The sequence below is a fragment of the Amphiprion ocellaris genome, chromosome 10, assembly GCF_022539595.1.
Source record: "Amphiprion ocellaris isolate individual 3 ecotype Okinawa chromosome 10, ASM2253959v1, whole genome shotgun sequence".
In the NCBI taxonomy this organism is placed as follows: domain Eukaryota; kingdom Metazoa; phylum Chordata; class Actinopteri; family Pomacentridae; genus Amphiprion; species Amphiprion ocellaris.
In genome coordinates, this window is record NC_072775.1 from 23,310,249 (window position 1) to 23,435,395 (window position 125,147).

At 38.9% G+C, this 125,147-nt stretch overlaps 2 protein-coding genes, 1 long non-coding RNA gene and 1 pseudogene across 3 annotated transcripts; 2 read left to right on the forward strand and 2 right to left on the reverse strand.

Moving 5' to 3' along the window:
* Window positions 1–23,427: 23,427 nt before the first annotated feature.
* LOC111571322 (macrophage mannose receptor 1-like) lies at window positions 23,428–49,221 on the reverse strand. Its single transcript, XM_023274436.3, has 31 exons — window positions 49,071–49,221; window positions 47,668–48,024; window positions 47,074–47,244; window positions 46,639–46,794; window positions 45,251–45,361; window positions 44,011–44,148; window positions 43,706–43,882; window positions 42,511–42,665; window positions 41,336–41,449; window positions 41,093–41,208; window positions 40,799–40,947; window positions 40,508–40,707; window positions 38,377–38,495; window positions 35,811–35,883; window positions 35,555–35,708; window positions 34,889–34,927; window positions 33,612–33,775; window positions 33,431–33,492; window positions 32,958–33,058; window positions 32,696–32,838; window positions 30,858–30,963; window positions 29,623–29,750; window positions 29,362–29,406; window positions 29,106–29,208; window positions 28,576–28,808; window positions 28,097–28,262; window positions 26,439–26,603; window positions 26,170–26,286; window positions 25,792–25,947; window positions 24,226–24,255; window positions 23,428–24,039 (listed from the first exon to the last, which is right to left on the reverse strand). The coding sequence occupies exons 1-31, from the start codon at window positions 49,135–49,137 to the stop codon at window positions 23,798–23,800; spliced, it is 4,257 nt and encodes a 1,418-aa protein (XP_023130204.2). The 5' UTR covers window positions 49,138–49,221; the 3' UTR covers window positions 23,428–23,797.
* A 4,678-nt stretch (window positions 49,222–53,899) lies between these two features.
* On the forward strand, window positions 53,900–93,347 carry si:ch211-106h4.4 (MAM and LDL-receptor class A domain-containing protein 2). Its single transcript, XM_055014641.1, has 51 exons — window positions 53,900–54,059; window positions 54,311–54,439; window positions 55,308–55,436; window positions 55,587–55,686; window positions 55,796–55,964; window positions 56,736–56,949; window positions 58,533–58,661; window positions 58,768–58,892; window positions 59,143–59,380; window positions 59,948–60,210; window positions 61,467–61,557; window positions 61,675–61,815; window positions 62,521–62,652; window positions 63,756–63,889; window positions 64,299–64,470; window positions 64,815–64,934; window positions 66,025–66,179; window positions 66,274–66,369; window positions 66,857–66,947; window positions 67,051–67,170; window positions 67,934–68,036; window positions 68,124–68,277; window positions 68,392–68,611; window positions 69,359–69,482; window positions 70,026–70,155; window positions 70,249–70,327; window positions 70,428–70,583; window positions 71,596–71,721; window positions 71,826–72,041; window positions 72,126–72,245; window positions 73,634–73,795; window positions 73,883–73,974; window positions 74,575–74,742; window positions 75,054–75,215; window positions 75,321–75,429; window positions 78,180–78,302; window positions 78,431–78,530; window positions 78,702–78,861; window positions 79,596–79,710; window positions 79,801–79,944; window positions 80,818–81,005; window positions 81,358–81,523; window positions 82,397–82,615; window positions 84,220–84,398; window positions 86,648–86,885; window positions 88,592–88,751; window positions 89,710–89,824; window positions 90,798–90,915; window positions 92,858–92,957; window positions 93,053–93,128; window positions 93,207–93,347. The coding sequence occupies exons 1-51, from the start codon at window positions 54,032–54,034 to the stop codon at window positions 93,306–93,308; spliced, it is 7,200 nt and encodes a 2,399-aa protein (XP_054870616.1). The 5' UTR covers window positions 53,900–54,031; the 3' UTR covers window positions 93,309–93,347.
* A 1,132-nt stretch (window positions 93,348–94,479) lies between these two features.
* On the forward strand, window positions 94,480–104,170 carry LOC129349814 (basic proline-rich protein-like; annotated as a pseudogene).
* A 10,803-nt stretch (window positions 104,171–114,973) lies between these two features.
* On the reverse strand, window positions 114,974–121,505 carry LOC129349771 (uncharacterized). Its single transcript, XR_008602891.1, has 3 exons — window positions 121,442–121,505; window positions 119,514–119,661; window positions 114,974–117,704 (listed from the first exon to the last, which is right to left on the reverse strand). It is a non-coding gene; the product is annotated as an uncharacterized LOC129349771 (long non-coding RNA).
* Between the last annotated feature and the right edge of the window lie 3,642 nt (window positions 121,506–125,147).

Genomic DNA, 125,147 nt, shown 5'->3' on the forward strand with positions numbered 1-125,147 from the left:
TTTTGCCACCACTTAAGCGGCTTCATTACTTGAGGATTGAATGCAAACTTCACAAACTTATCGAGACCTTAATTTCTACGGCATCAAGGTTAAGATTACTATTTTTAGATAAACTTTGCCCACTCCCTACGGGGAAATGTGAAACCCTGGGGCCTGGACTCTTCCATCCACAAAGTGTATTTGAGTCTTCCATATCTGGATGTTACGAAGATCTTTGAAATTTGTAATTAATTAAGGTCTTTGACTTCGTCTCAGGTGACCTAATAAAAACTGTCTGAAAGTGGTAAAAAATTGTGGTTGCATTAAAATACACCTCATAGTCAGCTATGCATTTATTGTGATTGACTTATGGAGTTCAGCAGTCTATATCATCATATCACACATTCTCTTTTTAAAACTGCCTATCAGTTAATTTTAAAACATTTGAATTGCCAGTAAGTTTTGAATGATGTAGTAAACGTTGAATGAAAAAGGTTCTGCAATGTTGTGGAAAAAAGGAATGTGTGCTTCTGTTTAAAATGAATACCAATAAATCTCGTCAATCATTACTATTATATAAACATGTTAATATATTTTCTTACATCACACATCCTGATGATCTCTGAAGTATCGTCCGAGAAGAAACGTGGAAGACCAAGAAGGGCAGCTGTCCTCCTATTCTGACTTGTGTCCTACATAAAGTTAGAAAAAAGTGAGCTCATGCAATACTACAGTTCTTATGGAAGTTCACATTGACAAATTCACACTATACATACCTCTTTATCAAGGTACTGCATAACACTTTGAAGGGTCAACCTCCTGCTTGATGAAATGACTGCTTTATACAACTGCAAGAGAAAAAAAAAATAAAATGAGCTGCATGTTTTGAAAAGGATAATGTGAATCAATTTTTAACCTATCTGCATCATCTTATATCACATGAGTGACTAAGAGTGAGAGAAATAGATATTTTGGGTCCTTCTACGTGAAACTGCATTTACGTTATTAAGTATTTCTACAAAGAACCAAAAAATCTAGTACATTTTAAAAAAGATGCAGGGATTGGACCTAACAAATATTTGACATTATTAGATAAGTCGTATAGAAAACAAATTCCAGTATTTCAATCAATAAAAATAAAGAAAATTAATTTCCCCAAATTTCCCTTTTACAAGCTTCCAAATTTAAAAAAAAAAAAAAAGTGCTCCAATGTTTTGTTTAATGTGAGTGAAAAACAATCTATTTGGGACAAATTTGAGTGTGTCACCATGCACTTAATGAAGCTGTGATTAAGAATTTTATCAATATTATTCAAGGATCAAGGAATCTTTTATTGTCCCCGTGGGGCAAATCACTCTACAGTCAGCAGAACAAGAGTCACAACAATCGCTGAGTACCAGTTACATAAAGCACAGACAACAACAATAAATAGGACGAACAGATTAGTCAGTCACTTGTTTAGCAGGACAATTGCAGCAGGGACAAAAGAATGCTTGAGTCTATTTGTCCTGCATCTTGGCAGGATGTACCTGCGGCCTGACGGGAGCAGCACAAACTCACCAACTATTTTCTGACCTTTTATGGAATAATCAATTTAATAACCACCAGATTGAATGAAAAATAAAATTAACTGTAGATTGTAGGGTCATTAGGAAAAGCAGAATAAACTCGACAAGTCACACACAATTCAGACAGTGCTGCAACCTGACAACGATGTTCATTCACAGAGCAGCTGCGGTCTCGAGAGGGAGCTCGGTTGTGATAGCGCGAGCAAGAGGATGAATAGAGAGCGCGCGCGGCGGTGGATAAAAAGCGGCGCGTCAATGCAAGAAATTAACGGTATTTCAGCTCGTTTCATTACGATACGCCGTACAAACACAAATGCCTCCCCTCAAACACTCGGACCACCGACAAATACGTTGACTCCATGCAGTAAATATAAGCGTCCAAGTCTTTAGACGTCATTAACGTGTTATTTCATAAGTTAAAACTTACGGCACCGACGGCTAAAAAGCGAGCCCTGACTCTAGGTGGGGGGAGGGGGTGCGTGACGTGACTCAGCTTTCGCGGGCATACCAGAATATATCCAGCACTATTTTACCGTGACTGTGTCCAAACTAGCTAACTAACAAATGGGTAACGTTAGCCAGCAGTTCCTTGCAGGCAAATGTTGAGTTCAAAAGTTTTTTTTTTAATTGCTCCTGTCACGTCGGAAGCATTTGTAACCTAAATGAACGCCTGTCAACTAAAATACGTCTCCCATGGACAACAGTGGTGCAATTTACTAATGTGCCATTTCAAACTTCGACTAACGGGATGGATTAGCACAGAGAAAAACACGAAAATGTAGTCATATTCGCAAAGCTCTGTCAATGTGCTGACTTTACTCCATTTTATCACAGAAGAAAATGACATTGTTTTTAAATTTTATCGACTAAAACTCAAATGCACTTTCAGAAGATAACTTGCCTCCTCGCCGTGTCTCTTCTCCCAGCAGAATGACGTATCCCTCCGCCCTGGTCAGTTGCCTCTGCTGCGTCACTGCGTCTGATTGCAGCTAGCGGGGAAAAAGGTGTCCCTCCGCAGCTGGAAGTAGTCCACGCTGTTTTCTATATTGTTTGTCAATAATTAAGTTGTGGTTGAAATACGATGGTTTGTCCAATTTAGAGAACTGGTGAGCACGATAATTATTAGATATCATAGCTTTACAGTTTTATTTTTGACTAATCCCAAAATTATGGTATTTCTTCTGCAGGACCCTCCTCTCCCTCCACCCAGCACCCCCTTTCTTTTTTCAAGGTATAACTTACAGAAATAAGTTAAATCAACACTGAAGGTCCTGATAAAACTTACAAATAGTTAAGACAATTAATTACTTTAACTTTAATTTTCTAAAACTTATAAACTTGAGTTCAACATTCAAAACTTACCATGACAATTTGAGATAAAGAACACAAACAAGTTCACATAACTTAATGGAGCTGGTAAAAAAAACAGCCCAAAACCTGTCCTCCCCAGGTAAAACTGCCCCCTAAACTAGCCTTACCAAATAAAACTACCCCAAAACCTGCCCTTTTCGAGTAAAAATACCCTTAAACCTGCTCTCCCTGGGTAAAACTGCCCCCAAATCTACCCTTACCAAGTAAAACTGCCTCAAACCTGCCCTCCCCTGGATTATTATAAAAAAAAAAAAAAAAGGGGGGGCCAAAATTTCACTCCTAATTGACACTTACCTAGAAAAACTACCCCAAACCTGCCTTCAATGAGAAAAATTACCCCCAAATCTACCGGCCCCGGGCAAAAGACAGCCCAAAACCTTTCCTCACCAAGGAAAACTGTCCCCAAATCTACCACCCTGGGTGAAAAGTAGCCCAAAACCTCATATCCTCTTGTAAAACTACCCCCAAACCTGCCCTCACCAAGTAAAAAAAAGCCCAAAAAATGCCCTCAACAAGTGAAACTGCCCCTAAACCTGCCCTCAACGAATAAAACTGCCCCCAAATCTACACCCATCAAGTAAAAAATAGTCCAAAGCTTGTCCTCATCAAGTAAAACTGCCCCAAATCTATCCTCACCAAGTAAAAAACAGCCCAACACCTGCCCTCAACAAGTAAAACTGCCCTTAAACCTGCCGTCCCTGAGTAAAACTACCCCCAATTCTGCCCTCAAAGTAAAACCAGCCCCAAACCTGCTCTCATTAAAACTACTCCCAAAGTTGCCCTCCCCAAGTAAAAAAAAAACAGCCCAAAACCTGCCCTCCTCTAGAAAGAAACTATAAAAACAGGAAGATTGTCACCTTTCAGAAGGTTCCAAAACATCAAAATTATAACATTTATCAGGAAGAGATTCATCCTGAGAGCCCTGAAACCTGCAGAAAGATGCTAAATTTAGAGGAAAAACATCAAAATAAAAACTTTTATGAGGTAGAGACTCACCCTGAAACCTGCAGGAAGATGCTAGATTTAGAGGAAAAACTGAGAAATTACACCAAAACCTGCAGGAAGACATCGAGCTTAGAGGAAAAACATCAGAATTATAACATTTATCAGGCGGAGATTCATACCAAGAGGCCTGAAAGCTGCAGGAAAACGTTAAATTTAGAGGAAAAAAATCATAATTATAATATTTATCAGGTAGAGATTCATTCCAAGAGGCCCGAAAGCTGCAGGAAAACGTTAAATTTAGAGAAAAAAAAATCATAATTATAACATTTATCAGGCAGAGATTCATCCCAAGAGGCCTGAAAGCTGCAGGAAAACGTAAAATTAAGAGGAAAAACATCAGAATTATAACATTTATCGGGCAGAGATTAATCCCAAGAGGCCTGAAAGCTGCAGGAAAACGTTAAATTTAGAGGAAAAAAATCGTAATTATAACATTTATCAGGTAGAGATTCACCCTTAGAGCCTTGAAACCTGCAGGAAGATGCTAAATTTAGAGGAAACACATCAAAATAACAACATTCATCAGGTAGAGATTCACCCTGAGAGCCCTGAGACCTGTAGAAAGATGCTAAATTTAGAGGAAAACATCAGAATTGTAACATTTATCAGGTAGAGATTCATCCTGAGCCCTGAATCCTGCAGGAAGATGCTAAATTTAGAGGAAAAACATGAGAATTATAACATTTATCAGGTAGAGAATCACCCTGAGAGCCCTGAAAAGTGCAGAAAGATGCTAAATTTAGAGGAAAACATCAGAATTAAAATATTTATCAGGTAGAGATTTATCCTGTGAACCCTGAAACCTGCAGAAAGATGATAAATTTAGAGGAAAACATCAGAATTATAACATTTATCAGGTACAGATTCACCCTGAGAGCACTGAAACCTGCAGAAAGATGCTAAATTTAGAGGAAAACATCAGAATTGTAACATTTATCAGGTAGAGATTCACCCTGAGAGCCCTGAAACCTGCAGAAAGATGCTAAATGTAGAGGAAAAACATGAGAATTATAACATTTATCAGGTAGAGATTCACCCTGAGAGCCCTGAAAAGTGCAGGAAGATACTAAATTTAGAGGCAAACATCAGAATTCTAACATTTATCAGGTAGAGATTTATCCTGAGAACCCTGAAACCTGCAGAAAGATGCTAAATTTAGAGGAAAAACATCAGAATAACACCTTTTATCAGGTAGAGATTCATCCCGAGAGCCCTGAAACCTGCAGAAAGATGCTAAATTTAGAGGAAAAACATCAGAATAACACCTTTTATCAGGTAGAGATTCATCCCGAGAACCCTGAAACCTGCAGAAAGATGCTAAATTTAGAGGCAAACATCAAAATTATAACATTTATCAGGTAGAGATTCATCCTGAGAGCCCTGAAACCTGCAGAAAGATGCTAAATTTAGAGGAAAACATCAGAATTGTAACATTTATCAGGTAGAGAGTCACCCTGACAGCCCTGAAAAGTGCAGAAAGATGCTAAATTTAGAGGAAAACATCAGAATTAAAATATTTATCAGGTAGAGATTCATCCTGAGAGCCCTGAAAACTGCAGAAAGATACTAAATTTAGAGGCAAACATCAGAATTCTAACATTTATCAGGTAGAGATTTATCCTGAGAACCCTGAAACCTGCAGAAAGATGCTAAATTTAGAGGAAAAACATCAGAATAACACCTTTTATCAGGTAGAGATTCATCCCGAGAGCCCTGAAACCTGCAGAAAGATGCTAAATTTAGAGGAAAAACATCAGAATAACACCTTTTATCAGGTAGAGATTCATCCCGAGAACCCTGAAACCTGCAGAAAGATGCTAAATTTAGAGGAAAACTGAGAAATGACACCAAAACCTGCAGGAAGATGCTAAATTTAGAGGAAAAATATGAAAATAACTTTTATCAGGTAGAGATTCACCCCGAGAGCCCTGAAACCTGCAGAAAGATGCTAAATTTAGAGGAAAAGATCAGAATTATAACATTTATCAGGTAGAGATTCACCCTGAGAGCCCTGAAACCTGCAGAAAGATGCTAAATTTAGAGGAAAAACTGAGAAATTACACCAAAACCTGCAAGAAGATGCTAAATTTAGAGGAAAAATATGAAAATAACTTTTATCAGGTAGAGATTCACCCCGAGAGCCCTGAAACCTGCAGAAAGATGCTAAATTTCGAGGAAAAACTGAGAAATTACACCAAAACCTGCAGGAAGACATCAAGTTTAGAGGAAAAACATCAGAATTATAACATTTATCAGGTAGAGATTCATCCTGAGAGCCCTGAATCCTGCAGGAAGATGCTAAATTTAGAGGAAACACATCAAAATAACAACATTCATCAGGTAGAGATTCACCCTGAGAGCCCTGAGACCTGTAGAAAGATGCTAAATTTAGAGGAAAACATCAGAATTATAACATTTATCAGGTAGAGATTCATCCTGAGAGCCCTGAATCCTGCAGGAAGATGCTAAATTTAGAGGAAAAACATGAGAATTATAACATTTATCAGGTAGAGAATCACCCTGAGAGCCCTGAAAAGTGCAGAAAGATGCTAAATTTAGAGGAAAACATCAGAATTAAAATATTTATCAGGTAGAGATTCATCCTGAGAGCCCTGAAACCTGCAGAAAGATGCTAAATTTAGAGGAAAAACATCAGAATAACACCTTTTATCAGGTAGAGATTCATCCCGAGAGCCCTGAAACCTGCAGAAAGATGCTAAATTTAGAGGAAAAACATCAGAATAACACCTTTTATCAGGTAGAGATTCATCCCGAGAACCCTGAAACCTGCAGAAAGATGCTAAATTTAGAGGAAAACTGAGAAATGACACCAAAACCTGCAGGAAGATGCTAAATTTAGAGGAAAAATATGAAAATAACTTTTATCAGGTAGAGATTCACCCCGAGAGCCCTGAAACCTGCAGAAAGATGCTAAATTTAGAGGAAAAGATCAGAATTATAACATTTATCAGGTAGAGATTCACCCTGAGAGCCCTGAAACCTGCAGAAAGATGCTAAATTTAGAGGAAAAACTGAGAAATTACACCAAAACCTGCAAGAAGATGCTAAATTTAGAGGAAAAATGTGAAAATAACTTTTATCAGGTAGAGATTCACCCCGAGAGCCCTGAAACCTGCAGAAAGATGCTAAATTTAGAGGAAAAACTGAGAAATTACACCAAAACCTGCAGGAAGACATCAAGTTTAGAGGAAAAACATCAGAATTATAACATTTATCAGGTAGAGATTCATCCTGAGAGCCCTGAATCCTGCAGGAAGATGCTAAATTTAGAGGAAACACATCAAAATAACAACATTCATCAGGTAGAGATTCACCCTGAGAGCCCTGAGACCTGTAGAAAGATGCTAAATTTAGAGGAAAACATCAGAATTATAACATTTATCAGGTAGAGATTCATCCTGAGAGCCCTGAATCCTGCAGGAAGATGCTAAATTTAGAGGAAAAACATGAGAATTATAACATTTATCAGGTAGAGAATCACCCTGAGAGCCCTGAAAAGTGCAGAAAGATGCTAAATTTAGAGGAAAACATCAGAATTAAAATATTTATCAGGTAGAGATTTATCCTGAGAACCCTGAAACCTACAGAAAGATGATAAATTTAGAGGAAAACATCAGAATTATAACATTTATCAGGTACAGATTCACCCTGAGAGCACTGAAACCTGCAGAAAGATGCTAAATTTAGAGGAAAACATCAGAATTGTAACATTTATCAGGTAGAGATTCACCCTGAGAGCCCTGAAACCTGCAGGAAGATGCTAAATTTAGAGGAAAAACATGATAATTATAACATTTATCAGGTAGAGATTCACCCTGAGAGCCCTGAAACCTGCAGAAAGATGCTAAATGTAGAGGAAAAACATGAGAATTATACCATTTATCAGGTAGAGATTCACCCTGAGAGCCCTGAAAAGTGCAGAAAGATGCTAAATTTAGAGGAAAACATCAAAATAACAACTTTTATCAGGTAGAGATTCACCCTGAGAGCCCTGAAACCTGCAGAAAGATGCTAAATTTAGAGGAAAACATCAGAATTGTAACATTTATCAGGTAGAGATTCACCCTGACAGCCCTGAAAAGTGCAGAAAGATGCTAAATTTGGAGGAAAACATCAGAATTAAAATATTTATCAGGTAGAGATTCATCCTGAGAACCCTGAAACCTGCAGGAAGATGCTAAATTTAGAGGAAAACATCAGAATTGTAACATTTATCAGGTAGAGATTCACCCTGAGAGCCCTGAAACCTGCAGGAAGATGCTAAATTTAGAGGAAAAACATGATAATTATAACATTTATCAGGTAGAGATTCACCCTGAAAGCCCTGAAACCTGCAGAAAGATGCTAAATGTAGAGGAAAAACATGAGAATTATAACATTTATCAGGTAGAGATTCACCCTGAGAGCCCTGAAAAGTGCAGAAAGATGCTAAATTTAGAGGCAAACATCAAAATTATAACATTTATCAGGTAGAGATTCACCCTGAGAGCCCTGAAACCTGCAGAAAGATGCTAAATTTAGAGGAAAACATCAGAATTATAACATTTATCAGGTAGAGAGTCACCCTGACAGCCCTGAAAAGTGCAGAAAGATGCTAAATTTAGAGGAAAACATCAGAATTATAACATTTATCAGGTAGAGATTCATCCTGAGAGCCCTGAAACCTGCAGAAAGATGCTAAATTTAGAGGAAAAACATCAGAATAACACCTTTTATCAGGTAGAGATTCATGATGAAGATGAGGGTCCTGGTGTTCAGATGAAGATGAAGATGATGGTCCTGGTATTCAGATGAAGATGAGGGTCCTGGTATTCAGATGAAGATGAAGATGAGGGTCCTGGTATTCAGATGAAGTTGAGGGTCCTGCTAAGAAGATGAAGACGAGGGTGATGGTAATAAGATGAAGATGAGGGTCCTGGTATTCAGATGAAGTTGAGGGTCCTGCTAATGAGATGAAGATGAAGACGAGGGTCCTGGTGTTCAAATGAAGACGAGGGTCCTGGTAATAAGATGAAGATGAGGATCCTGGTATTCTGATGAAGATGAAGAGGAGGGTCCTGGTATTCAGATGAAGATGAGGGTCCTGGTGTTCAGATGAAGATGAGGGTCCTGGTATTCAGATGAACATGAAGATGAGGGTCCTGGTATTCAGATGAACATGAAGATGAGGGTCCTGGTATTCAGATGATGATGAGGGTCCTGGTGTTCAGATGAAGATGAGGGTCCTGGTGTTCAGACGAAGATGAAGATGAGGGTCCCGGTATTCAGATGAACATGAAGATGAGGGTCCCGGTATTCAGATACAGATGAAGATGAGGGTCCTGGGGTTCAGATGAAGATGAAGATGAGGGTCCTGGTGTTCAGATGAAGATGAAGATGAGGGTCCTGGTGTTCAGATGAAGACGAAGATGAGGGTCCTGTTGTTCAGATAAAGATGAAGATGAAGATGAGGGTCCTGGTATTCAGATGAAGTTGAGGGTCCTGCTAATAAGATGAAGATGAAGACGAGGGTCCTGGTGTTCAGATGAAGATGAAGACAAGAGTCTTGGTGTACAAGTGAAGATGAAGGTCCTGGTATTCAGATGAAGATGAGAGTCCTGGTCTTCAGATGAAGATGAAGATCCTGGTCTTCAGATGAAGATGAACATGAAGACGAGACTCTTGGTGTTCAGGTGAAGATGAAGGTCCTGGTATTCAGATGAAGATGAAGACGAGGGTCCTGGTGTTCAGATGAAGATGAAGACGAGAATCCTGGTCTTCTGATGAAGACGAGGGTCTTGGTGTTCAGATGAAGATGAAGACAAGAGTCTTGGTGTTCAAGTGAAGATGAAGGTCCTGGTATTCAGATGAAGACGAGGGTCCTGGTCTTCAGATGAAGATGAAAATGAGAGTCCTGGTCTTCAGATGAAGATGAGAGTCCTGGTCTTCAGATGAAGATGAAGATCCTGGTCTTCAGATGAAGATGAACATGAAGACGAGGGTCCTGGTCTTCAGATGAAGATGAAGACGAGAGTCCTGGTCTTCAGATGAAGACGAGAGTCCTGGTCTTCAGATGAAGACGAGAGTCCTGGTGTTCAGATGAAGATGAAGACAAGAGTCTTGGTGTTCAAGTTAAGATGAAGGTCCTGGAATTCAGATGAAGACGAGGGTCCTGGTCTTCAGATGAAGATGAGAGTCCAGGTCTTTGGATGAAGATGAAGATCCTGGTCTTCAGATGAAGATGAAAATGAAGACGAAAGTCTTGGTGTTAAGGTGAAGATGAAGGTCCTGGTATTCAGATGAAGACGAGGGTCCTGGTGTTCAGATGAAGATGAAGACGAGAGTTCTGGTCTTCAGATGAAGATGAGGATCCTGGTCTTCAGATGAAGATGAACAGGAAGACGAGAGTCCTGGTGTTCAGGTGAAGATGAAGACGAGAGTCCTGGTCTTCAGATGAAGACGAGGGTCCTGGTGTTCAGATGAAGATGAAGACAAGAGTCTTGGTGTACAAGTGAAGATGAACGTCCTGGTATTCAGATGAAGACGAGGGTCCTGGTCTTCAGATGAAGATGAGAGTCCTGGTCTTCAGATGAAGATGAGGATCCTGGTCTTCAGATGAAGATGAACATGAAGACGAGAGTCTTGGTGTTCAGGTGAAGACGAGGGTCCTGTTGTTCAGATGAAGATGAAGACGAGGGTCCTGGTCTTCAGATGAAGACGAGAGTCCTGGTCTTCAGATGAAGATGAAGATGAAGACAAGAGTCTTGGTGTTCAAGTGAAGATGAAGGTCCTGGTATTCAGATGAAGACGAGAGTCCTGGTCTTCAGATGAAGATGAGGATCCTGGTCTTCAGATGAAGATGAACAGGAAGACGAGAGTCCTGGTGTTCAGGTGAAGATGAAGATGAGAGTCCTGGTCTTCAGATGAAGACGAGGGTCCTGGTGTTCAGATGAAGATGAAGACAAGAGTCTTGGTGTTCAAGTGAAGATGAAGGTCCTGGTATTCAGATGAAGACGAGGGTCCTGGTCTTCAGATGAAGATGAGGGTCCTGGTCTTCAGATGAAGATGAGAGTCCTGGTCTTTGGATGAAGATGAAGATCCTGGTCTTCAGATGAAGATGTACATGAAGACGAGAGACTTGGTGTTCAGGTGAAGATGAAGGTCCTGGTATTCAGATGAAGACGAGGGTCCTGGTGTTCAGATGAAGATGAGGGTTCTGGTGTTCAGAACTTCAGATCTTCCTGCAGGACCCTCGTCTTCATCTTGATCTTGACATTCTCATCTTGATTGTGACAACTGTCGAACCCATGGAACTTCTGTCTGTCCTTCAAGGAAGACTTTGGGATTTTTGAACCTTGGCTGTATTTAGGGTTGTCCTGGGGTGAAACTGAATGATTGGAACCAAAATCAGGCAGATCCATGCTGTATTCACTGAGTTTCATTTTTGCCTGAAACCATAAGTAAGTTTGAACGGGGAATTCATAGTTTATTTCTGAAGACATGGCTGAATATTTAGACGATTCTGAATACTTTGATGTAGTATTTGAATTTGATTTGTAGATTATCTCCATAATGTTGTCAAATACTTAAAACACTGTGAGTAACAAAACATACTCCTGAGTATCACAACAGCATGGCTGGCTGAAACTCTGCAGCCTGTTGCCCCTCTCCCTGTCCCTCTCTTCTTCTGTTGCAGCTTCTCATCAGTTCAAATACATAATATCGGCCACCAAGTTCAAATACCTCATCCAACTGTTCAAAATCTTCTAAATATTCAGCCATCACTTCAGAAACAAATTACAGGTTTCTGTGTCTGTAGATCCACACACACTCCCCTGCTTCAAATGACAGACTACATAACAGGATGTAAACAAGGGCAAGAAGCGACATCACGTAAATAAAAAGAAAGCATTTGTCTCCATAATGTTGTCAGATACTTATCATAGCAATCTGAGCTGGTTCGTCACAAAATAAACACTTTTATTGACATACTTTTGATGCAAGAAAGATCCCCACACAACCCTGTTCAGACTTAGTTTTAGTTCCTATCATTGAGTTGCAGCGCTGGACTACCTACCTTAAAGGTACCGAGGAGCCGGCTACAAGCATGGAGAGCAAAGCTTAAACAAAACAAAAACAAGAGGACATGGGCCTTGACGGTCACCTGAATTTTTGATGTAGTCAGTTTTGCTGTTTATGGAAAAAAAATATGAATCCATGTTTTAAATGGTATACCACTTAACTAAATCAATTTAGATTCAACAAAGTTTGTGACTTTGGGATTTTCATACAGCTACAGTCATATCAGAAGCAAACACCCAGTGCTTGTAGGTCGGATTTTTTCAGCTCCATCATAGATTAAGCCAATGTTTTTAATTCAGAGCTCTTTCAATTTTTAGAGAGGTTTTGCCACCACTTAAGCGGCTTCATTACTTGAGGATTGAATGCAAACTTCACAAACTTATCGAGACCTTAATTTCTACGGCATCAAGGTTAAGATTACTATTTTTAGATAAACTTTGCCCACTCCCTACGGGGAAATGTGAAACCCTGGGGCCTGGACTCTTCCATCCACAAAGTGTATTTGAGTCTTCCATATCTGGATGTTACGAAGATCTTTGAAATTTGTAATTAATTAAGGTCTTTGACTTCGTCTCAGGTGACCTAATAAAAACTGTCTGAAAGTGGTAAAAAATTGTGGTTGCATTAAAATACACCTCATAGTCAGCTATGCATTTATTGTGATTGACTTATGGAGTTCAGCAGTCTATATCATCATATCACACATTCTCTTTTTAAAACTGCCTATCAGTTAATTTTAAAACATTTGAATTGCCAGTAAGTTTTGAATGATGTAGTAAACGTTGAATGAAAAAGGTTCTGCAATGTTGTGGAAAAAAGGAATGTGTGCTTCTGTTTAAAATGAATACCAATAAATCTCGTCAATCATTACTATTATATAAACATGTTAATATATTTTCTTACATCACACATCCTGATGATCTCTGAAGTATCCTCCGAGAAGAAACGTGGAAGACCAAGAAGGGCAGCTGTCCTCCTATTCTGACTTGTGTCCTACATAAAGTTAGAAAAAAGTGAGCTCATGCAATACTACAGTTCTTATGGAAGTTCACATTGACAAATTCACACTATACATACCTCTTTATCAAGGTACTGCATAACACTTTGAAGGGTCAACCTCCTGCTTGATGAAATGACTGCTTTATACAACTGCAAGAGAAAAAAAAACTAAAATGAGCTGCATGTTTTGAAAAGGATAATGTGAATCAATTTTTAACCTATCTGCATCATCTTATATCACATGAGTGACTAAGAGTGAGAGAAATAGATATTTTGGGTCCTTCTACGTGAAACTGCATTTACGTTATTAAGTATTTCTACAAAGAACCAAAAAATCTAGTACATTTTAAAAAAGATGCAGGGATTGGATCTAACAAATATTTGACATTATTAGATAAGTCGTATAGAAAACAAATTCCAGTATTTCAATCAATAAAAATAAAGAAAATTAATTTCCCCAAATTTCCCTTTTACAAGCTTCCAAATTTAAAAAAAAAAAAAAGAAAAAAAAAGTGCTCCAATGTTTTGTTTAATGTGAGTGAAAAACAATCTATTTGGGACAAATTTGAGGGTGTCACCATGCACTTAATGAAGCTGTGATTAAGAATTTTATCAATATTATTCAAGGATCAAGGAATCTTTTATTGTCCCCGTGGGGCAAATCACTCTACAGTCAGCAGAACAAGAGTCACAACAATCGCTGAGTACCAGTTACATAAAGCACAGACGACAACAATAAATAGGACGAACAGATTAGTCAGTCACTTGTTTAGCAGGACAATTGCAGCAGGGACAAAAGAATGCTTGAGTCTATTTGTCCTGCATCTTGGCAGGATGTACCTGCGGCCTGACGGGAGCAGCACAAACTCACCAACTATTTTCTGACCTTTTATGGAATAATCAATTTAATAACCACCAGATTGAATGAAAAATAAAATTAACTGTAGATTGTAGGGTCATTAGGAAAAGCAGAATAAACTCAACAAGTCACACACGATTCAGACAGTGCTGCAACCTGACAACGATGTTCATTCAGAGAGCAGCTGCGGTCTCGAGAGGGAGCTCGGTTGTGATAGCGCGAGCAAGAGGATGAATAGAGAGCGCGCGCGGCGGTGGATAAAAGGCGGCGCGTCAATGCAAGAAATTAACGGTATTTCAGCTCGTTTCATTACGATACGCCGTACAAACACAAATGCCTCCCCTCAAACACTCGGACCATCGACAAATACGTTGACTACATGCAGTAAATATAAGCGTCCAAGTCTTTAGACGTCATTAACGTGTTATTTCATAAGTTAAAACTTAGGGCGCCGACGGCTAAAAAGCGAGCCCTGACTCTAGGTGGGGGGAGGGGGTGCGTGACGTGACTCAGCTTTCGCGGGCATACCAGAATATGTCCAGCACTATTTTACCGTGACTGTGTCCAAACTAGCTAACTAACAAATGGGTAACATTAGCCAGCAGTTCCTTGCAGGCAAATGTTGAGTTCAAAAGTTTTTTTTTTAATTGCTCCTGTCACGTCGGAAGCATTTGTAACCTAAATGAACGCCTGTCAACTAAAATACGTCCCCCATGGACAACAGTGGTGTAATTTACTAATGCGCCATTTCAAACTTCGACTAACGGGATGGATTAGCACAGAGAAAAACACGAAAATGTAGTCATATTCGCAAAGCTCTGTCAATGTGCTGACTTTACTCCATTTTATCACAGAAGAAAATGACATTGTTTTTAAATTTTATCGACAAAAACTCAAATGCACTTTCAGAAGATAACCTACCTCCTCGCTGTGTCTCTTCTCCCAGCAGAATGACGTATCCCTCCGCCCTGGTCAGTTGCCTCTGCTGCGTCACTGCGTCTGATTGCAGCTAGCGGGGAAAAAGGTGTCCCTCCGCCGCTGGAAGTAGTCCACGCTGTTTTCTATATTGTTTGTCAATAATTAAGTTGTGGTTGAAATACGATGGTTTGTCCAATTTAGAGAACTGGTGAGCACGATAATTATTAGATATCATAGCTTTACAGTTTTATTTTTGACTAATCCCAAAATTATGGTATTTCTTCTGCAGGACCCTCCTCTCCCTCCACCCAGCACCCCCTTTCTTTTTTCAAGGTATAACTTACAGAAATAAGTTAAATCAACACTGAAGGTCCTGATAAAACTTACAAATAGTTAAGACAATTAATTACTTTAACTTTAATTTTCTAAAACTTATAAACTTGAGTTCAACATTCAAAACTTACCATGACAATTTGAGATAAAGAACACAAACAAGTTCACATAACTTAATGGAGCTGGTAAAAAAAACAGCCCAAAACCTGTCCTCCCCAGGTAAAACTGCCCCCTAAACTAGCCTTACCAAGTAAAACTACCCCAAAACCTGCCCTTTTCGAGTAAAAATACCCTTAAACCTGCTCTCCCTGGGTAAAACTGCCCCCAAATCTACCCTTACCAAGTAAAACTGCCTCAAACCTGCCCTCCCCTGGATTAAAAAAAAAAAAAAAGGCCAAAATTTCACTCCTAATTGACACTTACCTAGAAAAACTACCCCCAAACCTGCCCTCAATGAGAAAAATTACCCCCAAATCTACCGGCCCCGGGCAAAAGACAGCCCAAAACCTTTCCTCACCAAGGAAAACTGCCCCCAAATCTACCACCCTGGGTGAAAAGTAGCCCAAAACCTCATATCCTCTTGTAAAACTACCCCCCAAACCTGCCCTCACCAAGTAAAAAAAAGCCCAAAAAATGCCCTCAACAAGTGAAACTGCCCCTAAACCTGCCCTCAACGAATAAAACTGCCCCCAAATCTACCCCCATCAAGTAAAAAATAGCCCAAAGCTTGTCCTCATCAAGTAAAACTGCCCCAAATCTATCCTCACCAAGTAAAAGACAGCCCAAAACCTGCCCTCAACAAGTAAAACTGCCCTTAAACCTGCCGTCCCTGAGTAAAACTACCCCCAAATCTGCCCTCAAAGTAAAACCAGCCCCAAACCTGCTCTCATTAAAACTACTCCCAAAGTTGCCCTCCCCAAGTAAAAAAAAAAAACAAAACCTGCCCTCCTCTAGTAAGAAACTGTAAAAACAGGAAGATTGTCACCTTTCAGAAGGTTCGAAAACATCAAAGTTATAACATTTATCAGGCAGAGATTCATCCTGAAACCTGCAGAAAGATGCTAAATTTAGAGGAAAAACTGAGAAATTACACCAAAACCTGCAGGAAGACATCAAGTTTAGAGGAAAAACATGAAAATAACAAATTTTATCAGGTAGAGATTCATCCCAAGAGCCCTGAAACCTGTAGCAAGATGGTAAATTTAGAGGAAAAACTGAGAAATTACACCAAAACTGGCAGGAAGACATCAAGTTTAGAGGAAAAACATAGTTATAACATTTATCAGGCAGAGATTCACCCTGAGAGCCCTGAAACCTGCAGAAAGATGCTAAATTTAGAGGAAAAACTGAGAAATTACACCAAAACCTGTAGGAAGACATCAAGTTCAGAGGAAAAACATCAGAATTATAACATTTATCAGGCAGAGATTCATCCCAAGAGCCCTGAAACCTGCAGAAAGACGATAAATTTATAAGAAAAATATCAGAATTATAACATTTATCAGGCAGAGATTCACCCTGAGAGCCTTGAAACCTGCAGAAAGATGCTAAATTTATAAGAAAAATATCAGAATTATAACATTTATAAGGTAGAGATTCACCCCGAGAGCCCTGAAACCTGCAGGAAGATGTTAAATTTAGAGGAAAACATCAAAATTATAACATTTATCAGGTAGAGATTCATTCTGAGAGCCCTGAAACCTGCAGGAAGATGCTAAATTTAGAAGAAAAACATCAGAATTATAACATTTATTGGGCAGAGATTCACACTGAGAGCCTTGAAACCTGCAGAAAGATGCTAAATTTATAAGAAAAATATCAGAATTGTAACATTTATCAGGCAGATTCATCCCGAGAGCCCTGAAATCTGCAGGAAGACGTTAAATTTAGAGGAAAAACTGAGAAATTACACCAAAACCTGCAGGAAGATGCTAAATTTAGAGGAAAAACATCAGAATTATAACATTTATCGGGCAGATATTAAACCTGAGAGCCCTGAAACCTGCAGGAAGATGCTAAATTTAGAAGAAAAACTGAGAAATTACACCAAAACCTGCAGGAAGATGCTAAATTTAGAGTAAAACATCAGAATTGTAACATTTATCAGGGAGATTAATCCCGAGAGCCCTGAAACCTGCAGAAAGACGTTAAATTTATGAGAAAAATTTCAGAATTATAAGATTTATCAGGCAGAGATTCACCCTGAGAGCCTTGAAACCTGCAGAAAGATGCTAAATTTATAAGAAAAATATCAGAATTATAATATTTATAAGGTAGAGATTCACCCCGAGAGCCCTGAAACCTGCAGAAAGATGTTAAATTTAGAGGAAAACATCAAAATTATAATATTTATAAGGTAGAGATTCATTCTGAGAGCCCTGAAACCTGCAGGAAGATGCTAAATTTAGAAGAAAAACATCAGAATTATAACATTTATTGGGCAGAGATTCACACTGAGAGCCTTGAAACCTGCAGAAAGATGCTAAATTTATAAGAAAAATATCAGAATTATGACATTTATCAGGTAGAGATTCATCCTGAGAGCCTTGAAACCTGCAGGAAGATGCTAAGTTTAGAGTAAAACATCAGAATTGTAACATTTATCAGGGAAATTAATCCCGAGAGCCCTGAAACCTGCAGAAAGACGTTAAATTTATGAGAAAAATATTAGAATTATAACATTTATCAGGTAGAGATTCACCCTGAGAGCCTTGAAACCTGCAGAAAGATGCTAAATTTAGAGGAAAACACCAAAATTGTCACATTTATCAGGCAGATTAATCCCGAGAGCCCTGAAACCTGCAGAAAGACGTTAAATTTATCAGAATTATAACATTTATCAGGTAGAGATTCACCCTGAGAGCCCTGAAACCTGCAGGAAAGCATTAGACAGTATGCCAGCAGGCAAGGCACCTGGTCCTGATGGTTTCCCTGCTGAATTTCTTAAACATTTTTGGTCAATGTTAGCACCCCTTTTCTTCAGGACAGTGACAGAGATTAAAAATAATGGTTATATCAGTCTGCACATGAATACAGCTGCAATTAAATTATTATTTAAACCAGACAAAGATCCTACGCTTCCCTCTAGCTATCGACCTCTGTCACTAATCAACACCGACATCAAAATTATCTCAAAAGCTCTCGCCTCTAGGCTGGAGAAAATCATCCCGTCAATAATTCACAGCGATCAAACAGGATTTATAAATGGCCGACACTCCACAATTATATTACCTTCAACAGAAAACTCGTGGAATCTCGCAGTCCAAAACTCGCATTATTCTTTTCCTACTGGCAACATCAGATATCTGGGCATAAATATTTCCTCCAAACTCTCGGAATTAGTTCACCTGAACTTCACTCCACTTTTGGACAAAGTCTGTGATGATCAGAGGCGTTGGAACAACCTCCCCATCTCCCTTTTGGGACGAATAGCTACAGTCAAAATGAAAATATTACCTAAAATCAACTACCTCTTCTCCATGATTCCATTTACACCCACATCAAAGTGGTTCCAATCGTTAGACTCCGCTATTGGTAAATTCTACTCAAAGAATAAAAAGGCTAAAATCAGTTTGACTACCCTCCAGAAGAATAAATCCGAAGGGGGACTGGAGGCTCCCAACTTCATGTATTATTATTTATCCAACCAAATACAATATCTCACCAAATGGATACATCCTCATGAAGAATATAACTCCTGGCTAGAACTAGAACAGTTAGATTGTAACCAGATCAAAATCTCTGACCTTCCCTTTATCACTTCTGCCCTTAAACATCACTCCTGCTTCAAGAACCCTATGATCGCTTCCACCTTGTCTGCTTGGTGGAAAGCACTGGAAATCACAGGCTCCCAATTAAAACCCAGTATACTCTCCCCAATCTGGCACAACCCTGATTTTGCAAACAACAAAATAGCTCTTTATTTCAGCACATGGGCAGAGAGAGGAGTCACTCACCTCCATCACCTTCTGGATGATAACACATTTAGGACATATATAAACTTATTCCAAACATTTGAAATAAGAAATGGAATTTTTCTTCAGTACCTACAGGTAAAGAAGACGATTACAAGTAGAATTCCATCGCTTCAGACTACTTTACAGCCAACGGATTTACAGCCACCTGAATTTGTCGAATACATTGTGAAACTGTCTCCAAGAAATAAGAAGAATCTCTCAAAAATTTATAGTTTACTCTCAAAGACACACTCTATACAGACAGCTTTGCAAACATTTGGCCTTCTCTCAGTGAGTTTCATGAGGTAGTAACCTGAAATCACAGTTCAGGAAATCTGTGGTTGATGTTAGAGAAGGTTTCTCTATCTCTGTCGATAGTCAACAGGCTGAATATATGTCTTGCGTTGTGAACTTTGCTTTATGGTCCTGTGTACACTGAGTGTAGCAAATTTTGCAGGATCTTGAAAAACTTGTCCATGTGTTAACCTTGAATAGACTCAACTACTCTAAGGTTCTTTATAGGTCTCTCTGAATAGGCCACGAGAGCTAATTCAAAGTGAATCACTTCACTCCAATTCTCAGAGGTCTTCTGGTACTGTACTGATAATGGTTCAGTACCAGTTACATTTGTGATCTGCTGTTACATTATGAATCATTCTGACCACTTGGGTTGTCTAAGGAGTGAGTGAAACATGGAAGAAGAAATTCAGTTACTATACAGATCAAACAGAATAATGAAACCCCAGAAAACAATAAATCTCTCATTTCCTTTAAATCAGGTCTAAAAATTACCATGGCCAACCATCCGTTTTCCTCCATTTGTATGTGTAAGTACAGTAATTTGGTGTTGGGCTCTGAGTGCTACATAAAGCAGGTGTCCTACACTCAGTACTGTGCTTGAACACATCCTGTGTCACAGTATCCTTTTGAAAGAGCATTTCATCAGACCGTTCTTTGGAAAATCAACACTAAAAAGTGGAAATGACATTTTCCCATCAGTGAGTTTTACTGAGTTTCAGCAGTATAACTGGAGCCCGTGATGAATCAGAGTGAGGCAGAAGACAGGAAGACCATGATGGGAGAGTCACAGAAAGTTACTACCAATCAAAGGAAACAGATGACAAAAAAATATTCAGTGAATTATTTGGGTGAATGATGCGTACCTTATTCCCGTTCTTTTGCATGAACGGGAAAAATGTCCAAGTTTAAAGAAACTGTAGCATGTAGACACTATGTTTGATGTTTCCTTTTTCACATACTGGAATAGATTTGATCCATAAGTAGTTACTCCGCCAAGGAATGGCAGAGTTATGTGATGATCGCTGTACGTTTGTCTGTCCGTCTGTCTGTTAGCAACATTACTCAAAAACGGAGTAACGGATTTGGAGGAAATTTTCAGGGAAGGTCCAAAATGACACAAGGACCAACTGATTAGATTGTGATGCAGCTTATAGTCTGGATCTATGGATTTGTTAAAGATTTCTGTATCATTGTGAATTAGTGTCATGGCGTCACTGTAACTATGACAACAAGTGAACATGATGTGAGCTGCCTGATGATGATCACGATTGTGATTCTGCTGCAAATCGACCACTGCAGACTTATTGGGACTTATCCGTCAGAAATTACACAAGGAACAAGTGCTTAAATTGTGGGGGTGTTTCCCATCAATTCCCGCCGCCCACTACATGTTTAGGTCACACGATTTGTTATCCGTACATAACGTACACATTCATTACACACACCTGTGTTCAGCGCAAGGTCATTTTGTTTGTGGGTGCATCTATATCAAATGGCCACATTCTATGTTGCCGTGATTTTTGTCACAAATTTTTTCAAGATTTTAGCTGTTACAAATGATACAACTGAGCAGCATTGGCTGAGTACTGTGCTCTCTGAGTGCTTTTCTTGTTTGCTGAGTGATTATTAAATCCATGTTTTAGGATACAAACAAGGAATGTAAGACATCCTTGAAGAGTATAGTATTATTGTAATGTTCTACTTTGTGCTTATGAATATAAGCTGTAAAGACTTATTCTATAGGTCTATAAAAAATAAATAAATTGAGATTTACTGTATGTTTACATCTTTATCTGGGAAGAACCTGTGTGTTCAGTCACATCTGCATCAAAAGGAATTGGGGAAAAAACTAATATGTCAGTATTTTTTTTAAAGATGCTCGCAATTCAGATGTGTTTTTTTTTTGATGACTTTACAGAAGAAGTGATTTTACTTGAGTTCATTTTTGTTTTTTTTCATAATGTTTGACTTCAAGCAATTTACAGTATGCTGTATTTGTCATCAGAGTTGACAGTAAAACGAGTGATTTGTCCCGGTGAATAACTGTCATGTGAAAAGAGGAAGAAGCGTCTGGGTCAAGTTTGTGCTTAGTGAACTGTTGGTGGGTTTCTCTTTCCGGTCAATGCATTGCTGCAGCAGCACAGATGACTTCCTTGGTTTAAACAATTGTGCAACATTAGACAGGGGTGAGTCAGTCGATTTAGATTAAAATCACGGTCATTGAAACCTGTTTTTAAGCAGTTAACGGGATAAAACTGTGTGACCAGGCCTAGTTGATCCATCTAACCTTTGACATGAGCTCAACAGCTGTTGTACCTCATAACACTGAGCGTTTCTCTCTTTCTATGCTACAAATATAAATTCTTATTTGAATTTCAAGATTAACATTCTACTACTTTACTTCTACTTTTTCCCACATTTTGCTACTTACTTGCTATTATTACACAGGAAACATTTCAACACTTCAAAAAGCAGTATAGTCCGTTTGATCGCTTTATACATCACAAAACCAAATAAAGACAAATATATGTATGCATTATAAGTTTGTGTGAAAGTAATAAGTTCCTCATAGGCTAGAGAGAAATTCCCATAATGCTTACTTTTCAAAATAAACATTTTAAACAACCAGAGTTAGAACAGAAGATAAAAGCTCCAGGAGTCATGATGTACAAAACGTGGACAGATGCTCACTCACCAGGACACAGTGGAACAAAATCTGTGAATTTTATGAAATGGGTGCCTCTATCAAAACAATAGCATGATATATCAACATCCAGCTGTTCTCCAAATCGGCTTCAACCCTTAGATGCACGAGTGATTGGATCTACACTCTTCCATCAGTGGGTCAGAAATGACCTGTATAAGAATCAATGTGTGTTTGTGCCATTTTTGTCATTTTGGTTTAAAATAATCATTTGTATTTTTGTTTGTATTATATTTTTGTCCACACAAGAATGATTTCATGTTTGAAATATGTTTATTTTTCGCTTTATAGCGGATTTCGAACATTCTGCTAATTGAAAAAGAAGAATATCACACAGAACAGCAATAGAAGAATGTCAACATCCACTTTGTTGTCATTTTTCATTCATTTCCTGCAATTGTTGCTGCTCTCTGTGGCTCCAGGTTTGTGCACTTCATCATATCACCTCTTGTATGATCTTATCAGTGATAAATGGGTTCTGTAAAGCGTCTTCAGACAATCTGAACTGTAACCGCCACTATATAAATAAAATTGAATTGAATTGAATAAAGAGCTTGGGGTAGTAATACAAATACTACAATTTCATTAAAAGTATAAAAGGTAACTTAAAAAAATTTAAAGGAAAGATGTTAAAAGAAAGTTTTTGAGGAATAGTTGGTCTATGAAATGATAAAAACTTTTCATTACAAATATATTGCAAGAAAATTAACACACCGGGTCATTTTTGACCCACTTGTGCATCTAAGGGTTAATAATTTCAAAACATATTTGACATAAAAATAAATAATGTCCGGGTTCCCATAAAAATGCGCTACCTGAAAGTAACACAACAGACTCATCATGGAAATTTTAAGCTTTTGAATGCCTCATCTTTGGTGAGGACATAACACATTTATTCCTGATCTAATATGGTATGTGAAGAGGGAGTCTGTAGTGTCATTTTTAATGCTATTTATTATTTTTTATGAGTGTGTGTGGCCCAGTGTTGAAACATAACACTAGAGAGCGCTAACTAGTCTTGAAATCTTTGCCTCTGAATAAATTCTGTCCATATTTCTTGCTATTCAATACACACAAGGTTGAAATGAATGAATCTGCTAAATGATTTAGGGGGGAGGAAGCAGGGAACAACATTCTCATTTATACAGTTTATCCTGCACACCATAGATGTATGGATAGTTATCTATGGAAATCATGCGTCATTTTATCTATCAGAGTGGAATGTGCTTGAAACAAACTATGAGAGTTATATACATACTTACAGGTTGCACAGTAGCACTACCAAGTCATTTGTTTTACCTAGAAAGAGAGCATGATGGTAAATAAACAAAAATGCTTAATTAATAAGCAACATTTAATGGCAAATTAAATGTTTATTTAACAGTGACAGGCAGTGATATTTTTACACGTCAAGAGTACAAGCAATGAACAGCATCTAGTGGATATAAGCCCCACATGTAACAATTATATACATTCAGTCACAGGTAAAAGAGAAAATCAAATACTAATCATTCCCATTGAGACATCCTAGAGCCTAAATTGTTCTGTTCCATGAGGTTAGACATTGCCAACTCCACTGAAACTCACACTTGGTGACATACTGTTAAATACCTGAATATATATTGTATGTAGTAAAAAAACAAGCAATAAAGCATCAAAGTCTAATACATCAGGCTGGGATGCCGTAAAGTTTAGGTCCCACTAAGTTCTGCTACTTTAAAAATCACAGGGTTAAAATAGGCTCAGGGTTTTCTGCATTCTCTATCATTTTATTGGTGTCAACCACATCAGGCGGAGATGGTTCGCTGTTGAAGTAGAGCGGATTCTCAAAGGTGGGCAAGGGACGAGGAGACTTCTTGTAGAGGAAGAATGCAACGACCATCAGCGTAGAAGTGATAGTAATGATCAGCACAACTACCAGGCTTGTGTGGACACGACTGCGCTGATCCTGACCTCCATGAGGTTCTGCACAACAAGACGGTCATCCGTTAAAGCAGTTCAAAGCAACATTACACTGAAAATACCACTGATTAAGTTACATTTTATTGCACTCAATGGTTTTTGACTGTGAATGTCACATTATAAGCAGCACATCAACGATAAATCATTCGAGAATGACACAATTCAAGAAGACAGAAATGTGTGACTTACCAGGTTTTGATTCTGGATCTGTGCTCAGTACTGGGGGTGAAAGAATGGAAAGTGGTTAGATAATCGATCTTTTTTAGAGACTGTCAGTGTGTAATTTCATCAGCTCCACTTCTACTACAGCAAGGGTGTTAAATGTAAGGCCTGCAGGCCAAAGCAGGCCCGCCAGAGGGTCCAATCCAGGCCATGGGATGACTTTGCAAAGTGTAAAAATTACAGAGGTAAAAAGGAATCCTTACTGTGAAAATATTTAAAGACATTGAACATTGTGCAATATAATGTCAGTCAGCAGCTTTAGTACAAAAGAATTTAGTTTGGTGGAACTTTATTGTTCATGCACTGAGACATCTTATGTATTTTTTTTATGTTTAAAGGGGGACAACTGAACCTTCTTCCTTAATAGTGCATCAGTTCAGGAGGTCAGGACTACTACACAGATGTGGAAATGAATATAAATTTAAAATAATTTCTACATCTTGACAAGTTGTTTCAATCAAAAAGTAAAATACTTTATTGTTCAGTTCCAGATACCTTCAACTAAATGTTTTGTGCCTTTGTAGATACACTGCGATCTGTAAGTTGCAATGCAAAAATCGTAAACTGAGGCATAATATTGTTAAAGTTGTAATTATTTTTCAAGTAAAAATTCAGGTAAAAGACAATTCATTGAATGTGAACATTTTCAGAATGTACTTTTTAGCACTAAAGAAAAGGGAAATATTTGGAGTTGTTGTTATTTATAGGCTATTATGTTATTATTTTACTGGTCCGACCCACTTGAGATCAAATTGGGCTGAATGTGGCCCCTGAACTAAAATGAGTTTGACACCTCCGTACTACAGTGTACTGTTCTAACATGCAACCTATAGAAATCCAATATTATCTGTCCTGTAATATGAGACACAGCAAATGATCCAATGTTGAGTTTGAAATAGGCACATTATTCAAAATGTATTTTGTTTGTTTGTTCATATTTTGAGGCTGCACAGTGGATTGGTGGTTAGCAAAGTCACGTTGTAGCTAGAAGATCTCCCGTTCACGTCCCACTCTTGACCTGGCATCTTTCTACATGGAGTTTGCATGTTTTCCCTTTGCATATGTAGGCTATCTCTGGGAACTCCGACTTCCTCCCACAGTCCAAAAACATGCTGAGGTTAATTGGTGATTCTAAATTGTCTGTAGGTGTGAATTTTATTAGCTTTTCAGACAACAGAGTTTTAAGACTGACCCACTCTATAGCAGTATTTTTTTCAATGAAGATAATATTAAATGAATCAGAAATACAGTCTAGATATTGTTAATGTGGTAAATGACTATTCTAGCTGGAAATGGTTGATTTTAATGGAATATCTCCATAGGGGTACAGAGGAACATTTCCAGCAACCATCACTCCTGTGTTCTAATGCTACATTGTGTTAGCTAATTGTGTTGAAAGGCTAATTGATGTTTAGAAAACCCTTGTGCAATTATGTTAGCACATGAATAAAAGTGTGAGTTTTAATGGAAAACATGAAATTGTATGGGTGACCCCAAACTTTTGAACAGTAGTCTATGTGGGTATGATCTTACTTTTGGGTGTTTTACAGATGTATCCTCTGTCGTGCCATCTGCGACCGGTGCTCCAAGTCCCATCTGAGGTTCTGATCGCTCCATAGTCAGATTCAGGCTCTTCTGGAGCCCAGTTAGTGTAGTCCAAGACTGTTTTATCCAACCACATCCACGTCCCTGGAGACAAAAACTCAGTGTCACGATTGTCACTTCTGGCAATTTACACGTGTTGTAAACAACATTTTAAAGCTGTGAATCGGAGTTACACTTTTCTGCACCAAAAGAAGTCTTTGGTTTTGGTTCACTTTTATTAGCAGGAAGTTATATTACACAGATGACGAGTTTCAATCATTTGTTGAAACTGGTTTTATTAAAAAGGAGCAAAGGTTGAAGTCAAACCCGTATAGGTTTTGAACAGTCCGATCCAGAAAGAGGCTTGGCCATCCTGAAATATTTCCACATTGCTTCTGATGAACTGTTGCTCAGAGGGCTCTTCAATGCTCACCAGTGTTCCACCTTCACAACAAAAAACAGTCTGGTTGTAAAAAGTAATAAATACATAAGGCCTAACTGGTGCTATTTGTTCACATTACTGACCTAAACTACACATCATACATTCACTTTACACTTGATCTAAAACTGAGGTTGTTTTCCAGAGTGTCTCTTACCATGCCTGACACAGCTGCTAGCTGCATCTGCCCATTCAATTTCATCAGTGATAAACAAATAGCAGTGACCCTTAAATGGCAGCCAGGTGTAACTCTGTTGGTACTCTACATTTGTATCTTCAGGGCAGCGTCCTGGGAACATGGTGGACTCTGTTGGTGCCACATCTGTGAAGGACAGATACTATAATAGTCACCTAATGGCAACACTTTCTGCATTCAGTGCAGTCAACTTGCATTCGTTGTATTCTGAGAATCCTGGATGAGGTCTATAGTGTTGTAGTGAGCAGACTTTTTGAGAAAATAAGGATAATTTCTGTAATGAAAGACAGTTGAAATCTCCCTTCAACATGGGTATACGGTTAAAGAACATCTCTTGCACTAAAGGAGTGTTTGCAGTGCAGTAAAAAAGTAATGTAGAGGTGTACTCCAGGGAAAACCATCTATCTTCAATACAGTCAGATCCATACTCGGTTTTTGAAGCCAGTACTGATAAATAAAGAACCAATCTTGACTTGGATTCCTTGGATTTGTTTTTGAAAAAACTGTGGCCAAAACCTAAACAGGAAAGTTTACAGTTGTAAGACCTATTCAGCTCACAGTGGACAACCTGTGAGCTGAGACTGAGCTGTGGCTTCTTCTTACCCCTCATCTGACATAAAGACATTATGATGTGCAAAAATCTAAAATCAGCCAGTGTGGTTTGACGGTGAAGCTGTCTTCCACACATAGTGATTAGAGATGTACGATAGATTTTGAATTTTGATTTTTGAATTTTTACCTACACTCCATATCCTGCATTTCTGACAACGCCATATGGGGGAATGAACAACCTTGCTCTCTCTGAGTGCTTTTCTAGTTCTAAATCTGTCGTCAATTATGTGCCAGAATGAGAGGGTATAAGTTGGATTTTGACACAATATCTAAAACAAAACAATGCTGGCCATATGACACTAAGTATCCTAAAATTCTCTGTCATGGTGCTTGTTGTTTACTGAACTCCCATAACGCTCTCTGCTTGCCAATCAATCCAGTATATGAGCATTTATATTGGATTGATTGAAACAACTTTAATTTACTGGAAACGTGTATTGTTACTCCGCCAAGGAACGCGGCGGAGTTATGTGACGATTGGCATATGTTTGTCCGTCTGTGAACTGCGAATCTGTTTGTCTGTGTGCAACATTAATCAAAAATGGACAAACGGATTTGGATGAAATTTTCAGGGAAATCAGAAATGATACAGGGACCACCATATTAGATGTTGGCAGTGATGCGACTTATAGTCTTGTTCCATGGATTGCGGCACGGTGTCAATGTAACTATGGAAACAAGTAAACGTTTTGTCATTTGCCTGCATCAATTCACGCCGCCCACTACATATTTCAATCACACAGTTCGTTATCTGTGCATAACATACGTATGCATAACACACACCTGTGCTTGCCGCAAGATCATTTTTTATTTATTTATTTGGTTTTGTGGGTAGATCTATGTTGCTCGTGATTTCTGAATACACAAATTGAGGAATGAACAACCTTGGAGGAGTTCTCTCTGAGAGCTTTTCTTGTTTTGGAACATAGCATTGTTAATAAGCACTGAATACTTGGCAATATTAGTGAGCATGACTGATGGACTGTATTCCTTGATGACAACCATACCTGCTGACAGCATGCAAACACTGTTCATGGTCTGGTTACAGAAAGCAGTCCTCCATTTTCCATCCACACCTATGTACACGCAAGGTTTGTTCCTGCTTGGTTCATATTCAGCCCAAGTGGCAAAGTTCAGGTGCCAGCCATCGACATACCTAAAATAACCTCCAGTCTGAAAGCAAGGATGGATAAACTGCTGTCATAAAAAAAAAAAAGCCATTTTTTTAGCATGCTACTAAAATTCATCAATACTAATATGCTTTTATAAAACTGTATACACCAGTATAGATATATTATACCAATGTACACACTTGATCATGTTGTTTTACAAGTGTAGTTGGAAAATATTTTAAAAGGAACAGGATATCTTATTTAACATATTTCAAACAGATTCCTTTAAGTCATCATTTTAGCATTTTGGTGACCATTTGGCTATTAGTTTATTCATTGTTATGTGACAGCACAGTAATTTTGGAGCCTTGTACCTGGTTTTTGTTCAGTCCAATCCAAAGAGGAGCATTAAGATTCATAGCCACCAGGTCAAGATGGGCCTGTGTCCACTCATTTCGTAGGTTCGCCAAGTTGGCTTTCTCGCTTTCACAACGTCGCTTGGCATCATACCAGGTCAGATTTTGAGTCACAACCTTAATGCTGTCATTTCCCACGCGTACATAGATGTTGGGATCTATTGTGTCTGGCGGAGACTGGATATTTGGGTCTGTCAAGAGCAAGATGAACATCAAACAAGATGAATGGATTATCATTTCATTATTATATCATTGTCACAGGGAGATAAATTTTGAAGCCCATTATTTACGAATCTGTGTACCTATTACTGCTGTGGAACAAAAACACTCATCTACGTGGGATGTAACTAGGTCCACACTTGTTTGAACACAATGGTGCTGCAAACCAGTTGCTCTTTTGGACTTAAATGTAAGACATAAAGCACTTAAACAACACTTTAGGACTGAATTTTAGAAAAAATCCTGAAGCAGAAAAGAGATGAACTCACCAAGATTTTTATGACAGATAAATCCACTGGTGTCATTGCAAGACTTAACCATCCATTTACCGATGCCAAGCGTAGAAGTGGTAGTCATCACAACACAGTCTTCCTGGTTAACAAAGGTCAGAGTGAGTGGTTAGGATTGAAGATCATTTCAGTATGACACAAAAATTAGATAAGATGAACAAACTACTTTTATTTGCCCTGAAATACCACAATAATTAGACAGTAGCACTACTACATTCATTTTGGTAAATTTTACCTCATTCCATCTCTGATAAAAGGTCCCAGGACGACGCTGATGTTTCTAAAATCAAGATATTAGCAAAAAAACACTTCAGTGTTTTTATTCCATGCCAACAACAGAAAAAGCTCATAGTCAGAACTCGATACCAAGCTCTGACCAACCATGCATCACTGATGGGTTTCGTCTCCTCTCATACCTGTAACCACACCCAACTGCGAGGTGACGAAACCCTTCGACATCACATATCACTGTAATATACATATTGTGCATACTTACAGAATAACCCCAGTTGGTGTATTTCCGTGATTTTCCATCAGTCCAGTAAAATCCATCTTGTTTGACAGCATTTAAACCTATCCACAGGTCTGTAGCCGTTATATCGACCAATTTGGTGGTTAAAAATGCTGGAAATTTCAAAGGTAGAAATAAAGCATTATAGTTCATTTTTCAGATTATTTTACTAAATTTAACAAGAATTCTAACATATTATATGCGGTATGATACCTTTATTAAAACAATACTAGTATATGTCAAAGTGAAAATTGCTGTTTTATGGTTACATTATTAAGATGTTGAAGACAGAGCAAAAAAATCGAAAGAATATTGACATCCAAAATACATCACCACAAATTAACCCTCGGAACCTCAAACAGCTTCTGGGTATTTACGGCTGTCACATTTCTACTCACTATGGAATTTTTTTTTTCTTTTTTCTGATATTTTCTTTTTTACTGCAATACAAAGTTCGGCAGCTTTAGAAGTAGAGAGAACTCAAAAAATGTCTCCTGTGCTGTGTAACTAGTATAACGTCATAAAGCATATAACAAGGAAAAACGCAAGTTTATTGTCTATATTTATCTTACAAAATTTGAAAAATGCTGTACATGCAATCAACATGTACAATATTTTTCTAAGTGGCCACAGGTATTATTATTATTGGGGGGAAATGGTTGCTCTATGATGAATGTTGTTCCCAGCTGAGTCACAAATTGCTTTTTGTTGTGCTAATGATGGCAGAGTTTTTTGTTTGTTTGTTTTATTACAGAATCAGATTAATGTAAAGGATTTATATTGGTGACATTTTAGATTAAACGTGTAAAATAAAGTGATTTTCGTGATGTATCAGAATTTTAAGCTTAGAGTGAGTGAAGTTTACCAATGGAATAGTTTCATGACTGAAATAAAGTTCAAAATTCCATTGTTCAATTATTTTGTTGTTGTTGTTTTTACAGTTTCTGATTATGGCATATAATCTCAATTTTGGTGAATTTTACAACAATGACCTGCCTTTCAAACTCACTGGTGGGTTTTGGTGTTCAGAGGGTTAATAAGAAAGGATGGAGATTAAAACAGTATAACCAGGATGATTTGATTTTATTGAGGTAACCTGATTTGTCAACACATCATTTAGAATGGTTTAATGTTCAATACATTAAACATGTTGTACAATAATGACGATCTCATTATGACTATCTTAAGTACACACAGAAAAATAGAATAAACAAACAAACCTTGGACACTTCTTGTGGGAATAGAGACTAAATTGCCTCGCATCATAACGCACTGTTTCCTTGCTTCTTCCCAGGTGGTCTTCCGGTCACTAATGACATTGTAACACTGTAGACAAAAAAAATTCATTATGAAATAAGTTAGCATGAAATTTATGATCTCTGCTTTGATGAAGACAGCAGCACAGAGGTGTGTTTCTCGAGTTGATGTTGACAATACTAATTGACCACAACTGCAACAAAATCCACCTGTAACAGAAACGGTACAAGCAAATATTTCTTTTCACAACTAATATGTTTTGTTTCACACACCTATATAGTGGTCATTATACAAAATTTAGGAAATTCCTGTCATTGGTTTATACCATATGCACTCAGAGAGCACTTTATAAGGCACACTTTAGCCAGCAGTGTATTGCATAAAATCCTGCAAGTACAGGAGCTTCAGGTAATGTTCACATCATGAGCAGAAATCTGAGCTTACTGTGGCTGCAGGTTCATCAAAAGTGTAATCCTGGAAAATGTGGCCCAGACTGATACTTTTTGATGATAAGCTCATAAAAGAGTATCAAAAGCATAAATCCATGACTCCTAACTGCCTTGTGTCAACAGCCTAGCCTATCTGAGTGTTGCTACTGGCAATGTACCTCCTTTTAGGACCACAATTTAACATTTTCTAACACCTATGTCCATTAGGAGAATTCCCTAAACCAAAAGTCTCAAAATGGTTTTATGATCAAGACAACAAGATCAGCAGACTTCAGTGATATTGCCGGTCACTAAATCTGAAACCAACACAACACCTTTAGGATGTAGTAGATGGAGAGATTAGCAGAATGAATGTGCAACTGAATAATCTGCAAAAAATGTGATGCAATCGTGCCAACATGGAGCAGAATTTTGAAGGACTGTTTACAACATTTTCTAGACTACCTTCCACCAAGAATACAGGCTGTTCTTAGAGCGCAGAGGATCCCTATTCAGTATTAGTGTAGTTGTTCTACGTACCCTACCGTTCAAAAATTTGGGGTCACCCAGGCAATTTCATATTTTCCATGAAAGCTTGCACTTTTGTTCATGTGCTAACATAATTGCACAAGAATTTCCCAATCATCAATGAGCCTTTCAACACTATTAGCTAACACAGTGTGGAATTAGAACACAGGAGTGTTGGTTGCTGGAAATGAGTCTCTGTATCCCTATGTAGATATTCTATTAAAAATCCGGCGTTTCCAGCTAGAAGAGTCATTTACCACATTAACAATGTCTAGACTGTATTTCTGATTAATTTAATGCTATCTTTATTGAAAAAAACTCCTTTTCTTTCAAAAGTAAGGACATTTCTAAGTGACATCGAATGTTAGTGTAAATGCTCTGTGAGTGTGTATCGAAAGTAGCTAAATTCTTTATTTTGCCGGTGTAACCGTAGACAATATATGAAAGATGGGCATAACCATGTCCCCTGCTTGCTTGTTTACTACCACTTTGAAGCCTCCAGTTTTGCATTTGGCCGTCACCTTGTTGGTCATTCGAAACCAGACATGACAAATGAGGGGTAGATCTGACTGAGAACCTAAGGACACAACGCAGTGTTAAAGTAGCAATCTGTAAGTCACAAGGTATCTCCTCTCTGCTTTATCATCATTCATCAACTATCGTCATTCGATAAAGTTGATTTGATGTTTTTATATTTTTCAGTTAATTTTACTTTACAGTTTATGACGAGGTTTTGTTAAATTAACTTAAATATACTGTAGGTGTAAAGTACAAAGTCTTGTGATTTTGAAAGGTGACCCGAATTAATGATTTTCAAGATTTGCAGACTGACTGTGACTTCTGACCTTTGAGCCAAACTTTGCCCATGTGATTCCACAACCACCTTGAGGAGTAACCGTTGGGGCTAGAGTGCTGTTGACCGGTGATGTGCTCCTTCGTTTACAAATGAACTGAGTCTCTCTTCCACAGTTAGTCGTACGCCAGAAGCCTGCGAGAACAGCAAAGATTTAGCGGGTAATGTCTTCATGTTAGAGAAGCATATCTTATCCAGACATCTTATCTAGAGTTGATCGTTCTTTAATGTAAGAGCTTATCATTCTTACTCACCCATGTAATAAGTCATAACAACACAGTTCTCATCAAAGGCATTAGAATTAGGTTGCTCGTCATCCCATTTTTGAAATGACACTGGAGTACCGTCCATCCACCTTGAAGCACAAACAGTTAAGATGAATTGCAATGTGTAACTATGTAAACAGTTATCCCTGGATATTATACTTTTTTAAAAATGTTTGCTTTTTTGGAAGATAAATGAACAGAAGAAAAATGTTGAAACACTGACAAACAAAATGGTTGGAATGTGTTCATGAGCAGAATTAGTGAGTTGGTGAACACTGGTGCCTGAACAACCCTTGTTTAAATGGAAGGACAAGGCTTTTGCATTATTACCAATCAACCTAACAAGGAGAAAATAAAATTAATGTTCAAAAAGTATCTTCAGTAGACCTTATAGTTCCCTCTTTCCACCTTTAGGGTCAACACTTCACTGTATTAGATTTATGGCATTCATTAGCACTCACCAAAATGACCGATCAAGATCCACTGACAAACCAATATAATATGCCCCATAGGTCCGGGATATCTGTAACCACAAGCACAGGAATACAAACAAGCTTTAAGGCCTACTCGTCTAGCTAGTTAATGATCTTTAAATAAGTTCCAGGTTTGAATGTGCTGTCGGACTAACCAGAAAATACCTACCTGTTTCCACAAAAACGCATTTTCCTCTTTACTGTTGACCGATGCTAAGTCACCGTGCCTCCTCTGACAGAAGGTACGAGCTTCTTCCACGGACTTTGACATTCTGTTAATATAATAATGATTCCCTCTCCATTCAAGCCAGCCATCTGAAGTGGTGTTATAGTCTGTAAAGGTTTAGAAACATATTGCACTTAAATTTGAGGTGCAGCAACTTGTCTGGACACATTAAACAATCTCAAAAACTCATTATTTCAGCAAAAATGGCACCAATTTGTTGGTCCCAGCTGCTCCAATATGGAAATTTGATATATTTCTCTGTCTTAAATTTAATTAACTGAATATCTTTGATTTTTTTTTGACTGCAGGATGAACAAAACAAGACACCTGAAGATGCCACTGTTTCAGTATTTTCATATTTTTTAATATTTTCTGACACTAGAAGATCAAAAAGAAAATGAACAACAAAGATTTTAGTGGTTATACCACTGACTCCATCAAAAAGACTGTATCTATAAGAAGCAAAAATCATAGCAAATGTAGCAAAAACTGGCCGTGCAACGATAGAACGATCCCAGTGCTCCTGCCACATTTGGAATGGTCCAAAGTCCTGCTCTAACCACTTGCAGGTGCACATTTGTGACCTCAAACTTGCACAAATATTAAATTCTGCGTGAAAGTGCCTTAACGTCATGTCAAGAATAAAAGCTGGTGATAACAGCTGGGTCTATGGCTCTGATCCAGAGAATTAACAGCAACCCACAATCTTCAACACTGAACAATGCACACCCAAGAGCATGCTCAGTGTTTCGTTAGACATTTGCAGGGTTGTACACCATGAATGTGTCCCCTTAGGGTCAGACAGCAACAGGAGTTCCGCTGTGACATTCTGAGTCGTCTGTCTTAGGGAGAACATTCAGCTTAAACAACCTGAGCTGTTGCAGGTGTTATCATGCCCACAGTGTGTTGAAAATACACAACTTTTTGGGTGCACCAACACGATCGTTCTCCCTGCGACTTCTTCCTTTTCCCCAAAATGAAGTTCAAGGTAAAGAGTCACAGTTTTGACAAACAGCGGAGATCCAATGCATGTGCTTAAGAACAGGGACTTCCAGGGAGCGTTCCAAGAGTGGCAGGAATGCTTGGAGACGGAGTCTTGTCATTTTTTGACTGTGCCACATTCAGGGATATAAACTGAAAAATCCCAGAGCCACTAATAGACATTAAAGGTCAAAAGTGACTGAAGTTATCCTCGGTTTATATGTGTTGTAGTTACTTACCCACTGCTGTATCATTTGGAGGTGGCTTTGGAGTCACTCCTATAAGAACACAAATAGGTGTCAGTTTCATTCACCTCATTATTAAATCTGCCAAGCTGTTCTGCATTTTGAGTATAATCTTGTACAATGGAATTCTACAGCTCAGCTAAAAAAGAATAGGTAATTTTGGTCTTGGTCAAAGAATGTATGAGACAATGATTTGATTTCTCTAGATGATGTTAGTTTCAGATAAACTTTGAAGTGATTTTTTGTGGGGTGTCTTTGGCAGAGAATGAGAACTGTAATCTTTGTCCCCACCTCTTGTACTGAAATCACATGAGGAGCAAATTTTGCATCATCCAGGAAAAAGAGTAGGATTGATTACAGCAAGAAAAACCAGTTACCGTGTTCATATGTTTTGTGTTCAATGCCATATGTATGTATTCTTTAAAGTATGTCCTTTTGGTTGTGTTAATTATTAAATTAACATCAAATCTTAACCCATGATAGGAATGTTTTATTCGAGATGTGTTCCGATAAAGACTTGTTGGTCGGACATTCTGCAGCATGAGGAAAACATTCACTTCACTACTGATGCATGAAAGAGCATGCGTATTAAAGACAGTTCAAAGTACTGTATCTTCAGAAAAGATCAAAGGTATTCAGTGCACTTTTTCTCAACTGTACCTGCACGGATCTGACACAGCCAGTCATTGTAAAGATCACAGTTTGCATCATTCCAAGACCCGTCTTCATCCCAGTTATGTATTAAAAATTCAGCACAGTGTTCTACATTATTAAGATTGTTTGGCTCTCCTTCCTGCCAGTGCTGGTAATTTAGCTGTGAACGAAAAGAAACAACAGAATTGCATTGCGTCATTGTCATTACAACATTCTTTGGGAAGAGAATCTATTGTCAAAAAGTAGAATATAGTTAACTAACCGGGGATCCATCACTCCAGACAAAACCAACGTTTGTATCAGCAATATGAAGTCCAATCCAGCCTTTTCCACCACTGCAGTACAACAAAGAATATTTTTTTCTTTTACTTTTTAACATGACCATTCAAACTTATTCCAGAGCTTCTGTTAATTTTGTGGCTATCTGATGATGCTGTGTCATTGTTCTCCAGTAAAGCAGCTAAAATATCTGAATGTTTTCTCTCTCTTCAGGCAATATCTTAAGCTTGTCAAAATAAAATCATGGTGGGTGAGTCCCATGTTTGCTTCCCAGCAGGCCAGAGCCTCACTGCATGTTCCTCCCCTAGTCTCTTCCCCCACCTTTCCTGTCAGACATTTTTGCATGCATCTAATGAAGGCAAAAATGGCAAAAATGAATTCAAATCTTGCTAACATGGCATAGATCTATTTTCAACAGACTTGCCTAACTCTTACTATTACTGGTAATGTACTTTTGTAATTGCAATGCACTTACTATTCCGCCAAGGCATGCGGCGGAGTTATGTGATGATTGCCATTGATTTGTCTGTTTGTCTGTCTGTCTGTTAGCAACATGATTGAAAAATGGATTAACGAATTTGGATGAAATTTACAGGGAAGGTCAGTAATGACACAAAGTGCAAATGATTAGATTTTGGTAGTTGTAGTCTGGAGCCACAGATTTGTTTAAGATTTCTGTATCATTGCGAGTTAGCGGCACGACTGTAACTGTTTTATTTATTTATTCAAGTTAATTTTTTTCTTTTTTGGCTTTTTTTTTTTTTTTTTTTAACTTTTATTTTACCAGGAAGTCCCTTGAGATTAAAAATCTCTTTTCCGTGGGAGACCCGGCCAAGGCAGCACACCATTTCAGAGAATGTAAAATGTTAACAGTATATAATATATATTTTTTAACCTTTGTTATTTTTGTAAGTAGAGAGAGATAGGAAACATAGGGAGAAGAGAGTGGGGGAAGGATAGCAGCAGCAAATGGCTGTAGGTTGGACTCAAACCCATGGCCGCTGCATCGGGGACTATAGCCCTGTTTATGGGTCACCTGCTTAAGCTACGGGGCGCTCCATTGCTTAACTGGGGGACCACCCCAGCGTCACTGTAACCATGACTGCAAGTGAAAACTATGTCAACTGCCTGCTGACGACTGCATGATTGCGGTCCTGCTACAATTCAACCGCTGCAGACCACAAATGTTTTTTAAAAATTGATTATTAGGAAATCATACAACAACTGAGCAGCCATGGCGGAGTTCTGAGCTCTGTGTGAGCTCTCTTTTCTTGTTGCCTTATGTGGAAGTACCATTATGAATCCCTTTCAGTGACTTTGTGTTTTTTTTCTATCTTGAAATAGGTTATGTAAAATGATGAACCCTAAAACCTGCTGGCAAGGGAATTTTATCCTTTGAAAATCTCTAAAATTACACCACTTATCAGAGTGAGAAACTATAAAAATCAAAAAAAAAAAATTGTTTTTAACTTTCTGACAGTCCTGGAACTTGTGATCTGTGATGTATCGTTCTGATGGAACACTTAACTAAAGTACCTAAGCCATTTGCAGGAATAAAAGAAGAAACCATCTGTGCTTCTTGACCTAACCATAAAGCTTTCAGGGAGTCAGCTGCGACCAACAGTCATGAGACAAAAATGATGTGGTTGTACTGGGCTGAACTGCAGGCTGTTCCTACACAGATCAGATACAAACAACCACATGAGATGTTAGAAGTTAAATTTAAAATTCAGAGAATATCTATGCTATGTAGAGTCACCTTTTTCCAGCTGTGGTAACACCTGTGAACACTTGGACAAATGCTGCAGGTTTTTCAGTTTTTTATAAAATAATCAATGAAGTTTCACTGCACAGAAGATAATTATGAGTCTTCTCTTGTCCTAGCCGTGGTTGTGTTGTTTCTATGGAGGTCCATTACGTTATATCACAGTGACCAATGAGCTCACAGTGAGGAAGAATGTGACAGGAGTGAAAAAACACCCAGAATTCCTTTGGATTCAGCAGGTTAATGAGCTACGTTTAGTTCTGTTTTTAGTGGTATCTAGTGCTTCAGTCCTACGTTTAAATAGTTTTCACAAGCTCAGATTCGTGTTCATGATTTAACCTCCTAAGACCCGAATTCTTCTTCTAATTATTATTATTATTATTATTGCTGTTTTTGTTGTTGTTATTAACAATACACTCTTTTTGAAAAGAAATTATGTCCACATATGTGGACCCCAGGTCTTAAGAGGGTATATAAAATGTTTTGAAAAAAAACTGTACCTAAGTCACAGTTAGCTGTTGAGACATTGTTTTGTTTTTCATTTCCTGAATCTTTTTTTTAAATCATGTTTTTATTCATCATTTACGATACACTACTAAGATTTTCTACGAACAATTGTGCTTATAATCCAATGTTTATTGTTGGTTAAACAGGACAAATTGGTTTTGAAATAATAAGAACAATCTTTGAATGCAGCTAATGTGTGACTCAAACTGGAATAAGATGTATTTTACAGATGATACTGTCATTAGTGCCTCTAATTGTAGAGCAGGTTATACCGTACCGATAGTGCACTCGTAGCTCTGCAGCGCTGTGGATGCTGAGCAGATCCCCTCCAATGGCCCTGCAGTAATCTCTCGCCTCAAACCAGGTCTTCTCATGTGAACGAGGCCCTGTGAAAAACTACATGACAAGACAAGAAGTGTAGGATTAAAGTGCGCCAGATCCGTAAAGCATATGAGTCAGGGATTTGAACAGAATTAGATTTTATTTATCTTCTGGGGGTCACTCTTTTGGTCACTTTGGGGCACGATGACAGAGCATCAGCTTTTACATTGATATGATAAACATGTTAACAAGCACTCATTTACCAATCATGCAGGTGTGGAGCAAAATAATTGAATCTGAGTTTTGCAGTTTTCCACTAACTGCTCAATAAAACGGAGGTAAGCTATGCATTTGGGTGACAATTCTCTTTCGGTTCATCACTGCAAGAGATCTTTTTCCCATTGTTTTTACACTGACATTTGATACATTATATTGGTGTAAAAGTATAGATCGGGGGTGTCAAACATATGGCCCATGAGCCAAAACTGGCCTGCCAGAGGGTCCAATCCGGCCTGCGGGGAGACTTTGCAATGTGTAAAAATTACTGAGGCACTGAGACAACTTCTATGTATTTTTTATGTGTACATTTTCTACATTTACAAAGCAGAGGGATAACTGAACCTTCTTTGTTAATAGTGCATCAGTTCAGGAGGTCAGGATTACAGCACAGATGTGGAAATGAATAGAAATTTTAAATTATTTCTACATCTTGACAAATTGTTTTGATCATAAAGTAAAATACTATGTTGTTCAGTTCCAGATACCTGCCGCTAAATATTTTGGCCTTTGTAGATAGACTGTGATCTCTAAGTTGCAATGCAAAAATGATGCAAACTGAGGCATAATATTGTTGAAATTGCACTCATTTTCTTTTAAAAATCCAAGTAAAAGATTGTTCATTAAATGTGAACATTTTCAGAATGCACTTTTTTTGCACTAAAACAAAGGGAAAAATTTGGAGTTGTTATTTATAGGTTAATATGCTGTGATTTAACTGGTCCGGCCCACTTGAGATCAAATTGGGCTGAATGTGGCCCCTGAACTAAAATGAGCTTTACACCCCTGTTACAGATTATGTCTGCTTTCAAGACATACATACATACAAAATTACACACATCGTCTAACACATGTGTACAACATAAAGTATATTCACACACCACATAGGTAATGTGACAACAAACTCACTAAATATAAACATTTACATGTACTGGCAAAAAAACAAACAAACAAAAAAAAAAACACCCAGACCTTATCACATTTCATGATTTACACTTTCTATTACTTTTTGTGTGATGTTCATATTTTTAAAAATCTTAGAACTTGATTTTTTTTTTCAAATCAGGAGTTTTTGATTTTCTAAGTAACACTTTATTTAATTTAAAATGAAATTATGTCAATGAACTATAGTAGAGCAGTAACGTAGGTGAAGAAGGATATAAATACATGTCTGGATCACTGCGCAGCAGAAGTAAACAAAAAAGATACACTACCATTCAAAAGTTTGGGGTCATCTAGACAATTTCATGTTTTCCATGAAAACTCACACTTTTATTCATGTGCTAACATAACTGCACAAGGGTTTTCTAATCATCAGTTAGCCTTTCAACACCATTAGCTAACACAATGTAGCATTAGAACACAGGAGTGATGGTTGCTGGAAATGTTCCTCTGTACCTCTATGGAGATATTCCATTAAAAATCAGCCGTTTCCAGCTAGAATAGTCATTTACCACATTAACATTGTCTAGACTGCATTTCTGATTCATTTAATATTTTGGTCATTGAAAAAAAAATGCTTTTCTTTCAAAAATAAGGACATTTGTAAGTGATCTCAAACTTTTGAATGGTTGTGTATATTAAGAACACAGAGGTTAGTAGTAGTCAGTGGTAATATCTACATCACACATCCCCATTTGCCAGTAGCGGAAATATGGAGCTTAAACGTGTCTGCAGTTTGCATTATTTAATATGCCTGCAGTGCTTAATTTAAAGTAGTGGTAAGGAAGCAGCCAGCATAAGAGCTGCTAGTTTTTTTGGCCTTAGGGAACACGTTTAATAAAAGCTTAGCTAAGATGAACTAGTGGTACCTTAGAGCAAATGCTTCTTGTTCCCACTCGATTCCAACCATCTGCACACTGAGGAGGAATTTGAGTTGGTGGTGGCGCAGTGAAAACTGCCCCCTCCGCCAGATGCTTGCAGATGTATTTCTCCTTATTGTCACAGGGCAGCAGATCCCAGAGCCCAGCCAAAACCCCAGTCGTCATGGCAACACAGCCTTGTCTGTAACCTTAAGTTGTGAATCGAAACAACAGTCAAATTGTGGATGAGAGGCTTAACTGAAATATCTAACGACGGTATTTTAAGTTTTCTTTCCGTACCTGGCATTTCAGTGTTCCAGTGAGTAAATCTCACCATGTCTGTGTTGGTCCACTCAAAAACATCAAAGTTCTTCTGGTTTGAGAGCCCGAGCCAGAAGTGTTTCTCTGGTCTCAGCCCCACCAAGCTCACAAGGAAGGCATTATCCACCCTGTAAGTATTTACACAGTTCACATTTCTAGTCCTGATGAATTACATGACATTTACTGTACCGCCCATGCATGTGTATGCTTCATATCCACATTGTACTGCAGGAATATTTGCATGATTTATGAGAACATGGGTAATGGTCTTACCCGTTTGCAACATCAGCTAAATATGAGCCAGAGCTCTTGCAGTCATCTTTAGCTGCATCAAAAGTCTTTGTTTCACTTCCTACAAAGTAACAATAGGAGCCATGTCTCTTCCAACCCTGTAGAAGATGAAGCACTGATTAGAACAGAGGGGTTTTGAAGCATCCATTCAGCACGTAACACTCGCTTCTCTACGTCTTTCAAAGTGAAATTCATCTTTGTTCATTATTATTTAACTTCACTCACAGCTTTGCATCCAATATCCAGATCTATTTCATCTCCTTTGCTCTCAGTGGAGCTTTGCTTCATACAGATGTAGCCATGTTTCTCATCACATGAGCGATCTGCCCAGTTCCCATTCTGGAAGATGAAAGCACCGTAAAACACTTGCAGATTTGTGGACACATTTATTATATGGACACATTTAAACAGTTAAACCTCACTCATTCTGTAGTAAATTATTGGAATATCTCAGCAACCACTGAATGGATTTCCATAAAATTGTTTATGGTTCCCAGAGGATACTTACAGTATGGATTTACCTGTAGCTCAGTGTTTTATCTTATTCAGTGAAATATCTCATCATCTAATATGTGAAGCAGCATAAGGTTATTCTGAAATTTTCACAGTTCCCTGAAAATAAATGGCCCTGGCTTTGGTGATCCCCTGACATTTCTTCTGCTTGCTTTTTACTGATATCCTACCTGCTGTTGTATGGAATATGTGGAAATTCCACTCCTAGAGGACAAATTGATCCTCTTTTTTGGAAGATTCCAAAAACCAAATTACATTCCATCCCGTGTTACCAGTTACCATTTGTCAGCATACCAGCAAACTAAACTATGGTGGTGGTCATTATACCTGCTAATTATTAACATGCTAGGTGTATAATTATGATCAAATAACAATTACCCTCAGCCCCACAGAAACACTAATGTAGCTGTAGACTAGGGCTTTTTTGTTTGTTTTTACAGAGAATTTTTTGTTGGTCTATTGACTATTATTGTTGTGGACCTTTTCTTATATACTACTTCATGGTACTTTATGTGCTCAATATAACACAAACCATAGTAAAAATGGGGATATTTGCAAGCACCTAAAATGTATTTTTCCCCCTGCCATTTGGAAAATAATAAAACATTATTGAATCCAACAAATGTTGTTAATTTGTTAATTTTCACAGGTCAAGATTGCATCACTAGAAGCAAATATTCAGGAATGATGTACAAAAAAATGTTTAGATTTTTTAAAAATATATTTTGCTGGTCCGTTGGTCAGCAATGCAGTTTGGCATTTGTAGCTTTTCCTAAGGACTGATATAGCCAGGATGCTAGATGACACTTCCCCAATGTGTAATATGTCAGTGAGCATGTATGCGCTGCATAGAAGAAGTGCAGTTACATTCATTTGGTGCTCCTTACCTCCCCCCTGATGAGAACACAGTCTTCCCCCTCAGTGGCGACAGCTGGTTTCCCATATTCCCAGCTAGTAAAGCTAACAGTAGAGTGGTCACTCCAGTCAAACAACCCCTCTGTCTTCCTGTCATTCAGTCCGATCCAAAGCTCATCAGTGGATGCTGCAGACATAGTCATTTACCACATTAAATGTTATCCTCATTGAAAAAAATGCTTTTATTTCAAAAAATAAGGACATTTCTAAGTGACCAGAAACTTTTGAAGGGTAGTGTAAATATTTGAGTCCTATGTTACTGTCAGTACAACTAGAACTTATATTGCCGACAGCGCTAGGCTAATGCTGTCACTAAGAAGTTTGTTTTCTGAAGTACAGAAACAAACAAGACAGAACAAAAAGCGCAGTCGTTACCACAAACCAGGACGTTAGCGACTTCCACAGGGGTCAAGGCTATGCTAACACTTAGCGGCTAAGTTGGGAGCCACAGATTATCATGTAACAGTTACTGAAAAAACAATAACAAACAAAGCTTTAAGAGTTGGTCTTTGGAGGGAAAAAACTGATAGAAGATCAAGAGACTAAGAAAACAGAAGACTAGCAGATATAACTGGAGAAGAAAAGGAGATGGAAAAGTATTGATGGCAAAATAAACAGAGGAGATCTTTCTAGTGTCATCACTCCTATCACTGTTTTAAATGTTCAGCTATTGTTGAAGTTTGGCGGTTAAAAATGACACCTTCAATGCTGTCACATGTTGTTAATACATCGCATTTAATAAAAAAAAAAAATCACTGCCAAATAATGTTGTCGGTGTCCTTGAGTATCAGAATCAGCTCTGTAAAAAACATATTTGCTGACCCAAGTTTAAGAAGAGATTGGGGTTTTGATTAAATTCAAACGCACATGTTGTGACTTTCATTGTGGACTTTTTCCAAGTTAAATCAGACTTTGATTTGTCCCAATCTTAACCCATTGTTACCAATAAAAAGTTTAATATTACTGTATTCACAATAAGCTGATAATGTATCAGAAAATCTTTTATTTTGGCGCAAAAATATGTTGGTGATCACATTACTGACCTGTTTTGTATTATGTTTTCCTACTATACTGATAGAAAATATACAGTATATCCATTAAACATATTTACTGTTGGAAATGTGATGTGTATGAATGTAATTTGACGGAGCAAGGGTTGTCACGTACCATATCCAAGCTGAGAGATGACAAAGCTTTGGTCCTCCACATTCCGGATGCTCACGAGGTCTCCTCCTTCCTTGCGACAGTCTCTCTGAGCATCAGGCCATGATAGAGTAGTACGGTGCAGGTGGAAACAGTGGCCATTGTAGGGAATCCAAGGGTTTGAACAAAAGCCTTGTTCAGCTGATGATGATAAGAGTAAACATACAGAGACTGAATGACTGATATCAAAAAGCAAGAGTGTCTTCTACAGAAAAATTACAGAAGCCAGAAGAGGGTAGAGTAGAATAGAGTGGAATATTTGACTGTACTTTGCGGAGGACTTGCCGGGGTCCCGTCTTTGTAGCAGATGTAGCCCAGTTTTTTGCCACAGGATGAACTTTGCCAATTGTGCTGCCCAGCAGAGTTGAGAAATGCACAGTTGTGTCCAGGATTAGGAAGTGGATTTCCTACACAAGGAGATGACTTAACTTGAGATTCATGCTTTACTAGTATAGAACCTCTGCCACAATGTCTTTCATGTTTCAGTAATGCAAAAATCACCAAAATCGCTGGAACTCATTCATTTCCTTAAATGTCAATATACTTGATAAAGTCCAAAATCCATCTTTGCTCTGCTTTTGGTTTCATCAAATATCCAGATATATTCATCAAATGCTCATCTCTGTTCACCACCTAGTTTTCTTTGTCTGCTGTTTAGTGCTAAACTGGGAGTCCACAGTGGGTGTATCACAGCTTTTTTCAGGGAAAACTGCCTGCATCTGGATAATGTACTTAGTAGAACCAGGAGAGAGAACCAAAACCGTAAAATTGAAGACTTAAGAAATTAAAACAACCAACAGAAAGATCATAAAATGGCTCAGAGAGCTGAACAGAACTGCAGAGTCAGCTGATAAATCGCTGTGGGTTCATCAGTATGAGCAAACACTTTCACATCCACTACCATTCAAAAGTTTGGGGTCGCCTAGACAATTTCATGTGTTCCATGAAAACTCACACTTTCGTTCATGTGCTAACATAATTGCACAAGGGTTTTCTAATCATCAATTAGCCTTTCAACACCATTAGCTAAGACAATGTAGCATTAGAACACAGGAGTGATGGTTGCTGGAAATGGGCCTCTGTATCCCTAAGTAGATATTCCATTAAAAATCAGCCGTTTCCAGCTAGAATAGTCATTTACCACATTAACAATGTCTAGACTGTATTTCTAAATCATTTAATGCTATCTTCATTGAAAAAAAATGCTTTTCTTTCAAAAATAAGGACATTTCTAAGTGACCCCAAACTGTAGAACAGTAGTGTATATGCAGTCATGTGAGCCATGTTAAGGTTTTAAATTGGTCCTTGTGTTTCAGTTTTGTTTGTCTGTCCCAGAGCTTTAGACAGGACTATTTATGGCAAAGACTATTATATTTGCATTACTACAAGGGGTCATATTTGACATGAATTGCCTCCCTTAAAGACACGCTACAGAGGTGGATATCTGTATAGCTCAGATGATAGAGGATATTGCTTCAGGGCACTTTTTTTCCTCCAGTGGAGACTTACCAGTGTCCCATCTCAGATAACGGAAAGGCTTCCCGTCAGACCACTGCCAGCCGTGTTCTGGGTCCAAAACTAAGCCAAGCCACAGTTTACTTTTCCCTGAGCCCAACAGTGCTGAGTGTTTAGGCGCGTTTGCGTGATAGAGAAGGACAAAAAAAAAGGAAAAGCACAGAGTAAAGACTTTGTTCCTCTTTTGCATTGCGTAATAAAACAAGTCCGAAAAAGTAGAAATCCCAGCTAAATAAGCACAAAGGAACCACCGAAACACATCAAAATAGAGCAGCAGTATCCTGCAAAGCGAACCTCAGTCTTAACAGAGATTGCTAATGAATATCAGGCTCCAAAACATTTTCAAGATGAGTTGATTATAAACAGCTGTGCATTGATTCATGTGTGCATCTAAGGTCTTGTCCACACGTAGCCGGGTTTTTGTAAAACCGAATATCCTGCCCCCTCCGTCTAGAAAAAAAACTTACATACACACCACCTCGTTTTTAGAAAAAAACTTCATCCACACCTAACCGCATAAGTGCGTTTTTCAGCACATTCATAAGCATGGCGGACCTTTAGGTGGCAGTAGTTCCCCAAATCCTAGCAAGGTGGTGAAGAATAACCATCCTTAACGTCGTCCTTCGCCTGTGTTGTTGAATGTGGAGCAGTATCTGGGCTTGTAAAAACAAGTAAGTAAAAAGCGCCTGTACAAGAAACAGCGCCCAAAACCTTGTGAGAGCATCCGTACTGTTACCGAATGTAAACACAGGTCGCATATGTGACGTAAGAACATATTTTGTCGCAGGCGGTGACGTTTCGAAACGCAAAACCCCGGTTACTGATGTCCACATGCAGACGCATAAAACGGAGAATTCACAAATCTTCACTTTGGTCTGAGTTTTTAAAAAGAATCGTTTTTGATGACGTAAATCTGCGTTTTCGTGTGGATGATAGGCCGAATCGTAGAAAAATATCTTCGTTTTGTGAGATACCCGGCTACGTGTGGACAAGGCCTAAAAATTTAGAATAAAATGTTGTTGAGTGAAGAAGAGTGAAAATCTTTCCTGTTGGAATGTTTTCAAAGATATTTTGTTGACTACTTTAATGGGTGGAAAAATATTTATTGGGTGCATTCAAATATCCATTTTTAACAAAAAGGTGCATACATGGTGCAGTATACAGTTTGATCACACACTGTATGATGAAAAGTATTTGCAATACTGCGTGTTAGTTATGTGATAGCTTAAGGAGCCTTTAATCTTAATTTGCATTATAATTATTATTTTGTTTAACCCCTGGAATATAAGCAATTCTCACTAATTTCAATGCAAACTCACCCCATGTTTGGTCAGTTTGTATTTGATTCAGTATCAGCAAACAGCCACCAGGAGGCATCTTACCTGAGACGAAGGCCTGTTCGCTGGGATCAACCACACTGAGCAGGGCAGCAGTCTGCTGTTTGCAGCTGCTCTCAGCCTGAGCCCATGTCAGAGCTGACTGTGTGTTCAGCTGGTAATACGCTCCTGTTACCAGGTTTTTGGACCAGTGTTCTGTGGCTGTGCATTGATACAGAGATATGACATACTTTAATTGTATATAAGTCATTCAGACATTTCAGTCTAATTCTGCAGCCTAACAGTCTGCTGCGATACTAGACATTATGTACTAAACATCGGTTGGGTAGCCGCTTTAGAAAATCAGCCTTTAATTTGGTCAAACATGTCCTTTGAAACTAAATTAATCTACCAAAAGATACATGCTGGCATATACATAATACATTTTGTCTACACATAATTCTTCCTCACTGCTCTGAGACTTAAAGTTGACAAACTCACAAGAAGTCGGGCAGTATCCCCACTGTTCACGTTCAAATTTAGTTTCGACGGCACACCAGTTACGCTTCGTTGAGGAGTCAAATGTTGTGCAATCTCCAAACCACCGGTCTTTGTAGAAGAAGGGAAACATGCACAGCTTACCAAATGCATTTCCCTCAATGGTATAAAGCTCTAGAGAGAGAAACAAAAGAGGTTGATAGCATTAGATTAAAACCCTCTAGTCTTTATATGAAAACACTGTGTTAAACATTTCTTTCAGGCAGATTTAAATCATATCTTTGGCTGATCATCTGATTACTACTAATGATTTACTCCAGGGATACACATCCAGCATTAAGTGAAAGGTAGATTCATTTCTAAAAGTTATGCTTGCCTTGACATTTAGAGTCAACAGCTGCTGTGATTAGGTGTTTGTAAAAAAAAAAAGAAGAGAAGCCTGGTGGTATTACGCTCAACAGCAGCAAACAATGTCTGATGTGAGCTAATTTAAAGGAGGAGTGCTCCCAACACAGTGAAGCTGACTCTCTCATCTGTTGTGTTGTTCCACCTCAGGTTTGCAGTATCTATACATAAACACAAAGCTTCATACTGTACCTCTGTGTGTTCTTGTACAAGCTCCACTGGACGTCCCTGTGATTGTGAGGTGGTTATTTGGCCCCACTGTTCTGGAGAGAGCAATGGATTCATCCGCTTTGACTTCGATGTAGAGCTGCTGGTCTTTGAGGGCGAGCAGTGTTTCATTCCTGCATTCCCACTTTTGAAGGGCGCTCTTGTCGTCACAATCATAGATGTTCACTTCACTCCCCACACTTTTCCCCTGAGCTCCCAAGCACTTTTTGGTTGAGGTAACAAAAATCCGGTTACCAGTCGTCCAGCGCAAGTCAAGGCAGCGGCTATATTTTTTCAACAAACAGAAACCAGTGGCCTTGTTTGAGAGTGAAAATGGGGAATCTGCAGAAAGAAATGTAAAGAACTTATTAAATGATGCTGCATTAAATAATATTTAGATTATGACACACAGAAGTTTATCTCTGATATGTATTCGAAGACACTTTCATGGCCTTTTGTGGCGTTTCAGAGTAGAAGATCTGATGTACCTCACTTGGTTTCAAGCATTTACCCCAAATTCAAACTATTGACACCGTTTATTGTTATTATTATTATTTCAGATATTTAAATGTATGTGACACATTTAGCAGAAATCTCTACTTTCTACTGAAGCTCTTCTTCAAAACATCAGTTCCTGTTTACAACAGACTAGAGATACATGTCCTGGAAACTGCCTTTAATAGCGCCTGTCACGGCAGCTCAGTTTCACTTCCTTGCTTGCCCAAAATATGCACTTTTAAAAAAATATTTTTAAGACTTATGAGTTTACAGTTTGGCACTTTTATATAATTCAGTTTGCAAGCTGAGTATTTGATGTAATTTTTAATTCCACCTTGCAGTAAAGTCAATTTGAGAATTAGAATTCAGTCAATTTGAGTGCAGCAAATGCGCAGTAAAACTAATGAGGATTAGCATAAGCAATCAACAGTAAGATATATTGACAGCTGAGAAACTTCCATCCATCCATCCAGCCATTATCTATACACCATTCAATCCTCATTATGGTTGCCTCATTTGGCTGGAGTCTATCCCAGCTGGCTTAGGGCGAAGAAAGGGGACACCCAAACAATTACACTTGCATTCACACTTACAGACAATTTAGAGTTACCAGTGGACCTCAGCATATTTTTGGACAGCTGGAGGAAGCCAGATTGCACAGAGAAAACCCACACATGCACAGGGAGAACATGCAAACTCCATGCAGAATGTCCCAGGGCAGGACATGAACCTGGGATCTGGTGAAAGCGCTAACCACCAAGCCATTGTGCAGCCCAGCTGAGAAACTTGCACAAGATAATTCTACAAAGTGCAAATTAAAAAAAAAAAAAAAAAAAAAAAGCATTTCACAGAGAATATGTAGCATAAAACAGCTTGAAATTATACTGTACCATTTGAACACTGAGTTGCTGGGATGAAGAGCACAAAGGCTGCTAGAGTTATCCATGAGGTCAGCATTCTTCTGATAAGTCTCAGAGCAGCAGACGTTGTACATGCATTGCAAGCAGAGGACTTATGAGCAGGAACATGAAAAGGAGCGAATCTTAATACCACTGACATGGTCATTTTTTTCCCCCTTTCATTGAGAAAGTGTCATGTTTCAGATTGGCACATTTCAACATTTTGCTACTGGAAAAGGGGGGGTTGGGACGGAAGTAGGGGCAACATACACAAAAATACTCGCACACAAAGACACACACAAACACAAACACACACTTGTTCGCACGGATGTCACACGCCAGCAATGGCAAAAAGTGGCCCCATTCACTTCCCTTGAAAAAACGAGTGAGTAAGAGACTTTAGCTAAACGTGATTCATGGATCAGAATCACGGATCCAGTTCAGCATTTACTCTCTCACACTTTAATGCACCGTTTCTATTAATATTTCCAGCAGATTAACCTCTAAAAATCTGGAACCTGATAGTTTGATTTGCTGCAACCTCCTGCATTCAGGCTCTTGTACTATGAGTCATTAGCTGGACACTAGAAGTGGATTAATATATCAGCCTGTTGTAACAAATCTGTTCGTGCGTGAGTATGTATGAAAAAAAACCTGCTGGAACATCCCATCTCTATTCTTGCTGTGCTATGTGTGGATGGTTAAAAAAAAAAAAAAAAAAAAAAACAGCTCAACTTTATGTAAATGTCCTTTGACTTGGCAACAATCATTTGGGCTTGTTTTGATTTACTCATGAAATAAATCACATTGTCACAGTGACTGAATCTCCACTTCTTCATGATGTAACTATTTTCAGTTTCTCATACATGGATAAGAAAAGAAAGAAAGAAACATGTTGTTTTGGTAAGGAATTAATTACTTTAATTAATTAAACCTTAACACTTTGCTATAATTTCCCCAACTACCCCACAGCAAACCAGTAACACCCAAACAACCACAACAAAATCCCACGTTACAGCACCCTACCATCCTTTTAGTAGCCACACAAATGCCAGCAACCACCTAGCATGTTAGTGAGTAGCTAGTCAGCAGTGTACAAATTGTGCCTAGAGTTTGTGTACAACACTGAAATGCAACTCAGAGCTCCACACACACAGAGGAACAATATTAAGATGTCATTAGAAATGTGACGGAAAGAGAAAATGAGGAACAATACACACATTTACTAATACTATACACTATAAATATTATAATAGATGCAAGGAGGCACAAGATTTTTATGCAAAGATATTAGACCAGAGCAACATTGCACTGTTGCTGATGTAGAGAACATTGTGTGCATCCTGAGTGTAGCAATGTCAGATCCTGTTTGAGGGTGCAGGCATTCAGATGTTAAGGTTTGTTCTCCAACTCTTCCTTAACTTCTATCATAGCATTTTATAGTCTCACTTCCTCTTTGGTTATTCTCCTTTTTGAGCTGAAATATGAACCTATGTGACTGCAGTGATTGTTTTTTCATGAGGCTGCTGCAAGACAAAACCCAATGCAACCCAACAAACCAAAAGGGTGGAAATCCAGTGAGAGAGTCTTGCATTTGGATGAGGGGAAACATATTTGGTCTAATGGCAGCCAACTTTACTTCTTCAGCCTGGCTATTCCCAAATGCTAAGGTATTAGCTATTTACATATTGAGATAGTTGGCATGTGTCATATGTATCTTCCCTCTCACTCCCAGGTCGATTATAATTGATTTTTAATAACCAATTTGTATTATGAAACTGAGCTTTAAAATGGTTTATTTTGTGTTTAACCACATTACATTGAATGTAACTTCTTCATTTATCAAAGCACACAGGTAATACCTCCAACCATAACAATAAAAACCACAAAATCCAAATGAAAACATTTACATATGTGAATAATAATAAATAAGCATAAAGGAATAATTTCACTTTGATACACAATAATCAATAAATTTGGGGGGAAAATAACCAAACATCAGTAAGATGCGACAAATTAAGTGGAAAACCCTAAACTCAGCAAAAATAAATAAAAATGTGACAAAATGTAGAAATGATTTGTGAATATTGGGTGCCTTGGATGGATGGATGGATGGATGGATGGATGGATGGATGGATGGATGATGGATGGATGGATGTCTTGGTGATGGTCGAATGTCCCTGGATGAAGAACCACAGCATCCAGTCCATCAGCATGTGTTTCTCAGGTGGAGGTGGTAGAGAATGAAGAGTCCTGGTTGTTTTTTCCTGTGAAGCCCGTCCACCAGCCTCCAGCAGAGGAGGTCTGCATGAGTGGATGAGGGTGAGTGGAGGTCCATCAGCAGAGGACTAGCAAGCCTCTGGTGACCTACATGGAAGTAATGGAATGGGAAGAGTGGCTGAAGATGAAAGTGCTTATTATCGAGGGATATAAGAAATATGTTTAGAGTTTGTTCATGTGTCCGGTCTTTTTGTTTGCTTTAAGTTTTCATGGCGATTAACGTCCAATACATTCAAGTGAAATGTGCTTGACATTCTATGGAACAATTTCCTCACAGCAGCTGATGAAGTGTTCGTTGCTCGTACATGCACTATCAGTCAAGAGTTTGGACACAGCTTCTCATTCAATGATTTTTCTTTATTTTTCCTACTTTCTACATTGTAGATTAATACTAAAGACATCAAAACTATGAAGCAAGATATATGGAATTATGGAGCAAACAGACAAGTGTGAAATAACTCTAAATATGTTTTATATTTTAGATTTCTCAAAATAGCCACCCTTTGCTTTGATGACAGCTTTACAAACCTTTGACATTCTCTCCATTAGCTTCATGAGGTAATCACTTGAATTGGTTTTCACTTCACAGCTGTTCCTTGTCAAGGTTCATTTGTGGAATTTCTTGTCTTTTTAATGGGGTTGGGACTATCAGTTGTGTTGTGGAGAAGTCAGATTGGTACACAGTTCACAGCCCTATTTGACAACTGTTAGAATCCATATTATGGCAAGAACCAACCAGACAAGTAAAGAAAAACAACAGTTCATCATTAGTTTAAGAACTGAAGATCGGTCAGTCTGGAAAATTGCATAAACTTTGAATGTATCCCCAAATGCATCCACAAAAACCATCAAGCGCTACGACAAAACTGGCTAACATGAGGACCGCCCCAGGAAAGGAAGACCAAGAGTCATTTCTGCTGCTGAGGATAAGTTCATCAGAGTCATTAGTTAACAGCACTTCAGATTAGAGCCCAGATAAATGCCACACAGAGTTCTAGTAGCAAACACATCTCTACATCAACTGTTCAGAGGAGACTGAACCAATCAGGCCTTTATGGTCAAACAGCTGCTAAGAAACCAATACTATGGAAAAGCAACAAGTAGAAGAGATTTGTTTAGGCCAAGAAACACAAGGAATGGACATTAGACCAGTGGAAATCTGTGCTTTGGTCTGATGAGTCCAAATTTAAGATCTTTGGTTCCATCTGTTGTGTCTTTGTGCAATGCAGAAAAGGTGAATGGATGGTCTCTACATGCATGGTTCCCACCATGAAGCATGGAGGAGGAGGTGTGATGGTGTGGAGGTGCTTTGCTGGAGACACTGTTGGGGATTTATTCAAAACTGAAGGCACAGTGAACCAGCACAGCTACCACAGCATCCTGCAGTGATGGTTAGTTGGACCATCATTTATTTTTCAACAGGACAATGTCCCCAAACACACCTCCAGGCTGTGTAAAGGCTATTTGACCAAGAAGGAGAGTGATGGAGTGCTGCATCAGACAACCTGGTCTCCACAGTCACCTGACCTAAACCCAATCCAGATGGTTTGGGATGAGATGGACCACAGAGTGAAGGCTAAAGGGCCAACAAGTGCTCAGCATCTCTGGGAACTCCTTCAAGACTGTTGAAAAACCATTTCAGGTGACTACCTCATGAAGCTCATGGAGAGAATGACTAGAGTGTGGAAAGCAGTAATCAAAAGCAAAGGGGGGATATTTTGAAGAATCTAAAATATAAAACATGTTTTGACTTATTTCACAGTTTTTAGTTTACTTATATAATTCCATATATGTTCATTCATAGTTTTGATGCCTTCAGGGAGAATATACAATGTAAATAGTCATGAAAATAAAAAAATTGAAAAACCGTTAAATGAGAAGGTGTGTCCAAACTTTTGAATGGTATTGTATATTTGGGGTTTTCAGCAAAAGTTCTTACTTTACTGTGTAACTAAGTTAAAATGAATTATTTTTTTCTTCTCCTGTTTTACAGAAGACTTGCTGACCTCACATACTGAACTTTGCATATGTAACTTTCCTGACAGGTTTATCTCCAAGTTGGAAAGTGAGATAAGACCCAGTAAAACGTGGCCGATACAGTGTATGTATATTTCAGAGGAAGAAAGTTAACTTTACTCTAATAAGAGAGAGCTTTGCTGCACTTCACTTTACATTAACCCAATAAAAGAGTTTTTTCCACTTTTTATATCTTTTTTGAAAAAATATAAATGAATATTTACCCATGTTCTTAATTCATCAGAATGTCATTCTCTTTTACTGAATTGACTGATAATAAAAGTCAATCCATATTAGTATTTAGCATTAAGTAACAGTTTTCAAAAGTGCTTCCATGCACAATGGAAAACTCTGCAGTGGTTTTATCTTGAAGTTTTATAATACATTAGATTGTTCTTGCAGTCAGGGCTCTGTTTTGCTATAATAAAACATGTAAAGCATATACTGAGAGCAATAAATTGACGGAAATGTAATGTGGTTTACACCCTGGACTTTAAGCTGAGGTTTGCAGATAAGAACTCATGTCCTCCTCACCTCCGGTGTTGCACTCCAATAATTCAGTCATTAACTGTTAACCAGAGGTTTAGATGCTTAACATGCTTTAATTTCCTTGCCTTTTCTTTGGATTCCTGGTTCTGTGTAATGTTTCTCCAGACATGAAGCAATTGTTCGTTCTGCTGTCAGGTAAGAGCTTTCAAAGCTTAATATCACACACATTTATGTCGTGCTGTGATTACTGGTCAGATGAAAGGTATAAAGATGAGAGAAAAGTACACATCTGAGGCTGTTGTGAGTTGTGTAATATCTGCTGTGGTTAAAAGTGATTTTGAAATGTCTGGTAGCTTTGGAATGCTATAACAATAACAAAACCGAGATTTCCATTTTCCCCCAGGCTCTCATCTCATCATCTCTCTGTAACAAAACTGTCTTTACAGTATTTTTAGCCGGGGTATTGTCCAGTCCTGACAGCCAGTTTAACTGTACATCTGGACAAACTGTTCCTGCTCACCTTGTCTGTGATTTTAACAAAGACTGTGAAGATGGCTCGGACGAGGAATTCTGTGGTATGCTGGGTTTTCTACAAATGATCAAATGTGTTTCATTTAGGTTTCCCTGCTGTAGCATCAGTGATTTTGGAGTACATGTTGGTATATTTAACAAATCATCAGGAACCTAGTATAACTGAAAAGGGATGTGTCTATAAAGATTTACAAGTCTTTGTCATAATCACTCAAAATATTACTATTGGATCCATTCTAGGCTTGAAGAAATATTATTTATGTATTAACACACACAAATATAGTAAAATCATACATTCTACTCACACTATCAGTCAAAAGGTTGCATACACCTTTCTCTTGATTGGTTCTTGTCATAATATGGATTCTAACAGTTGTCAAATAGGGCTGTCAACTGTGTATCAACTCGATTTCTGCACAACACAACTGATGGTCCCAACCACATCAAAAAGGCAAGAAATTCCACAAATGAACCTTGACAAAGCACACCTGTGAAGTGCAAACCATTTCAGGTGACTACCTTATGAAAGTCATGGAGAGAATGCCAAGAGTGTGCAAAGAAGTAATCAAAGCAAAGGGTGGCTATTTTGAAGAATCTAAAATGTAAAACTTGTTTGAACACTTGTGTTCAGTCATTGTGATGCTTTCAGTGAGAATCTACAATTTAATAGTCATGAAAATAAAGACAAAACATTCAACAACATTCTTTTGACTGGTAGTGAAAACTCAAAGGGATTCTATTCCATTCTCTTTTGAGCCTGTTTTTATTGAAAGACTAGGTGTAAATGTATATCACTGGTAATATGAATTAGAATTAGATTCTTTGTGAAAGCTCTACATCAGCACTTTGAGCTCTGTCTGTCTCAGCTTGGCTCTCTATAACATATGAATACAGTTTTGTATTGTTTCTAAGGCTCATGTAACTTTGATCGCCACTCCTGCGGTTGGAAAGACACCAGTGATCCCTCCTACTGCTGGAGACGGCAGATGGCAAACATCACGTCGATACCTGGACAGGACCATACCACAGGAAGCTCTTGGGGTAATTATTCTTATCAACGACATGTTGTATTGGATCATTGCTTTGTCGATTAGCAAATCAAAATGGACGCAGAGGCATTTTAAATCAGTGTTTTATCTGATTACAAGATGATGATAATCTTATCACTGCACATTTGCCTGCGGGACACAGGGCATGTCATGCATATAGATGGTAAACAAGAAGGTTTCTTTTCAACGGCTAGTTTGGAGTATTCTGTGGATCATGTGGCTGCTGTGGGATGCCAGATCAGGTAGTAAAAGCAGATATTTAAGATATGTGTTTTACTCTAAGACCCCAAATATCAATATACCCTATGCTAGCAGCCACCTTTTTGTGATGTGACTGTAAATTTGTTTCAGCTTTTGTTACCATATTTATGATAACGACACGTCCTCAGCACAATCATCCCTTAAACTGCAAATGGTTAGAGCCGGTGCTGAGGAACTCTTGCTGGAGATTGCTGATGTTAATACCAATGGTTGGCAGAATGCCACGGCCTTCATCGGTAACCAGCCAGCAGGATACAAGGTGAGTCAAATATCCAGCATGCCTTTTATTCACACAAAGATGAATTAATCTACAACAATTTATTGGAAGACGTTAGGTTGTTGTTTGTTTCTCTATAGTATTGTAGGATAGCTTTTTTCCACTTAGCTTCACACTGTCCCCTCCATGTTTTATTGATTTTTTTCTGGCTTTATGTGCTTCTGCAACTTCTAATTTTGTTTGGACTCAATAAAGCACCTTACGTTATATTATTTGACTTTACAGAATGTTTGATCAGTGGTAGAATGAGCTTGCAACTAAAGTCGGGACAGTAGAGTCAATTTTTCAGGCTGTATTTCAACAACCCTCCTGTCTTACCTACATCCAAGCAGATATCTGAATACTTACACTGCAGCACCGATCATGCTTTTGGTTATTTATTTTAAAAAGATACACATCATTTTGAATAATAATGCTGTAACTCATTTTGGACAAACACTTCTGCCAAATGAATGCTGCTTTGTACTAATAGGATACTTGGATTGTCTTCAAAGGCAGCAGAGTATGTACACAGTAGACAGAGAGTGGTAGGGACCAGTTGGTCAGTTGGGATTACTTTTTCCATCTTTGCCAAACAGTAAACTTAAATAAAATGTTTTCATCCCCAAAAAATGTTTTAATAATAAGATTTTTTTTTTCATCTTGTACCAGTGAACTTTTCATTTTGGGGTTTAAAGTACCTAAGGTACCGGTATACTGAAGAATGCTGATTTTCTTAAACAAACGTAGAATAAAACATTTCCCTTTGTGCAGCTTCTGTTTTCATTCAAGCCTCCATATAAGGCAATCAGAGATGTTATGCTGGATGACATCATGTTTGAGAACTGTGGGGAGGAAGACATCCCAGCTGGATCAGACCACCTTTCATGTGATTTTGAAAAAGATACCTGTTCGTGGTACCATGACTACACAGCCAGTCTACTGTGGAAGATGACTGATGGGAAATATGAAGAGCTACCTGGAAATGGTGAGTAACCTACAGACTGTAATGTAAGAACAATATGTGGAAAATGAAATGGAATAAGAAAGGCCTTAAAACTATAATTTATATCAGGGTCACTGTAGAACAAAAGTTTTAGTTTGTAATGTGCATTAGTTATGTATACAGTATTAAACTCTCACATCCCTAATGCCACACCATGATCTCAGGGCCTTCAGGGCCCCTACAGGGTCTCTATACTTCAGGTTCATAATTACCTAACAATAAAAAAAATAATAATCCATCAATTATCTACACACCACTTAATCCTCATTAGGGTCACAGGGATGCTGGAGTCTATCCCAGCTGACTCAGGGTGCAGGCAGGAGACACCATGGACAGGTCACCAGTCTATCACAGGGCTACACATGGAGACAAACAATCACACTCACATTCACACCTAGGGGCAATTTAGAGTTACCAATTAACCTCAACATGTTTTTGGACTGTGGGAAGCCAGAGTACCCAGAGAAAACCCACACATGAACAGGGAGAACATGCAAACTCCATGGATAAAGATCCCAGGCTCAGGACGAGACCAGAACTGGGAATGTTCTAGCTGCAAGGCAGCAGTGCTAACCACCAAGCCACTGTGGAGCCCAATAGTAAAAATAGCAAGAAAAGCACTCAGAGAGTGCAATACTCTGCCAAGACTGTTCATTCCCCCATATGGCATTGTCAGAAATGCAGCATTTGTTTAAGAAAGGCAGCATTTGTTTATTAGTTACTGATGATCAGAAATCACAGCAACATAGAATGTGACCATTTAATATAGATGTACTCACAAACAAAATGACCTTGTGCTGAGCACAGGCAGGTGTTATGCATGTATTATGTAGGGATACAGAATTGCGTGAACTAAATATCTAGCGAACAGCGGGAATAGATGAGACTCGGAAACACCCCCTCAATTTAATCAGTTGTTCCTTCTATCATTTCTGATGGATAAGTCCCAGTAAGTCCGCAGCAGTCGATTCGTAGTAGGATCACAATCATGTGATCGTCAGCAGGCAGCTGACATAGTGTTCACTTGTTGTCATAGTTACAGTGACACCCTGCCACTATCTCACAAATCTTTATCAAATCCATGGATCCACTACATCCATAGAAACATTTTCTGCTCCAATAGGTTTGTAACTTTGAATCTACATTAACTCCTTCCACAGCATTTGCTAATCTTCCTAAGGTAAACACAGCAAAAAATAGTAAAATAAAAATATTGGTACAACCATAAAAGCAAGCTCAAAAATGTTAACTAATAATTGAATCAGTATAGCTACATTAAAGTACAGGACAAAACCATACTATTCACAAAAATCCTCTCAAACCACTTCAATCACAATATCCACAAGAGATTATTATAGATCGTTTTCCCAATGACAATAAAAAAAAACAACTGCCTACCCAAGCTTGAGGCCTCCCCTGACATCCAGTCTCTATCAAAGTGGTAATTTTAGGTTGATCCGTGCCTCACGTTTTCCTGCTTTCACGTTGATTACACTGAGAGCTTGATAAGTCTTCAAAACACTGCGCTGCTTTCACTCCTTTTTCTTCATCCTTGTCTTCTGCAGGCAACTACATGATCATAACAACGGACAACCTAAAGACCTCATCTGCAGCCAGACTCCTCAGCTTCCCTCAGCCTGCAGGTCATGTCCTATGTGTGAGCTTCTGGTACCGCATCTTTGGCAGCAGCATCGGTACATGCCACCACTTCCAAACCTAATTAAATCCAGAAGCATACCCAGACAAAATCCAACATTTACAGAAATTTTGAAAGCTCTTTCATTAAAATTCTCTTATTAGGCTCACTGAAGTTTATTGCAAAGCATTCTGGTGAACCACAGACGGTTATGTGGATGAGAAGTGGCACTCAGGGAAGCAAATGGCGCTTTGCAGATCTTACCTTCAACAATGACAAACCAATACAGGTAAACTCATTGTTTTTCTGTGTGTATTTATCTGATGTTTGCAACAGGAGATAAGACATTTTTTTCAGTATCACCAACATTTTTAGAAGATAAATAACAGACAGTTGTTATTACACATGATACAATGATGAAATAATGCACATTAAGAGTTATGTTTTCTCCCAGTGACTGACACAACCTTTTAAATCAATAATTCTGTTATCTAGATGTTGTGAAACCTACAGTTGAAATAATTTCAACTGTTCTCCAGTTTATTATAGAGGCTGTGCTGGATGGTGGACAGGGGAGCATAGCCATCGATGACATAGTGGTGTCCAACAGTGAGAGTGGATCCTGCCCCCCCGAGAGAGAGTGCACCTTCCAGGGCTCCCTCTGTGGCTTGAAGTTTCACCCGTCTGCAGACTTTAGCTGGAACCGGACCACAGGGGCGTCCCAACCAGCAAACTCTTCAGGCCCCGCCACAGATCACACTCTGGGGACAGAACAAGGTTTGCACCTCTATGACTTAACAAGCCCAAAGTTGTGGACAGCACAGAAGCATATCTGTGTTATGCTTCTTTCTAGTCCACTTGGAGGACTCTGTCCCGTGCCCTTGTAGGGTAGTCGCCACACGAGCAAGATGCACATGCACATATACAGATCTTTCTGTATATTTCTGCCTTTTCTCTGCATGTGTGAGTTTTCTCCCACAGTCCGAAAACATGCTGAGGTTAATTGGTGATTGTAAATCATCTGTAGGTGTGAATGCGAGTGTGATTGTTTGTCTCTATATGTAGCCCTGTGATAGACTGATGACTCCAGCCCCCTGGAACTAATGATGATTAAGCGCTGTATAGATAATGGATAGATGGATGAAGTTTTCTACAGACATAATTCAACTTGTTTGTGTTTTCCCACAAGATTTCTTGAGGATGATTCATTTCCCTAAATTGGACATTTAGTCAGTATAAAATATTGTGTATTATCCCACAACAGTAATTCACAATTTATGGATAAAGATATACAGATGGCAACTAAAAAAAACAGCATGCGCCACACCTCTGTTTTATGTGTAGGTTATTACCTGAGTGCCCAGTCGTGGAGCCAGCCTGTGGGTTCCAGAGGTGCGATGATGACTGCAGCGATGGAGCCCACTCCGCCTGATGGGGAATGCCTCATGTTCTGGTACTACATGGAGGGAAGTGGAGTGGGTGAACTCAGTGTTTACCTTCAAAGCCCTGAAAGCCACAGAAACCAGCTCTGGACCAGGAGAGGAGATCAGGGGAAGCACTGGAGGCATGGAAGAGTGACACTTTATAGCCCTGATACCCCGTATCAGGTGGGTACAGAGCAAACATGGGGCAAAGGTATCAGGCAGTCATTTTTGAATGAATAGTAAATCAGAGCACAGTTTAAAGACACATCCTAATACCTAATTGTTTTTGTTTGTTTCATGACTTCTGTGCTTGTTTTCATACATTTTGCTTACTTTCACCTTTATTTATTTATTTATTTAAAAGGATCCCTATTAGCTGATGCCAGTGGCACCAGCTAGTCTTCCTGGCATCCGAAAAAAGAAACCTTACATCAAAAGATCATGTTTCCAGATCACATTAGTCCAAATAGACATCTTAATGTACATCATGTTTACAGTAATACTAACCACAGCACATTAGTGCTGTGGAATCTTACATTTTAGTACATTTAAACAAGTTGATATTAATCTCCAGACCAATCATTCAGTCAACAGGAACAAACAGAACGAGAAACAATGCAGAAAAAGGACATTATACTTGTCAGACTGGATTATTGCTCAGCCGTTAAGTAATGCATTTTCAGCTGGTATTTGAATGAGGCCTTGCTGTTAGATTGTCGTATGTGGAGGGAGCAGCTATTCCAAAGTTTGATGCCACAATAAACAACTGCCTTTTTCAGAGCATTGGATTTTGGGCATGGTAGTATAATTTGACCATCATATGCTAATCTAGTGAAATGACTATGAATCTGACTAAATCTGATGATTTGATTATGTAAAAACTCAGGTCAGCCTTTCTTAACTGCTACTTTAAAAAGTGCTACAAAAGTTTAGTAACACATATGAAGTTGAACAGAAACATGGATTTTTTTGGAAAGCTTTTTTTACTAATTGTATTTTTCATTGAGTCACAATGATGCATTCAGTAATCAATTAGCTGATTTACAGAAAATTACTCTTTTTCATTGAGAATTTCTCGCAAAAGTTTGAGTTTCCAGCTTTTAATTACTACCTGTTCCTTTGTAGTATTTGACAGTAAATTGAACAATAAACTAGTTTTTAGCCTGTCAGTCATTCAAAACAAATAGTAAACAATACCGTGGCCTCTGTTTATTAAATGCAGTCATTTGACTAATTTATTAATAAAGGAGATATTACATCTGTAATTAAAAATGAACATTAGTTGCAGTCATATGTGGCTAGTAGGTTGTGTATTTCAGTGGCATGGGGATCAGCTTTTTAAGCAGTAAAACCTCACAGTTTGAGAAATGTAATGTAAAAGACAGGGTTATGTGGAGCTCATCTTTTATGGTAAAATCGGTCTTCTCTTCTGGTGACAGGTGGTTTTTGAGGCGATGGTGGGGGATGAGCCGAGAAGAGATATCGCCATTGACGACCTTATTGTCCTAAATGGTGCCTGTCCCCCGACTGGTTAGTAACCGCTGTGTACTTGAAAGCTAAAAGTGGATGAAAGACAATTATTAATGAGTGTGTTTGCTGAGGATATTCAGAATGTGTTTACAGCCACATGTGTGTTGTTCACTGAAGGTTTCTGTGACTTTGAGATGGACTTCTGTGGCTGGGTCAACAATCCTCCATCAGAGTTTGGAGTTGACTGGGATTGGCTGTCAGGTGTTATTGGGGGTCAGTTTGTTCCAAGAAGGGACCACACCACAGATTCCTCTTTAGGTAAGACACCGGGCACACGAACAGTAACGGTCCTATAGTGAAAATAATTTTTTCTGATATTCTTTGTTTGTTAAAAACTTGTGGGTCTAAAGTAAAAGCTGCTGAAATGCTTTTATTGTGAAGTGAAGCTTTGCATCAGTGTGCATGTGTAGCAGGATAGTCCTGCCCAAAAATGAACATGTGGGGAAAGTGGAGTCTGACCATGGTGAGAGTTGACAGTGGAGTCTGAGAATGGTACAGTCATACATGAAGCCTGCAGTGCAATGAGTGCGGGGAGACTTTTGGCAGCATAGCTGATCTTCACCAACACTTTGAGAGCCACAAGGACCTCAACCCTTACATATGTGTCCCCTGTGGTGAAAGCTTTGCTGTGGAGGCCAGCCTCAAGCAGCACATGAAGATTCATACGAAACAAAAGCCTTATGTTTCCCCATGTGTTCAGATCATAAGCAAAGATGTATTGATGCATTCAGCTTAAGTCTCATCAGATGGTTCATTTGCCAGAAAAGCCCCACAGATGTTCAGAGTGCAGTCAGACCTTTGCAGCTTTCATCACCCTGGGAGAACACATGAAGATGCATTCAGCAGACAAGCCCTACAAGTTCACCCAGTGTAGGAAAAGCTTTGTCTGCAGAAGGCGTCCGAAAAAGCACCAGGAGGTCCACGCCAAATGACCAAAAAGTCATATACTTTTTATCTTTACAGGCCATTTTGCAATATTTAAGGTCTCAAACCATGATGGAGAAAAGTTTGCCCAGCTGGAGAGTGAGACTATGGAGGCTGTGGATCGTGCATGCCTGGAGATCTGGCACCAGGCCCAAATGTGGATTTCAGAGAGTGAGTATAGACTTTTTTACAATGTTGTTTTTAACATTTCAGGTTTAATATGTTAGCATGTGGGGCAAAGAACATGAAGAACACTAATTACTGTCTGTGACCACACTAAGACAGTTTCTATGAAGCCAGGTTTAGGTAACAAATTTTTAATTTTTTTTTTAGAAACAATGAAGAAAATATCCAGGAGTAACTCCAAAATACAAAGTGAAAAACAACACATAAATGTTAAGGGCCAGGATATTACACCCTGACAACCCAGAACTAACTGCACTGGTGTATCTATTAAAAATATTTCCATTCACCTTAGTAAGTTGATTTACACAAAACATCTGTGCTCTTGAGTAAAAGAATGACCACTGCTCTGTTATGCATTGATTTGGTCATTTTAGGCAATATTGCAAAGGTTCACAAAACTCAAAGTTTGGATCATATCATAGCTTTTAAGTCACAGACTGGATCATTTATTAGATAAGCAAAAAACATATGTTGCCTTTACTGTCATTGTCAGGTGGCTCAGTGGTTAGCACTTTCACCTTGCGGCTAGAAGATCCCCGGTTTGCATCCCCGCCTTCCAGGGATCTTTCTGCATGGAGTTTGCATGTTCTCCCTGTGCATGTTTGTGTTTTCTCTGGGTACTCTGGCTTCCTCCCACAGTCCAAAAACATGACGAGGTTAATTGGTGATTCTAAATTGTCCGTAGGTGTGAATGTGAGTGTGATTGTTTGTCTCTATATGTAGCCCTGCAATAGACTGGTGACCTGTCCAAGGTGTCCCCTGGCTTCACTCTAAGTCAGCTGGGATAGACTCCAGCCCCCCACAACCCTAATGAGGATTAAGTTTTGTATAGATAATTGATGTATGGATGTCACTGTCAGTTGTGTTTTACTTGTAATGTGTATGTGAACACTGCAACTCTACATCGAGATTTAAGGAATCATTCCTCTTAGAGGTGGAGGTATGTTTTGAGTGTGAGATCTAACTATCCCTTTTACAATTATTCCTAACAACTTGTCATTTTTTCATCTTTGTATCCACAAGGAAAACCACTCTCAGAACCTGTAAATGAACACAAACTTTTTTATTTATTTTTTTGGTGCTGCCAGGGCCATCAGACTTTACTCTGACAGTGTTTGTCAATGAGTTGACGGGACTTCATCCTGTATGGAATACAAGCGGATTCATGAATTACACGTGGATTCATGATCGAGTGGATTACAGTGCATCAGGCCCTCACCAGGTGGAATATCTATGATTTTATAACATACTCTGATAATTTTTTTTTTTTTTTACAGAGAATGCTGCTTGTAAAAACACTACCGTTCAAAAGTTTGGGGTCACTGAGAAATGTCCTTATTTTTGAAAGAAAAGCATTTTTTTAGATGAAAATAAATTAAATTAAATTAAATTAATCAGAAGAGACCCATTTCCAGCAACTATCACTCCTATGTTCTAATGCTACATTATGTTAGCTAATGATGTTGAAAGGCTTATTGATAATTAAAAAATCCTTGTGCAGTTATGTTAGTACATGAATAAAAGTGTGAGTTTTCATGGAAAACATGATATTGTCTGAGTGACCCTAAACTTTTGAACAGTAGTGTACACCAATGCAAAATGTTTTAATAAACTGTCATCCGTTGTCACAGATTATTTTACAAGCCAGGAGTCCTGACTCACAAGACGGAAGCTTTGCCCTGGATGACGTCCACATCATCAGGGACAAGTCTTGTGATGACATCATGGTAACCATGACGCCAAACCCTGCCACCACGACCACCACTGCTCCCACCTCCACCATGGACTGCACTTTTGAACAAGGTGAATCTGGGAAAATAGAGTTTCATTGGAGATTGTAAAATATCAGTGAATACATTTACTGTTTCAAAAACAATATGCTTATTTGTGAAATGAAGCTCCTTTTATGATTACTTTTATCATGGCTTATTGTTTTGGTTACTGCAATGACAGTCTGTGAAGAAGAAGGAATAAACGCACTTCAACATGTTTGACTTGACAGATATTTTTTCTCTTGAACTAAAAGCTCATAAAAAGTGATGATGGTTTTTGTTTCTTAATCATTTGTGTTTTAGAAAATCATCAACATACACATCAAATCCAACTTGTTACGAATGCAGTGTTTAAATTTATACGTTGTGATGCAGGTCTGTGCAACTGGGTCCAAGAGGCTGATGATGATTTGAACTGGACGCTCAGTAATGGACTTCAGGAGGACCAACCATGGGATGGACCTCAGTATGACCATACTGTTGGAAATAAAGAAGGTACTGTCTGGATACACACACTAGCTAATTTCATTTTGTCATCCATCCATCCATCCATTATCTATACACCACTTAATCCTCACTAGGGTCGCGGGGGGGTGCTGGAGTCTATCCCAGCTGACTCGGGCGAAGGCAGGGGACACCCTAGACAGGTCGCCAGTCTGTCGCAGGGCCACATACAAAGACAAACAAGCACTCTCACATTCACACCTACGGGCAATTTAGAATAATCAATTAACCTCAGCATATTTTTGGACTGTCGGAGGAAGCCGGAGTACCCGGAGAAAACCCACACATGCACAGGGAGAACATGCAAACTCCATGCAGAAAGATCCCGGGAAAGCCAGGACGCGAACCAGGGACCTTCTTGCTGCAAGGCGAAAGTGCTAACCACTACGCCACTGTGCAGCCCCTTCATTTTGTCAAATATGAGGATTTCTTTTCATTTTTGTTTTATGTCAATTTAAAGGAAATATATTGACTATTGTTTGGACAAAACAAGCTACATGAAAATCTTAGAATGATTTTTATTTTATTTTATTTCTTTACATTTTTTGGAGGGCTGCACAGTGGCGTAGTGGTTAGCACTTTCGCCTTGCAGCAAGAAGGTCCCTGGTTCGCATCCTGGCTTTCCCGGGATCTTTCTGCATGGAGTTTGCATGTTCTCCCTGTGCATGCGTGGGTTTTCTCCGGGTACTCCGGCTTCCTCCCACAGTCCAAAAATATGCTGAGGTTAATTGATTATTCTAAATTGCCCGTAGGTGTGAATGTGAGAGTGATTGTTTGTCTTTGTATGTAGCCCTGTGACAGACTGGCGACCTGTCTAGGGTGTCCCCTGCCTTCACCCGAGTCAGCTGGGATAGGCTCCAGCCCCCCCCCCCCGCGACCCTAGTGAGGATTAAGCGGTGTATAGATAATGGATGGATGGATACATTTTTTGGACTTTTATAGTCCAAATTATTCACAGATTACCTTGAAAAATAATAGCCCATAAAGTATTTAATCATTAAAGAACTAAGAAATGCATTTAGTGATTTGCATTATAGTCTAATCTTTTCTGCTGGTCTCTGTCATTTCTTTTTCTGCCAAGGTTTCTTTTTACTGCTGAATGGATCTGGATCTAAAGATGACGAGAGAGCAGTCGTCTCTGTTCTTGTCATCAGTCTTTCATCACAAATCTGTGTTGGCTTCTGGTATTACATGCTGGGCCCTTCAGTGTCCACCCTGGATCTGCTGGTGCAGACGGTATGTAACCTAGTTAGTACTAATACACCTCTTATGTTTAAGACTTTGCTTATAGTATCTTACTTCAGTACTCTAAAGCTGTGCTGTCTTCTAGCAATCCTCTGAAGATTTAGTCTGGACTCGTCGAGGGACCCAGAATCCAGAGTGGATGAACGCACAAGTAACCATCAGCATGAGCAACATAAAGCAGGTGAATCTGAACTCAAGCACTGACTCACATTTTCAGAACTGCTCTATAATCTGACAAAACACGAAATGTGCTTTTAAATGACAACAGCTGTACTGAGCAGGAGATCCATCCATTATTTATACACCGGTTAATCCTCATTAGGGTCGAGGGGGACTGGAGTCTATCCCGGCTGATTTAGGGTGAAGGCAGGGGACACCATGCATAGGTCACAGTTGCTACATATAGAGACAAACAATTCCACTCACATTCACACCTACGAACAATTAAGAGTTACCAATTAACCTCAACATGTTTGTGGACAGTGGGAGGAAGCCGGAGTACCAGGGGAAAGTCATGCATGCACAGGGACAACATGCAAACTCTGCAAAGCAACAGTGCTAACCACTGAACCACTGTGCAGCTAGCAGGAGATATGATAGAGAAATAATCTTAGTTGTTGTTTTTGCCTTGTTTTTTCAGTATTTCATTTTGTATCCTTCATCTACAGATAAAGTTCACTGGCCATAGAGACACCAGGAGCCAAGGATTCATTGCTATTGATGATGTCACAGTGAGAGAGGGTTTCTGCAGTAGTCAGAGTATGCAAACATTGGTCCAGCACTGCCTGAAGTTGACAGGAGGTCATAGCATTCAAAGTTATGACTGTTTGCCTTTTTTTTGTTTTTATTTACACCATTTCAGATGTGTGTGGGTTTGATTCAGACATGTGTGGCTTTGAGAATGATGTCAGTCATAAGGGTCGCTGGGGTCGCAGGAGGGGAACAAAGCATGATGTGGATCACACCTATGGAACAGCAAATGGTGAGCACAAAAATGTGGCACAGTGCAACTGTAGAACATGACATGTGCGGTCAAAAGAACAGAGCAATCATGGTCTAGATGGAAATGAATCTGCAGTAAGTCGAGTTAAACTGATGATCTGGAGCAGTAGTTCCCAACCTGCTGATCTACAATAACAGTTGTCAACTTGCAATATAAATCTATGGGCTTCTAACACTTTAGTGTATGATGGAGCATAAAATAATGCTCCATTATAAATTTTAAATCTATTACACAATGAATATTGAACTGAAACTTGACATTTTAAAGTGTGTTTAAACATTAAACCATAAATGTATCTGTCAGAAAATCTTTCTGACCCACAGTCCTCTGTTCATATGTCTCGATGTCTCGCATTAGTATAAATAGTGAAGTGCAGAGAGTGCCCAGACAGATGACAGCTCCTTTCACACAACAGAAAAGTGATTGTATATGATAGATAACTCTGCAAGATGGTCACAGCTTAAAGTGTGGTGTAAAGGTATCCAGACTGCATTCATTACGTTCAGTACACAGTTGTTAAGTGCAACTGTAGTACGTACTGAAAATGAAAAGAAAAAGTATCCAAATTGTCTTCTTTGCACTTATGGGACATTTTCTTTTCCTAAAGTTCTCACAGTTCAGTTGTAGTTATTGAATTAATATCACACTGTTTAGGTGAGGTGAGTACAGTCTACAGTGAGCAAAAACTGCAACCATGCTCTACCTGAGAAAAGCATTGAAGAACCGGCTTTCCTTTTTGTAGGTTTCTACATGACTGTGAATATATCAGATTCTGCACAGTCTGAGGTAGCTCAGCTGCTCACACCACAGTTCACTTCCTCTGCAGAGATGTGTGTACGTTTCTGGTGAGTCCAAAGCTGCCATCACACATTTATACACCACTGTTTGGCACGGATTTTAATGTTAATGTTTAACTTAATGGATTTGTTCAGGTACTGGTTGTCTGCAGAATCTTCGAACACGCTTGCTGTCCATGTGCTGCGAAATGCGGTTGAGTTGGACGAAGCGCTTTGGCAGCGGCATGGAGCTCCTTCTGCAGGCTGGGAGGTGGCAGAGGTCACTGTGTCCTCACCCACAAAGTACTATGTAAAACACTTTATTCATAATGACTTCCTTTCTCTCTGCTCATCAAACTGTCTCTTCCACAGCATTTTTTGTCTTGAAGGTTGCCATCCTAAAGCTTTTGTGCTCGTTCTCCAGGTAGTGTTTAGGGCTGTCCATGTGAACGGCACCAATTCTGCAGTGAAGATAGATGATTTCTCTGTGAGGGAGGGGCCCTGCAGCCCTCCAGGCAGCTGTGATTTTGAGTCTGGACAATGCACTTGGGTCAACATCCCCACGGGAGATGGACATGACTGGGTGCTGGCTCACGGAGGCTCGCATGGTCCACCGACAGACCATACCACTCAGACCCCAGAGGGTATGACCTTAGATATACTGAAAGTATACACTATCGTACAAAAGTTGGGAGTCACCCAGACAATTTCATGTTTTCCATGAAAACTTTTATTCATGTGCTAACATAATTGCAAAAGGGTTTTCTAATCATCAGTTAGCCTTTCAACACCATTAGCTAACACAATGTAGCATTAGAACACAGGAGTGATGGTTGCTGGAAATGTTCCTCTGTATCCCTGTGTAGATATTCCATTAAAAATCAGCCGTTTCCAGCTAGAATAGTCATTTACCACATTAACAATGTCTAGACTGTATTTCTGATTCATTTAATGTTATCTTCATTGAAAAAAAACTGCTTTTGTGACCCCAAATTCTTGAACGGTAGCGTATGTGTATCCCTATGACAGACTGGTGATCTGTCCAGGTGAACTCTGCCTTCACTTGTCTCTGACTTATGTCCTAACATTACCTCATATCTGCACCACAAAAAAAATCCCTGTAAATTTTATGTAAAACTGAAAAATTGGCTTTGAAATCATCAGAAAGTATTATCTTTTCCATCTCACTTTGATCAGGCTGCACTTAAGGCTTCTATGATTAAATCAGCCAAAATTATCATCAGCTGATAGTTTACACTGTAAATGAGTCCCTCAAAAGACACACGTCTCTCTATCATGACATATTTCAGACTTTTTATCTCCTAAAACAGTGTGCAACTTCATTTTTCTTCTTAGAATTCTTAGCATTTTTGCTTCCCTTTTGCTCGTAGGTTGGTTGTTGCTGAGCTCATCAGTTCACCAGAATCCCAGCAGTGTAGCACAGGTATTGTCTGAATGGATCCAAGTGAAAGACACCACCTCCTGTCTCACCTTATGGTACCATATGGATAACAGGTCAGCCAAAAAAAATCGTGAAATCAATGCTTTTTTTCCACTACAGTACTACAGTATGTGACAATGCAATGTGAGGATGCACTTTATCCTGTTTGTCCTGTTTAGTTTCCTCATTGACTTCCTCAGGAAGTGTGCACAAATGTCATTCAGTCATGAATCACCTGCTTCACTTTATGCAAGACTCAGAGTGTTCTGTGGTAGAGTTCACTTTTTACCCAAGACTTAATATCAGTTTTTGAACATAGAAGCTTTATTTTAACCCTCTAGCAACATCCTGCTGATGAGTCTGTGTACTATATTATAGAACATTTTAAAGACACAAGATTTTAAAACAAATGGAAACAAGGACAGGTCTAGTTTGTGAAAGATTTTCAGAATTCATAGTCTTGCCTTTTTTGTTATATTGACACAAGTGTAACATTTTACAAGAATCAGTGAAAAAATATGAAGTGCTACTTTTGGAGAACTGTGTGAAGACTAAAGATCATTTTTGGTCAAACTGACTAGACCAAAGTTGTTTTTGACATTCTTCTTGTTTGTTAGCGACTCTGGGACATTGTGGGTGTTCACACACTCAGAGCCATCAGAGGATCATCTGATGTTCCACAGTAACAGCAGTGGGAACAACTGGAGCAGATTCTCTCAGTCAATAGAGACGTCCAAACCTTTTCAGGTAATCCAAGACTGAATTAGTGCTCATAGTAAATCAGAATAGTGATGTAAGAAAGGAATTTTTTTAAATATTTACATACCGTCTCAACAACAGCTGTTGATCAAGGCCCAGCCAAACAACAGAGAATTTATTGCCATCGACAGCATCAGTCTAACATCAGGCCCTTGTCAAGGTGCTGCTTTTTGCGTGTATTTTTTTTTCATTTGGACAGTTATTTAATCTGAGGTATGTTTCGTACTAAAAACATGTATGCTGTTTTCTTATTGTTATAGTGAATGAAACAAGTTTAGGATTTGTGGGATGTTCTTTCGAAAATGGCACATGTGACTGGGAGGACATCAGTGCTGGCCAGCTTCAGTGGGTGAAAGGGAGGAATGCTACTGGGAACACTGGTCCGTCTGTGGACCACACACTGGGCTCTGAACTGGGTAAGGCCACACACAAACCAGTGTAGCACAGATTAGCTGCAGCTGGACTGCTATCCAGTTATACTGGGGCGGCTGTGGCTCAGGTAGTAGAGCGGGTCGTCCAATGACCGAAGGGTCGGCGGTTCGATTCCCGCTCTGTCCTAGTCATGTGCTGTTGTGTCCTTGGGCAAGACACTTTACCCACCTTGCCTCCAGTGCTGCTACTCACACTGCAGTATGAATGCGTGTGAATGTTGGTGGTGGTCGGAGGGGCTGTAGGCGCAGATTGGCAGCCACGCTTCTGTCAGTCTGTCCCAGGGCAGCTGTGGCTACAAATGTAGTTTACCACCACCGAGTGAGAATGTGTGAGTGAATGAATAATGGATTCATTGTGAAGCGCTTTGAGTGCCTTGAAAAGCGCTATATAAATCTAATCCATTATTATTATTATTATTATTATTATTATTATTATTATTATTATACAGAAGACACAGAAAAATGGTCTCCAAGTCTAAAATACAAAATATTCTAAAAGGCAAAGCATGATCAATGCAAATCCAAACATAAGCTTCTATCTCTTAGCTAGTCTGATTATCATTTTTATTATTATGACGTTTGTTACAAGGGTAAAAGAAGCTAAATAATAAAGTGTAGTTGCTCTTGTGTTTAATGGATAATGCTGGCCACAGATTCCACATCCTTGTTTTACTCTGGTTTGGGATGGGAAGGCTCAGATTTAATGTTTATGATAAGCATGAAATCTACAACAAAAAACACAAGTATAAAAACAGAAAAGACTAAATATTACTCTGACATGCTGCATACAGAGCACAACAATACCCCAAACAGTCTCTCAAATGATAAACTTACATGTGCATATTAAGCAAGCCTGTGCACAAGAAACAAAGGATGTTTTAGTCCTACTGCATTGGAATCAGGGTACTCTGAAAGTCCTGTCTAGAAGCAGAATGGTCTGCTGAATGTGTATGCTCAAGTCACCGCACTCAGCAGAGTTCTGATTGGATTCTTCCAGGCTGGTATATGGCAGTGAAACCTTACCAGGATGTTGAAATGAGCCCGGCTGCTCTGCAGAGTCCCACCATGAAACAGGCCAGTGCCACCTGCACTCTGCATTTCTACTACAACATGTATGGAGAAGGTATGTTTGCTTTTGCAAGTGTATGTGTCAGCAATATAAAACATCTCATGTTCTTGCTTTCAGTCAGCAGGCATGTTTGAGCATTCAGCATTCAACTGTTGCAGACAAAAAAGATCTCCATGTGCTGCTGAAGGAGAACTCCAGGACCACCACACTATGGTGGCTATCTGGTAACCACGGTGATCTGTGGAAACGCGGTGAGGTGACAGTTGGCCGAGTCACTCAGGATTTCAGCGTCCTGTTTGAAGCGTCCCGGACCTTCAACCATCCTGGACACATTGCAATTGATGATGTGGACTTCACCAACTGCACCCTGCCTGGTAGGCCTTCTGATCAACCTGTGTCTTTTATTTACTTACTTTTTTCAAGCTGATTCATAAGAAATGCTTTGGGTTCCTTCTTAGAGCCCCAGCCGCAGTGTCCTGATAGCATGTTCATGTGCAACAACAAAGTATGTGTGGATCCCAACCATGTGTGTGACTTCAGTGACGACTGTGGAGACTGGTCTGATGAGAACAACTGTGGTGAGAGATTATCTGCCATTACAATAATTGAAATAAGGCCTGTACACTATGCTTCATTTTGTAAGTTTCCCCTTTATCAAACAGCATAAAAACCTAGACATGTACAATTCATTTAGTCCCATATTGGGCATTGTTTAATCAAACATGTAGAGTCTCGTGTGTCTCCAGAATGTGTCTTTACATTTTCAGGTCAAAATATTCCAAAAAATGGCTCATTTTAACATGACTATATAACTGATGGTTTTAGTTCTGCTCTAAACAGGCTGTTTCAGTGTCTGTAGTTTTAAATGTAGCTGAGCTACTGCTGGAAACGTCCCCTTCAAGAAGAAGATGCTCTGTGTCTGTGATTGACGAAATAGAGCAAAACCGTTCAGCCCACAGCAGTCAACACAGACATTTATGTGTGTGTGAGGCCAGGATTTTTTGTCATTTCATCTTTTCTCTCAGAGTGACCCTTTTACCTGGAAATATCGCCAAATTCACAGGGTTGTTTTTCACGAGTTTGTGAGACGATGTCTGGGTTTGTATGTTTTAAGCCCTGCAGAGCTTAAGACATACAAACTAGACAATCGTTAGTTCCCGGTAGCAGTTCAGCAAAATCCTTACAGACTTGTAAAACTGAGAGTCTATCTAGTTGTGGTGGAAATGACAAGTGGCAGAGGTAAATGTGTTCATAGCTTAACAACTATTACTTTACACCTCAACACTTACAACCACAAAACACAATAAAAAAAATATTTTTACTGTATAGGACCTTTAAATCTGTAATTATGGCACAAAAACAGAGTAGTTATTGGCACTTTGTTTTATTGAACATTTTTTTCTAATGATTTTTTTTCCCCAAAACACAAAAGTTAAGCAAATTGTTGTGTTTTTCGATGAGAAGTAAGACTTTTTAATAAATAATTTCATATCACTTAAATGTTTTTAAATACAATTCTAGTCATATTTGATCTGGTGACAGACTGATAAATAACTGCCAACTTCATGTTGCCTTTTGGGCTGCACAGTGGATCGGTGGTTTGCAATGTTGCCTTACAGCTAAAAGATCCCCAGTTTGCATCCTGGCCTTCCTGGGATCTTTCTGCATGGAGTTTGCATGTTCTCCCTGTCCATGTGTGGGTTTTCTCCAGGTTCTCCAGCTTCCTCCCACAGTCCAAAAACATGCTGAGGTTAACTGGTGATTCTAAATTGTCTGTAGGTGTGAATGTGAGTCTGATTGTTTGTCTCTATGTGTAGCCCTGTGATAGACTGGTGACCTGTCCAAGGTGTCCCCTGTCTTCACCCTAAGTCAGCAGGGATAGACTCCAGCCCCCCGCGACCCTAATGAGAATTAAGCCGTGTATAGATAATGGATGGATGTTGCCTTTTATCTGCTAACAATGTAGAGCAACAAGGCGTGGTGGAGCGCTGCAGCTTTGAACAAGGCCTGTGTTCCTGGGCGGAGAGCGACGTGGACACACCCGGAGCTGAATGGACGCATCGGAAAGGAGAGGAAGCCTGGCCCAACCACGGACCTCCCAGAGATCACACCCAAAACTCTGCCGCAGGTACAAGAGTCAGAGCTCTTAGTTACTAATAAGTCCACTAATGTTGTGCTTTACCTATAAACTGTATTGTCTGTTGTTACTGAATAGGTCACTATGTTATACCTGGGACTCACCTGAATATGAAGGGCCAGACATCAGAGATTCTCTCCAAGACTTTGCTTCCCAGCTTAAACTGTACAGTGAGTTGAACACCAGCAAAACACCACCACATTTTTAAAATATTGCTAACAAGTCAGTGTTTCACAATTTTGGGTGGTGAAAATTTAAAATCGGAAAGAATACACATCAAACCACAACAAATAGTAATCAAACAGGTCAAAACATCCAACAAATAACCACCACATCACAATGAGGGGTAACAATAAAACAGACATTTGGAAATGAATCTGCATAAACTCTTATAACAACAATAGGTGCACTTAGAAAACATTTTATCATTATGGGTAAAAGCTTAATCCAATACAGATGACATTAAAAGAATGGAAAGGAAGCTCAGAATAAATACTAATACCATGCATTTGTGAACAGTGTAACTTCTCTGTTGGCTCTGTTTAGTCTTTAACTTTCCCATTTCAGCATTGTTTTCTTTGCATCTATTTACTTCTTTCAGGCAACAGTCAATTTTGTATCTTTTATTATCTTCCTCCTGCTTGTTTTGTCCTGTCAAGGGGCAGTCCATTATTAACTACCCCTGCAGGTTGATCACAGTTCACATGACTATTTTAATAAGCACTCATCCTTTCTTTTCTCTGTTCATTTTACTGTTACAATACCTCTAGGTAAGGTTCTTCTTCTTCAGCCTGGATGATGCTGCAGGCCGACTGACAGCAGAGTCCAGGACAGTGCAGTCTGGCAGTGGTGACCGAGTGTTATGGCTCGGGGAGACGTCACAGAGTTACAGCTGGCAGAGAGCAGAGGTCACATTCACCTCCTCAGCCAGCAGCAAGGTTAGTGAGACACAGACAGGTAATTAACTGGTAGCTCTGGGCTCATTCGTGAAGATGTCAGATTGTTATGTGACAAAGAAATCAATCAGCAAGATTTTAGAGTACATTAAAATCATTGGTATAAATTCTTAAAGGCAACAGAAATTGCTTTATCTAAAGAACAAGAAGACTGTGAAAGACTCAAAAGATTGAAGTACCTGTTGGGTGAATGCACCGTCCCCTTGCTAGTATTTCCTCTTGATTACCGTCATTTCAGTGTGTTTTCATTGTGGAAATGAGGTCACAATGTTTCTAGTGTATCTCCTCCTCAGATTGTCTTCAGGTATGAGCTTGGGGAAGGTCGCAGGGGGCTGGTTGCACTGGATGGGATCTCTTTCTCCAAGGAGTGTAAATTTGACCCTGACAACAACAAACTACCAGACACGTCACCCACCTCTGTCCCACCCACTTCTCCATCCATTAACCCCTGTCAGGTAAACTGTAATACCTGTCATAGCAAACTCATCATTGCAAAAACAACTCTGTGAAGTATTCCACAAAACAAGTCTGCAGTTAATTCTCTTGCTGTGGTGTTGCAGGATGGTGAGTTTTTTTGCTGGCGGTCAGCTGGAGGAGTGTGTGTTCTGGCTACCTTACGGTGTGATTATGGTTCAGACTGTCCCCAGGGGGAGGACGAGGACGGCTGTGGTGAGAGCTGCATGTCGCATTCACTGTATCTGTTCAAACAGGCTGGAAAGTCAGACTTCACAGTTAAATTTCATTTTTAATGTATCATACTAGATGGTTTTAAGAACCCTTGTGGTGAAAATCTAGTTTTCCTTGTTAACTCGGTTCTTTATATGCTAGAAGACACAAGATTAGTGAAATAAGCAGTCAGCCCCATGGCTGAGTATTTCCACCCTAAAACTACACATTTTGATGACAGTCTCAAAAATATACACTATCATCCAAAAGTTTGGGTTCACCCAAGCAATTTCATGTTTTCTATGAACACTCAAACTTTCATTCATGTACTAACATAATTGCACAAGGGTTTTCTAATCATCTATTAGCCTTTCAACACCATTAGCTAACACAATGTAGCATTAGAACACAATAGTGATGGTTGCTGGAAATGTTCCTCTGTACCTCTATGGAGATATTCCATTAAAAATCAGCCGTTTCCAGCTAGAATAAACATTTACCACATTAACAATGTCTAGACTGGATTTCTGATTCATTTAATGTTATCTTCATTGAAAAAAGGCTTTTCTTTCAGAAATAAGGACATTTCTACATGACGACAAAACTTTTAAACAGTAGTGTATAATCAAACTTCCAGGGCTTTATACATAACAAAGCCAAGGCAGGGGACTTTCTTTATCATTATTCTTCAGAACTAGTTTCTGGTCCAGACATGTATGACTGAATTATACCAATATTAAGGGAAGTCTGTATGTATGTTGTCTCAATTACTTTCAACATGTGTTTCAAACTTGCGTTCTTGGCAACAAGATACGGTTGTGTACCTACTGCTATAAGAACAGTTGTTGTTAGCAACTGTTAGCAAGAGGCTGCATTAATGCCACAAGGAGCTGGGTTTACACTGTGCTCACTTTGTTTCATGTACTACTGATATTCACACGTGAGTGAAGCTGTTTCAAATGAGTTAGTAAATTTGACATACAACCAGCTTGAAGTTGAATAATGCTGACATACAGGTGTTGTCTGATCTACCTTTCTTTGTCCATCATCACTCTAGTTAGCTGAGAAACCATAGTGTTCCCAAACAGCAGACTTCATGTATCTGTAACTACAAGGCTGTGCTGTGTACATGGGCTGAACTAACAACATGTGGTGTTTGCTGAAGCTGTCTATAGAGAAACGTCTTTCAAATTGAGTTCCACTGAAACAATAAAGGTCTGTACTTACAGTGGCTGCATTCATTTCGTACACGTGAGTGATTCCAAAGGCCTATACCAAATATTTTTGGAAAAATATGTGTACCGTGACACCTCTACCATTAATATTACTTGCAATTGTGTAGCACAAAGTAGTTTTTCATTGTTTGAGCAGAGTTGTAGGTGAGCTGTTTTGCTTGGGCTTCTGTTAATGAAAAGAGATGCAGGGAGTGACATCTAAGCCAACTTAAGGCACAATGAGATTTTTTTTATGGAAAAAGATGTCTAAATATTTAACTTTGATCCACAAAAGGAGTGCTGGGAGTTTAATCATTAACTTGAGAAAGACCTTAAAGCTGTGGGTCAAATTGTGGGCCTAAAAGGACGGCAGCTGTACATAAGATTTTGTCTTATGATCTCTGATTGAGAAAGAATGGGGTTTCTTGGTGTCACATGTAAATGAGATTAAGCTATAGCTACATATATACTCTGCTCTACGCTCTTGAACTAGTGCAGTCTACTACAATTGTCCTGCAGAAAATCCTGCCCTCATGATGGTGACAACATTCATCCATCCATCCATTATCTATTTACTGCTTAATCCTCATTAGGGGCGTTGGGGGGCTGAAGTCTATCCCAGCTGACTTAGGATGAAGGCAGAGGACACCTTGGACAAGTCACCAGTGTGTCACAGGGCTACATTTACAGACAAACCATCACACCTACAGACAATTTAGAATCACCAGTTAACCTCAGCATGTTTTTGAACTGTGGGAGGAAGCCAGAGTACCCAGAGAAAACCTACACATGCACAGGGAGAACATGCAAAGATCCCAGGAAGGTCGGGATGCAAACCGGGGACCTTCTAGCTGCAAGGCAACGGCGCTAACCACCGATCCACTGTGCAGCCCAGTGACAACGTTCAGTGTTTGTCAATTCAACTCTTTTTAGAAGTTTTAGCTTTTGATGTCACTTGGCTGCGTTTTTTTATGCTAAGAAATGTCTTTCTAATTTTGTTTAACCTCATCCATACAATAATATAAATAAGAAAGACAAAATGTTGTAATGCAATCAGCACAACAAACTACATCCTCCATTGCAGCTTTATACATTGCTCCAAGCAACTGCATTGTGTTTTTTAGGACAGAACAAATGTGTCACTCTGTTTTATTGAAGTAAGCATGGCTGTGTTGTTAAAGCTTGATTTTTCTTTTTTTTTTTAAAAAAAGGAGGAAATGCAGACAGATGGTCTCTTCCTTCATAATAACTTCAAAATGAATCGCATATACATCTACACAGAGTTCATACTGACCTACAACAAGAGAATTATTTGAATTTATAGGCTCTATTTCAACAAAACCAATTGATTATATTAACACAGACCAGCAACCAACATAACATTTATTGTTGGACTCAATATAAATGTATTCTGTAGTATTTTTTGAAATAATAGTGGATTGGTGTTACCCTTTTTTCTTCCAAATAATGCATTTGTAAACCCATATTCATGCATGTGTCTATCTACAGCAGTATTATTTACATTTACCTATATTTTAGGTCCGTGCACGTTTGAGAGTGATCAATGCCACTGGACTGACACCAGTGATGGACAGACCATGTGGCAGAGACAGAAAGCCAATAACAACACTGAGCCACCCACTGATCACACCACAGACACGGGTAATTCTAATCATCTTCTGACTGACTGAACAGTTAGTTGATATCATGGACACCATTGCTACACTCCATCCTCTTAATCAGCATGTTTGAAGATCTGCTTTCTTCATTCAGTTTTTCTTCGTTCGTAGGCTACTACATGAGAGTGAATTTCAGTCAAGCGTCCACACAGAGTGAAGCCCAACTCCAGAGTCCCACACTCCCTTCTTCATCTCCCTACTGCCAGATTCTGTAAGTCATAACCACAAGGTGTGATTATCTGATTCCCGGTGTCAGTAAAATATTTGTTTTGATTTGGAGTTAAATATTTTAGTATATGAATTGCTCAATGCTCCCCACCTCCCCCATGTTTCTACCAATCTAACACTCTCCCCTTCTTCCTTCCTTCTTTCCTGAACCCAGGTTTCACTTCCACATCAGTGCAGAGAGTGCTGGGTCACTCAGAGTGCTTATGCAGCAAGCTGAGGGGAGTGAAGCAATCCTGTGGTCACGCAGTCACAACACTGTCTCCCGCTGGACCTCAGAGCATCTGCCTGTAGGCCCACACCAGCAGCCTTATAAGGTGTTTGCTCGTGCATCTGTTCAGCAACTGAGCAGTCACATTTGAAACTTTACATGCAGATGACCTACTGATGTGTGCACTTTTAAAGAAACAATGAGAGTAAATGTGCAGAGTATCGCAAAGACTGCAGAAGCTTCCTACAGAATGAGATGTCGCTGGAAATCATGTGACGCGACTTTCGCAGTTTCTGAATCTCATTCAAGAGGAGTTCATCAATCTGGCAGTGGCTGTGACTCAGTCCCTTAAGATTACATTTTCTGTTTATTATATTCACATACGCTATGGTTCAAAAGTTTGGGGTCACTTAGAAATTTCCTTATTTTTGTAAGAAAAGCTTTTTTTTTCAATGACGATAGCATTAAATTAATTAGAAATCCAGTCTAGACATTGTTAATGTGGTAAATGTCTATTCTAGCTGGAAAGGGCTGATTTTTAATGGAATATCTACATAGGGGAACTGAGAAACATTTCCAGAGACCATCACTCCTGTGTTCTAATGCTACTTTGTGTTAGCTAATCCTGTTAAAGGCTAATTGATGATTAGAAAACCCTTGTGCAATTATGTTAGCACATGAATGAAAGTGTGAGTTTTCATGGAAAACCACAAACTTTTGAACGGTAGAGTGCATTTTCCAATGAATGTCTACAGAAAGAGCATGTATTCTCTAAGTCCAGGACACTTCAATGCTTCCTTTGTTTTAGAGGATCCTTTCGAAATCCGTTTGTGTTCTCAGGTTTGGTTCAGTAGCGTGAATAAAGCTGCTGAGGGGGGCACCGCTACTGGAGACCATGTTGTTGCTTTGGATGATATCTCTTTTCTAAACTGTGAACAATCCTACCAGCCACCAGGTAAAGTTTCATTAGAATTACATATTATTAAATCCTTATTAACACTGTGACGGAGGTTGGCTCATTCTGAAAGGATTCTTCCCTCCTCAGCTCTGTCGTTCTCTGACTGTGCTTTTGAAGAGGATCTGTGTAGTTGGGTGCAGGGGGCTGAGGATGAGCTGGACTGGCTCAGCAGATCAGGACCCACCGAAACCCCCAACACTGGGCCTGCAGGAGACCACACCACCGGCGAAGGTCAGCACTTTATACAAGCAGTTTCCTCAAGATCATAACTTCTGAAACAACTAAATGTTCATGTTGTGTGAACTAAATAGTAAGTGTGCAAAAAGCTAGCACACTTTTTGTGAAAATCATTGTTTCAGACTGATTTGCACAACTTTAATCCAGTGCATCCTGTACGCATTTGTGTGTAAGGGATCTAAACATGCTAACTAGCTAAATGTTAACTATCTCTGTACATGATCACTGACTGCACCTTTAACTATATTATTGCATGTGTCTAGAATTTTCCTCAAATGCAAGCCTTTTCTAACTTTTTGTTGAGCAGCAGCCACTGTGATCACAAGTGGCCAGTGATGGAAAATAATTGCCACAGAGGCCAAGCAGAGTCATACACACTCAGTAACACAATCATACAGGCCATAACAGGAGAACAATGCTGCAGCAGCAAATTGAACGGAACAGCAATGCATTTTATTTGTTATGACTTTGTGAAATAAAAGGTTCAAGTTTAGCTTTGAAAAGATATTGTTAGGAAAAAAGCAGATTTTTTAGATAAATTACAAGATCAGCTGGACTTTAGCAGAATATCAGAACTTTAACATTTTCGTATTGCTGCAATGTCAAGCCTGGGAACCAAGAAAAATCTAGAGAGTCATAAGGCATTTACTGTGGTCAGAAAGAACAACCAAACACTTGGTTACATTCTCTGTAATCTATGCTTTTTTTTGTTTGTTTAATTCCTCACAGTTTCACCTCTTCAAACTTCTAAATTCATGCAAATGAATGACGGAGCAAATCACTCCTCACACAACATATACGCAACCTTTGAAGTGTTATTTTGTTGAGGGGTTTAAAAAACAGAAAGTTCTTGTATTTGGTTCACAGGAAAATACCTTTACATCAAGACCTCCCTACCAAGTGAAAAGGGAAATGTGGCCCAGCTCAAGTCCTCACTGCTGCCTCCTGCTGGTGAAAACGGATACTGTTTGACATTTTGGTACCACATGTTTGGAGCTACTGTGGGTTCCTTGACAATGTTTCTACAGACAGTTGATCCCTTAAAGAAAACAATGGTAAGACAACATGCAATCATCAATTTTGATCGAGCAAACAAATGACAGAAGTCAGAGAAGGCCACTGTTTTTCCATCAAAGATTCTGTTAGGGTCTGGGCACATTACTTCCCTTTGCTGCAGTGTTTGAAAACGGCTGTGAATGTGATTGAGAAACATTTGTGGCTATTTCCACCGGTTTCTGGCTCTGTTATTATACATTTCACACAGTTGTGAAATGCTGATTGCAAAATAACATTAATGCAAGTTATAACGATTGCAAGCTGCACAGTTTCACTGCATAACGCTGTGTTGCAAAAACCTCCTCACATCCTCATTGTGATGAGTGAATCAACCTCCTGCCTTTCCTGTAGGCGTGGCAAAAATCAGGAAACCAAGGGGATGAGTGGCTGCTGGTTCAGAGCCATGTGACCTTGCAGAACGTCCACCAAGTGATTCTGGAGGCTACAGTGGGCGGAGAGGCAGGAGACATAGCCATTGATGACATCTCGCTTGTTCATGGACCATGTCCTGCTTCTGGTAACAAGGCTGAAGCTGGAGATAATCCTAAAATCCATTTCACACGGATTTGTAGTTTTGTAATTCTTTGTTGATCAATTTTTAAATGATCACAAATACATTCAATTTCATTTCAATTCAGCTTCATTTAAAGCACCAACGCGACATAGCTAGATCAAGACCTTAACATTCTATGTTACATAGAGAAAAGAAACACAAATCCAATGATGCAATTTCAACAAGCACTTGGCAATTTTCCTCATTAGATTACCATGATCTTTTTTTAGCACCATCTCAGTGTGCTATGTGTATCGATCGAGTGAATAAATTTGGATTTTCTACATGCTAGTATGAGATTGAATGCATTCTTGTATGTTAGGTGAAAAAACGTGTAACTTTCTCCTATTTATTTGTCTTGATTACTACTTTTGGGCACCCAAGTGCTTTAGACCTTTAAAGAATAACTCTAATTGTATTTTATATCTTTCTTATTGTGAACAAATTCCATGAAAAGACCAGAAACACAATACTCACAAGTATTGTCCATGTAGCCAGTGCCCAATATCACTCCACACTGCCAAACCATGACTGTCAAAAACTATTTGAAACACATCAGTGAGCTTCACAATCACACTTACTGATATTTTGTATAGCTGAAAGTAGTAAATTTACTTGGAGCTGTTGGTTTTGGTCCAGAGCAATGAGAAAATATAGAATAGCATCTCTTTTTAGTAGAAAAGAAACAGTAGTTGTCCAAGTTGTTAACAGAATCTAAAATAACAGTTACTGGACAATCAAACATAAACAATCAGGCAGAGAAGAAACGAGATATTACTACGCAAATTTCTATATTTGTAAAATATATGGATTTTAAAATGCAACATTTTCCTACAGAGTTGTGTGACTTTGAGGAGGGGAGCTGTAACTGGCAGCAGCAGACAACCGATGACTTTGACTGGCTCAGACATTCAGGCTACACACATAACCCAAACACTGGACCGGACAGCGACCACACCACCAACACACCCGCAGGTCACTACTACTACCTGCCTTCCTCAAGTGCCGACCAAACTGGCCAGAAAGCTGCGATGTCTTCACCACTGTACCCTTCAGGTGAGAGTCTCCACAGTTTTTATTTCTTGTTAGGGTTCGAGCACCGGTGGTGCAAAGAACCTATTGTAACGCATGGGTTTTTATGAAATACTTTCTTCTTCGGACGAAAGAAATGCATTTTTGAGACCCTAAAAATACTTGACAGCGCGTGAAAACTTGCACACACATAAGGACCAGAAAAAAAATATATATATATTTTAAGGGAAATACACACATATCTGGCAAAATGGCTCTTTAGAGTCCCCTGCAATATTATGAAAATTCAGCCCCTGAACCACATTTCACCTACAATTACGAAATTTGGTACACATCTGTAACGCATCAGGATGCACAGAAAAGCTTCTTGAACTAATACACGAAACCCAACAGGAAGCCAGTCATTTTGAGCTATTTGTAATGTTTTGGATGATTTTGGATCAATTTTTGCACATTTTCAAATGTTATATACTCAACAACCCAACAGGAAGTCAGCCATTTTTAATTGTGTCATGTTTTGGACAATTTTGGACCAATTTTTGCACAATTTCAAAAGCTGTAAAGTCAACAGAGTAGCCCCAACAGAGCTCAAATTTGGCCGGGATATACACCAAGCTTGAGAGATCAAAAGGGGCGTGGAAATGGCGGCCCGAGGAATTTCGACAATTCTCCATGACACAGGAAATGCTGTGTGACTGGCCGGTACATGCTCCAATCTGCCTCAGACTTTATATGTGTGATCAGACTCTGGTCCTGATGAATTCCATAGACCAATATACACTCTCAGTCGCAACATCACCTGGTGAACATGCTTGGATTCGCTGACCAGCAAGGATGCGAAGACCCGACCAATGCTGCTTGCAGCTTGAATTTTATTTAAGCTTTTCTGAAGCCCTTTTTAGACGTGCACTCAGTCTGTTCATCTCACACTATCTAAACGTGTCAGCTTCATGTCTAAATGAGCACCCTGGTCGCTGTTCTTTCTTTCAATACAGCACAAGTCTGAACTGAATGCTGCGGCCTTAGCAGATAGACATGCACAAGCAATGCACTTCTTCTCACATTTTCTTTGAGATTAAATACATGCGTCATCAGATCTTCAATGATTACTTATAGTCATGCATTATTTACAACATTAGACAGTATTGGTCAGGATATAAAACCAAATCACATTGTATATTTTTCTTTCCCTCAGACAGTTGGTTGTTAGGTATTTGGACAGTTTGACAGGCCTGCTGTTAGTTTTGTTATTGTCTTTTGTTTATTAGTGCATTATTATGCATTGCAGGTGTGTTGATGTAGTCCAGTCTTGTATGTATGGCAGCTACTGTGTGTGTACTGTGGCTCTCTCTGTCACTTTAGCGGGTATGTGTGAATGAAATCATGAGAAATAGAAAAAGAAAAGATGCCTTATTTAAACCATCTGATTACAAAGTGGTTTTAGGATTGGATCCACCAGTTCCAGCAACTTGCCAATGCCTAGCATCTTGTATTTCATTTACAGTCACTGATCCCACTTAATGTCTAAGTAGTTTACAAGAATTAAATGTGCATAGTGAAAATGCTGTGCTCCTGTGATACTCCCTGTGATGTTTCAGTAATGAAATCACATCTGACCTTTCCTTTAGGGAAAGGAGCGTGTGTGCAGCTGTGGTACCACATGTATGGTGAAGGAATGGGGACGCTGAATGTTTATCAGCAGAGTGAAGATGGGAAGGAGGCTCTGATTTTCTCTCAGACAGGAGACCAGGGCCGACTGTGGAGGTTCGCTCAGGCTTCACTTCTGCCTCGGGTTCAGCCTTACAGAGTGAGTCACAAAGATACACCCAGAATACGTGATGAGGTGTCATTTGGATGGAAAGATATATGCACAGGCAATGTACTATAGGTATATATATGAGTTTTTCTATGCCGTGCTACATTATTTTTTAACTTTACTGCATATATGTGACAGCTATAGTTACTTTGCAGATGAAACTTTCACCCAAAAAAACTTTTGACTTCACAAATGATGAAGCATGCATACTTAAATAGTAATTATAACTACATAGATGTGTATAAAACTGATTAAATTACATCCAGTTTAACTATATATAACACTAAAAGGCTGCATGTATTTTAATGCTTTGGTGATATTTTGTTATTGTAATACAGTAATGCATTATGTAATAGTATAAAACTACCATGTGCCATTGTGCTTGCATAACTTGATAGTTTAATTTTCTTGATGATACTGTATTTTCACTTCCACTTCACTGTGGTATTGTTATATTACATAAGTAAAGCACGGGAGAACTTCTTCCACCACTACCGCTGTGCATGGAAGTGCATCAAAACATCAGTAAACATTTTCACATATTTTTTAAGCACAATATTTAATGGAAGTGTAAAAACAACATTAGGTCTTTTTTCAAGGTGCAAGATTCAAGACCTTTATTTATCACGAACACAATTATACACAGTATAACGCACAGTGAAATACATTGTGCACCTGTTTCAGATCGAAACAATATTAATAATAATAATATAGAATTAAAAACACACAAGATATAGATATAGATAGAAACACATAGAAATAAGCAAAGTAAATATATAAATAAAAGTGTCAAATAGTGCAAATAACACATATATACAAGGTGAAGTGTAAACAGCATTTTAAGACAAGACAAGATTGATTATATCTCATATAAATTACTAGTGCATTTCAACAAATTGTAATATTGGGGGAAAGATTTTTTTTCTGTAAGTTATTCAAGAAAGTAAAATTTTAATATATCGTAGACTCATTACATGTAAAGTCAAATGTTTCAAGCATTTTTATATTTTAATTCCAATAATTATGGCCTGCAGCTAAAAAAAAGAAAAGAAATCAAAACATAAAAAACATCTAAAACCAAAAATATCTGGGTACTTTGTATCGCTTAGTCTACTTTAGTATATACAACCACAATCACTGGGTGACTGCTGACTTACAAGTTGTCTAGAAAACAAACACTGATGCATTCCACAAGGAGCCACAGAAGATCACTGCTAAAAAGGCTGGCTGTTGGAAGAGTGCTGTATTAAAGCATGTTAAAGGAAAGTGGACTGGAAGGGACAAGTGTGATAGGAAAAAATGAAGAAATGGAGATGACCACAGCCTTGAGAGGACTGTCAAAAAAAAAAAAAGTTTATTCAAGAATTTGAGAGAGCTTCACAAGGACGGAGGCTGGTGTCAGTGCGTTAAGAGCCACCACAAAGATATCTTCAGGAAAAGAGCTACAACGCCTGAAGCATCCTACTGGGACTGGGGAGAAAAAGAACTGGAGTGTTGCTCAGTGGTACGAAGTCCTCTTTTCAGATGAACGAACATTTTTCATTCATTTGGAAATCAACATCCTAGATTCTGGAGGAAGAGTGGAGATGCACAGAATCCACAGTGAAATTTTTAGTCTCTGATGATTTGGGGCATCATGACTTATGCTGGTGTTGATCCACTGTGTTCTATGAAGTCCAGGGTCAACACAGCCATTTTAGAGCACCTCCATCTGCTGGCAAGCTTTATGAACATACCGATTTCCTTTTCCAGCAGGACTCATTACCTGCTCACACAGCCAAAACTACTACCAAATGGTTTGCTGACTATGATTTTACTGCCTCATTGGTCAGCCACCTCACCTGACCTGAACCGAACAGAACCCAATTTGAAGTATTGTCAAGAGGAAAATGAGATTCACAGACAAGCTGAACACTTCTATCAAATAAAGCTGGGCTTCAACAAATCTAATCTTCTAATCTAATAACTAATCTTCAACTAATTTGAAACTGTGCATTTGGGCTGTGACAAATTAGAATGGGCATTGTTCACTTTTTCTGACATTTTATAAACAAAGTGATTAATGTGCACATTTATTAGTAGTAAAACAAAAGTGTTGGAGAGTCCAATATTGTGTAAATAAAATCTGACAAGAATGTGATCTAATTAGACTAAAATAACATCTGTAACTGCAAGCTTATAAGCCATTTTAAACGCTGTACTAAGATTCCCAGTAAGTAGTTACACACTTTGCGTTTCAGATTGTGGTAGAAGGTGTGAAGGTTGGCCCCACCCAGAAAGGAGACATGGCCTTCGATGATGTACAACTGACAGACGCCCAATGTCCTCCTCATGGATTTTGTGACTTTGAGAACACTATGTGTAGCTGGAGCAACCTGGGTGGAGAAGTGGACCAGGGAGACTGGCTACGGGGTGCAGGAGCCTCCCCAAACCCCAACACTGGACCCAGTGTGGACCACACCACCAACTCTTCACGTGGTAACTATACACTACATAAGTCTGTGAGTCTGGCTTTGAACAGGTTGGGTGTGAGAGACATGAAATTCACCTTATGGAGATGTACAGAAACATCATTGCCACTGCTTCAGCTGAACGTCATGACTGACTCTTTAATCTAAAAATAACATGAAACTGCAGTATAGAGTTTCCCACAGCCTTAATAAAAATATAGATTTGACATGTTCCCTAAAATTCAGTCCAAGCAGTGGTTATACACTATCATTCAAAAGTTTGGGGACACCCAGACAATTTCATGTTTCCATGAAAACTCACACTTTTATTTATGTGCTAACATAACTGCACAAGAGTTTTCTAATCATCAATTAGCCATTCAACACCATGAGCTAACACAATGTAGCATTAGAACACAGGAGTGATGGTTGCTGGAAATGTTCCTCTGTACCCCTATGTAGATATTCCATTAAAAATCAGCCGTTTCCAGCTAGAATAGTCATTTACCACATTAGCAATGTCTAGACTATATTTCTGATTCAGTTATCTTTTGTTTCAAAAATAAGGGCATTTGTAAGTGACCCCAAACTTGTGCGCAGTAGTGTATACTTTGCTCACAAGGTCAGGACTTGAATGATGAGGGTAAAGTTTGCTAAACATCAGTGATGTTTTGTTATCTACATACTGAATTTCAATTTATAAAACCCTTATCTTCATTTTTTGGGGGGCTAGAAACAAGCTGCAAACACACTGACACACAATACCTTGTAAGGTACGGAAAACGTGTTCACAAAGAGTTACTGATTTACACAAGCAACAAATGTAGAGCAAAGATAATGTAATATTTGTGTCCACTCGAGGGATTCAAATCCAGTATTCCCTGTAGTTTTCCTTGTAGTTTTTGGGTCTCCATTATCTCCTAGAAGAAATGTTTCAGTCTTTGGCTGAAAAATGCCCCTCTATTTTGTCTGTCCCCTGTTGGGTGCAGGGCAGGTACTGTACAGCTGCTTTTGTACAACTTAGAGCTGAAAACAGCCTCCTGTTGTGTCTTACTGATGAGAGTAGTGAGACCAGAAAGATAAATCTACAAGCTGTAAAGCCAAACAATGGCTGTAAAGATGCTAAGCTCCAGTTGGATGAGGGGAACTGCAGCATTACATGTAAATTCTCTGTACTTTCGTGACTATGAAGGATCCCTATCTCATTACAACAATCATTTCATCAACTGGTAGTATAAAATCAGTTGTAGCAAGGTTTTATTCACTTTGTACATGAGCATTTTCCTGCATAAAGGCAAATTTATTCATCTGGCACAGGAAAATTCAGGGTACAAGTGCATGAGCAAACACAAGCCCATCTAAAGACAGTAGGAATCCCAGGCACTAGCCACAGACACAATCTAAGTACCTAATCATAAGCCTGAGAAAAAGGTATGTTTTCAATTTGCTTTTGAAAGTTGTAGCAGTTTTCTTCAGAGAACAGAACCACAGTAGCAACAAGTGCCCTCACCAGATGTATATCTTATTCTAACATAACACTCCCGCTACCAAATCTGACTCGATCTGTAGTCGCTAGTTGGGTCAGAACTGAACAAGACTCTAGCTTTACTATAATATACCACCAGCTGTATAGGCTTGACATTACATTGGTTATATTATGATGTAAAAGCTTTATAAGTTTTTTTAGAGTTCCTTCTGCTGTCACTTTCACTACTTTTGCCATGTGTCCACCAGGTCACTATGTTTACGTGGACAGCTCAGTGGGGGAGTGGGGAGACACGTTCTACCTGATCAGTGATGTTCTCCAGCCATCCACTAGAGGACACTGTCTCACATTCTGGTACCACATGTCTGGCGACCACGTTGGGACTCTGAAACTCTACATAAATGACAGGTAGCTGTCAACACTAAACATGAGATTTATTTTGATTAAGGGTCATTCCAGACTTGGAGGACATTTGGGCTTCAAAATTTTTGAAAAATAAACCTTCTCTTTTACAATTTTCTGTACATATTCACCAACAATAGGTAATAAACTATCAAAGACTCGATTGGTTCAGCTTACATGTCAGTGGTACCATTTTTATTCAGTGTTATATTTGTTGTTTGCTAACCCTACTCTAATCACAGTAACAGGGTTGTTAATCCATGCTAGTGTTAGCTATTTCTCAGAAGTAGAAGCTGTTACTGCTGACCAAGAGGACAAACTGATGGAAAAAAGGAAAGAAAAAAGGAAAAAAATAATTTGTCTTATCCTGATAATATGCATAACATGGTTGCACGAGGTAGAATGAGACATTTAATCAAGGCTGACAATGTTGTGAAAATATGAAAAATAGAAGCGAGAACATAGCTTTTCTCTACTCATTCTTTTGGAAAACTGTGTGATGATGTTCATTGCAGCATATCATGTGATTCACTGTTTTCTTTTTCTTCTACAAGTTAAAAAATTATGCTAACATGTTGTGGGACACATGTTCCATGCATAATAATTATTATTTAAAATATTATCTTGATTTAAAAAAATCCCACAATTACAAGAGACACCAATGAAAAAAATAATACAAAAAAGGAGATTTAAATTTCATTTTAACTGTTTTATTTGAGATTCAATTTGGTCATCAGGGGGACAAGAGAAAATGGCATTTTAGGGGGAACTCCAAACTTATTTGGTATTTTAAAAATATTTTCCAACATTCTTTTCTCCTAGTTTTTTAGACAACAACTGCATGTTTTAGTATTTTGTACATGGATTATTTGAAATTTGATGGGTTGGATGTAAAATATCCTCCAATTCTGGAATGACCCTTAACATTTGCAATACATTCATTTGAATTGGTGATGTTTCATAGGAAGATGCATGCGGGTGGCAGTGAAGACGGACTTGTGAAGTGGATTGAAGCAGGAAACAAGGGCGACAAGTGGCAGGAGGCCAGTGTGCATGTTAAACATGAAGAAGCATTCTGGGTAATAATGACTTTTTCATACATTTTATCAGGACAAATGCATAAAGTATTAGGATGATCAGTGAGATTTTAACCTTGGCTCATTCCACCTCAGTTCACTAAATGCTCCGCGCCTGACCATTTTCGATTTGACCGATTTGTGTTTAAATGTTGAATACTGATTGAATTGACCATGTGTAAAATCTAAGGTCGTGGGTTTGAGTAAAATATTCTTAAAGAAGGTAGGGTCATGTCGATTCTTGCATCTTTTCTTTGCACCAATCTGTGGAGTGATGTTCAAAGTGTATAACCTGAGAAATAATGTAGCTGGAATGGCTCAATGGTATGTACATAAAAATAATTCAAATTGAAGATGGTCAGGTGTGAATGAATTTTTTTTTTTCAAAAAATGTGATGAATCGAGGTGGAATGACCCCCTTTCTCTGAATCACTTCTAGACATTTTGCTTCCTTTGATGGGAATGATCTGTTCATTTAAAGATTTTATGACAGTTATATTGCAAACATATCTACCTTCCATCTCACTGACCTTCTGTTCAGTGGCATGCGATCAGCATTATCTGTCAGTATCTTGACATGAACCATGTAAGACTCCTTGTTACGTATTTTATTTTTATTAACACTCTTTGGAACATGATATGAAATATTAGTCTTTGGTGTGATGTGACATGACAGATAATCTCTGTGATGTAAATGTTCCAAAATATGAGATTTTCTTTGTTTCATTATACTATTTGCAGTGCACACTGCAGGCTTGCATCATAATCAAAGTAGAAAAAATAAACTTAAACATCTAGAGCTGGAATATAACTGCTGTATAGGTAATTTGTAACAAATGACAGTTACATTATAGAAAAAAAGATAAATAATGACTTTTTAAAACTCATGTAACAACATGACCATTTGCTCATGTTTCTACTGAGTTTCCCGAATTCTGTCCCGTCTCTGATCATGTCTCTCTTTCTTTTTTGCTAGTTTGTGTTTGTGTATCAGAGAGGGATGAATACAGGTGGGGATGCTGCTCTTGATGATATCACCATCGAACCCAGAAGCTGCTACCCAGAGCCTACCACTGAGCCCTCTCATAATACTGGTAACCCAAACCCCTCCTAAGATAGTGCATCTCAACATCTCTCAAATGTACACAGACAGTTTTCTTTACTATGACATATTCTGCAGAAAATTAGAAAAATAGACCATATCCCATTTTGCAGCAATATGCCTTTCTTATCAATTAATCAACAATCTATCTTTAAATATATAATCATTCAATGATCAATGCACCTCTCACCTATCTCTTCTAAATACCTGCTATTAGTGCCAACAGTTACTTGCATAATGTATTTAAGACAAATGTGGTTTTTACCTCGCTCTTTATAGCAAAGTAAATCAAGTTTAGGACAAGGCTGGAGCTATTGTTCCCTGCTGTTTACACTCACTATCACAGCCATTTATTTCAGCAAAAGATTCATTTGAAAATAGTCATACAGTAGTTCAATTTTAATAGCGGAATAATTTCTGAATACAGCTGTGTTTCTGAAAGTGTCTACAGACAATTTCCCCTCCAGCCTTTTAATGTGTTATTACTGCTGACTCCACGGATCACGTTGCTTTGTGTTTTCCACAAAGCCTTGCAACTACCAACAGCACAGGACATGAAACAGTCAATACTACTTTGCAAATGTGACAGAAGAAACAAGCATGTACTCATAATTTCATGTGGAATAATAACAGTAGGAGAACTGTTTTGTGCAGGAGGAGTTACAGTGAGGGTTAGAGTTCAAATAGAGGAGGAAGCTGAAGAAAACATTAGCAGAAAAAACTATGAGAAACAAGCAGAGTAGTCTCAATTTGAAATAAAAACCCTGATATCTCAGTAATGCAATAAAGGCAGCCATACCGGCAGGTGTTGTTACTCACTGGATGATCTAATAGATATAAAACCAACACAATGTTGGTTTTGTACCCTTAAGAATCGGATCGTTCTCTGTCGAGTAGACGCCCATCTGAGGTTGACTCTTATTTTACCTTAGTTTCTATCTTCCACTTCTTGTACTTTGCTTCACCTGACAGCGAGACTCTTTTTCTTTTTCCCTGTAGAGTTTCCACCGTCATTCTATCTGCCATTTCAGCTATCTGGGAATAGCTACCAGGAAAAAAAAAAACAAAAGTGCTGTTATCTTGCTGTTTTGGTTGCACAGTTGCAGCCCTGCTTCCTCTGTGCTGTAAATCAGGCTTCCATGTTCCTATAAGAACATGGGCAGCCATGGCTCAGGTGGTAGAGCAGGTTGTCCACCAATCATCAGGTTGGCAGTTTGATCACAAGGCCCTCAATGTGCAAAAGTGTCTTTTGGCAAAACACTGAACCCCAACTTGCTCTCAATGGTAGGTTAACCCCTTGCATGACAGCTTTACCACCATTGATGTATGAATGGATGAACAAGAAACACATGAAGTGTTTTGTAGAACCTAGCTCAGGTTTAAAATGTGCTAAATAAGTGCAGACAATTTACCATTTTGTATCTGCTGGGAGACAGAACTGCATATTGAATGTGAGGCTCATACATCCAATCTAAATGCAGATGATGTCATTATTGTACAACCATTACAATGTCCAATCAATATGTACTTAAAAATCATAAGTTAAAGCAAAGGTTTGTTTATTATTTAGATATGAACCAAACAGGAATAAACAGTGCATTTGTTAGAGATAGCATATTATTGTATATGTAATATACCATCTATATGTGAGTAAATTATTTATCTTAGCAGATTCCCAAATGCAACAGTGCAGCTCAATGATGTGTTTGTTGTTTTTTGTTTATTTTTTAAACATTTTTTGACAATGTTGGAGTTCTGTGGTACAGAGAAACATGACATATCATTGTGCTGGCTGCACAGATGTATCACTACCACCAGTCTGATTCTTTCATTGAAGTTAGAACAACTGAGTGAGTTAATTTCTTAATGAATGCATAAAAGATTGTAGGTGTTGATGTTACATGTGCACTTATCATGCTTCTCTGTGTCTATAGATGTGTTGTCCATTGGCCTTGCAGTTGGTCTGACTCTGCTGGCTGGAGTCATCATCGTCATAATCTTCTTTATAGTGGCCCAGAAGTGTAGCTGCAAAATGTACACAATCTATAAAGATTTCACATAATCTACCTAATAACAATGAAGAATTCTCATTCATGTTGCTGGCTGACATTTGTGCTTGTGTGTCTTAGGGACCAGCCGACACTTGTGAACAATGATGTGACTGCCCAGAATGCTGTGTTCGACCTCTATGATTGTGCAATTGATGTGAGTAAGCAGAATTTGCTAACAGGACAGTGTACAGCTTTACAGAGCTCAGATGATTTAATTTTTTTTTCCTTCCAGGGCACACAACATGGAACTGAATCTGACATTTCCTTCTTCAACAAGCTTTATGATCCATTTCCACAAGTACCGGATGACCCCATGGCCTCTTCTGATGCTTAGTTCAGATGTTTTTTCCATTAAAATTAGAATACACTGGGACTGATTTGTAAGGTTTTTCTTTTTAGTGGAAGATATTTGAATTCTACTGAAACAAAAAGATGAAATTGTTATGTTTGTGTGGGCATTTTGTGCAACAAAGAATGTAGAATGTGTCAGGACAAAGAGAACATGTCAATTGCTCCTACAGGATTATGAATTAGATACTTACTACTTATCTGGAAATATTATCACATAGAGAAGAAAACTTTGTCACTGAAGCCAGGAAAGGACTAAACCTCAAATAGTAGTAGGATCTGTTTATTTTGTTTTTAAACTAGAGAATTACATGTTTTCAGATATGGGATTTTTTGTTTTTACCATCTAAAAAATATCTTGGAAGCCATTTTAAGGGTTCAGTATCTTCAGACGTAGCTTTCACAGCCATGAAATTTGGTAGGGACACAAACTAAATTGCTTCCAGCTGACCCCAATGATGGCTAGCCGTTGAAAATGGGAAAAAAAGAGCTAAATGTTTGAATGAGGGTGGTATTGCAAAGGAAATTGAAAATACAGCCTCTGCTGGAGGCATTTAATCATTTGGGTCCACTGGAAGAAATTTAGTTCACACGACAAAATCCGCTGTGTCAAAAATATACATACAGCAACCTGAACTACCACTTTTGGTGATATAGACAGTTGTGTTGATCAGACTTTCTTAGTGGCATCTTAACTTCTGAGTGATTATTATAGAGCCGCAGGCTCTACAATAGGAAAGTCTGAGGAGCTGAGAACTGACCTGAAAATCATTGACTTGAACAAGTCAGGAAAGTTGCTTGGAGCCATTTCAAAGATGCTTCAGATCCCAAAAATCATCTGTAAAAACAATTGTGAGTATAAAGTGCCTTGTACAGTTGTACCACTGCCACGACCAGGAAGAAAATTCAAAGACAACTGGTGTTTTACATCGCCATGGGCTAAGAGTCTGCCATTCAAGAAGGAAGCCCTTCATGTAGAAACAGCACCTTAAAGCTTGACTGAAGTTTGCTGGTGATCACATGGACAACGAAAAGGTCTTCTGGAGGAAGGTCAGATCAAACAAAAATTTTGGTTTTTAGCCACAATGATCAAACATATGTTTTGAGGAGAGAAGGTGAGGCCTTTAATTCCAAGAGCACCAAACCTACCATCAAGCATGGTGGTGACAGGATTATGCTCTGAGGATGTTTTCCTGCCAGTGGAACAGGGGCTTTACACAAAGTAAAATGAATAATGATAAAGGAGGACTACTTCCACATTTTTTGGGAAAACCTAAAATCATCAGTCAGAAGATTGGATCTTGGATGCAGTTGGGTGTTTTAATAAGACAATGACAAAGAAACAAGCTGACAAATTTAGTGGAACTGTAACAGTTGTCAAACATACGAACTTGCCAGAAGCTTGTGTACCAAAAACGCCTAGTTAAGTAGAAAATGTCCCAATAATGTTTAACGAAACATTTTTGACACTGCAGATTTTGGCATTTTTTCGGACGACCAAAAACAAAACCAAACAAAACTAACTACAGTCTACAATTTTTGGTAAACATTTAACCAATTTTTAATCGGTGTGTGAGAAGTATGGCAAGTCCAAATATCCAGTTTTTATACTTTTTTGATATTCCAAAATGGTGGTGTGGACTCATTCTTAGGACTGCAAAAACTGGTTTGCACAGGGATCTACATATTGTCATGAGATGTGTAGGCTACAGTTAGAAGTTGCCTCTTTGTCGTCTTCAAGTTGAAACTGATTAATATAGGAAGGTTATGTTGCATCGCCACGTTGCCCTATATACAGGGGCGGATCTACTGGGGTGGCATAGGGTGGCAACTGTCACCCCTAGAAGATGCCTTGCCACCCCGGCTGCCACCCCAGTTCTGAACAATCTAATTCAAAAATATATATATGAAAGGTTGTGGCCGGCCGTAAAGAGCGAAAGTCCAGGAAAGACGAATAACGAGTGAAACTCCGATGTCCGAGTAGTTTTGAATACATCATGTAGATGTAATGTCCTGTACAGTCTATGCTGCTACAGATACGAGGCAACACGACCCCCCTGAGGAGGCTGATCTTAGACCTCACTCATGTGGATGACAGCTGGACTTCAGTGTGACAGTAAGACACTAGTTAGACTGGGTTAGACTACATGCTAATATAACTGTTCACAATGTATTAAATGCTAATAGTGTCTAAATTCACATAAAGTGTTTGCTTATGAGACGAACCACGGTTTCCACTGAGCCTGGGCCTTGCTAATTTTTAATTATGTAGCTAGCTAATGTTAGAGAACAGCCACAGAAGGATGGTGGGGATCGTCTGTGGAAGTTTTTCTCCTTTTTTTTTGATAATTACAACCTGTGGTTCTGACAACAGACTGTAAGTCAAAAGAAATCACACATTCACTCAGACTTTACATGACATTAAAGTGTAACCAGACCCCCAGTCACAGCAGGTTTTCATGCACTGTTTGAAAACTACATCCTGCTTGTTTAATGCTGTTTTTATAATTTTGGTGTTAAGGTCATAATAACACCAACATTGATGTGTTTCGTCACAGTACAGTCATATCATTTAGTTTACAGCTGAAAAAACGTTTACATGTTAAGTATCTCTTTAAAGGTTTAACTTGTACACATCAGTTTGTATCATAGTTAATAATGAAAATTATCAAAGGAAAAAACATAGTTCAGTCAGTGTGATTCTTGTAGGAGACAGTAAAGAATGAAGAGGAAGGAAACCACCAGCAGCTTTTCCCAGCCTAAAAGAAGAGAGGAGGAAGAGCATCCCAGAGAGGAGATGGAGGAGGAAGAGTTCAGAGAGAGAGAAAGAAATGAAGGCATGCAGCGCTCAGACAGTGAAAGGTAAATCAGAGACTATCTCTGGTCCAGCTGGTCCTCATGCTATGAATATTATGTTAGTATAATATATCTGAGTAAGAGGTACACCTGTTGCAATAATTACCTTTTTGAACAAATTATTATCTGATGTAGTTAGTCTTTTAATTTTAAGATGATAAGTAGATCCTTAATTCTTAGGAATATCCAAATATTGAAATTCTAGAATTATTGTAAGAAATGTCTCAAATAAAGAGCATCAAAAAATAAAACCACAAATCTAAGACAATGAATAAAATTATCTGGACTCTGACTCTGTTCTAGATGAATTAATAATGTTATCATTGTGGCAGGCTGAACATAAGCTAGATCACACAAATGCAGATTTCCCAAAACAGTGCATAAGAGAGATGTTGTTGCTGAACACACTTGTCTCATTCTTTGCACGATGGTAAGCAAATATTCTTCAGAAAGTTTTTACCAACTCTGTTGCAGAAGTTCCCATAAATGTGTGGCACTTGTAGGCTGCTTTGCTTTCATTCTTCTGTCCAGTTCATCCCAAACCAGCTCCATGGGGTTTAAACAACTTAAAGTGCAGCATCAGAGGAAGAATATTTAGTTGCACATTACAGGAAACATTCAGTCCCTGGATGTGTTCCAGGGAGCAAAGTTAGTGTTTGTTACAATAAGAGGAGCAGTTTAAGAGCTTCAGAATTGGAGATATTGTTTCAGAATGAAAACTGCAGATTTGAAATCCTCAGTGTGTGTGAGATTAATCATCAGTGATGCTCACACTCCGAGCTCTGCAACATCCCAAACCATCTATTATGTATTGTTGCTTGTTTTGTTTCTCCCTCCTGTCATATGCTGTTCACTACAACTAAAAAATTCCATTTAGCAGACTCTTTTATCCAAAGAAGTAGATATAACATACAGTTGATGCCCCTGAACACATCATCAGTGATGCTTCCTGGACTGTTGCGGCTCTTTCAACATCACACTCTGTCATCCAGGACACCCAGGCAGAGTATCAGGCCCAAGTTGTGTCCAGGTGTCGCATCGCCCCCACAGGTACCTAGTACATAACATATTCAGAGATTCAGATTCACTTTATTGTCATTGCAACAAGTGCAACGAAAGGTAAGGTGCAGGCCATACAGTGCAAAATAATATATATATATATATATATATATATATATATATATATATATATATATATATATATATATATATATATATATATATATAAATAAATAAAAGCTTTGTAATAATAAAAACTAAAACACAAAATGACAAGATGGATTTGATTTAAAAAGGCACCGTTAAAACACGGGTTGAGGTATTTACATAAGAGCAGAGAAAAACTGTAGACTTAATGTCTGTCAAAGTCCAGATACTAATGTGCCTCAAATCTGATACGTGTTAGATTCACGTCTGAAACAATAATGCTCAGTTTGCCCTGAATGTAATTGTGGAATTTTGAAGAAACATTATTACACCTACGGTACTTCAGTCCTGCCCACAGCTGCTGATTGTCAGATTATTTCCTCTGACTTTAATAAACACCTGCAGCATCACGTAGCAGGGAAAACTATCAGTTCTTCTCTATGCGCATTTCAGCACGTGGCACGGCAGCGGCGACTTCATTACGATGTGAGATCAATAATATTCAGTCACACCAGACATGACAGCTGTTCCACACAGATTCTAGGTTTATATGGTTTAATTATTTGTGTTGTGTGGATGAATCCTGAGGTACATCAGAGCTGGCAGGACACTTTTATTAAGATTACGCACAAAATTACAGTTATAAACCTCGGTTCCTCTTAATGTCTGACTGAATATTACACTCGTTCACAGACTACTGGAGTGCTTGAGCTCTGACTGGACATGATATGAACCTCAGTGATGCTGTGTGTGGACGCATCAGCTGCTGAAGGACTACAACAGGATTTTAGTACAGTAATTTGCTTTTCGGAATCTTGTTCCCACTAAAATGCTTCAATCCGAGGCTGATCTTATCAGGAAAGATTCAGCTAGCTTTGAGGCTCCCTACATTTCTGACAAGTGATGGAAACTCACGCACATACGTGGAAAAACGTCATTTTTAAAACAAAGAAATTGCCAATATGGATTATTGATTTAGCTCCATATCAGAACTGGTGAAGCACAGACGTGCATCGTCATGGCAACAGAAGGTGACGCGCACCTATAAAAGGCCTGCTGACCTCCATACGTTCCCCTTTTGCATTCGGACATTGATTTGACCCTCTGCAAATTCACAAGCCTGCTGTTTAAGCTAGCTGTTTTGGACACCTGGAAAGTTAAGAGAAGAAACTCAGCGGATTGAAGAAGAAGAAGCTCCTTTACCACCTAGAGACCTGCCAGATCGACCGTCAACATGAAGGTAAGAAAATTCAGTTCATGATTTTCTCATCAGCTTCTCTGAGCACTTTAAAAACACTTTCATTCCAAAAAAAATAATTTATTGAATGTAAAGTTAGTTAATTAACGCAATTTTTGATGGATTTCTTGTTGTAAATTTGTTATTTCTGCGTTTTACTGTATAGCAGTACGGGGACATGTGTTGATAAAACTGTTGTTTTGTTTTGGAATCATGAATTTTGTCTAATTTAACATCGAAAGTTTTGGGGGACATGGAAATGGTCCATTTTTCATAAAATGCTGCAAACGTGAACCACTGAAGGTCCTCAGAGCCTCCTTTTAAAGTTTCCGATTTCAAGTTCAATTTATTATGATGTGGATATTGATTTAAATGTGCTGAGACCAGTAAAATAAAGAATTTATATGACTTAGAATCAAAAGTTTAGAAAACAAGATGGCGACTGGGCCATTTTTCATAAAATGCTCCAAATGTGTATCTTTGGTGACCGTGGAGACCATGGAATTTTGAGGAGAAGCGTTGGGGGGAAACGTCACGACGTCAGAACGTGCAGGTGTAAACGAAGCAGTTTATCTGGTTGAAGGTGTTGTGAGTGGACAAATGATTTCCGGTTTGTGTGCTTATTTTGGAAACGATCTGTTGTTGGTTGCGCATCAGTCAGTATGCTCAAGGTTCACTGCGTGCAGTTGGTTAGTGTATTTTACAGCTGTTAATGTTTAAAAACAGCAATCTCATGATGATGATGATTATTATTATTATTATTATTATTATTATTATTATCTAATAGTAGTAGTCGTAGTAGTATTGCAGAAAATATAATATAGAATACAATAATTATTATTGTGGTTATATTTTGCCATTGTTTTTATTTAGATATTTCCTGTTATTTCCAATATTTTTAACATATAGTCACAATAGTTTATTGTATTATTATTGTTTAAAAAAGTGAAATACTGTATTTTCCAAATTAAAAACAAAAGCAAATATCAGTATTTATATTTTCCAAATTAATTTGAAATACAATAATAATAGCAATAAAAAAAATAATAATAATAATAGTAATTGTAGTAGTAGTGGTAGTATTACAGAAAATATAATATAAAATATAATAAGAATTATTATGGTTATATTTTTACATTGTTTTTCATTTGAATACCTCACGGATATTTCCTGTTATTTTCACTATTTTTAACCTATTTTTCTGCCAACCTTGTTGCCAGATTTTAATTTTTTTTTTTTTTAAATAGATTTACTGTTTTACATTTTGATGTACAGTATATATGTAATTTGGAGTTAAAATAAGTGTAATAGATATGAAACAAGGGAGAAATAAATCAAGGAACATTCATGAGAGCTGGTTTGTGATGTTGCAGAGCTCTGTGTGTTTTTAGTCTCTGCTCACTAAAGACAAACAAAGTCAGGATTTAAGTTCAGAAGATTTCATTCTGAATCAATCTCTGAGCAGAAATGTGAAACATCTTCCTGAAATCCTGAAACTGGAGTCGATCAAAGACTCCATGTGCAGCAACATGTTCTCCTCTGATGCTCCTCGTTGAGTTCCTCTGAGGTTCTCTTCAGCATCCCTCTTTGAGCAGCTTCACCTCTTTGCTCCGGTTTCCTGAGAGTCTGTGTTGAAATGTTTGTTTTGTTTCTGCTTCCAGAGGACGTCGGACTGCAGCTCCTCGTCGGACTGCTTCAGGTGCAGTACACCTCCATGCTCTCCTTCCTCCTCCCCTCCCTCCAAGCGTCCTCGCTGTTCTTCCCCCCTCTCTCCTTCCTCCTCCCCTCCCTCCAAGCGTCCTTGCTGTTCTTCCCCCCTCTCTCCTCTCTCCTCCCTCTCCTCCTCCCACTCTCACTCTTCTTTTTTGCCCATTCCTCCTTCGCTCTTTCCTCTCTCCTCCCCCTCCTCTTCCGCCTTTCACCCTTATTTTTCTCCCCTTAATCCCCCTGTCTCTTCTCTCCCTCACCCTGCTCTTTCCCCATTCTCTCCTACGTCCTTCCCCTCCTCTTTTCTTTCTCACTCTTCTTTTTCTCCCCTCCCTCCCCAATTCTCTCCTATGTCCTTCCCCTCCTCTTTTCCCTCTCACTCTTCTTTTTCTCCCCTCCCTCCCCAATTCTCTCCTATGTCCTTCCCCTCCTCCCCCTCTCACTCTTCTTTTTCTCCCCTCCCTCCCCCATTCTCTCCTATGTCCTTCCCCTCCTCTTTCCCCTCTCACTCTTCTTTTTCTCCCCTCCCTCCCCCATTCTCTCCTATGTCCTTCCCCTCCTCTTTTCCTTCTCACTCTTCTTTTTCTCCGCTCCCTCCCCAATTCTCTCCTATCTCCTCCCCCTCCTCCTTCCATCCCCGCTCTTCTTTTTATCCCTTCTTTTGCCCCATCTCTGCTCCTCTTCCTCCTCCCGTCTCTCCTTCTCCTAATCCCCCTCTCTCCTTCTCCTCCTCCTCTTCCTCCCCCTCCCCCCGTCTCTCCTCCTCTTCCTGCCCCTCCTCCCCCTCCTCCTCCTCCCCATCCCTCTCCTCCCCTTCCTCCTCCCCCTCCCGTCTCTCCTCCTCCTCCCCCTCCTCCTCCTCCTCCTCCTCCCCATCCCTCTCCTCCGCCTCCTCTTCCCCCTCCTCTTCCCCCTCCCGTCTCTCCTCCTCCTCCCCCTCCTCCTCCTCCCCATCCCTCTCTTCCCCCTCCTCTTCCCCCTCCCGTCTCTCCTCCTCCTCCTCCTCCTCCTCCTCCCCATCCCTCTCCTCCTCCTCCTCTTCCCCCTCCTCTTCCCCCTCCCGTCTCTCCTCCTCCTCCCCCTCCTCCTCCTCCCCATCCCTCTCTTCCCCCTCCTCTTCCCCCTCCCGTCTCTCCTCCTCCTCCTCCTCCTCCTCCTCCCCATCCCTCTCCTCCTCCTCCTCTTCCCCCTCCTCTTCCCCCTCCCGTCTCTCCTCCTCCTCCCCCTCCTCCTCCTCCCCATCCCTCTCTTCCCCCTCCTCCTCCCCCTCCCGTCTCTCCTCCTCCTCATCCCTCTCCTCCCCCCCTCACTCCTCCCCTTCTCCCCTCCCTCCCCCTCTCTCTCCAATCTCCTCCCACTCCTCCTTGTTCTCCTACCCCAGATCCTCTTCCACTGCCACTGACTGGGTGCTGTGGCACTGGAAGGATTTCGTAGAATGAGAACAAAATCTCCCTCACTCTTTCCTCTCTCCTCCCTCTCTCATTCTTCATTCTCTCCCATTCCTCCCTCACTCTTTCCTCTTTCCTCCCCCTCCCGTCTCTCCTCTTCCTCCCCCTCCTCCTCCTCCTTATCCCTCTCCTCCCCCTCCTCTTCCCCCTCCCATCTCTCCTCCTCCTCCACCTCCTCCTCCTCCTTATCCCTCTCCACCTCCTCCTCCTCCCCCTCCTCCTCCTCCTCATCCCTCTCCTTCCCCTCCTCTTCCCCCTCCCGTCTCTCCTCCTCCTCCCCCTCCTCCTCCTCCTTATCCCTCTCCTCCCCCTCCTCTTCCTCCTCCCGAAGGAGGAGGGAGAGGAAAGAGGAAGGAGTGAGGGAGGAATAGGAGAGAAAGAAGAATGAGAGGGGGAGGAGAGGGATAAGGAGGAGGAGGAGGTGGATGAGGAGGAGAGACGGGAGGGGGAAGAGGAGGGGGAGGAGGAGGGATAAGGAGGAGGAGGAGGTGGAGGAGGAGGAGAGATGGGAGGGGGAAGAGGAGGGGGAGGAGGAGGGATAAGGAGGAAAGAGTGAGGGAGATTTTGTTCTCCTCCTCCTCCCCCTCCTCCTCTCATCCCTCTCCTCCCCCTCCTCTTCCCCCTCCCGTCTCTCTCCTCCTCCCCCCCTCCTCCTCCTCCTCATCCCTCTTCCTCCCCCTCCTCTTCCCCCTCCCCGTCTCTCCTCTCCCTCCCCCCCTCCTCCCCTCCTCCTTATCCCTCTCACTCCCCCTCCTCTTCCTCCTCCCGAAGGAGGAGGGAGAGGAAAGAGGAAGGAGTGAGGGAGGAATGGGAGAGAAAGAAGAATGAGAGGGGGAGGAGAGGGATAAGGAGGAGGATGAGGTGGATGAGGAGGAGAGACGTGAGGGGGAAGAGGAGGGGGAGGAGGAGGGATGAGGAGGAAAGAGTGAGGGAGATTTTGTTCTCCTCCTCCTCCCCCTCCTCCTCCTCCTTATCCCTCTCCTCTCCCTCCTCTTCCCCTCACGTCTCTCCTCCTCCTCCACCTCCTCCTCTCCTCTTATCCCTCTCCTCCCCTCCTCTTCCCCCTCACGTCTCTCTTCCTCCTCCACCTCCTCCTCCTCATCCCTCTCCTCCCCTCCTCCTCCCCCTCTCGCTCTTCTTTTTCTCCCATTCCTCCCCCTCTCTCTCCAGTCTCCTCCAGCTCCCTTGTTCTCCTCCCCCCAGATGGTTGAGAACAGAGATGAGGATGAGAACAAAACCTCCCTCACTCTTTCCTCTCTCCTCCCCCTCTCATTCTTCTTTCTCTCCCATTCCTCCCTCACTCCTTCCTCTTTCCTCTCCCTCCTCCTCCTCCTCTCACTCTTCTTTTTCTCCCCTCCTTCCACCCTCTGTCCTATCTCCTCCCGCTCCTCCTTTCCTTGTTCTCCTCCCCCGGATCCTCCTCCAGTGCCACTGACCAAGCGCTGGAGTTGCAGGATTTCGGAGGATGAGAACTAAATCTTCCTTCGGAGGCTGCCTCCACTCTCCTTCCCCTCCAACTTTTTCTGGTCAGCGACCTCCTGACAAACATGCAGGAGGACCCCTCTAACTATGTTTTACTAACCAATGTGTGAGTTTCTCTCCCCAGAAGCCTCCTGCCCTACCTAAGAGGGCTGCTGGACCTCCTGCTGGCCAGTCTCCATTTAAGAAGGTTCGCAAATCTTCCATTTCATTAAATTTACCTAGTTTTATTTTCAACATTTTAGCTACGTGTGATTTTCTGGATGTGATCTGATCAGATTTTATTTGAATCAGTCTGTTGTGATTATGTCTGATCAGATCTATTCCAACTTTATTTGAATGGATTTTCTTGGATTGTATTTTGTGTGATTCTATCGGAGCTCGGTTCTTGTCGGTGGAACTCTGGTCAGGGTTTCCTGTTAGAGGTGTGGGTGGATCTGGGAGGGATCGTGGGATACCTCCAGTGGTCCCCCCTTACAGTGAAGCTCCACTCTGTCAGAAGGTGAACAGGATGCAGACGGCATGTTACACAGGAGTAACATGTATGTCTGTATCCCACCCTGGACCCACAGTGGAGTCCACAGTGACAAGATCACAGTTCAGGAGAGTCACACTGGGATTTAAAAGGGGGGTCAAATGTCTTATTTAAGATAATAAATGTAGTGTGAGGGTGAAGGTCTCGCTGCCAGAGGGAAGTTTCCAGAAAAAAAGGTACGTACGGATCCCTGTGAATGCTGCTGTATGAAAAGGTGAGTTTGGGATTTTGATTTTGCATTCGTATATCTAATATTTTGAAATCTCAACAATAGTAACACTTGGAGAAGATTCTGCTGCGTTTTTCTTTTTGATTTCTTTCAGACTGATGACCCCGGGACCCAAGACCAAGACAAGGATGAACCCAAAAAGACGCACTTAAAGACGAGTGATCCGAGCCCCAACAGAGATGAAGCCAGAGATGACGGACCAGCCCTGTGAGGAGAAAAAGAACAACTTTACTGAGACTTTACTGGATGCACTGGTAATTTAAATGTGCTTGAGAAAAGAATGACCGAACAGACACCTGCATGGTTACACAGGGTTTAGTATGTAGCATATCACAGTCTGAGAAAAACGTAGTTATTTTTGTCAGAATCAATAGAAACATGTATCTGTATCTGTTTGTTGTTTGTTTGTTTGTTTTGTTTTAAAAAAACAAAAAAAAAACTAGGTGCTTCAATGACACCAAGCAGATTCAGACAGGATGGAACAGAGATGATGGGAGGCAGATCCAGGACCAGTGCAATGACCATCGCAAGACCATTCAGTTAACACAAGGTAAGTTCATGAAATAAACTGGGCTAATTAGATATTTTATTGTTTAAAAATGAGCATATGCAGTAAATCAGCCTCAAATGTAATTATTTATCTCGAGTCAATAGAAAGTTATCTCTCTTTTTGCTGTCTTTTAGAGCTCTCTCTCCAAGATCCTCAATCTAATGAAGATCAGATCAACAACAGACAAGGAACAGCCCAGAAGGAAGTCGGGAGCACCCAGAGGAAACCCACACAGTCGCAGAGAGAACATGAACAGAAAGAACCAGCTGAGCAGCAGGTTGGTATCAATGTAAATACAGAATGTACCTCTGTGATAGTGAATTGTTCCAGACTGCTACTGAATCTGAATCTCACACACCACACATCTGTGATTTGTTTCTTCCATTCACTGTGACTTCAAAACTAAAGAAGATAAGGAGATGGTTGGAGGAGCCCCAGGACAGCAGAACCAGGCCGCAGGAAGATGAAGAAGATGAAGACCAGCCCCCAAATGGACAAGAAGAAGAAGAAGAGAGCAGCTCCAGATTTCTCCAATGGTAAACTCCCCAAATTCATTTGCTTTTACAGATAAAGTAATTGATATCCTGATATTTTTCTTATTACACCAAACGAAAAGGTGACTTTGACACTAAAATGAGTCTGTGGTGCAGGTAAGCTTTGTAATGTCCTGTAAGTTCTGTTAGTTGCTTCATTTCCATCTACCTGTCCCTCAGAGTTCTCTGTCTGAATTTTCGGGTTCTTCACTGATTTAGTCTCAATATCAGACAGAGTCATTATAAACAGATGACTTAAATATCCATGTAGATGCTGTGAATGACAGCTTCAACTGCATTTAGCTCATCGTAGACTCAGTCGGTTTTTCTCAAAATGTTAATATTCCTACCCAGGCTGCTGGAGGATTTCCCATGATGCACTGAGCACCTCTCCTCTCCTCTATATCTCTTCATACAGTTAGACGCCACCTTTGTATGTCACTGACTTGGTGTTTTGTCCTCTGCAGGTTTCTCTGGATCTGGAGCTGCATGTTTCTTATCTGCTGTTATTGGCCTCAGCGACCTCCACAGTCTTCATGTTCTCTTCCTCCTCTCTACCCTCAACCCAACCACAGCTGTTTTTTTTTTACTTCCCAGATGGGAGGTTTTTTTTTTCCTCACCCCAATTGGAGGTTTTTTTTTGTACTTCCCAACAACAGGAAGTTTTTTTTTCCTCCACACTGGTACCACATGCTTGACTTGATCATACTGCAAAAAGAGAAATCTTCAAATAAAAAACAAAACAACACAATAGAACTGTATCTTTTTGTTTAAAAGTGTAACATAATGAACCCTTCCATTTATGCTTATTTTTGGAGAATGTGTTCTGTGGTTAGAAAATTATATTAGTCTAAAAAACATGGTTTCAAACCACAGGTTTCTTAAAAACACCTGGACTCCATCTTAAAACTACACAGCATTTGAACATACTGCTGGGTGTGTAATAACTTGGAGTAAATACACAAGATAGTAAATGTTTGACAGTAAAATTAGACTTTTTTTTGCTGCACATTAAGGACTAAAAATGGTAAATAATTTCTGTATAACTTGGTGTCAAAAGTTTAAGAAACAAGATGGCGATTGGGCCACGTTTCATAAAATGCTCCAAATATCATCCAACGTGTGTGAATCACTGAAGGTCCTCAGAGCCTCTTTTTAAGTCTGGAGACTGTGCTGGTCAGTCCATGTTTTCAAGCTGACCATCCTGCTCTTTTTTCCTGAAGTAGTTGTGGCATAGCTTGGACTTACAATTTGGGTCATTATCTTGCTGTAGGATGAACTCCTGATCAACTAGGAACATACCAGAGGGTACTGCATGGCGCTGCAGAATGCTGAGTTGGCTGTTTTGGTTCAGGGTTCCTCTCACTCTGTACAAGTCACTGATCCTGGATCCAGCAAAACAGCCTCAGACCATCACGCTTCCTCCTCCATGTTTGACAGTTGATGTCACACACTGAGGAATCATCCTTTGGCCTACTAAACGGCATACAAAAGTCCTGCGTGATGAACCAGATATTTCTAATTTTGATTCATCAGTCCATAATACCTCCTTCAGTAGTCCACTGGTGGTGTTTCAGGGCCCAAGCAAGCCTCTTTTTCTTATTCTGATGCCTTAACAATGGCTTTCTTGCTCCACCTGTCAATTCTGCAACTCCAAGTCTTCTCTTCACAGTTGAAACTGAGACTCGCTTGCTACGACCTCTATACCTCAGAAAAGGACCCTCAGAAACTTGTCTTCTGATTCTGTGGCTTTGGGTCTTCCAGACCTCTTCCTGTTACAGTTTCCCCCAGTTTCTGAGTGCCTTTTGATGGTGAAGAAAACTGTACTCACTGACACCTTGACTTTCTTCACAATTTCTCTGTAGGAAAGACCTACATTTTTAAGTGTTATGATGGTCTGTCTCACTTCTATTGTTAGTCGCCTTTTCCTCACCATTTTTATAGCAACACACTACTTTCTGCTGTACAATACAGTTCAAATCATGCTCTGGAGGGTATGGTGCCACACTGTGTTCCAACACGACTTTTATGCAGACAGAGGGGGTTGTAAGTCATCAAGAAAAGTTGGGACACATGTAAGAATTAGTAGCACTAACTTTCAAGACTTGATCAACCTCCATTGCTGCAGGACAGCTTTAAGTTTTTAATCCATTTCCTGTTCCTTGAAAAAGGCATTTTGTCTATATTTCTGAAATGTACATTATTTTTTCAGTTTTGGGTAACCTTACCTTTTTTTTAAAAACCTCTGGCAGTTCACCACTTACCTTTGTACCATTTCAAGCTATTCATTGGACTTGAACTACTTGAATTTCAATTAAAAACTGGAAAAAATGGGGCGTTCTAAAACATTTGACCAGTAGTGTATATTGAAAAGAGGAGGGGACTAAGCACTGAACATAGGGGAACCCCTGTAGATAGGCTTTGCAGTTCGGACACTTCTCCCCTCCAAGATACTCTGAAGTATCTCCCTGAGAGGTGGGACATGAACCAGCAGAGTTCAGTGGAGAGGAGGATTTGATGGTTAAGCAGCTGACAGATCTAACACCAATGGAGCTGAAGACTGTCCAGCAGCTCTAGCAGAATGCATGCTACTGTTGTCAAAATCCACTTTACTACAGGAAACGACAACAACGACCTACCACAGTGAAAATGACCAGTTTTACAGAGAATTTTGATCTTGCAGCAAGGCAGCACAGCTCGTTGTTTGTTGTTGCACAATTTGACTTATCACTCTTTTAAGGGAAAACTGAAGCTGCACCTTATCTCTGCCCCATTATGATGGGTATAAAGAAGAATAGACAAGCCAGAGCACTTTTAATCCTATCAAGTGCAACCAGACCATTATGTACTACAGAATAGGCAATATTGTGGTCCAGGGCACACAGGAGTACGAAGACAAGTAGTATCAATAGATGTAAAACATATGTTTCAAACAGTATTCCAGCAAACGTAAAGTAGCAAGATTTTAGTTTTTTTACTTGAATGTTTAGGGTTTAACAAGATCGTTTGGCAAAATGGAATGTGCTTTTCATAAGTACTCCTGTCTAATGCAATAAAAATAAGAACTATTGTGTTTGTGTTCGCTTCCATTGACATATCTTCATATCTACAGTGGGCACAGGTCTTCTACTGCTAAATTTGCCATGTTGCACTCTAGAGAGGGCCTCTGGTTATTTCCAGCAACTCTAGGTTCTCTTACATGTTTGGAAGCAATTAATGAGGCCAGTGGTACTCAGAAGGTTGCAGTCTGCAACCTCACCACCAGATGACACTAAATCCTACACACTGGATCTTTAAGAGGCTTTTTAATGTTGCTGATGCAGAGTTCATTTTTAATGTATAAAAACACAGTTTTCATGAGCTCATTAAATGCTTTGTTATATCTTGATCTGAAAGAACCACTAGCAGTCTAGACAAGCTAAAGTACATAGTTAAGCATTTCCGTGATTGTTAGAGGTGCACTGGAAAGTAATGAAAATAATGAAATTGCAACATTGCACCTCCATCGAAAAGAATGAGATAAATATAAATGTAAAGTTAATCATGCATATTGCTTTCAGGGAATTTGCACTGAAGCCTCCATTCTTGAATATGTTTCTTATTAAAATCTAAAATATACAAATGTGGAATAATGTAATAAGGCCAGTGTATGTTCTCCTTTAATTTGAACCATAGATGGTGTGTCATACATCCATCATTTAATTAAATCCACCATAAATTGGTGGTCTCTCCTTAAACAACTTCAGTAGGGTTAATAAATTCAGATGTGGTCTGAGAAGCCAAAAGCTGTACCCAAGAAAAAATGCAAATAAAACTGGTCAATCATCACCATCAACAACAACAGCAACAACAACAACAGATACACTGGAGGTAGTATCCAAAAAAATCTACTGAGAAAAATATTTTTGTTGTTGTTTTCAAGAAAGAAATATGGCATATTACTGCCTTTTCCAATTTCTTTTATTTTATATGGCTTCAACCACAGATGGTCCTCCTTAGGTTAAGAAGTTACCACGGTTCATAATGAAATGTCACATCAACCATTAACTTGCTGTGTAGATACCAGATCAGCAAATCAGATGTGCATGGAGCACTCTAAAAGAAGATCTAAAGAGTGTGCTTCAACTTCTAGAATTCCAAGGTAGATGTTTAAAGTGAGTGAATGAAATAAACCACTGTAAAGAGCTTTCATTCAGTGATTTCACTCTTTACATCAGTTATAGAAGGTTTAACTGTGATTTCTCTCTACATTACAGGTGCAGATGCTGGTGCCTAAAAAGCCTCTAGTTGTTGATGATTATCTTTCACCCTGCCAGGTCTTACTCTATAGCAGGGGTATTCAATTAAAATTCAAAGAGGTCCAGTCAGATAAATTTTATTAAAGCAAAGGTCCAGAACATCATAAAATCTAACTTGAATTAGTGTGATATATGTTGATGTAATCCACTACTTTTATTTGCGTCTGCATGTAATCAGTAACTGATCTCCAAATCAAATAAATTCAGTACGATTCAAAAACATTTTAACAACAAATATGAATTTTTACAAAATTGATATAACTGTATATCTTCAAACAAAGTGCAGAACTTGAAAAAAATAATGACTGAACCAACTTATATACATCTTTAACAATACCTAAATCCAAAAATTTAAACAATTGAACACGTTCACATTTTTTCCCTGTCGTCTCTCACTCCCCTTATATCCCCTGCTGCTTAATGGGAGAACTGCGCTGCAGCTTTCCCTGCCAGTATTTTGAATTGTGGCCTGAATGCTGTCAGGGTCATTCTCAAACACATCTGGAGGTGCTCCTTGATGAATCTGGAATGATATTCAGTTTTGATTCTGTTCACAGTTGAGAAAACACCCTCATAGCTGTATGTTGAGCCAGACATGGTCAGTATGAGCAGGGCTATTTTCCTCTCGGTGTCACTTTTTTTATTTTCCTTTTTTGTTCATCCTCTTTTTGTATGGAGTCACAGGAGTGCCACAATAAAATATAAATCTGTTAAAAAAAAATAGGGAAATAAATATGTAAATATAGAGAGGAATAAATAAAAGAATAAATCTGTTAAAAATAAGGAAATAAATATGTAAATATAAAGACAAATAAATAAATAAATATGGAAATATAAAGGTACATTTTGTCTTTGCTTTTCCCTTTTCCTGTTGTTTTTTCCTTTTGTTTTTCCATTTTGTCACTGCTTTTTCCTCAGTCCATCAAGTAAAAGCAAAGGCAAATGCATCGCTAATTCACATTAAAGCTAATATTTACTGGATGCTAAGTATTAGCATCTCTGGTCAACACACAGAAATATAGTGGACACAAACCCCGCCCAAATCCACTTGATTGACAGCTCAGTCCATCAAGTAAAAGCAAAAGCAAAAGCTTTTGCTTTTACTTGATGGCAATGACTAAAGGAAAAAGCAATATCAAAAGGAAAAGCCAATGACAAAATGGAAAACAAAAGGAAAAAACAAAGGGAAAAGCAAAGACAAAATTTACCTTGCTATCTACATATTTATTTATTCTTTTATTTATTTCTCTTTATATTTACATATTTATTTCCTTATTTTCGAACAGATTTATTTATTTATTTGTTCTTTTATTTATTCTTCTCTATATTTACACATTTATTTCCTGATTACTTTTAACAGATTTATATTTTATTGCGGCACTCCTGTGACTCCAAATTTTTGCCTGTCCCTTGCCTTTCAATGTAAAGACTTTATTGGCTAAATAGAGTCACATGGTATGGCTGAACTCGTACGTAATTGGTCTGTGTGTTCGTGAGCTGATAAACCAATGCTGGAAACACTGGAAAAGCGGTGAAGGTAAAATTGAAGCGACCCATCAAATTTAAAATCGCATTACAATTTACTGACTGCCAGTCCAGTCTGTATAAGAGTGTGTCTGGGTCCAGATCTGGACTGTGGTCTGCCAGTTAGTGACCCCTGTCATAGATATATAGCAGTGGAAGAAATGATTAGACCACCCTTGTTTTCTTCAATGTCTTGTTCATTTTAATGCCATGGAGACATGGTTTAGACTTGGCTCTCTCTCGTTGGTGGACAGGCTCGTCCACATCTTCTCGCCATACGATTCTTCAGTTAATCATCAGTCTCTGATAACCCGAAACAGAAAGGAATCCCTCCCTACAATGAATGATTGATAGGTGTGTTTGTGTCTTAGTGTCTTTATTATTAGTCATAGCCTAAGGGCACAGTCATATGTAGTTACTTATGGTCTTCCTGTTAAAGTTGTATGGCAGTGCTCTCATTTATTTGGGTTATGTACATCTCCAATCATATGCACTTAATCAGTTTTATGTTCTTTGACACAGGGGCGGATCCACTGGGGTGGCATAGGGTGGCAACTGCCACCCCTAGAAGATGCCTTGCCACCCCGGCTGCCACCCCAGTTCTGAACAATCTAATTCAAAAATATGTATATGAAAGGTTGTGGCCGGCCGTAAAGAGCAAAAGTCCAGGAAGGACGAATAACGAGTGAAACTCCGATGTCCGAGTAGTTTCGAATACATCATGTAGATGTAATGTCCTGTACAGTCTATGCTGCTACAGATACGAGGCAACACGACCCCCCTGAGGAGGCTGATCTTAGATCTCACTCATGTGGATGACAGCTGGACTTCGGTGTGGCAGTAAGACACTAGTTAGACTGGGTTAGACTACATGCTAATATAACTGTTCACAATGTATTAAATGCTAATAGTGTCTAAATTCACATAAAGTGTTTGCTTATGAGACGAACCACGGTTTCCACTGAGTCTGGGCCTTGCTAATTTTTAATTATGTAGCTAGCTAATGTTAGAGAACAGCCACAGAAGGATGGTGGGGATCGTCTGTGGAAGTTTTTCTCTCCCTTTTTTTTTTTGATAATTACAACCTGTGGTTCTGACAACAGACTGGAAGTCAAAAGACATCACACATTCATTAAGACTTTACATGACATTAAAGTGTAACCAAACCCCCAGTCACACCAGGTTTTCATGCACTGTTTGAAAACTACATCCTGCTTGTTTAATGCTGTTTTTATAATTTTGGTGTCAAGGTCATAATAACACCAACATTGATGTGTTTCATCACAGTACAGTCATATCATTTAGTTTACAGCTGAAAAAACGTTTACATGTTAAGTATCTCTTTAAAGGTTTCATAGTCATAGTTAATAATGAAAATTATCAAAGGAAAAAACATAGTTCAGTCAGTGTGATTCTTGTAGGAGACAGTAAAGAATGAAGAGGAAGGAAACCACCAGCAGCTTTTCCCAGCCTAAAAGAAGAGAGGAGGAAGAGCATCCCAGAGAGGAGATGGAGGAGGAAGAGTTCAGAGAGAGAGAAAGAAATGAAGACATGCAGAGCTCAGACAGTGAAAGGTAAATCAGAGACTGTCTCTGGTCCAGCTGGTCCTCATGCTATGAATATTATGTTAGTATAATATATCTGAGTAAGAGGTACACCTGTTGCAATAATTACCTTTTTGAACAAATTATTATCTGATGTAGTTAGTCTTTTAATTTTAAGATGATAAGTAGATCCTTAATTCTTAGGAATATCCAAATATTGGAATTCTAGAATTATTGTAAGAAATGTCTCAAAAAAAGAGCATCAAAAAATAAAACCACAAATCTAAGACAATAAATAAAATTATCTGGACTCTGACTCTGTTCTAGATGAATTAATAATATAATCATTGTGGCAGGCTGAACATAAGCTAGATCACACAAATGCAGATTTCCCAAAACAGTGCATAAGAGAGACATTGTCTAGTCTTAATCTAATTTGTTGCTAAATTTAAGAAACATTTTGAACATATCTAGCATTTGGTTTCTTCAAAGTCTATTAGGTTGACTTTGTTTCAGCTTAAATCTTTTCCCCTTTCTGCTAGACATATCAAATCACATATTGTGATTGACAGCTAATAAGAACAACTCATGTTTAGGATTGGCTGAAAAATACAAATGATATTTACTTATTTAACATACTTATTTCAGCAGTATTTGCGTCAATTTGATAACGCCTGCTGGTTGGTTTCATCCAAATCCATCATTCCATTTTTGAGTAATGTTGCTAACAGACAGACAGACAAACCAATGCCAATCATCACATGACTCTGCCAAGGCTCCGCCTCCTTGGCAGAGTATATATATATATATATATATATATATATATATATATATATATATATATATATATATATATATATATATATATATATATATACACTAAATTGCCAAAAGTATTCGCTCACCTGCCTTGACTCGCATATGAATGTAAGTGACATCCCATTCCTAATCCATAGGGTTCAATATAACGTCAGTCCACCCTTTGCAGCTATAACAGCTTCAACTCTTCTGGGAAGGCTGTCCACAAGGTTTAGGAGTGTGTTTATGGGAGTTTTTGACCATTCTTCCAGAAGCACATTTGTGAGGTCACACACTGATGTTGGACTAGAAGGTCTGGCTCTCAGTCTCCTCTCTAATTCATCCCAAAGGTGTTCTATCGGGTTGAGGTCAGGACTGTGTGCAGGCCAGTCAAGTTCATCCACACCAGACTCTGTCATCCATGTCTTTATGGACCTTGCTTTGTGCACTGGTGCACAGTCATGTTGGAAGAGGAAGGGGCCAGCTCCAAACTGTTCCCACAAAGTTGGGAGCATGGAATTGTCCAAAATCTCTTGGTATGCTGAAGCATTCAGAGTTCCTTTCACTGGAACTAAGGGGCCAAGCCCAGCTCCTGAAAAACAGCCCCATACCATAATCCCCCCTCCACCAAACTTTACACTTGGCACAATGCAGTCCGACAAGTATCGTTCTCCTGGCAACCGCCAAACCCAGACTCGTCCATCAGATTGTCAGATGGAGAAGCGTGATTGGTCACTCCAGAGAAGGCGTCTCCACTGCTCTAGAGTCCAGTGGTGGCATGCTTTACACCACTGCATCTGACGCTTTGCATTGCACTTGGTGATGTATTGCTTGGATGCAGCTGCTCAGCCATGGAAACCCATTCCATGAAGCTCTCTGCTGAAGCACTGTTCTTGAGCTAATCTGAAGGCCACATGAAGTTTGAAGGTCTGTAGCGACTGACTCTGCAGAAAGTTGGCGACCTCTTGGCACTATGAGCCTCAGCATCCACTGACCCCGCTCCATCAGTTTACGTGGCCTACCACTTGGTGGCTGAGTTGCTGTCGTTCCCACACACTTCCACTTTCTTATAATACAGCTGACAGTTGACTGTGGAATATTTAGGAGCGAGGAAATGTCACAACTGGATGTGTTGCACAGGTGGCATCCTATCACAGTTCCACGCTGGAATTCACTGAGCTCCTGAGAGCGACCCATTCTTTCACAAATGTTTGTAAAAGCAGTCTGCATGCCTAGTGCTTGATTTTATACACCTGTGGCCATGGAAGTAGTGATGGTCCTCTGATACCCGAGGCTTCGACACATGCGCTGTAGCTCATGAAGCAAACGTATCGAGCCACTGTGCCGAGGCGTGGTTTGGTCACGTGACTCGTGACGTTTGAATCACTTCAGTGACGTTTGAAGCACTCAACTGCTTCGAAACACCTGATTGGTTCGGTTTGTTATGTGAATCACTCAGCGGGATCGAGTGTTCCGGGATAGGAGATCCCCATTTAGTGTTCATTTGAATTGTTTTTTGCAGAATAGATTGTTTTTTTTGCTGTTGTTTTTGCTTTGAGAGTTAGTAGTATGTCAGATTTCGTATTTCGTAGAGAATAGATAGATAGATAGATAGATAGATAGATAGATAGATAGATAGATAGATAGATAGATAGATAGATAGATAGATAGATAGATACATAGATACATAGATTTTTTTATTTTTATATATATATATATATATATATATATATATATATATATATTCCCAACTCACCACCCCCATGCCACAACACCTGGCACAGAACCTTGTCAGGTGCTTAGCTGACAGACTACAAACCAAAGAAAAGAACAGTTCACTGACTGTTGCTACACTTGTGGCTCTGCAGTTCAAAACTTTTGGATTCACCAATCAGAGTGGCAGCCAGTGTGAAAGAACATTTAATAACAGAATGCACAACAATTAACATAAAGAATGCTAAGCAGTAGTCATCTACCTCACAAGCACCACCACAGCCTCGTCCTCCATCACCAGCAGCACCTTCCACAGGTATTCTTTTTCTCTTCTGAATAGGGAATGACTGACATTTCTGGTGATGATGATGATGATCTTCAATATTTTTCAGTTCAACTGTGGAGCCTATTAGACGAAGACGCAAGTAGAGCCTGGCAAATGCAAAGCGCCACAGCGAATGCAATTGTAGAAAGAACGGCAGACCCACTGGCTTACTGGGCAACCCACAAAACTGTTTACCCAAACTTGTACAATGGAGCCAAACATTTCCTGTGTACCTCAGCCTCATCTGTGCCGTGTGAACAGGTTTTTTTTTCTAAGGCTGGGGAGATAGTGAGTAAAAGAAGGAAGTGCTTGAGTCCCAAACAATGTTCCCTGTAATTTTTCATGAGTCTGAGCAAACACACAAACTCCCTGAGCGTCCCTTGGACCACTGTGAGCAACATCAGACGTGTGCACTGTGGTCACACCAGCATCACATCCATTCAAGTTACATGGTTCATTAAAAGAATCAAATTACAGCATTTACATTTCTGTTAAAACACTTTGTCAACAGGAGCCAGTTGAAGGCTGCAGTGATTTTAGTGACACTACAATGTATAAGAGTGAAGTTATTGAATATTTGTCTCTCTTTACTGTTGCAGCGATTTTGCAAATTGCAGACGGATCCTGTTCACTCCATAGACACCAATGTTATTCCTGTAGCTTGAAAGACAGTTACTTTTGATAAAACTGGGCTTGTAGCACATTGTCTGCCTTGCAACAATGGGAAAGAGGCACCGTTTATGTTTTGACAACCTATATCTAACGAGTTATTGATGCTGGAAGTCCGAATCTGTGAATATCTTTCCAACTTTACTGAACTTGGGGCCACTACCACCTAAGGAGTGATATATTTAATTCTGAAAAAAGCATTTAGCCATACTTAAAGCTTTAAGTGCTTTATTAACATGGAACTAAAAATTTTGTATTGTTTTATTATCACAGGTTCTGTCTGAAAAGAGGTGGCATCATTTTAAACAGTGAAATCAAACTAATAAAATGTAATGACCAACCAGTGAGCAATACTGGATTCTGCAAAAACATAAACAACTTTTTTAAAAAAAATCTAAATCTTATCTTAACACAGTTAATGTATTAACTTATTTATGTGTGTATGCATGTATTTATTGATTTATTTAGTACTGTTAACATATCAGAGTTCTGAGTGAATTTTTCTTAAGATAGGCAAAGGCCATTTATTGATTACATATAGACTGTTAAATGTTTATTAAAAACTAAAAAGCATAAAAAAAAACAACTTAGGCATTTATTGAGTCACTAAAATACTGTAGAGTACAGACCACATCAGCATGATTATAAGCATCCTCTGGTAAATTAACAACCAGATACTGATGTCTCTCACCATATGGACTTCAGGAGATGACTGGGGGATGATAAACTGTGACCTACTGGTTGGGTTCTCTCTGTTCTCATGTTTCTTACATGTTTGTCCCCTGACAGCTGGGTCCTAATGTTTTTTGAGCAACACACCATACTATGACATTTTTACAATGATGGTTCTACTATGGAACCAGTTTGACATGTTCAGGTGTTCTTTGTGTGGAAACTCAGAGATTTCAGGTATCAGAAGGTGGTTTTCAACCTTCTTTGTTAACTTTCTGCTTCAACTTTAAACTAAATTTCCTTCACTAACCCAGCCCTCTGGACTTCCAGTAAGCTGTGTTCCTATTGGCTGTCCAGGTGGCTGCTTGGTGTTATTAGGAACACCTGAGCAGCTCAGTGTCTTCCTGCTTTATTTAGCTGCAGACAAACATTTCCTCTGCTTCTCTTCACCACTGAACTGGGTTTGGTTCTGTTGCTTTGGTTTGTTCTTTAGGCGTTGGCTTGCAGCTTCCAGCAGTAAAATAGGCTTTAATGTGTTTCTTGGTGTGTTTTAGGGCTTTGTACTGGATAGTTGTCTTGGTAAATGTGGTTCTTTAGCCACAGTTAGCACATGGTACTAATGTTTGCAGTGATTAGTGGATTTGGTGCAGCTGAGTTGTGTCTTTATCTTGGCTGTAGTGAGTCTTTAGAGGTTTTTGGTCAGACACATTCTGTGTTCTTGTTTGAGAACCGATGTTGATTGTCCAGAAGGTAAGAGTTCCTGTCCTGATTCTCTGTTCTCAGAGGTTCTCTGGTAGGCTGCAGGAGACTTTAGCGTTTGGGTTGTACTAGTTTGGTTTTTGTATGGTTTCATTTGGACGACTATCTTGAGGCCCCTCCATGTGGTTTAGTGAGGTTTTCTGCAACAGTTCTACAAAGCAACCTGCAGCAGAAGAGACTTTGAGAGTTTTTAGGAAGTTCTGGAGACCAGACTTTAGAGCAGCAGAAACATTTGTCAGCAGTTTGAGCAGGAGAAGGTGAGCTTCAGAGTAGAAATGAGATGGAAACCTTCTTGATCCGTGTGGTGAGGTCCTGTACCAAGAGTTTGAGCAGGTTGTGAAGAGTCTGTAGTTCTTTGGTCTGAAAGCACAAGAAGAGTCGACTCATTAAAGGAGAAAACAGGAGATATTGTTGGTTCTTCTGTCACTCTGCAGTTTCCAGTTTCCTTAGACAGAATATCAAGTTTATATTTTAAATGATTTCCCATGTGAGCCCAAGAAGACTTCAATAAACTCCCTCCATCCCCTGGACACAACATATTTTATTGCCATGTTAAATGTTTTTTTATTTTATTTTTTTTAATGTTTTTGAGTTTTAATCATAGTTTTTTTCTCTTTGCTTGTTTAGTTTTGTCATTTGTGTAAAAGGTGCTAAACAAATAAAGTTGAATTGATAAACTGAATAACTGACCAACTCATGATTGTGACCACAGAAGTATTCATTGTGATTTAAGGGTTTATTTCATTTTTAAGGTTGGGGTTAAAATCTTGACAGAAAAAGAAGATTAAAGAAATAAACTACATAACAAAAAGCAATTAAATCAAACAAAAAAAATTAATACAATAAAACTTTCAAAAAGTTTTATTGTTAAAAAGATTTAAGAAATTTAAGATGTAATTTTCTAATTAAACATTTAATTTTCTAATTAAATGTTTTGTCTTTTTAAAGGTTTAATAATCTAATTAAATGTTTTGCATTTTTTTTAAATGTTTAATATTCTTCTTTAATTTTATTTTTTAAATGTTTAATTATGGAAAATATTTTATCTGTAATTTTTAATATTTGTATTTTAAAAATTTTGTTTAATTTCATAATGACATGTATGTTGTTGAATTATCTAATTCAATATTTTGTCTGTTTAATAGAGTTAAACATTAAATACAATTAAATTATATGTACATATACCACCTTTTAATGTTTATTTTTCTTTTTAAATGCTTCATTGTATTTTCTGTTTAATTCCTATTTGAAGTTTTATTGTCTTTATGATGTAATTTTCTAATTAAACATTTAATTTTTTGATTAAATGTTTTGTCTTTTTAAGGGTTTAATAATCTGATTAAATGTTTTGCATTTTTAAAAATGTTTAACATTCTTCTTGTTTAATTGTATTTTTTAAATGTTTAATGATGGAAAATACTTCATCTGTAATTTTTAATATTTGTATTTTAAAAATGTTGTTTAATTTCATAATGACATGTATTGTATGTTGTTGAATTATCTAATTCAATATTTTGTCTGTTTAATAGAGTTAAACATTAAATACAATTAAATTATATGTACATATACCACCTTTTAATGTTTATTTTTCTTTTTAAATGCTTCATTGTATTTTCTGTTTAATTCCTATTTGAAGTTTTATTGTCTTTATGATGTAATTTTCTAATTAAACATTTAATTTTTTGATTAAATGTTTTGTCTTTTTAAGGGTTTAATAATCTGATTAAATGTTTTGCATTTTTAAAAATGTTTAACATTCTTCTTGTTTAATTGTATTTTTTAAATGTTTAATGATGGAAAATACTACATCTGTAATTTCTAATATTTGTATTTTAAAAATTTTGTTTAATTTCATAATGACATGTATTGTATGTTGTTGAATTATCTCATTCAATATTTTGTCTGTTTAATAGAGTTAAACATTAAATTACATTAAATTATATTAAACAGACAAAAATATTGAATGAGATAATTCAACACGATACAATACATGTCATTATGAAATTAAACAAAATTTTTATAATACAAATATTAGAAATTACAGATGTAGTATTTTCCATCATTAAACATTTAAAAAATACAATTAAACAAGAAGAATGTTAAACATTTTTAAAAATGCAAAACATTTAATCAGATTATTAAACCCTTAAAAAGAGAAAACATAGGTACCCATATAGCTCAACAGGTTAAGCAGGTGATCCATGTACAGGGGCTGGTCCCTGACGCAGTGTCCCGGGTTCGAGTCCAGCTAGTGGCCCTTTGCTGCAAGTTTTCCCCCGACTCTTCTCCCCCGTTTCCTGTTTGTCTCACACTACACCTATCCAATAAAAAGCCAAAAAAGACAAAACATTTAATTAAAAAATTAAATGTTTAATTAGAAAATTATATCTTAAAGACAATAAAAGTTCAAATAGGAATTACACTGAAAATACAATGAAGGATTTAAAAAGAAAATTAAACATTAAAAGGTGGTAAAACATTTAAAAAGAAAAACTTTAAAGATTTAATCGAAACATTAACAGACTGTCTGAAGGTTCAAACTAACAGAGAACTACTCAGGAACTTTTAAGATTTCAGTCCTCAGACTGTGTGAAGGTTCAAACTAACAGAGAAGTACTCAGGAACTTAGAAGATATCAGTCCTTGGACTGTCTGGAAGTTCAATCTAACAGAGAACTACTGTGGGACTTAGAAAATTTCAGCCCTCAGACTGTGTGAAAGCTCAGGTCCTGAGGACTCGGGAGGTCTGGAGGCTTTGAAAGTCTTGGAACTGAGGGTTCAACCCTCCAGCACAAAGGCTAAAGTCCAGCCTCCTGAGAAAAACGATCGAGACTCAAGTTAAAAAAAACTCGAAAATGGCAAAAAAAAAAAAAAAATAGATGATAAATGCGCAAAAAAAAAAAAAAAAAAAGTATCGCGCGCAGCTTAGAGGGAACAGTGGTCCCAAAGCTGTTGATAAATTATTTCTCAATAAAACCTCATAACCAGTTACATAAGAACACCCTCTTTACTGACCTCTTTACCAATAAACCCCAAGACATACTTTGCCAAAATCCATAATAATCCATATAATCTTTATTTGCACCAGCCCCATGTGAAAATGACATCAGTCTGTATTTGTAGAGCATCTCATGAATGTAGCAGCACCGTTTAAATGTTTCATAACACAGAATATAAGCAAAGAGTATATAGGGATACAGACAAACATGGGAAATAAGAAACGTGCTCTTCAATAGTTATTGTCATTATTATTACTAGTAATATTATTTTTGTGTCCACTACAACCCATACAATCATCTAGTGTAGTCAAACAGGAATGTGTGCATGGCGTATCAAATCCAAAACAATCCATGAACCGACCACGTCTTGATTGCACTTCATATTATTGACCACTAGATGTCCTACTCGAGCACTGTGCGTCATTGAGGCCTCGAGTAATGAACCATGTTTTGAATGAAGTGTCGAAGCTTCAACAAAGCCTCGATCAGCCATCACTTCATGGAAGTGATTGGAACACCTCATTCTAGTTATTTGGATGGGTGAGCGAATACTTTTGGCAATATAGTGTATATGCCACCCCCTAAAATGTATCTGCCACCCCTTTGCCACTCTATTAATTTTTCTCTAAATCCGCCCCTGCCTATATACATTTTAAAATAACACTCAACGCTGAGAAATTCATGTTAACTAAACACGCCACGATAAATCTCATGTTTATTGAAACTCATGATAACTTCTACAACCAGACAAGTGAAACAGGATATAAATTCTGTGCTAAAAAGCAACTAAAGTAAGTCATGCAAAAGAACCATCATTCCTCAGTTGAGATAGATTTAATTTATTTGAAAAAAATTAAACAAAATCTCAAAAGCCATTTCAGCGTTTCTGTTGATTCACCGGGTGTACCCAGTCTATAGGTGTACCGTATAACCTGCGGTTGGCCGATCAGGATTCTCCCTTCCGCTTTGTGTGTGTTACTATTTTCTTCGCCACGGGAAAAAACAACAGCATCCTCTGGGCAGCAAACTACCACACTGAAACTAAAACTGAAACCAAAGTTTGCCGAAGATTTTATACGTGTATAAACGCAGCTCTGACCGTTTTTTGTGGCGGATTATTCATTTTAATCACAGTGCTCTTCCCCTGCGTGCTAATATTCCAGCGTCACCATTTTGAGTGACACTGAAGCCAAACTGCGTCCTTCGCTTTAGCCCCGCCCACGAACACTGTGATTGGTTTATTATAGAAAAACAAACAAGGCGCAGCCAGACCGTTATTCTACAGAATCATAGACTGTATGCGCGGGCAAGGCGGGACTAATGCCGGTCTTAATGTCACATTTATTATGTCTTCCCCTGCTCATATTGGTTGGAGCTAGGGTGGTAACTGAACATGTACTTTTAGCATCAGCAGGTATCACCAGATGAAGGCCACTTGGATGATGAAGCTGATCCTCTTAGGTCTATAAACTTTACTCTCACATCCAGAACTTAATCAGCTTTAAAGGCCAAGTACATAGCTACACAGCATACAAGGAATTTGGTTTCAGCTGTTGGTGTCACCAGGATTAAGGAAAGATGAAAAAAAAAACTACAGAAAGAAAAAGAGGGCAAAAAATAGGAGTAATAAAAATAAATATAACAAAATATATACAGATATTTCAAGCTAGAAAGGAATATAATGATAATTGTGAGATGATACAGTGCAAAAAGCAGAGAATGCTGTTCTTAGTGCAAAAAGTAATGTACATATCTATTGGTATATTGTACAGGTGTGGAGGAATGGCTGAGCTGTTTATTAAGGTGATGGCAGTGGGGAACAAGCTGTTCTTGGGTTTAGTGAACATGGCTCTGTAGCGCCTGCCATTCTTTTAATCTTTTTCAGTGGTAAATCCCAGTACCACTTGCTACCAAACACACAGGATGCATTGCTCATGATTATTTCCCCCATATTTTAAAATCAACGAGCAAGGCCCAATAAAATTTACCTCTTGGATTTTTTTTCAGTTTGGTGAACGCCTCCTAAAAAAGCAACACTGACCATCAGTGCTTAAAGAGAGAGAGAGACACAATCATGGCATCATTTCTGGATATGCTCTTTCCCACTTGCTTTACTAACTCAGTGCCATTCATCACATCAGCAGCTGCAAGAACAATAAAACCTCTCAGATGTGAATATTTGATAGTTTCCTGGTTTTCTAAAATAGTAAACTCAAAATTTTGGCATTTATTCAGGGAATACTAACCAACATTTTCTGATGTTTGCATGTTGATTATTAAATACCGCAACTGTCAGATGTACTAATGCTGAAAATAAGTGTTGGTTTGATTGATACTATACTGTACTCAAGGGTTTTGTTACAGCAATTACCATGCACAGAAAATTTAAAAGCAACTTGTTTAAACACACACATGCCAGCTTATACTGACTGTCCATAAATTATGCAGAATTTCCCCCAGTTAAATTGTTTATTTATACGTCAAATTGTAACGATTATTAAAGAATCAATATACACTACCATTCAAAAGTTTGGGGTCATCCAGACAATTTCATGTTTTCCATGAAAACTCACACTTTCATTTATGTGCTAACATAACTGTACAAGGGTTTTCTAACCATCAATTATCCTTTCAACACTATTAGCTAACACAATGTAGCATTAGAACACAGGAGTGATGGTTGCTGGAAATGTTCCTCTGCACCTCTATGTAGATATTCCATTAAAAATCAGCTGTTTCCAGCTAGAATAGTCATTTACCACATTAACAATGTCTAGACTGTATTTCTGATTCACTGAATGTTATTTTCATTGAAAAAAACTGCTTTTCTTTCAAAAATAAGGACATTTCTAAGTGACCCCAAACCTCTGAACCGTAGTGCACGTGTGATAAAAGTTCAGTCAAGTGGTCGCTACAGCCATCAGCAGTTTGTGTTACGCTATGAAGTTGCAAAGCAGAACTTCTGCCCTTCAAACATTTGCTGGTGCATCGAATCATCGTCTGTTGCTGATTCTCTCTCTCATGTACTATATTCTAGTGCAGTTTCAATTTAAAATGTTGATTTACATTACACACTGCCACCTTGATGTCTCACACAAGACAGCACATTGCACGTTCATTTCTAATTCATTGTGCTGCAATTAATATTGATACAAATTATTTATATTGATACAAATTATGCCAAGAATATTGAGGAAACCTGAGGAGTGTACTACAAAGCAAGATTAATGGGTTAGTGATCACCATAGTAACCAAGCTGCACAGCTAACCAGCTCCAAAGGAAGTTCTGTTGAAACTTTCCTTTTTCATCAGTTCCTTTCCTGACCACAGTTTCTTTAAACGATACATATTCTCAGCTGGTATTTTTGCATACCTATGTATATATATATATATATATATATATATATATATATATATATATATATATATATATATATATATATATATATGTGTGTGTGTGTGTGTGTGTGTACAGCAAAAATATTTTTTTTAAAAAGTTTTAAATGTGTATATGTATATAAAAAATATAAATACAACTCACTAGAGAATATATTGGTGGGATGTGTAAGTTTGAATTATTCTGATCCATATCGTATCTTATAACTGCTTATAACTTCCTTGATAAAAACAGTCACCCCTGGTTGATTTCTAAAAAATAAATGAATATAGCAACGAGCCAGTCTTTTGAATGGCTCTTTCAAAGGAATGGCTCCTCAAGATCCGGCTCCCTTCAAAGAGCCATAAATCCCATCTCTAGTATGCATTACAGAGAATATTTAATCATTAACATTCATGAGCTTTGATTTGGCCAAAAACTAAAGTGAGTTCCATATATCCTTCATTATGGGGCCGTGTCAGACCTAACTGCACTTCTTGAATATCGTGTTTAATGTATGGAGTTTGAAATTTGAGAGCTCTAATGTGCAGCTGTCATGATGGAAATAAGCAGCTGCCCAGAGAATGCACTGAGTGCTAAAAAAATATATTATCTTACACAGTTAATAAAATAATTTTCTACCAGCATTCTTTAATTTAAAAATTTGCAGTAATGTTACTGTTTTTTTTTTTTCCAAAATCAGTTTTTATGTTTCTCATAGTCCTCTTTTTTACCAGCCTGTTCAACATGCTCATTTTGAGCAGGAAAGGTGGGACTGATAATTGTCAGAGCCAAGTAGTCCCCACGAGTCACACGAGGCTGCAGCAGGTACATAAATAGTGAACTATTTATGTTGCATTTAAGGGGACGGTTGTGCCATGAAACATCAAATGTTGCTCTGTTGCTTTCCAGTTTCTCTGTGCAATAACAGACTTGTTACAATGTAGGCGTTTTGTTTAATTTGAAGAAATATTAATTCTAATTATGTTCCAACACAGCCTTAGCTGCACTGTGAAAACAGTAGTTTAATGTCTTCAGTGCCTTTGGAGATTTCTGATGTCAGCAAATGAGAAATTCTTTAATGAGGTCATCCAGGCTAGAATTTGTAAGTGGAAATTAAGCAGGTAGGAACCAAAAATGATTTACAAAATGCACCAGGATTGTGATCTGCATGTAGCGGGCAACGATTGCTATCAATGTACATTACAGGAATTGGAAAGAGCAGTGTTTCTGGAGTTGATCCATATTTGGGACTAAATGTCAGAATCTCTTAGCTTCTGCTGCATTGATGTTGACAGTTATCGTTTTTTAATACACCTTTATGGAAGTGTAAATCACTTGAGTTTCCCTGCTATCAATTAATTAGCCTGTTTCACTAACCAGCATTTTTACTTTAAACATTTGCAGTAATATTGCTGCTTTTTCCAAA

Coding starts and splice junctions, on each gene's coding strand:
- si:ch211-106h4.4 (XM_055014641.1), top strand. CDS start 54,032: ATGAAGCAATTGTTCGTTCTGCTGTCAG. Junction 54,440..55,307: donor CTCGGACGAGGAATTCTGTG/GTATGCTGGGTT, acceptor ATTGTTTCTAAG/GCTCATGTAACTTTGATCGC. Junction 73,975..74,574: donor TTCCCAGCTTAAACTGTACA/GTGAGTTGAACA, acceptor CAATACCTCTAG/GTAAGGTTCTTCTTCTTCAG.
- LOC111571322 (XM_023274436.3), bottom strand. CDS start 49,137: ATGCTGACCTCATGGATAACTCTAGCAGCCTTTGTGCTCTTCATCCCA. Junction 47,245..47,667: donor TTGTACAAGAACACACAGAG/GTACAGTATGAA, acceptor TTCTCTCTCTAG/AGCTTTATACCATTGAGGGA. Junction 33,493..33,611: donor ATGCGTTTTTGTGGAAACAG/GTAGGTATTTTC, acceptor TTGTGGTTACAG/ATATCCCGGACCTATGGGGC.